The sequence below is a fragment of the Salmo salar genome, chromosome 10 (genome assembly GCF_965601325.2).
Source record: "Salmo salar chromosome 10, fSalSal1, whole genome shotgun sequence".
NCBI lineage: Eukaryota > Metazoa > Chordata > Actinopteri > Salmoniformes > Salmonidae > Salmo > Salmo salar.
This window is the reverse complement of record NC_138300.1, coordinates 85,557,025-85,661,066: the sequence shown is the minus strand read 5'-3', so window position 1 is coordinate 85,661,066 and position 104,042 is coordinate 85,557,025. Positions and strand designations below refer to the sequence as shown.

Below are 104,042 nucleotides of genomic sequence, written 5' to 3'. Positions count from 1 at the left end.
GTTCCACAGACATGTGACTAACAGAAATTGAATAATGTGTCCCTGAACAAAGGGGTGGTCAAAATCAAAATCAAAAGTAACAGTCAGTATCTGGTGTGGCCACCAGCTGCATTAAGTACCGCAGTGCATTTCCTTCTCGTGGACTGCACCAGATTTTCCAGTTCTCGCTGTGAGATGTTACCCCACTCTTCCACCAAGGCACCTGCAAGTTCTCAGACATTTCTGGGGGGGAATGGCCCCAGCCCTCACCCTCCGATCCAGCAGGTCCCAGATGTGCTCAATGGGATTGAGATCCAGGCTCTTCGTTGGCCATGGCAGAACACTGACATTCCTATCTTGCAGGAAATCACGCAGAGAACAAGCAGTATGGCTGGTGGCATTGTCATGCTGGAGGGTCATGTCAGGATGAGCCTGCAGGAAGGGTACCACATGAGGGAGGAGGATGTCTTCCCTGTAACGCACAGCGTTGAGATTGTCTGCAATGACAACAAGCTCAGTCCAATGATGCTGACACACACCGCCCCAGACCATGACGGACCCTCCACCTCCAAATCGATCCCGCTCCAGAGTACAGGCCTCGGTGTAACGCTCATTCCTTCAACGATAAACGCGAATCCGACCATCACCCCTGGTGAGACAAAACTGCGACTTGTCAGTGAAGAGCACTTTTTGCCAGTCCTGTCTGGTCCAGCAATGGTAGGTTTGTGCCCATAGGCAACGTTATTGCCGGTGATGTCTGGTGAGGACCTGCCTTACAAGAGGTCTGCAAGTCCTCAGTCCAGCCTCTCTCAGCCTATTGCGGACAGTCTGAGCAATAATGAAGAGATTGTGGGTTCCGAATGTAACTCGGGCAGTTGTTGTTGCCATCCTGTATGTGTCCTGCAGGTGTGATGTTCGGATGTACCGATGCTGTGCAGGTGTTTTTACACGTGGTCTGCCACTGCGAGGACAATCAGCTGTCCGTTCTGTCTCCCTGTAGGGCTGTCTTAGGCATCTCACAGTACGGAGATTGCAATTTATTGCCCTGGCCACATCTGCAGTCCTCATGCCTCCTTGTAGCATGCCTAAGGCATGTTCACACAGATGAGCAGGGACTCTGGGCATCTTTCTTTTGGTGTTTTTCAGAGTCAGTAGAAAGGCCTCTTTAGTGTCCTAAGTTTTCAGAACTGTGACCTTAATTGCCTACCGTCTGTAAGCTGTTCGTGTCTTAACAACCGTTCCACAGGTGCATGTTCATTAATTGTTTATGGTTCATTGAACAAGCATGGGAAACAGTGTTTAAACCCTTTACAATGAAGACCTGTGAAGTTATTTGGATTTTTACGAATTATCTTTGAAAGACAGGGTCCTGAAAAAGGGCCGTTTCTGTTGAGTTTATATACAGGATCAATTCCAATACCATATTTATGTGTAGGGATACTGGAGTGATAAAGGTAGATATGTATAGGGGTAAGGTGACTAGCATCAGGATATATGATAAACAAAGTAGCAGCAGCGCAAATGAAGATTGTATGTGAGTGTGTGTTGTGGCAGACCAGGGGGTTTGGTCAAAACATTTACACAGATCAGACACGGACAGAGTAAGATTAGATTAGATTGGTTTCAAGGGTGTTTATTAAATAATAAATCAAAAAGAAAAGGTCTCCCCCATGAGACCCTCTCCGGGATATCGTCTTCTGGGCTTCCTGTATCCTGTCTGAATCAAAACTGCCCTCGCGTTACCTCTGTAACCGTCCCCAGCGATACGGGAGTCCTCTCTCTCTCTCTCTCTCTCTCTCTCTCTCTCTCTCTCTCTCTCTCTCCCTCTCTCTCCCCCCCACTCTCTCTCCCTCCCCCCCACTCTCTCTCCCCCCCCCACTCTCTCTCTCTCTCCCTCCCCCCCCACTCTCTCTCTCTCTCCCTCCCCCCCACTCTCTCTCTCCCTCCCCCCCACTCTCTCCCTCCCCCCCACTCTCTCTCCCTCCCCCCCACTCTCTCTCTCTCTCCCCCCCACTCTCCTCTCTCTCTCCCTCCCCCCCACTCTCTCTCTCCCTCCCCCCCACTCTCTCTCTCCCTCAAACCCCACTCTCTCTCTCCTCCCCCCCCACTCTCTCTCTCTCTCCCCCCCCACTCTCTCTCTCTCTCTCCCCCCCACTCTCTCTCTCCCCTCCCCCCCCCCCCCACTCTCTCTCTCTCTCTCCCCCCCACTCTCTCCCTGTGTGCTGCCCTTCTGGCAGCTTTATGGGCCTTTCACAGCTGGTGAGCAATCAGCCCTTGATTACTCACCAGCTCCCAATCAGCCCCAATTAGTCCTGGCCGGAGCACCCGTCGAGACCTGGCACGTTCAGCAGATGGAGCCATCGCCTTGAGATGTATACAGCGTCTGTTACCAGGCCTTGACGAGTCTCCCCCTGGTGGCTGACCTGCTGTATGCCACAGTGTGTGGAGTCAATATACACTGAGTGTATAAAACATTAGGAACACCTTCCTAATATTGAGTTGCACACCCTTTTGCCCTCAGAACAGCCTAAATTTGTCGGGCCATTGACTCTACAAGGTGTCAAAAGCGTTCCACAGGGATATTGGCCCATGTTGACTCCAACGGTTCATACAGTTGTGTCAAGTTGGCTGGTAGTGGATCTCTACTCTGAATAGCTCGTTCCATCTCGTTCCAAAAGTCTAATAAATCCATGTAATACAGCTTGCACCTTCACAATAAATCCATCATTTATTTTAGATAGGTCTAAAGAAGCATGATATGAAGAAAATGTAGTCTACTTCAGAAGAACAGAATAGCATACTCTGAGTTGTCCTTATGTTAGGTCCTGATCTGGCTATGCCAAATGTCTGTGGGCTACCCTAGTTCATTTAGTAGACAAGATTTTCTTAGAATTCTGTGGCATTATTTTATAATATTTTATAGTACATAGTATAAAGAATATAATTGATTGAAGCTGAATAAAACGTAAGTATTTTATCCAAAAGATTTGAGGGAGTGCGCACATACGGCTATTCTGTGTTGAGCAGTTAACAAAGAAATAGGTACTCCTATATGCTTAATTTAGAGTCATTCGTGTAACTTTAGTTGTTCTACAAACTTTGGGCTACATTACTGGTCAAAAGTTTCAGAACATATACTCAATCAAGGGTTTTTTCTTTTTTTCTATTTTCTACATTGTAGAATAATAGTGAAGACATCAAAACTATAAAGTAGCACATATGGAATCAAGTAGTTACCAAAAAAGTGTGAAACAAAATATATTTTAGATTTTAAATTCTTCAAATAGCCACCCTTTGCCTTCATGACAGCTTTGCACACTTGGCATTCTCTCAAACAGCTTCATGAAGTTGTCACCTGGAATGCATTTCAATTAACCGGTTGTCACGCCCTGACCTTAGAGTTCTTATTTATTCTCTATGTTTGGTTAGGTCAGGGTGTGACTCGGGTGGGAATATATATGTTTTCTATTTCTTTGTTTTTGAGCTGGGTGTGGTTCCCAATCAGAGGCAGCTGTCTATTGTTGTCTCTGATTGGGAATCATACTTAGGCAGCCTGTTTTCCACCTGAGTTTTGTGGGAGGTTATTTTCTGTTTAGCGTATGTGCCTGACGGAACTGTGTGTTTTCGTTTTTCCCTTTTATTATTTTGTTTGAGTGTTTCTTGAAAATAAATAATCATGAGCACTTACCACGCTGCGTTTTGGTCCACTTCTTCACCTTCAGACGACCGTTACACCGGTGTGCTTTCTTAAAAGTTCATTTGTGGAATTTCTTTCCTTCTTAATGCGTTTAAGCCAATCAGTTGTGTTGTGACAAGGTGGGGGGGTATACAGAAGATAGCCCTATTTGGTAAAAGACCAAGTCCATATTATGGAAAGAACAGCTCAAATAAACAAAGAGAAATGACAGTCCATCATTACTTTAAGACATGAAGGTCAGTCAATACAGAAAATTTCAAGAACTTTGAAAGTTTCTTCAAGTGCAGTCACAAAAACCATCAAGCGCTATGATGAAACTGGCTGACATGAGGACCGCCACAGGAAAGGAAGACCTAGAGTTACCTCTGCTGCAGAGGATAAGTTCATTAGGGTTACCAGCCTCAGAAATTGCAGCCCAAATAAATACTTCACAGAGTTCAAGTAACAGACACATCTCAACATCTGTTCAGAGGAGACTGTGTGAATCAGGCCTTCATGGTCGAATTGCTGCAAATAACCCACTACTAAACGACACCAATTAGAAGAAGAGACTTGCTTGGAACAAGAAACACGAGCAAAGGACATTAGACCAATGGAAATCTGTCCTTTGGTCTGATGAGTCCAAATTTGTGATTTTTGGTTCTAACCGCTGTGTGGGTGACCGGATGCTCTCCGCATGTGTATTTCCCAACGTAAAGCATGGAGGAGGAGGTGTGGGGGTACTTTGCTGGTGACACTGTCTGTGATTTATTTAGAATTCAAGGCACACTTAACCAGCATGGCTACCACAGCATTCTACAGCGATACGCCATCCCATCTGGTTTGGGCTTAATGGGACTATCATTTGTTTTTCAACAGGATATGACCCAACACACCTCCAGGATGTGTGAGGGCTATTTGACCAAGAAGGGGAGTGATGGAGTGCTGCATCAGATGACCTGGCCTCCACATTCACCCGACGTCAACCCAATTGAGATGGTTTGGGATGAGTCGGACCGCAGAGTGAAGGAAAAGCAGCCAACAAGTGCTCAGCATATGTGGGACCTCCTTCAAGACTGTTGGGAAAGCATTCTAGGGGAAGCTGGTTGAGAGAATGCCAAGAGTGTGAAAAGCTGTCATCAAGGCAAAGGGTAGCTATTGAAGAATCTCAAATATAAAATATATTTTGATTTGTTTAACACTTTTTTGTTTACTACATGATTCCATGTGTTATTTCATAGTTTTGATGCCTTCACTATTATTCTACAATGTAGAAAATAGTTTAAAAAAAGAAAAACTCTTGAATGAGTAGGTGTTCTAAAATTTTTGGCCGGTAGTGTATTTGTTTTGATATTAAATACATTGTAAGGCTACATGATACGACTCTAATGATGATTTGAAAAAGATCAGTGACATCCCCTTGTTGGCCATAATGCACCCTAAACAAATCCATGCATTTTGCGGCCAGTGGCAGGGAGTGCTGCATTGTGCCGTTCTCCCTGAGCGCTGGGCGCTCCTAAGCACCTCTCATTCACATGGCTCTCCATCACGTGATTGGGTCTTTCTCACAGGCTATAAGTGAAGACCTGCATTGCTTGCTGTTCTGTACAGCACTTTGTGACATCAGCTGATGTAAGAAGGGCTTTGTAAATACATTTGATTGATTCATTTACTGACAGACACATTGGTGACGCAACTGCGCGCATCCTTATCCAATTCCGAGGTGCATATTGAAGATATTGGAAGAACTGTCCACATTTAGTTTTTGCAAGCCAACAAAATGAGTAGGCCTAACGAACAGCAATCTGTCAATCTACTATTCCCCCATAGTACAAAAGTCGACCTATTCTATTCTGTGAGAGAAATAAATATTCCAAACATAGTCTGGAACAGTTGTGAGATGAGATGGATCACAAATGAATACAACCACTAGCATCAAAATACCTGTTTTATGTAATGTGGCTGACGCAACATATCAGAATATTTAGCTTAAAATGTTGATAAACTATTAGGCTATTTCTTCACATTATAAGTGTAGCAATGCGCACATGGCAGTAGGCTATAAGCAACAGATGTTCCATTAGTAGGAAAACACCATTATCAAAAGTGACCGCAAATGTGATTATTCATGTAATGCTTTTATTATAAAGATGCATTTTTATGGTGAAAATGATCTTCCCCAAACTTGAAACTCAAACGCTGTTTATGTATGCCAGTTAGGCTTTAAACCCCTTGGAAAGCTGATTGATATGCTTAATTTTAAGAAGTTGTTTAGCCACTTTAGTTGTGATACAAACCTTATCAAAACATATAGGCCTATGGGCTAGGCTACATGAGATGTGCGACTATGATTAGAAAAAGTCGCAAAATAAAATTATGTTTCTTATGCTGGGCATCATTTACAAGTGATAGTATATAATTCACAAGTGATAGGCTAATATTGTCACCCATCAGACTATTCTTGAATTAATCTTGTCTTTACACATACGAAATTTGTTTTGATATAGAATGGACCATTATCATGCACCTGTCTTGAATCTGGGGCAGCGGGAAAAAATACATTTCATCTATGCATGTAAATAGCGAATGAAGAATGCTTTTCCCGTGGTTCATTTTCATGGCAACCAAGTAGGCTATACTCCTGTTGTAAAGATAAACAATGTGCTTAATATTAGGAAAGTAGATAAATAAATATAGTAGGCCTAGCCTATAGAAAGCTGATGGGATCCTCCTCTTTTTAGTAGAGGCCATCACTCTGTTTTCTCGTGCAATTGCATAGCCTATAGAAATGTTGAGCAACATGAGCTCATGGGCTCTCATGAAGTGTTTGATTAGATTTTTGAACATATCTACATTGATGTCAGAGTGATTAGAGGGACAATAGAGTGCTGAGTACCAGGCAGTTAGTAAGTTTGGAAGGCTACTAATGACCACAGCAGCATCAGAGCTTGGAAAAGCCTAATTACCGTGACTAAACGGTCACGTGGAATTTGACTGCCTTCATGACTTGTGACCGCCGATGTGGCAGTAATACGGTCACCGCAACAGCCCTATCCAATTCTCCAGTGTCCAGTGTTTTCGTTCTTTAGTTCACTGCAACAGCAGTTTCTTGTTTTTTTACTGAAAGAAGTGGAACTCTGTAAGGTCGTTGGCTGCCATACCCCATTCGTGTCAAGGTACGACGAGTTGTGCATTCTTTTATGGGTCTTTGGGCACCAATGTTGCACTGGACTGTCAATTGACTAACTGTCTTTTGCTCTGCACAATTCATGTCAGCCTCCTTTGTCCTTTTTCATCAATGGCCAGTTTTCGACCACTGGCCTGACGTTGGCTGGATGTTATTTGTGTGGTGGATCATTCTTGATACACGGGAGAAACTGTTGAGAGTGAAAAACCCAGCAGCGTCGCAGTTCTTGACACAAACTGGTGCGCTTGGCACCTACAACCATACCCTGTTCAAATATTCTATATTTTGTCTTGCCCATTCACCCTCTGAATGGCACTCATACACAATCCATGTCTCAATTGTCTTAAGGCTTCAAAATCTTTCTTTAACCTGTCTCCTCCCCTTCATCTACACTGATTAAAGTGTATTTAACAAGTGACATCAATAAGGAATCATAGCTTTCTCCTGGATTTACCTGGGCAGTCTATGTCATGGAAAGAGCAGGTGTTTCTAATGTGTTGTACATTCAGTGTAAATATGTTATGTGTGTGTTGGAGTGTCAGTGTGTGTGAGTGTGTAGATGCCTGAGAGTGTGCATAAAGACAATGCAAAATCTAAATAAAATACAAGGGTCAACTCAGATAGGCTGTGCAGCCATATTGTTAGCTATTTAGCAGTCTTATGGCAGGGAAAGACGCTTTTCAGGAGCCTGCTGGTGTCAGACTTGATGCACCGGTGCCTCATGCCTTGCGGAAGCAGAGAGAACAGTCTATGGCTTGGGTGGCTGGAGTCTTTAACGATTTTCAGGCCTTCCTTTCACACCACCTGATATAGATTCCCTGGGCACCGGCCGCACCTCTCTGATTCAGAGGTTGGGTTAAATGTGGAAGACACATTTCAGTTGAAGGCATTCAGTTGTACAACTGACTAGGTATCCCCCTTTCCCCAATACATGTTAGAATCACCTTTGGCAGCAATTACAGCTGTTAGTCTTTCTGGTTAAGTCTCTAAGAGACTGGATTGTAAAAATTCTTCAAGCTCTGTCAAATTGGTTGTTGATCATTGCTAGACAGCAAGGTCTTGCCATAGATTTTCAAGACGATTTATGTCAAAACTGTAACTAGGCTACTCCGGAACATTCAATGTTGTCTTGGTAAGCAAATCCACTGTATTTGACCTTGTGTTTTAGCTTATTGTCCTGCTGAAAGTAGAATTTGTCTGCCAGTGTTGGAAAGCAGACTGAACCAGGTTTTCCTCTAGGATTTAGCCTGTGCTATTCCATTTCTTTTTATATATAAAAAAACCTCCCTAGTCCTTGCCAATGACAAGCATACCCATAATATGATGCACCCACCACCATGCAGAGTGGTACTCAGTGATGTGTTTTGTTGGATTTGCCCCAAACATAACACTTTGTATTCAGGACATGAAGTACATTTCTTTGCCAATGTATTTGCTGTTTTTCTTTAGTGCCTTATTGCAAACAGGATGCATGTTTTGAAATATTTTTATTCGGTAAAGGCTTCCTTCTTTTCATTCTGTCATTTAGGTTAGTATTGTGGAGTAACTACAATGCTGTTGATCCATCATCAGTTTTTAACCTATCACAGCCATTAAACTCTGTAACTGTTTTAAAGTCACCACTGGCCTCATGATGAAATCCCTGAGCAGTTTCCTTCATCTCCAGTAACTGAGTTGGGAAGGATGCCTCTATCTTTGTAGTATTTGGGTGTTATGATACACCATCCAAGTGTAATTAATAATTTCACTATGCTCAAAGGGATATTCAATGTCTTTTTTTTATTTACCCATCTACTGTTAGGTCCCGTTCTTTGCAAGGCATTGGAAACCCTCCCTAGTCTGTGTGGTTGAATCTGTGTTTGAATCTGCCCACCCACTGGAGAGCCAGGCCCAGACAATCAGAATTCGTTTTTTCCCTCATAAGGGCTTTAATACAGACAAAAATACTCCTCAGTTTCATCAGCTGTCTGGGTGGCTGGTCTTAGACAACATGTAGGTCCTGGGCTGGCGTGGTTACACGTGGTCTGCGGTTGTCAGGCCGGTTGGAGATACTGCAAAATTCACTAAAACAATGTTGGAGGCGACATATGGTAGGAGATAGACATTCCTGCAGTCAGCATGTAAATTCCTCAAAACTTGAGCCATCTGTGGCATTGTGTTGCCACAAACTGCTCATTTTAGGTGCACAAGATGCACCTGTGTAATGATAATGCTGTTTAATTAGCTTCTTGATATGCCACACCTGTCAGGTGGATGGATTATCTTGGCAAAGGAGAAATGCTCACTAACAGGGATTTGAACCCCAAAAAATATGAATCTAGGTGGGTGAGGGCAGAGTGGAGTGCAATTGAGATTGTGTTCTACCAGAACTCACATCCCAGACACCCTAGACCCACTCCAATTTGCATACCACCCAATAGATCCATAGATGACACAATCTCAATTGCGCTCCAACCTGCCCTCACCCACCTAGATCAATATAGATTTTTTTACATCCCTTTTACTCGCATCCCAACCAGAAGCCATGGATAACAGGCAACATCCGCACCGAGCTAAAGGCTAGAGCTGCCGCTTTCAAGGAGTGGGACACTAATCCAGACTCATAAGAAACACTGCTACGCCCTCAGATGAACCATCAAATAGGCAAAGCGTCAATACAGGACTAAGATTGAATCCTACAACACCGGCTCTGAGGCTTGACGGATGTGGCAGGTCTCGAAAACTATTATGGACTACAAAGGGAAACCCAGCCGTGAGCTGCCCAGTGATGCGAGCCGACAGTACCAGATGAGCTAAATGCCTTTTATGCTTGCATCGAGGAAAGCAACACTGAAACATGTATGAGAGCACCAGCTGTTTCTGGACAACTGTGTGATCACACTCTCCATAACCGATGTGAGCAAGACCTTTAAACAGGTCAACATTCACAAAGCCACGGGGCCTGATGGATTACCAGGACATGTACTCAAAGCATGCGCGGACCAACTGGCAAGTGTCTTCACTGACATTTTCAACCTCTGGTCTTCCTGATGGGCCGCCCCCAGGTGGTGAGGGTATGTAACAACACATCTGCCACGCTGATCCTCAACACTGGAGCTCCCCAGGGGTGCGTGCTCAGTCCCCTCCTGTACTCCCTGTTCACCCACGATCGCATGGCCAGGCATGTCTCCAACACCATCATTAAGTTTGCAGATGACACAACAGTGGTAGGCCTGATCACCGACAACGACGAGGCAGCCTATATGGAGGAAGTCAGAGACCTGGCCGGGTGGTGCCAGAATAACAACCTATCCCTCAACGTAACCAAGACTAAGGACATTATTGTGGACTACAGTAAAAGGAGGACCGAGCACGCCCCCATTATCATTGACGGGGCTGTACAGTCATGGCCAAAAGTTTTGAGAATGCAAATGAACTGAATCCCCCAAAAAACATTTCCACTGCATGTGGAAATCCCCTGCCACAAGAGGACCAGCTGACATCATGTCAGTGATTCTCTCGTTAACACAGGTGTGAGTGTTGACGAGGACCAGGCTGGAGATCACTCTGATGCTCTCATGCTGATTGGATTCGAATAACAGACTGGAAGCTTCAAAAGGAGGGTGGTGCTTGGAATCATTGCTCTTCCTCTGTCAATCATGGTTACCTGCAAGGAAACACGTGCCGTCATCATTGCTTTGCACAAAAAGGGCTTCACAGGCAAGGATTTATCAACCATTTATCGGATCATCAAGAACTTCACGGAGAGCGGTTCAGTTGTTGTGTAGAAGGCTTCAGGGCGCCCAAGAAAGTCCAGCAAGCACCAGGACTGTCTCCTAAAGTTGATTCAGCTGCGGGATCGGGGCACCACCAGTACAGAGCTTGCTCAGGAATGGCAGCAGGCAGGTGGGAGTGCATCTGGCACACCCAGTGAGGCGAAGATTTTGTAAGATGGCCTGGTGTCAAGAAGGGCAGCAAAGAAGCCACTTCTCTCCAGGAAAAACATCAGGGACAGACTGATATTCTGTAATAGGTACAGGGATTGGACTGCTGAGGACTGGGATAAAGTCATTTTCTCTGATGAATCCCCTTTCCGATTGTTTGGGGCATCCTGAAAAAAGCTTGTCCGGAGAAGACAAGGTGAGCGCTACCATCAGTCCTGTGTCATGCCAACAGTAAACCCTCAAGAGGTTCTACAGCTGCAACATCGAGAGCATCCTGACTGGTTGCATCACTGCCTGGTACGGCAATTGCTCGGCCTCTGACCACAAGGCACTACAGAGGGTAGTGCGTACGGCCCAGTACATCACTGGGGCTAAGCTGCCTGCCATCCAGGACCTCTACACCAGGCAGTGTCAGAGGAAGGCCCTAAAAATTGTCAAAGACCCCAGCCACCCCAGTCATAGACTGTTCTCTCTACTACCGCATGGCAAGCGGTATCGGAGTGCCAAGTCTAGGACAAAAAGGCTTCTCAGCAGTTTTTACCCCAAAGCCATAAGACTCCTGAACGTAATAAAATGGCTACCCGGACTATTTGCATTGTGTGCCCCCCCAACCCCTCTTTTTACGCTGCTGCCACTCTCTGTTTATCATATATGCATCACTTTAACCATATCTACATGTACATACTACCTCAATCAGCCTGACTAACCGGTGTCTGTATGTAGCCTCACTACTTCTATAGCCTCGCTACTGTATATAGCCTGTCTTTTTACTGTTGTTTTATTTCTTTACCTACCTATTGTTCACCTAATACCTTTTTTGCACTATTGGTTAGAACCTGTAAGTAAACATTTTACTGTTAGGTCTACACCTGTTGTATTCAGCGCACGTGACAAATAAACTTTGATTTGATTTTATTATGTTTTTACTTTTCTTAACTCTATTTTTTTAACTGCATTGTTGGTTAAGGGCTTGTAAGTAAGCATTTGATTTACAGGGTGGTCCAGTTCTTGGGAACAAGAATGATCAGCAGTGTAAAAAGTACCAGAAAGTCATACACGAGTAAAAGTAAAGATACTGTGGAAGGACCACCAGGAGGCAGGCTGTGTCCACTGACAGTATCCCAGCCCAGCACGTGAGTACAGGGGATCAGAGGCAGTTAAGCACACCTGGCAGCACTAACAACCTATTCTCTTCCTCCTACATAAGATACAGGAGAACCAGAGGAAACTAGTGGGAAAAGGAGGTGTTGATTCTCCAAACAGATGACTTACCTGACAGACGACAGAAGAAAGGAACGGACTACCTCACGGGAATGGCAAACACTGATTCTCACCACCACCAGAAATGAGCTATCCAACGTATAGTTAAGACGGTGACACACCCGTGATTTATGCTATAAAAAAGTTACTCACCTTGTTTTCCTAATTCCTGTAAAGAAGAAGATTTGTGTTATTCTTGTGAGATCTTCCTTGGTTGTGTGGGCATGTGGGAGAAGAAAAGATACCTCAATAGAGAACTTTGTTCTATGACAAAACCTGCTCCCGACTTGTTTATTCCACCTTTCCGCTTTAGAGCAACAGACAAAATATTTGGTCCTCTCACAATACATTCAAGATACCTAAAAGTAAAAGTGAAAGTCACCCTGTAAAATACTACTTAAAAGTATTTAGTTTTAAATATACTTAAGTATCAAAAGTTAATGTAATTGCAAAGATAATTTCAAATTGCTTATATTAAGCAAACCAGATGGCACAATTGTATTACTTTTGGGTGTAAGGGGAAATGTATGGAGTAAAAAGTAAGTTATTCTCTTTAGGAATGTAGTAAAGTAAAAGTAATCAAAAATATAAATAGTAAAGTAAAGTACAGATACCCCCAAAAACTACTTTAGTAGTACTTAAAAATATTTTTACTTAAGTACTTTACACCACTGGGAATGATGGTAGTCATCTTAAAATGTGGGAATTACAGACTGGAACAAGGAGAGGTTGAAAATTACCATGTACAGTATATACCTGCCAGCTGATCTGTGCATGCTTTGAGAGCGCCCTGGAATACCATCTGGCCCCGCGACCTTGTGAGTGTTGACCAGATTAAAGACCTTACTCATGACGGCCTCGGAGAGCGAGATCACCCAGTCCTCTGTTTCGGTGGGGTACCTCACGCACGGTACGGTGTTGTTACTGTTAAAGCATGCATAAAATATGTAGAGTTCGTCTGGTAGAGAGGCAACGTTGGGCAGATCATGGATGGGTCTTTGTAATCCGTAATGGACTGTAGCCCCTGCCACATGCGACGGGCGTCGTACCCTGTGTAATATGAATCCACTTTATTCGTATATTGTCCTTTTGCTCCTTTGATGACTCTGCGGAGGTCGTAGGGAGAATTATTGTACTTGTTCCTGTCCTGAGCCTCAAGGTTGCTTGTGAGGGCCCTGTGTGTGGTAGCCCTTTCCTTTAGCTTAGCTTCAACCTCTGTGTTAATTGGGGTTAATTGGGGAGGCAGCGAACCTTCACTATGGGGATAACCCCCTCTCCCTCTCAATTTCCCTAACTCTACTGTCCTGTCCTCTGTGAATGGAGAATGCATCGAGTTGGATAGCCATAGGGGGTATTTTGTCTGAAAGCCATGTTTCACCGAAAGCAGTTCCCTTCGCTTTAATCTTGCTAGGATTCCCCCACTCTTTCCTCTATAACAGTGGGGATTTCTCTTGGGCACTCCAAAAATTGGGTCGGAATTGCAGAAAGAGCCCAGGATGATGAGTTGAAGATTAAGCCAGAATTGGGGTAAATAACTGTTGATCTAATGTTAAGAAGTTGTTGTTAGTTATAACAAATGATAGCGGATACATTTCGTGAAATTAAAGTAAAAATAAAAGCCAAAATCATCACAAAATAGCAAAGCTGGGTCAGAACTCACAAAACAGCTTTGGGTCAGACCTTGCAGTACAGCGCCATCTTAGTCCGAGGAAAATGAAAGATGGATAAAGAAGGAGGAAGGGAGTCGGGGAGAGTGAACAAGGGACTGTATGGTGCCTGATAATATGCTGAGGGTTAGGTCAACAGGCGTATGTGGATGGCTGGCCCACACCCCCTCCGATGTTACGTTTTAACACACACACTAACATACACACACTGTGGTCCTGAGATCAAGGTGGGGCCTGGTCAGGGGTCCTGAACACAGACCTAAACACACACACACACAACAAATATGTCCTTGCAAAAGGGTGAGAATGATTTGCAGGACAGGAATGCAGTGAAACTTCTACCTCCCTTCAGGGTGTGGAGCGCTGTCTGTTTTATTTTTCCTCCCTGACAAGCACCTACCAGCTCTGCCTGCTGTTCAGTACCTTACTACTTTGCCCATCATTGACTCTGCTAGTAGCAGAAGCGCCGCAGGCGAATAGGCAGTGCGAACATTGCTTGGATTATATTGCCAGCTATTTGCTATGGGGGGGGGAACTGCCACAGCATACATTTTAAGAGCACAAAGTAAATGGGGCGTACTCGGGTGCTTAAATGTGCGCTCAGTCAGAACTTACGCCAGATGGTCTACTTCCGCACGTGAGACTAGATCTACTCTATCAAGTAAAGATGGTGCTAAAGCAAAAATCACATTGTAATTAACTTGTAAATACATTATCATAACAGTCATGGAAGCTTGGTACCTGATAAACCAGACATCTACATCCAACAAGAGTTGAAGGACAGAGGGATACACTAGCTAGAGGGATACACTAGCTAGAGGGATATACTAGCTTGAGGGATATACTAGCTTGAGGGATACACTAGCTAGAAGGATACACTAGCTAGAGGGATAGACTAGCTAGAGGGATAGACTAGCTAGAGGGATATACTAGCTAGAGGGATATACTAGCTAGAACCTTCTTATCGTGGATCTGGTAGGACAAAAAAGCATGACTGTGGCTGGCCAATTGTATTGTTTCCTGCGGTGTTCATAATGTTCTATTGTAGGTGACAGGGCAACATGCTATGGGGACTAATACAGTATAACACCTGGTGTATCACAAAGCATGGTCAAATTAATTTGCCAACTACAGTAATTTTGAGAAACATTGAGAAATTGTTTGGTAATTTTGTTTGTCAAATTAACTAGTTGAACAATAACTGGAATAATTTTTTAACTGGCTAGTGCATCATGCTTTGTGACATTATGTGTTAGCTATCCCTACTTAGATCATGTATTTTTACTTATTGCATCTGCATGCTTGTTGCGTTCTCCTTGGTGCGCTCATCTGTGAGCTGTCTGCTCCTTCTAAATAGTATCATCTAATCTGTTCAAAACAGTGGCAGAATGTGCAGCAGTGATCATTCTGGGTTTAAATGCAAAAGTGAAATAGGTGTATTTATGCTCTTGTTCAAATGCACAGATCACTTTATATATCTTCTCAAAGTAACTACCAGCAGTTCGAAAACTTGGCATCACATTTCTGTCATGCTGCTTTGTTGACAACTCCAACCACCACCACCCTACACCCTTACAGCCGCTATTCAATGCATTCTACATGTAAGCACTTGCGGAAGCATAGACATAGGCCGTTAAACTCAGACTAGTAGTCTAACATAATAAAGTTAAAGTATGATATTCTGTTCTTTTGAAATAAAATGTACATATGTTTTAAACGTTTCTAAAGACCTGCCTTTTCAAAATAATAATGTATTTATTTGTGAAGGTGTATAACACTTGAATTGTGGTGTTTTGTGTTTTTTTGTTTTTACATATAGCCTTCAGTAACATAAATGAATGAACATTTTATTTCGTATTCTAATGGTAGGCCTACCCAAAACCTTCATAAACACATCCAAACAGTGGTGATTTTTGCATGTAAATCTTGGTGGGGCAAACTCATATCACAGCTGTCGTGGAAGAGAGAATGGGACCAAGGCGCAGCGGGTTGCGTGCTCAACATATTTATTAAATAAAATGAGAACACCACGGAAAAACAATAAACAAACTAACGACAGGAACAGAGAAGCAGGCTCAACAAAAGCAGTGCTCTCAAACATAGACCAGTGACCAAAAAAAACCCGTAATACATAAATAAACTAACCTCTGCCACGTCCTGACCAAACTACAATAACAAAATATCCTCTATACTGGTCAGGACGTGACAGTACCCCCCACCCCAAAGGTGCAGACCCCGGATGCACCTACACAAAACACAGAAAACCCCCAAAACAAACAGAAAAATCCCCCTTAAACTAAAGGGAGGGAAGGGAGGGTGGCTGCCGTCAACGACGGCACTGTGCTACACCCCCCCTCCCCAACCCACCTATATAGGAGGCGGCTCAGGTGCGGGACGTGGACTCCGCTCAACCCTCGACGTTGCCCACTTAGGTGGTGCCCCTGGCCGCGCCGGAGGACTGGTGGGCGACCCTGACTTCGCCCAGGTGGCGGGCGATTCTTGCTGCGCCCGGCTGGCGGGCGTCTCTGGCTGCGCCCGGCTGGCGGGCGACCCTTGTTGCACCCGGCTGGCGGACGACCCTGGCTGCGCCCGGCTGGCGGGCGGCGATGGCTGCGCCCGGCTAGCGGGTGTCCCTTGCTGCGCCCGGCTGGCGGGCGGGCGGTGATGGCTGCGCCCGGCTGGCGGACGACTCTGGCAGCTCCGGGCAGGCGGGCCGCTCTGGCGGCTCCGGGCAGGCGGGCCGCTCTGGCGGCTCCGGGCAGGCGGGCCGCTCTGGCGGCTCCGGGCAGGCGGGCCGCTCTGGCGGCTCCTGACTGGCGGGCGGCTCTGGTGGCTCCTGACTGGCGGGCGGCTCTGGCGGCTCCTGACTGGCGGGCGGCTCTGGCGGCTCCTGACTGGCGGGCGGCTCTGGCGGCTCCTGACTGGCGAGGCTGGGCTGACGCACTAGAAGCCTGATGCGTGGGGCTGGTACAGGATGTGCCAGTCTGGGCACACGCACCTCAGGGCTAGTGCGGGGAGCTGGAACAGGCCGAGTCGGACTGGGTTGACGCACTGGACCGTAGAGGCGCACTGGCGATCTCGAGCGCAGGACTGGCATCACCCCTACTGGCTGGATGCTCACTTTCCCCTGGCACATGCGGGGTGCTGGTACTGCGCGCACTGGCCTGAAAATGCTCGGCCTCGCCACCGTACCCATCACCCCAAAGCACGGGACCTGTCCAGTTTGTCTCTGCCCAAAAAGGGTACGGGGAGCTGGCCTGGGGCTCCATCCTCGCCCCGCCAAACTGCCCATGTGCCTGCCTCTCGGGCTCCCTTACCGTGTTCCCCGGTCCTCGCCAGATTTCCTCCACTGCTTGGTCCTGTTGTGGTGGGTAGTTCTGTCACAGCTGTCGTGGAAGAGAGAATGGGACCAAGGTGCAGCGGGTTGCGTGCTCAACATATTTATTAAATAAAATGAGAACACCACGGAAAAACAATAAACAAACTAACGACAGGAACCGAGAAGCAGGCTCAACAAAAGCAGTGCTCTCAAACATAGACCAGTGACCAAAAAAAACCGTAATACATAAATAAACTACCCTCTGCCACGTCCTGACCAAACTACAATAACAAAATATCCTCTATACTGGTCAGGATGTGGCAACTCATCATATATTTTTTAGATGCATGCCAGCAAAGCCACTACTACACAACACAACACTAAACAATACATTAATTGCACTATAAAGGTGACAAACTGTGCCCACAAACTGTTAGGCCCTACATAAAGCTGTCCCAACAGAAAAGCTTTCTTTTCAGTACCATGGACTGAATCCTTACCACCACTACACCTATCTATCAGTGGAGCCTTGTCTGGCAGCGAAACAGTTCATTCAGCCTCATTGCTGAATTAACTGCCTTTAAAAAAAACATAGCTGATATGGCTGACTTGCTTAAACAAATGTGGTTTCTATTGACAATTGAGATGTACAAACTATAGCATAAGGGAACGATGAGTGGATTAGAAGCAATCCGTAATTTCGATTAAGACATTAACCTCTCTAGGGTCGGCGGGACGAAATCGTCCCACCTACGTAACAGCCAGTGGAATCCTGTGGCGCGTTATTCAAATACCTTAGAAATGATATTACTTCAATTTCTCAAACATATGACTATTTTCCACAATTTTAAAGACAAGACTCTCGTTAATCTAACCACACTGTCCGATTTCAAAAAGGCTTTACAACGAAAGCAAAACATTAGATTATGTCAGCAGAGTACCAAGCCAGAAATAATCAGACACCAATTTTTCAAGCTAGCATATAATGTCACATAAATCCAAACCACAGCTAAATGCAGCACTAACCTTTGATGATCTTCATCAGATGACACACCTAGGACATTATGTTATACAATACATGCATGTTTTGTTCAATCAAGTTCATATTTATATCAAAAACCAGCTTTTTACATTAGCATGTGACGTTCAGAACTAGCAAACTTCCGGTGAATTTAATACAAATTTACTAAATTACACACGATAAACGTTCACAAAAAGCATAACAATTATTTTAAGAATTATAGATACAGAACTCCTCTATGCACTCGATATGTCCGATTTTAAAATAGCTTTTCGGTGAAAGCACATTTTGCAATATTCTCAGTAGATAGCCCGGCATCACAGGGCTAGCTATTTAGACACCGAGCAAGTTTAGCACTCACCAAAGTCAGATTTACTATAAGAAAAATGTTATTACCTTTGGTGTTCTTCGTCAGAATGCACTCCCAGGACTTCTACTTCAATAACAAATGTTGGTTTGGTTCTGAATAATCCATAGTTATATCCAAACAGCGGCGTTTTGTTCGTGCGTTCAAGACACTATCCGAATGGTAAAGAAGGGTGACGAGCACGACGCATTTCGTGACAAAACATTTCTAAATATTCCATTACCGTACTTCGAAGCATGTCAACCGCTGTTTAAAATCAATTTTTATGCAATTTTTCTCGTAAAAAAGCGATAATATTCCGACCGGGAATCTGCGTTTAGGTAAAAAGACGAAAGAAAATAAAGCATGGGGTCGACTCGTGCATGCGCCTAAGCCCATTGCCAAAAGCGCAAATGTGTTTCAGCCTGGGGCTGCCTCGATATCATTCAGCTTTTTCCCGGGTTCTGAGAGCCTATGGGAGCCGTAGGAAGTGTCACGTTACAGCAAAGATCCTCAGTCTTCAATAAAAAGAGCCAAGATGAACAAGAACTTGTCAGACAGGCCACTTCCTGTTAAGAATCTTCTCAGGTTTTTGCCTGCCATATGAGTTCTTTTATACTCACAGACACCATTCAAACAGTTTTAGAAACTTTAGGGTGTTTTCTATCCAAAGCCAATAATTATATGCGTATTCTAGTTTCTGGGCAGTAGTAATAACCAGATTAAATCGGGTACGTTTTATATCCGGCCGTGTAAATACTGCACCCTACCCCCAACAGGTTAATGAGCGAGCTAAGACGGACGTAGTCAATGTAACAATTTGTTTAGCACTTTCAAAATGTACAGCGACAGAATTCAGAACATGGGTCGTTCTTACAGTATTCTCACTGTACACCAAGTCAGAACCGTATGATAAATAAAGGTTGCATATAAGCAGACAATGAAAGCTCTTACAATATTCGATGATGACATTTCTCTAAAACAGGCTATAGGCTACATGTGCACCACTAAGTCAGAACAGTAGGCTAAGTTATGAGGGGGAAGGGACCAACTTATTAGGGTGAGGCACAGCTTACTACACAACATACACTTAGTATTACTTTCTTAACTACAATATACATATCTCCCTGGCATAATACATCATTTATGGACTCACCTTGTTGTGCTGTGCTCTCTTGAACAGGAAGGTCGTGAGGCAGTCCTTCTTGTGGGCAAATTTTGGCATCAAACTTTGTCATCAAAGGCTGGCATTCTCATGATTTATGCTGCTTTCAAGGCAACTGGGAACTAGGGAAAAGAAACAGTGTTCAATCATGACGTCAGTGATCTTCAGCTCAGAGCTCTAGAAAGAGGCCAGAGTTCCCGACATGGAATTCCGAGTTGGATGACCATTCAAAATGTATTTTCCCAGTCGGAGCTCATTTTTTCAGAGTTTCCAGCGGTCTTGAACTCACTGAAGTCTGAGATTTCTCAGTTCCAAGTTTCGAATTGTTCTGAATGCGGCAGAAGTCATGCTGGATTGTCAGCATGGCCAATTTATTCAACCATTTCTAGCCCATGGAATGTTTATCCTTTTAAACTTGGAAAAGAGACCCTTAAACCCAGACTTGGACCACACACCATCTCCACTGAAGAGCAGGCTAGTGATTGCTTTGCAACTCTTGCAGTTAGTCACTGATTCATTAGAAAAACAACTCATTGTTGAATTTACAATTTCCAACTTGTGTAATGTTTACAGTGCATTCGGAAAGTATTCAGACCCCTTGACTTTTTCCACATTTTGTTACGTTACAGCCTTATTCTAAAATGGATTAAATAAAAAAAATGTCCTCATCAATCTACACACAATGCCCCGTATTGGCAAAGTGAAAACAGGTTTTTAGAAATGTTTGCAAATGTGTAAAAAAAAATGAAATACCTTATTTACATAAGTATTCAGACACTTTGCTATGACACTCGAAATTGAGCTCACGTGTGTCCTGTTTCCATTGATCATCCTTGAGATGTTTCTACAACTTGATTGGAGTCCATCCGAGGTAAATTCAATTGATTGGACATGATTTGGAAAGGCACACCCCTGTCTATATAAAGCCCCACAGTTGACAGTGCATGTCAGAGCAAAAACCAAGCCATAAGGTCGAAGGAATTGTCCGTAAAGCTCAGAGACAGGATTGTGTCGAGGCACAGGGAAGGGTAACAAAAGAAAAGACTCTTCCTAGAGCTGGCAACCCCGCCAAACTGAGCAATCGGGGGAGAAGGGCCTTGGCCAGGGAGGTGACCAAGAACCCGATTAAGACACATGTCAGCCTGCTTGGAGATTACCAAATGGCACCTAAAGGACTCTCAGACCATGAGAAACAAGATTCTCTTGTCTGATGAAACCAAGATTGAACCAAGTGTCACATCTGGAGGAAACCTGGCACCATCCCTACGGTGAAGTATGGTGGTGGCAACATCATGCTGTGGGAGTCCCTAAAACATAATGGAGATCTCTTGTCAATGGTGAAAAATGGGAGGTGCAATGTAAGCCCGCTTCAGACATGAAACTGCCCTCGTGGCCCCAATGGGTTTTGGCCATTGAGAAAACACGTGCAATATTGGGCACCTCATTATCAACATCCCATGCATAATACCAGTCACAAAACTCAGACATTAACATCAATTGCTCCCCCTCTTCCTCCTCTTCCTCATGAATAACAGTTACACCGGTTCGGCGACATGTTATGTTGATGTCCAGTTTACACAGGATGTCCCTGCCCATCAGTTTGACAGGACAGTGGTCAGAGTAGAGAAATTGATGTTGACACTTCTCCTCACAAAAGGAGACAGGCAGAGGCAAAGTTACCTGCTCTCTGAATGGGAGGCCTGAAGCCCCTACAGTTTTGACTGTTTCACTACACATGGGAGGCTTTGTCATAGCCTTGCAATTAATGACAGACCTAGCAGCCCCAGGATCAACAAGAAATATTAGTGACTCACCATTGACGCAAGCCTTGGTTGGCTCTACTCTCGGAAGGGTGTGACACTTTAAAAACAAGGATTTTAGCACAACTGTCCCTGTCTCCTCATCATGTCAATACGCCTCCTCCTGTCCTTGTCCTGGATTGTACAAGGTCGTCTATGACGCCGGCCCCGTCTGCCAAGCCCCAGGCTGTCCTATGCCTGGAGGGACTCCTTGTGAGCCCCACTGTTGCTGTTGCTGGACCCCGTGAGGTGGCCCGACCTGCCATTGGTTGGGAGGTGGCTGCCACGGCTGTTGTTGGAATGGGGGTGTCCATGCAGGTGTTCCATTTCCTCCTCTTGTTGGGCCCCCCTTTGGGCCCCTCTTCTCGGTCCACCCCTGCCTTTGTTCCTCTGTGGATTCGTTGGCTCCGAGCAGTCAGCAGCAAAATGACCCGGCTTCCCACAGTTGTAGCACTTGCGCACGCCACCCCCTTGTCCTGTCCCTGCTGGGGCTGCTCCCTGGTAAAACGTAATCTGGGCAGCCTGTAGTTTCTGTGACTTCACTTTTTCTTCCATAATCTTTTCTTCCTTCTGAGGAGTTTGTTGTCTCTCAGCATGCTTGCAGTGCTGTACCACCGTTGCTAATGGCTCAGTGTCCCAGCTGATGCAGGTAGTCCTCACAGCTTTCTCCAGGTCAGGTGTCAGACCCCTCACCAGGGCATCTTTCAGCAGATCCCCATATGCATGTTCTTTTAGTCTGATACCACTGTGTAGCCTGAACCAGGTCTCAAGTCTCTTTCTGAAAGCCCCCAGGCCCTCATCTTTCTTCATAGTGCATTCTCTGATGGCAGTCCAGTCGGTCTTAGTTGGATACATCTCCACAATCCTGGCCAGCAGCAACGTTATCTGGTCCTGATACGCACCATTCTCAGCCCACAGGTAGTTGCAATCAAACTGTCCCTGTACATCCGTCCACCTGAGTCCCAGTTTCTTTTTACAGATATGGGCTGATGCTGACATATATGCTTGCTTTGAAAATGGCTGTGTGATTATTTTTGGCAGGGTACTCTCCTGACATAATCTAATGTTTTGCTTTCGCTGTAAAGCCTTTTTGAAATCGGACAATGTGGTTAGATTAACGAGAGTCTTGTCTTTAAAATGGTGTAAAATAGTCATATGTTTGAGAAATTGAAGTTATAGCATTTTTGAGGTATTTGGCTGTAACCAGAATTGAAAGAGGAGTGGTTGGCAAGCAAGAGGACAAGTACATTAGAGTGTCTAGTTTGAGAAACAGACACCTCACAAGTCCTCAATTGGCAGCTTCATTAAATATTACCCGCAAAACACCAGTCTCAACGTCAACAGTGAAAAGGCGACTCCGGGATGCTGGCCTTCTAGGCAGAGTTCCTCTTTCCAGTGTCTGTGTTCTTTTGCCCATCTTAATCTTTTATTTTTATTGTCAGTCTCAGATGTGGCTTTTTCTTTGCAACTCTGCAAGCTGTTCATACTAAATCAGTTGTCCCTGCCTGGTGCCAGGCCCAACAGATGCAGCTTCAGGCTCAGCAGCCCTGTCTCCCAATCCCCATAACCCTGAACCAGCCCTCCCAACTGAAGAAGGAGGTGAGCAGCACTGTGTTGAATGACATGTCAGTTGGCATAATTGCAGGGGGTCCGTGGGAATTTCTTTTTTTATTGTTATGAAAAAAACACAAATTAATAAATCCTTTTCAATGATAAGAATTCAAACACTGTCATTATTTTTCCACATAATGATCATTATATGAAACAAAAAAAGCCTGTAGTCTTATTTGGATGCTGGACGGTTTGAAGCATTGAGTGACTGTCTGGTCGTTTACTGACAGTCAATGTTAAAATAATACCTTCAAGTCATATGGCCAAGGTGTGTCTCCATGGCTTTGCTGCAGACTGAAATATGGTCGTTTACTGACGTCTAGTGGTGGTGATACGCAACTGCAGGTAATTTGTGTCAATATTCTGCAAGATTCAGTGCTGTTAAATTTTTTCCATGGTGCGTGCAGATAATTTAAGTCAACAAAATGGTAGTAACTGAAATGTTGGTTATGATGTTATTACAAATGGTATTATATTATAGGATATATTTATTATAATATGCGTCATGTACACTACAGAGCCAGGACCCTCTTCAAGTGATACAGTTTTGTCAGGAAGGAGTGTGGAAGTGGAGGAAGAGGTGAAAGACAGTGCCGGCAGTACCAACACAGATGATGAGGATGGAGCAAATGAGAGAAGGTGCACAGAAAGAGACAGACAAAGTGAGGATGTTGAAAAACAAGCTGATCAGTGACTTTGCTAGCAAGAAGGCTCAGCAATGGGCTCTTGGTGAGTAAGGCTGAGCAAGGGCCAGTGATAACTGTTAAATGGCATGGCTATGGATATTGGATCACTACACACATGATGCCCACAGGCTGAGAACAAGACTGAGAACAGACTGAGAACGAGATATATGTCAAAGTAATGGCTGGATTGCCATAAAATGCGTTGTGCACAATCAAGACCCCAAGTGGAAGAAACCTATTGATTTGGTGACCACTTGACCTTTCCTCTAGCGCCACCATCAGGCCTTTTCATTTCCATTTTGTTTTCCATTTCCATTTTTACAGCTGCTGATTTTCTAGTTGGTATGTATACTTAGTTCAAATCTGCTGCTGATTTTATTATTTTGCTTGTTATATCATTCTATAGATGATAATGTTAATTATCTTAATTGAAAAGGTTAATGTATATTTAAGTTATATATATTTTAAGTCATTCATTAATGTTAAGAGAATTTTCCATTCAAGAATTTTATCATTAAAATTACATTTAGACTGTAAAAGATGGCCTTTAGCACATTTCTTATAGAGGGTATCAGGCTTGCATCAAATAGTGAATTCCACTGTATGCAGAATGTTGCATGCATGTCTGCACAGTTATACTTTCACAGCTCACTGTCAGTAAATATCGTACAGTAAATACTTAACTACAAGAGAGTTGCAAGCCTGCAAGGTTGTCACAGCCTGACCAGTAAAAGGGGTTATTTGTTATTGTAGTTTGGTCAGGGCGTGGCAGGAGGTGTTTGGTTTGTGTGTTTCGGGGTTTTTGGGTTATGTTCTATGTTAGTCTATTTCTATGTTTATTCTAGGTTGTCTATGTCTAGGTTGGAAGTGTTTGGGATTGGTCTCTAATTGGAGGCAGCTGTATCTCGTTGTCTCTGATTAGCGATTATATTTAAGTAGGGGTTTTTTCTCATTGTGATTGTGGGTGGTTATTTTCTGTTCAGTGTTTCGTGTACCTGACAGTACTGTTTGGCTGTCGTGTTTTTCTTGTTTTGTTTAGTGTTCTAAATAAAGTTAATTATGAGCACTCAACCCGCTGCGCCTTGGTCTACTCCCTTCGACAGCCGTTACAGAACCACCCACCAAAGAAGGACCAAGCAGCGGAGGAAGGAGCAACAGAGGAGCTACTTGGAGTCGTGGACATGGGAGGAGATATTAGTTGGTAAAGGACCATGGCACCAGGCTGGGGAGTACCGGCGACCGAAAGAGGAATTGGAGGCAGCAAAGGCAGAACGACGGAGGTATGAGGCATTATATCCTCCATTTCAGGAGGAGAGGAGGCAGCCCCAAAACATTTTTTGGGGGGGGGCACACGGGTAGTTTGGCTGGGCCAGGGGTGAGCCCTAAGCCAACTCCCCGTGCTTATTATGGGGAGCGTTTGGTGTGGAGAACACCGTGCTATGCGGAAGTGCGCACAGTCTAGCCCATCTGCACGCACAGTCCGGTGCGGTCGATACCAGCCCCCCACAAGTGCCGTGCTAGAGTGGGCATCCAGCCAGGAAGGAGTATGCCTGCTCAGCACATCTGGCCACCAGTGCGTCTCCTAGGCCCAGGTAATCCTTCTAACCCCCTTCTAATCCTTCTAACCCCCTTCTAACCCCCCCCCCCCCCTAAAGATTTAGATGCACTATTGTAAAGTGGTTGTTCCACTGGATATCATAAGGTGAATGCACCAATTTGTAAGTCGCTCTGGATAAGAGCGTCTGCTAAATGACTTAATTGTAAATGTACCCTGCGCCTGATCTACGCACGGTAGCCATCATTCCTCAGCACAGCCCAGTTCGCCCTGTGCCAGCACTCCGCCCGTGCAGGGCTACAGTGACAATCCAGCCAGGATGGGTTGTGCAGGCTGTGCGCTCCAGACCTCCAGTGCGTCTTCAAGACCCAGTGTATCCTGTTCCTGCTCCTCGCACTAGCCCTGTGGTTCGTGTTACTGTTCTGGCGCCTCCAAAGCCAGCCCCACGCATCAGGCCTCTAGTGCGCCTGCCCAGTCCAGTACGTCCTGTTCCTGCTCCTCGCACTAGCCCTGAGGTGCGTGTCAATAGTCTGGCGCCTCCAAAGCCAGCCCCACGCATCAGGCCTTCAGTGCACAATCCCCATCCAGAGCTTCCGGCGACAGTGCCCCGTCCAGAGCTTCCGGCGACAGTGCCCCATCCAGAGCTTCCGGCGACAGTGCCCCGTCCAGAGCCTGCAGAGACGGCCCGCAGCCCGAGGTCTCCCGCAGAGACGGCCCGCAGCCCGAGGTCTCCCGCAGAGACGCACCGCAGCCCGAGGTCTCCCGCAGAGACGCACCGCAGCCCGAGGTCACCCGCAGAGACGCACCGCAGCCCGAGGTCACCCGCAGAGACGCACCGCAGCCCGAGGTCTCCCGCAGAGACGCACCGCAGCCCGAGGTCTCCAGCAGTGGTCTACAGCTATGAGCCTTCAACAGGGGTGGACAGGTTAGAATGTGGACTAAGCCCGGAGCCAGAGCCACCTCCGTAGTTGGAGTATTGGGAGGGGGGGGGGGGGGGGTGTAGCACGGGAGCCGTCGTTGACGGTGGCCACCCTCCCTTCAAGTTTGGGGTTATTTTTGTGGGGTTTTTGTGTTTAGGTGCATTTGGGGTCTGCACCTTTGGGGGGGGGGGGGGGTACTGTCACGTCCTGACCAGTAAAAGGGGTTATTTGTTATTGTAGTTTGGTCAGGGCATGGCAGAGGGTGTTTGGTTTGTGTTTTTGGGTTATGTTCTATGTTAGTCTATTTCTAGGTTTATTCTAGGTTGTCTATGTTTAGGTTGGAAGTGTTTGGGATTGGTCTCTAATTGGAGGCAGCTGTATCTCGTTGCCTCTGATTAGCGATTATATTTAAGTAGGGTTTTTTTTCTCATTGTGTTTGTGGGTGGTTATTTTCTGTTCAGTGTTTCGTGTACCTGACAGTACTGTTTGGCTGTCGTGTTTTAATTGTTTTGTTTAGTGTTCTAAATAAAGTTAATTATGAGCACTCAACGCGCTGTGCCTTGGTCTACTCCCTTCGACGGCCGTTACAAAGGTAGAGTTATTTAAAGCTTTGAATGGGTCGATTGGGTTCTGGAGGTGTGTGGTTACAGCAATTGGGCAGGGTTGGTGTGGCCTGTGTTGATGGGGCCCAATGTGATACAGTTGAAGTCGGAAGTTACCATACACTTAGGTTGGAGTCATTAAAACTCGTTTTTCAACCACGCCACAAATTTCTTGTTAACTAACTAGTTTTGGCAAGTCGGTTAGGACATCTACTTTGTGCATGACACAAATAATTTTTCCAACAATTATTTACTGACAGATTATTTCACTTATAATTCACTGTATCACAATTCAAGTGGGTCAGAAATGTACATATACTAAGTTGACTGTGCCTTTAAACAGCTTGGAAAATTCCAGAAAATGATGTCATGGCTTTAGAAGCTTCTGTTAGGCTAATTGACATCATTTGAGTCAATTGGAGGTGTACCTATGGATGTATTTCAAGGCCTACCTTCAAACTCAGTGCCTCTTTGCTTGACATTATGGGAAGATCAAAAGAAATCAGCCAAGACCTCAGAAAAAAATTGTAGACCTCCAAGTCTGGTTCATCCTTGGGAGCAATTTCCAAACGCCTGAAGGTACCATGTTCATCTGTACAAACAATAGTACGCAAGTATAAACACCATGGGACCACGCAGCCGTCATACCGCTCAGGACGGAGACGCGTTCTGTCTCCTAGAGATGAACGTACTTTAGTGCGAAAAGTGCAAATCAATCCCAGAACAACAGCAAAGGACCCTGTGAAGATGCTGGAGGAAACGGGTACAAAAGTATCTATATCCACAATAAAACAAGTCTTATATCGACATAACCTGAAAGGCAGCTCAGCAAGGAAGAGACCACTGCTCCAAAACTCGCATAAAAAAGCCAGACTACGGTTTGCAACTGCACATGGGGACAAAGATCGTACTTTTTGGAGAAATGTCCTCTGGTCTGATGAAACAAAAATAGAACTGTTTGGCCATAATGACCATCGTTGTGTTTGGAGGAAAAATGGGGATGCTTGCAAGCCGAAGAACACCATCCCAACCGTGACGCACAGGGGTGGCAGCATCATGTTATGGGGGTGCTTTGCTGCAGGAGGGACTGGTGCACTTCACAGAATAGATGGCATCATGAGCAAGGAAAATTATGTGGATATATTGAAGCAACATCTCAAGACATCAATCAGGAAGTTAAAGCTTGGTCGCAAATGGGTCTTCCAAATGGACAATGACCCCCACGCATACTTCCAAAGTTGTGGCAAAATGGCTTAAGGACAACTAAGTCAAGGTATTGGAGTGGCCATCACAAAGCCCTGACCTCAATCCTGGGCAGAACTGAAAAAGCTTGTGCGAGCAAAGAGGCCTACAAACCTGACTCAGTTACACCAGCTCTGTCAGGAGGAATGGGCATAAATTCACCCAACTTATTGTATGAAGCTTATGGAAGGCTAACCAAAACGTTTGACCCAAGTTCAACAATTTAAAGGCAATGCTTCCAAATACTAATTGAGTGTATGTAAACTTCTGACCCACTGGGAACGTGATGGAAAAAATAAAAGCTGAAATAAATAATTCTCTCTACTATTATTCTGACATTTGACATTTGACATTCAGGTGATCCTACCTGACTTAAGACAGGGAATTTTTACTTGGATTAAATGTCAGGAATTGTGAAAAACTGAGTTTAAATGTATTTGGCTAAGGTGTATGTAAACTTCCGACTTCAACTGTATGTTTTCATGGGGCCCAAAGTCTCTGGCGGTGCCTCTGAGTAGGATACTGAACTTGAAGCAGTGAATGATGATAGTATGTGAATAATGCAACAAAGATAGGCTAAGGCATACAAAACAGAAAGACGATTGTTTCAAAATATATTTCTGACCGCCTGCTCCCGCCCACAGCATGAAAAATGTGCACTGCGCCACAATCATTTCTGTCGGGGCAGCGGTTTACGTGAGTATCTTGCAGGAATGCAGTCCTCTACTCTGTGTGACAGTAGGAGGACCCGGGGCTGCAGACAGACCGAGGCAAGCAGCTAGGAGTTGCCTGTTAGAGAGTAAAAATAAACACACAAAGCTCCACACCCTGAAGGGAAGAAGTTTCACTGCATTCCTGTCCTGGAACTCTGACTCACCCATCTGCAAGGACGTGTGTGTGTGTGTGTGTTTACAGTTGTGTTCATGACCCCTGACCAAGCCCCACCTTCATTTCAGGACCACAGTGTGGGTCATTCTCATGAAACTGACATTTGACCAAAAATTCTCATGTCATTTTTCACAAAATGCCCTCTTGGATCACTGAGATTATAATCTGTATTTATCGATTTCATAATTGTTATAATGTTTTTTGATCAGATAGTCTGAAAAAGTAATAAAAAAATCAATCTAATTCTAATGATTATTTTTTACATTGATCCCTTAATGGAAACTGAGTTTAACATAAGACTGAAAATAAAAATATTTAAAATGAAATTATAAAATTATAGTCAAATTAAATCAGACTTTTTCCAAATTTTAGATATTTCGGTAATGAGAAGGGCAAGTGGGGTAAAGGGGGTGTTTGAGAAAAAGAGACTCATTCTGAAGGCATATCAGAACAAATTACTTAACTTCTACTTCTCTTCTAGATGATGCATCACGGGTGAATAAAACTTTGTTTAAAAACTGATTGGAGTTTTTGCACTAACTTGAAAAATTGTTAATGAGACACATGTCCACAGGTATGTGTTTGTATGAAATACATATGATAGTTTAATGTAAACTTCAACTAGTATAGCATTTTTATGATTTATGGACAAACTACAGCAACATATTTTGTGTTTTCTTGAAATACTGTACAGTCCCTCATTCCCTCTCCTTTTTTCCCCTTCCCCCACTCCTTTCCTCCTTACCTATCTAGCTTTAATTTTCCTCAGCCTTGATGTAACATGTTGTATCTCTGTATACAGAGGCAAAGCCTCACAATTGTGACCGGCCGCTTTGATTCGGTCTTATGTAGCAAAAGTTTGAAATTGTGTTTTTTACATTGGATAAAAGTAGACTCAGAGCTAGAAAATTGTATATCATCAGTTGACGAACAATGAGAAAGTGATTCTGCTTTGAAAGTTGAAAATGGCATTTGAATGTTTTGGAACACCTACTGGAGAGCACTTTGACTATACACATTCAGCATCGTTCACACCCTCTTAAGCCTTAGCCCCACCCATCTCTTTAAGGATTCACATGTGAGGCCATGTGGTAAACACGCTAAAATCTAGCAATGGAGGCAATGCCCATGATTTTGGAATGAGATGTTTGTGTAGTGTACCTCACTTCGTTGTTGAAGTGTAAAGACATGAGTTACAAAACACGCTTGCAGCGTTGGTTAACTCTTGAGGTTCCTCAGGTCTCCACTGAATTGGATAGATCCACTTTTAGTTTTGATGAGCCCCACTGCTGGAACAATCTTCAGATCTCGTTGAAATGGGATGTTCTGGTGCCGCTCAGGCAGTTTAGGGTATTGATTGAAGACCTGGTAGCTGAGAGATGTAGATGTTATCCATGACTGTATTTTTTATTTCTGTTTACTTCTGAGTGTTTCAACTGTTGCTTGTGTTCTATAAAATGTGTGAATTGTAAAATGCAGGGCCTCCTTGTAAAAGAGACCGTGGCCTCAATGGGACTCCCTTGTAAAAGAGGCCGTGGTCTCAATGGGACTCCCTTGTAAAAGAGACCGTGGTCTCAATGGGACTCCCTTGTAAAAGAGACCTTGGTCTCAATGGGACTCCCTTGTAAAAGAGACCTTGTTGAAATAAAGGTTGTTGTAAAAAAAAATTTTTATGACAGAATGAAAAGAAGAATACAAATATACAGAATAAAATATTCCAAAATATATTTATGCAATATTCTTGAATGAAACACGGCACTAAAGTAATATTCCAATAAAACACTAAATTAATACACGTTTTGGCCTAAATGCAGCCTTATGTTTGGGGCATATCCAACAAAACACATCACTAAGTAACTACCTCCTTGTGTTCAGGCATGGTGGTGGCTGAAGCATGGTATGGGTATGCTGGACATCTGCAAAGACTGGGGAGTTTTTAGTATGAAAAGAAATGGGATGGAGCCAATCACAGGCAAAACCTGCTTCAGTCTGCTGTACACCAGACACTGGGAGAGGAATTCACCTTTCAGTAGAACAATAACCTAAAACACAAGGCCAGATCTACACTGGTGTTGCTTATCAAGAAGACAGTGAATGTTCCTTAAATCTGCTTGAAAATCTATGTCAAGACTTGAAAATAGTTGTCTAGCCATGATCCCCAACATGATGACAGAGCTTGAAGAATTATGAAAAGAATAATGGGCTAATATTGCACAATCCCGGTGTGTAAAGCTCTATATGCTGACCACACCGCCTGTGTTTTGCGCGCAAGCTTTGCAAAATAAATTGACACACATGTTATTCAATAATTCCACCAAAACTGCTTACGTGCGTCACGAGCATCTGCATAGCCAGGCGCTAAAATAGAACTTGGTTCTATTTTTTACACATGATGCGCTGCAAGTCCCGCCTCTCCCATCTCCTCATTGTTTTTTAGGAGCATGTACCCACGTGGGTGATTGGTGGTGGTTGGTTGCCAACCACCATATAACGTCCACAGAAGAAGAAGAAGAAGAAGAAGAAGAAGAGATTACTAGAAACAAACTAAGTTTACCTTTTTATATGTGGATTAATAATCGGAGTAGATAACACATTTGTGTGAGACTCAGAATGGGTAAAAATTCTACATAGATCCAGGAAAAAAGGCCCTTGTGTAATTCAGGTAAAATAACAACCCAATGTTAATATCCCAGTAAATATTAACTAGCAACAGCAAGGTAGCTAGCTAAATGTCCATGAATGTTTTATGTGTTTTGACCTGTCCCCAAATTAATATAGTTAGCTCAGAGTTAGTTTTGATATTTCAACCTGATCGTGTCTGGTGTGGATGGACAAAATCAACATGCGCACAATGGCGCACGCGGATGCACATGCGTGCTCAGTGTAGTCAGCATGTTAGAGACTTACCCAAGAAGACTCACAGTTGTAATTGTCGCCAAAGGTATTTCTAACATGTATTGACTCAGGGACTTGAATACTTATGCAGTGACTATATTGTAGTTATTTAATTTATATGAATCTTTTTTATATATATATATATATATATATACAAAAATGTTCTTCCACTTTGACATTAGAGAATTCTGTGTAGATTGTTGACAAAACATACAATTAAATCCATGTTAATCCCACTTTGTAAAACAATTAAATGCAAAAAAAATTCCAGAGGTATGAATACTTTTGAAATGCACTCTAACTCAAGAGAAAGTCCAAGTGTCCACTCTCTCTCCAACTCTGGCTCTATTTCAAACAGAGGAGGTTGGTGGCACCTTAATTGGTGAGAAGAGGCTTGTGTTAATGACTGGAGTGGAATAGGTGGTATGGTATCAAATACACTGAACTAAAATATAAACGCAACACGTAAAGTGTTGGTCACATGTTTCATGAGCTGAAATAAAAGATCCCAGAAATGTTCCACATGAAAAAAAATGTATTTCTCAAAAATGTGCACAAATTTGCTTAAGTTTGTGTATATTTGTAAATAACAGCTGGTACATGAAATATAATATTAAGGAAGTCTCTAGGCTTTGCTCGGCTGAGGTAGAGTATCTCATGATAAGCTGTAGACCACACTATTTACCAAGAGAGTTGTCATCTATATTTTCCATAGCTGTCTATTTACCACCACAAACCAATGCTGGCACTAAGATGACACTCAATGCGCTGTATAAGGCCATAAGCAAATAAGAAAATGCTCATCCAGAGGCGGCACTCCTAGTGGCTGGGGACTTTAATACAGGGAAACTTAAATCCGTTTTACCTCATTTTTACCAGCATGTTACATGTGCAACCAGAGGGGAAAAAAACTCTAGACCACATTTACTCCACACACAGAGACGCGTACAAAGTTCTCCCTCGCCCTCTATCCTGTATTTATTTATTTAGCTCCTTTGCACCCCATTATTTCTATTTCTACTTTGCACTTTCTTCCACTGCAAATCTACCATTCCAGTGTTTTACTTGCTATATTGTATGTACTTCGCCACCATGGCCTTTTTTTGCCTTTACCTCCCTTATCTCACCTCATTTGCTCACATTGTATATAGACTTATTTTTCGACTGTATTATTGACTGTATGTTTGTTTACTCCATGTGTAACTCTGTGTTGTTGTATGTGTCAAACTGCTTTGCTTTATCTTGGCCAGGTCGCAATTGTAAATGAGAACTTGTTCTCAACTTGCCTACCTGGTGAAATAAAATAAAGAAAAAAATAAAAATAAATTTGGCAAATCTGACCATAACTCTATCCTCATGATTCCTGCTTACAAGCAAAAACTATAGCAGGAAGTACCAGTGACTCGCTCAATAAGGAAGTTGTCAGATGACGCAGATGCTAAGCTACAGGACAGTTTTGCTAGCACAGACTGGAATATGCTCCGGGATTCTTCCGATGGCATAGCGGAGTACACCACATCAGTCACCGGCTTCATTAATAAGTGCATCGATGACGTCGTCCCCACAGTGACCACAGTGACCTTACGTACATACCCCAACCAGAAGCCATGGATTACAGGCAACATCCACACTGAGCTAAAGGCTAGAGCTGCTGCTTTCAAGGAGCGGTACTCTAACCCGGACACTTACAAGAAATCCTGCTATGCCCTCTGATGAATCATCAAACAGGCAAAGCGTCAAAACAGGTCTAAGATTGAATCGAACTACACCGGCTCCAACACTCGTCGGATGTGGCAGGGCTTGCAAACTATTATGGACTACAAAGGGAAGCACAGCTGCGAGCTGCCCAGTGACTCCAGACGAGCTAAACAACTTCTATGCTCGCTTTGAGGCAAGCAACACTGAAGCATTCATGAGCGTATCAGCTGTTCCAGACAACTTTATGATCACGCTCTCCGTAGCCGATGTAAGACCTTTAAACAGGTCAACATTCACTAGGCCAGACGGATTACCAGGACGTGTACTCCGAGCATGCTCTGACCAACTGGCAGGTGTCTTCACTGACATTTTCAACCTGTCTCTGACTGAGTCTGTAATACCAACATGTTTCAAGCAGACCACCATAGTCCCTGTGCCCAAGAACACCAAGGTAACCTGCCTAAATGACTACCAACCCGTAGCACTCACGTCTGTAGCCATGAAGTGCTTTGAAAGGCTGGTCATGGCTCACATCAACACCAATATCCCTGAATCCTTAGACCCACTCCAATTTGCATACCGCCACAACAGTTTGCTACTGTTATTTTATTGTTGCTACTTAATTATTTTCTTTATTTTCTTTATTTTTTAATTCAGTTTATTTTAGTAAATACTTTCTTAACACTTATTTTTCTTTAAACTGCATTGTTGGGTAAGGGTAAGTAAGTATTTCACTCTGAGGTCTACACCTGTTGTACTTGCGTGACAAATACCATTTGATTTGATTTGATCCCTGTTAGAGAGCATTTCTCCTTTGCTAAAATAATCCATCCAGCTGACAGGTGTGGCATATCAAGAAGCTGATTAAATAGGATGATCATTACACAGGTGCACATTGTGCTGGGGACAATAAGGGCCACCCTAAAATGTGCAGTTCTCTCACACAACACAATGCCACCGATGTCTCAAGTTTTCAGGGAGCGTGCAATTGACATGCTGATCGCAGGAACGTCCACCAGAGCTGTTGCCAGAGAATGTAATGTTCATTTCTCTACCATAAGCCACCTCCAACCGGCCTCACAACCACAGACCATGTGTAACCACGCCAGCCCAGGACCTCCACATAAGGCTTCTTCACCTGTGGGATTGTCTGAGACCAGCCACCTGGACAGCTGATGAAACTGAGGAGTATTTCTGTCTGTAATAAAGCCCTTTTGTGGGGAAAAACTCTTTCTGATTGGCTGGGCCTGGCTCCCCAGCGGGTGGGCCTATGGCCTCCCAGGCATGTGAACTCCATAGATTAGGGCTTAATACATTTATTTATTTGACTGATTTCCTTATATAAAATGTAACTCAATGAAATTGTTGCATGTTACATTTATATTTTTGTTCAGCATACAGTGCATTCGGAAAGTATTCAGACCTCTTGATTTTTTTCCACATTGTTGGGTTACAGCCTTATTCTGAAATTGACATAAGAGTTTTTTTCCTCAATCTGCATACAAATACCCCATAATGACAAAGCAAAAACAGGCTTTTATATACATATGACATTTACATAAGTGTTCAGACTCTTTACTCAGCACTTTGTTGAAGCACCTTTGGCAGCGATTACAGCCTCGAGTCTTCTTGGGTATGACGCTACAAGCTTGGCACACCTGTATTTGGGGAGTTTCTCCCATTCTTCTCTGCAGATCCTCTCAAGCTCTGTCAGATTGGATGGGGAGTGTCGCTGCACAGCTATTTTCAGGTCTTGGCATTCAGGCCAAGGAGTTGAATCTTGATTTCATCAGACCTGAGAATCTTGTTTCTCATGGTCTGAAAGTCTTCAGGTGCCTTTTGGCTAACTGCAAGCGGGTTGTCGTGCCTTTTACTGAGGAGTGGCTTCCGTCTGGCTACTCTACCATAAAGGCCTGACTGGTGTAGTGCTGCAGAGATGGTTGTCCTTCTGGAAGGTTCTCCTATCTCTACAGAGGAGCTCTAGAACTCTGTCAGAGTGACCATTGGGCTCTTGGTGACTTCCCTGACCAAGGTCCTTCTCCCCAATTGCTCAGTTTGGCCGGGCGGCCAGCTCTAGGAAGAGTCTTGGTGGTTCCAACCGTCTTCCATTTAAGAATGATGGAGGCCACTGTGTTCTTGGGGACCCTCAATGCTGCAGAAATGTTTTGGTACCCTTCCCCAGATCTGTGCCTCGACACAATCCTGTCTCAGAGATCTATAGACAATTCCTTCGACCTCATGGCTTGGTTTTTGCTCTGACATGCACTGTCAACTGTGGGACGTTATATAGACAGGTCTGTGCCTTTCCAAATAATGTCCAATTAATTGAATTTACCACAGGTGGACTTCAGTCAAGTTGTAGAGACATCTCAAGGATGATCAATGGAAAAATGATGCACCTGAGCTCAATTTTGAGTCTCATAGCAAAGGGTCTGAATACTTATGTAAATAAGATAATTCTGTATTTTATTTGTAATACATTTGCAAACATTTCTAAAAAACTGTTTTCACTTTGTCATTATAGGATATTGTGTGTAGATTGCAGCTGATTTCTTTATTTTATTTAATCAATTTTAGAAGAAGGCTGTAACGTAACAAATGTGGAAAAGTCAAGGGGTTTGATGCAATTCCATTAGCTCTTTTCTGGCCTCCTGTGCTTTAAAACTATGTTTAGCCTATTAGCTGATAGGTATTACCCTGTAATATATATTTTACATTACATTGGTGGTAAATTTAGCTTTTATAAGAAGATAAGTCAACATAGGCTTAAAGATATAATATATATAATATATAAATGCCATAATGTTCTGGAGTTAGTGGAGTTTGTGACAAAGCTCCTTATGAATTATACTAAATAAATATACTCCTTGATGGGTTATACCAAATTATTTCAACTACTAGCTTCCTTATTTGATTATGGCGGGGCAATGTGCCAGATGATGGCATACCTTAGCTCTCTGTTGTTTATGACTGAAGGTCCTCTGTTCTGAGACCAGTGTCTCAGCAGATCCTAGAGGATATGTACAGTATGCTGTGTGACATCAAACCTTCATTAACAGCCATTTCTAAAGGCAAAGAATAACAGAATGATCTACAGTTCAGTACATCAGCATGACTATTATTATTTTATATTAGTAGGTTTAGAAGACAAAAATGGGCTGGCTCTCAAACAAGTGATCATCAGAAATATACAGGCATTTATTTACAGATATATCTGCATTTGCATAGACAAAGTTAAAATATGTATTACGGTAAATAGATTTGGAAAATTATTTAAATGCATAATTTAGCAGAGATATTTTCACTTGACAGTATTAAAGTTACAAGTTGTTTATAAATATATATATGTATTATTACTTTAACCCAACCAGAAGCTTGAGGGGAGGGCAGGGAAGAGGGGCATCAACATCAGCATTATTATCATTATCAACATCAGCATTATTATCATTATCAACATCACAACAATTGTTGGTTCTTTATCAAGTCATGTGAAAAGTTCATCATACAAAAGTCATCATCATAAGCATGAGTACTAATATTGGTTTGAACATGCATCCTCTCAGTACTGTAATGTGAGTCCTTGATGCTAATCTGGGTATCTTACTGATCCTCTGCTGACCGCTCTCTGTCTGAATACAGTGTGAACCCAACCCAACCCGACCCCTGACCTGAGTACCAAACAGACCACTCCCACCCCCACTGCAATTTGTTTACAGTTAACTACATGCTGGATTACACATAATATTTTTACAATGAAGAATTACTCTCGTCTTATAAATCACCCCCATCAAGGCCCTTGGAGGTGATAGGAGACTGTGGCCCCCGGAAGCCTTCCTTACTGTAGCAACATACTATTACTAACATGACCTAACTAATGGTTCAAATCACTGTCTGAGACCACATGGGCTTCGTGAGGCCCCAATCCCCTGTCTGTTTCCATGGTCTCCTGAGGAACAGTAGGAATATTTGGGCTCATCTGTAGTGGCTTCACCCAAGGGTTATTTAAAACTGTAAAGAAAATCAAGAAGGGAATGAACAAAAACACGTGGAATGCAGAAGATAGAAACATTAGGATATAAAACAAGTAGTCAGAACAGCCGAGGATCAACCTGTAACTGAACCAAGGGTCTCCTACACTTTAGTCTGACGCTAGATCGTCACCCTACATGCAGGGAGGAGAACGGGCACCTATAGGGAGGTCCTAATATAATCGGCCCCATCCTTTACCTTATCACATTAGCCACGTGCTGCTCCCTACAGCAGGAGACCTGATAGACCGGCCTCATGCCCTCAGCGTTCTGTCTCTGTATCCATAACACCACGTATCCGGCCATCCTTCAATACATCCATCCACACAAAAATCAGGATGTATACATCCGACTCCATCTCTCTCCACCTAGTAAAACATCAACTCATTCTGAAGCTTCATATGACATGTCAACAACAAACCAGAGTGTATATGAGAGAGATGGAATGGGAAAGATACAGTATTTCTTTGTTTACACACATATTTCTATATATTTAGTCATACCATTAATTAATACAAATAGACATTATGTTGAAATATACATTAATATGAACATAGTGAAAGAGTAAATCAGCTCCCTTCATACCTTCCCACAGATTTTTTTATGGAAATGTCCCAGTGAAGGCAAGACACTACAGATGAACCATCTTTGGATTCAGTGAACACATGCTGTCAAAAGCGTTTTTCTGTGGGAAGAGCATTAGTAACGCTTGACCTTTAGAATAGAGGAGGGCATTCTGCAGCATCAACACTCCAGGGATAGAGAAGGGACTTTCCTGAGATTTCTTAAAGGTATATGTAAATGTATAAACTTGGACAGCTTCTATAAGGACAAGTGTAATCTCTTTCACTTTTCGCCCACTCATTCTCCTCTCTTTCCACATGCACACTCCTTCTCTCACTTTCCAATCTCTCTCTACTGTCTCTGGTGAGATGTTGACCGTTAGAACCTGGGACTGCATGTAAGTTCATCCTTAATGCATCATAGTCATATACAATCTTAATTGTATCCTTTTGTCCATTATAAACAAAATGAATAACCAATAAAGAAATATAAACATGTTCCCCATCCCGGACCCTCCACCCCCCCAGTTCTGAAAAGATACTTCCTGCTTTGACTAGCAGGTGGAACATTATGGAGAAGTGTGCTTTGTTTTGTTCGGAGAGGAGAGTAGCACTGTAGCAGCGAAGCAGTGAGCCAGACAGACAGACTGGTTTGTGGTAGTTTAGAGAGACATGCTGGAGTCACAGGGTGGGGTCATTGAAGGAGTAAGTTGTCAGGTGTAAGAGGGATGGGGGAAGGTCGCCCACCCTTTGGAGAGTAGATTAAGTTGGGTCTTCTAAAAGGTTTGTTCGGGGATCACCGTGTTGAACGGATGGTCCCACAATGTGGTGCTGATTCCAAACCCTGCAGAGGGAAACCAATGCATGTCATCAGTGAGCGGACCGAGTCATAAGGTATAATAGATATAAGAACCATACACAGAGCTGAACAACAGAGAATTACAGAGATGTATGAAGAGTCTGAGGTCATATACTTCACATTCTATGTCCCTCATTCTCTTCATTAGAAGTTACTATGCCAACAGAAGTATGGTGATGCAAAGAGCTATTCTGGTCCTCCTCACCTGCTCTTTGGTGCTCAAAGTGGTGCTTGACGTGGTATGCCTTGAGGCTGTACAGGTAGGTGTTTCTCTGAGGGGAGCCGTAGTGAAGGTAGTAGTGGATCATGTCGTACACCACGTACCCAAACAGCCCCCCCACAAACAGGGACACCGCCAGGGTCTCGGGGAAGGCCTTGGTTAGCAGGAGGTAGAAGCTGCCTACCACCACTGAGGCCAGGCCAGGAGGAAAGACCAGGCGGGAGCCATCGTAGGGTGACTGGAAGGAGGAAACAGCAGGATTAACCATGGTGTTAGTTCAGAAGCAGATAGACATTGACTAGTTACTGAAAAGGTTGGTTTTATCAGTTAAGCATATGGCTTGGCCTAGATTTGGAACAAAAATTAGATCCTGCAGTTTCCCAAGTTTCTGAATTCAAAATGAATCATAAACCAAAGAGGCATTAAACACATGTAGGTACTTATCTGTTTAAAAAAAAGACATGAGTGATTTTTAACATTTAGTTCCAGAGTATCATTCTCTCTGTTCTGTGTATGTCCGTATCTCACCTTATGATGCTGTCCGTGCAGCAGGAAGTGAATGGTGATGAGGTAATAGTTGTGGGCGGGCGGGCGCATGTGGAAGACGAAGCGATGGATGCAATATTCGATGAAGGTCCACATGACCATGCCCATTATGAAGATGAGGGGAAAGCTGTACTTGTGCACCAAGACGGAGTAGTCTGGAGAGGGAGGCAGTACAGATACAGGATATAGATATCTACTAGACTGTACAGGGGAAAAGCATGAATTGGCTGGCTGGCGAGAGAGAGAGAGAGAGAGAGAGACAGAGAGAGAGACAGAGAGATATGATTGGGTCTGTTACCTGTGCTGGCGAACAGTCTGGTTGTCCCCAGTGCCAAGGTGGTGTAGCAGTACCAGCTGAGATAGAACACCAGTGGCATCCACACAGCAGGGACCATGTACCTACACGCAGACAATCAAATGACTTATCTAAACCCAAGCTTATCTTTCTGGGGTAAGTGCTTTTCTACGCTCTATGGGCAAATTTCTGGGACAGAGATTAAGCAAAGTCTGGGACTAAAAGTATGTTTAATAGAGTCTCCATTGAAATAGCCTTTTAGTCCAGGACTAGGCTTAATCTGTGTCTGGAAAACCGTCCCGAAGTGTACATTCTTCTCTCTTACCAGGACGTTTTAGTGCTGGCCTCTAGAAACTCGTTCCCGAACAGGCGAATGGGCCGGTCCACAGGCTGGTGCACCCAGGTGTCATATTTCTCTCCAAGGTGGCCCACCTGCCAGGCCAGGGGCTTCCGCCAGTCCACCAGGTCCTGCAGGAATAGCAGGGGAGCCATGGCTCAACTTACAACACAGTACAGTAGCTTAAGGCTTACAGCACACAACACAACAGTTTAATACATAAATACAGCATCATACAATGCAAGGTGATTCTAATGTTTCAGAACCCCATTAGCACTACTTCTGCCTAAAAGCATGAATTGTCAAACGACATCTTTTTCATGGAGAATCAAAATCCAATGGAAATTGGACTGATAACTTATTTCAGTCATAACTTTATGACAGTGAGATCACTTTGGCTTGGCCCTTCTGACTGATGGTGTTCTATCCAGCAGGTGGCGGTAGAGAGACAGACAGATGTCCACGGGAAAGAGTCTCCACCACACCACACTTCAGACCCAGGAAGTAGAGGTGTTGTGCAACTCCCTGATAAACTCGTGATCCAGCCTCTGTGAAGGATCTGCAGATCATATCTCTGTCCATACCCTTTACTAAACGTCTCCTTTAACATGACCTTGGATAGAGACCAGGCAGACTGAAATGGACTTGTTCTTAGAGTCGTGGTCTCTTCTGCACTGTAATCAGTTATAGGGTGGGTCAGGTTTATATAGACTGCATGAAATATCTATTTACTATTCTTCCCTACCAAGCAAAAAGGCAGTAACTGCTCATAGCATGGAACTGAGAAAAATTACTTTTATTTACTTTGGTTTCACAGTAACTTTATGCAGTTACTGCTAACATGAACCCCACTTCCTCCAAAACACAATATAATAGAGGCAGGATACTTGTCCACATGATTAAGCATGTATTTAATGTAGCAAAAATGACATCAACTCATTTTTAGACCGAATGAGCAGTTACTTCCTTTTTGCTTGGTACGGCAGTATAGTAGACAAGGTTGGATCAATTTAGAGAAACAAAAATGTAAACAAACCATTCATTGAGGACATCGATTGTCTTGGGGTAGGAGGTTAAAAGTGAGGAATGGGGTTTCAGTCAGGTATGTGTTGAAAAGCAAACAAACAGGTCAATAATATAACAATGAGTGACAAAAGTATCATGGTATTCAGGCCACAGATTCCTCCACTGTGTAAGTATGTAGGGCTGAATGAGCCAAGAGAAGAGACGCTGCACTAGGTACGTGACAAGCAAGCCAAGCATCATGCCGTCGCTCAAAGCATCACAATGACAAAAACACAGCTGGCCCTGTTGCAAAGTAAAGGTGACTCGCTGCTATCCACTAGCTAATCAAAAACATTCCTAAGGCCTGAGAAAGACCTGTTCTGTTAGTGAGAACAAAGGAATCTCTCCCTGCATACCGTACCCTGTCTATCTGTACTGAATACAGATAAACCTTCCACATATCTTCATATCTACTACAGACGGTAATAAGCTATGATTATGAATGCCCCGGAGCGGGTCCCCCATGGTCTTTAATAATTAGCTGTGAAAACGGGTGGGCACACATTTTTTAGCAAAGCCGGGTGAATGACTGTGCGTGGTCACGTCTCCATCTTTCCCAACTCTCTCCATCTCCTCCCTCTATGTGCGTGTTCGTAAATTCCCTCTGGAGTGCCAGAGAGTGCTCAGAGTGCGCTCTGGGCATTCGTACATTTTGAGTGTTTCGCTCTCGTGGGGTTCAGAGCCCACACTGGACTCTCTGGCCGAGGAGTAGGGTTGATCCGAGCGTTCTGACCTCACAACAGCAGTCAAGCACCCAAGCTAACTGGCTAAAGTTATCTATCTTGCTAGCTACTTCCAGACATAAATGAGAGAACACCTCACTCTGACCATTTTTCTCACCCTAGCAGAGCTGGTTAAGCTGCTTTCATGTTATCCAGAGAATTTTGTGACTATTACTGTGCTGCTGGCAACAATTTAATTAATCTTTTTACCCCGATGTTTAACTGACACCGGGCATATTCCACGGGTGTTGAGCATTCGTAAATTCATCAGTTATTCTGAACTCCGGCACACTCAGATGAGAGTGCTCTGAAATCGGAGTAGATAGCCAGAGTGAATTTACGAACACGCCCTATGTGTCAATGCAGCAGTGTACTGTAGCTCACAGGCCACAGTCAGAGCAGCAAGAGCGTTGAACTCAAGGGCCTTGGACCAGACACATTGATGTTGCACAACCCTGGCTGCCTGTTACACTGCCTGTGTAACCGATGTGAAATGGCTAGCTAGTTAGCGGGGTGCGCGCTAATAGCATTTCAATCGGTGACGTCACTCGCTCTGAGACCTTGAAGTAGTTGTTCCCCTTGCTCTGCAAGGACCGCGGCTTTTGTGGAGCGATCGGTAACGATGCTTCGAGGGTGGGGACATTGCGTCACAGTATTGGGCCAATGGCGACCCAGTACGGCTCTGGGATCTGAGCTCAACTCTGACTTGTAGTTGAACCCCATAACCAACCCCTGATATGATCACCTGTCACTTCCTGCCTGGCTGAAAGCCTGCAGTGGTTGGGTTTTGATGTTCAGCCTGATCAAAGAGGGAAGTCCAGAGGACCCTGTGGCCATCCTCTAGATCAGTGTTTCTTAGCCAGGGGTACTTGAGAAGACTCATGAGACCATAGGCCTACTGGTAAAATGCACGAGGGGGTACTTCAGGGGTACTCCGGCCAGAGCTAAATTCAGTTGGTGGTACAGTAACCCAAGAAGGAAACACTGCTTGAGATCTTTCTTACTCTTTTCTTTCTGATTCTCTCTCTCCCTCTCCCTTTTACTCTTATGTATTTTTCTCTCACCGTGTCCAGGTCGACTTGACTGCATTTGCTGAGGGGTGAAGGCTCCTCGTCCACGGTGTGCTCCTGGGTCTTCCTCCTCTCCCTCACTGTCTGTGGAACAACAGGAGACAACGGTTGTGAGCTGCAATTCAAAATGCGAACATCGGCAGGATATCCATTAAGGCACTCACGCACACTGACACTCCCAACACACACGCACAAACACTCACTTCATAATTTGCTCACACACACATAATATGCACATACATTTATACAGAGTCTATACACACCACGTACACTCACTCACATACAAGGCCAACAGACTGTTAAATAGCCATCAGTAGCACCTTAGAGGCTGCTTCCCTATATACATAGACTTGAAATCACTGGCCACTTCAATAATTGGAACAATAGTCACTTTAATAATGTTTACATATTTTGCATTACTCATCTCATATGTATATACTGTATTCTATTCTAGTCTATGCCGCTCTGACATTGCTCGTCCAAATATTTATATATTCTTAATTCCATTCCCTTACTTTAAATGTGTGTGTATTGTTGTGAAATTGTTAGATATTACTTGTTAGATATTACTGCACTGTTGGAGCTAGAAACACAAGCATTTCGCTACACCCGCAATAACATCTGCTAAACATGTGTATGTGACCAATACAATTTGATTGGATTTGACTTGATTGATCATATACTCTGCTTCTACTCTGTTTATCATATATCCTAATACCTTACCCCTATACATAGCTCTATCACTCGAGTATCCCTGCACATTGTAAATATGGTACTGGAACATACTGACCCTACATATACAGTAGTATGCTTACTTACTTTCTCGTGTTGTTTTTATTGCTTTAGTGTTTTTGTTCTACCTTATGTTATTTTTAGTATTACATTGATATTGATTACTGCATTGTTGGGTTTAGAGCTTGCAAGAAAGGCATTTTACTTTACTTGTGCATGTGAAATTAAACCTTGAAACTAAAGCAAGTTATTCACAATATAATGTTACCATGGGGACATACAATTTGGTTTAGATGTGTGTGTGTGTGTGTGTGTGTGTGTGTGTGTGTGTGTGTGTGTGTGTGTGTGTGTGTGTGTGTGTGTGTGTGTGTGTGTGTGTGTGTGTGGAGAATCATGACAGGTATTTGTTTCTGCACATCCCCATGGCTATACTCCAGATTATGTAATGACATTATAGTATCAGCGTTGCCAACTACTAGTATCAGTGTTGCCACCTGAATGGACTAAGTATGATGTCCAGCGTTCACCATTACACTCATGATGACCAGATGTTATCTGCATTCACTCAAACAGGAACGGTACATTCTCCCATTTATTGACTGTATGAGTCAGAGGCATAGAGCATATAGATCTGCCTTTGCCATTGGCCCTGAAGAATGGGAAGGACGTAACATGGACACAGCACTGATTATATCATAAAGCGCATTCCTTTCACTTCATATTGTTTGGTAAGGCACCCTTTTATGTCTCAGGGCACATTACATGACTGTCTGCGTTTATGCTCAGGACCAGGTAATCTCCTCAAAAGGTAGCTCTATCAGCGGATCATCATAATTCAGCCATATTGTTGGTCATCATAAAACTAAGTGGGTGAAAATTACAGGGAGGGGAGGGATAACTAGATCCTTGGATAGCCATGCTGTCAAGCTTGGTGATGTGACATGAGGAGTTTGTACAATTAAAACAAATAGGCAGAGAGGCATGCCTCAGCTTGAATTGGGTGTTGACTATGGGTGTTGACTATTTACACAAAGCGACATAGTAACTATTTAACAACGGAACACACCTCCATCCTTTACTATTCAACAATAACTTTTGATTCAATCTTTCATTCTTCTAAAAGGGCAGGCGAATGTTCCAATATGAACCCCATGCTCATTTCTGAAGGTGAATTTCATAGCTCACGTTATGAGTGGGGGTAAGAGATGGTTTTATTGACCCTAGTCTAAACCCTCCTATCACAGAGCTGATCTGTGGTTTCTTGAGCAACAAATTTGACCTAAACTACCTGGTGAAGGTTAGCCTCCCTGTGACCTAGGGGTAGAGCCTGTCTTTCAGTGTCATCCCTCCCACCATGTCTGTCCTGTGATGGTCTTCCCATTCCCCTCCTTTCCCAGGGACAAGGCGAGGCCATCTCATTTTCTCTCCCGTGCATCCCTTCTCAGCTCTCCCTGGTCGAGCCACTGCCTGGCAACTCCTCTCAGAGTCAGACAGGTGCAATATTAGTCAGGTGTAAAGCGGCAACTCTCTCTCTATCTCAACTCTCCAGCTGTACAAATGATTAACCGAAATCCTCCTGTACTTCCGCCCTCTTACTCACACATCTCCACGGCTACGCAACACCTCATCTGTTCTCTCTAAATCCTAACCACATCTCACTCTCTGCCTCCTCCAGCCTTTTCCACCATCTCTCCCTCTCTCTCTCAATTTGATTGAATGGCTTTATTGGCATGGGAAACATATATTTACATTGCCAAAGCAAGTGAAATAAATAATAAACAAAAGTGAAACTAACAATGAAAAAAAATTAACAGTAAACATTACACTCACAAAAAGTTCCAAAACGTTATTATTTCTCTCCCTCTCTCTCTCCTTCTCCCTCCCCCTGAATACAAAGTGTTATGTTTGGGGCAAATCCAACACAACACGTCACTGAGTACCGCCCTTCATATTTTCAAGCATGGTGGTGGCTGCATCATGTTATGGGTATGCTTGTCATTGGGAAAGACTTGGGAGTTATTTAGGATAAAAATAAACGGAATAGAGCTAAGCACAGACAACTCCCTAGAGGACAACCTGGTTCAGTCTGCTTTCAAACAGAAACTGGGAGGCAAATTCATCTTTCTGCAGGACAATAACCAAAAACACAAGGCCAAATATACACTGGAATTGCTTACCAAGATGACATTGAATGTTCCGGAGTGGCCTAGCTACAGTTTTGACTTAAATTGGCTTGAAAATCTATGGCAAGACTTAAATGGCTGTCTAGCAATGACCAACAACCAAATTCACAGAGCTTGAAGAATTGTACAAATATTGTACAATCCAGGCGTGCAAAGCTCTTAGAGAATTATCCAGAAAGACTCACACCTGTAATCACTGCCAAAGGTGATTCTTACATGTATTGACTCTGTGGTGTGAATACTTATGCAAATAAGATATTTCTGAATTTCCTTTTCAATACATTTCAATAAAATACTTTCTCAAGGCATTATAAATGTGTTCCATGAGCTTACTTAAACTATGTTGAATGCAAATACAACACACAAGCAAAAAAAGCATGTCAACTCACATGATGGAAACTCATAATTACAGTTATAAACAGATGCACAAAAAAATACAAAGTTAATGATCACCTAGGCAGGACTTTTATGGCACCAGAGGCAGACACACCGTTCATATGTGAGCTTCAGCATGTTTTAATATTTGGTTTATGACACACTGTTATTTCAATGTATTAGTGCAACTGAACTGATTAGCTGTTTTAACAACCAGTTAATTTTATAGCAAACAATTAAAGATATCCGTTTCACAATTGCCCTTTGAATGTACTACACTACATTGCACTGTTTTCACATAAGGCAATACACTTTAATAAAATAGAAAATCACATTTCCATAACTTCTATCCCATGTGTGATCATTGAAGACATCTTTCACATTCATTGATGCACAAATCCTGTCTTGAGCATTTGGTCATAGGTTCTCATTGACATCGCAGTAAAGCACTTAATGTCCTCATTGTTCATGCACCTTGGGAAAAACCTTTTGGCATGGCCTGACATTGGTCTGTATTGATGTAATTGCATGCTCCTGCATGGCAAGTGATTACTGAGTGCCAAGTCTAGGTCCAAAAGACTTAACAGCTTCCACCCACAAAACATAAGGCTTTGGGGTGGCAGGTAGCCTAGTGGTTAAAGCATTGGGCCAGTAACCGACAGGTTGCTAGATCGAATCCCCAAGCTGACAAGGTAAAAATCTGTCGTTCTGCCCCTGAACAAGGCAGTTAACCCATTGTTCCTAGGCCGTAACTGTAAATAAGAATTTGTTCTTAACTGACTTGCCTAGTTAAATAAAGGTTCAATATTATTTTTAAATAAGACTCCTGAAACAGCTAATCAAATGGCTACCCAGACTATTTGCATTGCCCCCCCACCCCTCCCCCTCTTTTACGCTGCTTCTACTCTCTGTTTAGTATCTATGCATAGTCACTTTAGTCTACCTACATGTTTACACTACTTAAATTACTCGACTAACCGGTGGCCCCGCACATTGACTCTGAACCGGTACCACCTGTATTGTTGTTTTACTGCTGCTCTTGAATTATTTGTTACTTTTATTTAACACTTATTTTTTCTTAAAACTGCATTGTTCCACCTGTATTGTAATCATGTATCATGATGTGTAGCGAACATCAAACACTGATTAAGTTTGGTGAAAAATGTACTATTAATTTGTCTGTTGTACTGAGTCAATTGGAAAAGTTTTGAAACATCTACCTTTTTGATGATCTGCTTTGAGTTTTGTACTAATGGTTGTCACGACTTCCGCCGAAGTCGGTCCCTCTCCTTGTTCAGGCGGTGTTCGGCGGTCGACGTCACCGGCCTTCTAGCCATCACTGATCCATTTTTCATTTTCCATTTGTTTTGGCTTGTCTTCCTTCACACCTGGTTCCAATCCCATCAATTACATGTTGTGTATTTAACCCTCTGTTTCCCCTCATGTCCTTGTCGGAGATTGTTTATTGTAAGTGTACGTTTGTACTGGTGTGCGTCGGGTTATGTTGCCCATACATTTTTATTATGTTTTCCGGTGTTTTTTTTTGTAATAAACTGCGCCGTTGGAAACACAGTCATTTCTCTCCTGCGTTTGACTTCACTGCCGCCAGTTAAACACCCCTTACAAGGGTTGTGAAAATGTACCACATACTTGTGGAAACTGCACCAAAGCAATTAAAAAAAAAAAGGATTACAACACTAAAAATACCATTGAATATTACAGCTGGTATGTTGCTATTTTCTGAAGAGGAACGGAACATATTATTTCCCAGAGAAGTCTTAAGAGAGTATTGTCATAAGAACCCTGAGAAAGTGAAGAAGTGTAGAAGCACCTGACCTGATTCTACGTAGTAACCTGAGTTGAGTTCACTGACTTATTGGAAGGCTTGGCTGGAATAAGCAGCAAATTGGAGTCTGGCAATGATTGTTCTGGGCCTAGTTTTTAATCACCCTGGGCAATGGCTTTGATTTGAAACCAGCATGTGTGGAAATATGGCCACTCTTAACAGGGACCTGAACTTTAGGGTAAGTTATTGTGAACCGAACACAGGAGTCAGAGCCAACAAGTGTGTAAATCAACTAGCTTACTTATACTTATAGCAAGCCATAAAATACTTTAATAAAAAAATACAAAATTATCCGTTGAAGTTCTAGACTGTAAGCTGCTCCAGCAGAGCAGTGTCTCGGTGTGTACTGTGTGTGTAGGGCTTTGACTATTCCATGTGAAATGGGAGAGGGCCTGAGGAGAGGAGAGAGCGGAAGGCTTTTATTTGCTCAGCCAGGATGGGTAAGTGAGGGATGGATACTGCTAAGAGAGAGGCAGGGTCATTAAGTAAGGTCATCCACACCAGACCAGTTTACCTCCCATCCACTGAACACACTCATTCAGGTAGGCCTCACCATGGTAACACATCAACGGCACATCAGAGTAGAGGAGAGGACAGAGGGCCTCCCATCAGCTCATAGCGTAGGGTACAGTGTCCCCTCACTCTCTCTCTGAGACATCTACTCAGTCTCAAGATGTGACAACAGACAGTCACATACACACACATTAGTTTCATCGCTTGGGGCGAGACACACCGGCATAAAGCTGACTAGGTCTACTACACAGAATAGGGTTGTGCCTGTGTATACTCTTACTATGTGAACTATGACACAATGTGTGGAACGCAAGGAATATTGACAGAGATTACAAGGTGTATTGAATTACTGTTAGAGTTTGCAAATACTGTACTATACACTTTTCACACCCCTGGTCACAGCATACAATTTAGGTTAACAAAATACGTACTCAAAAGGTCATGGACCACTCATCTCTGATGTTTGTGGGTGTACAATTAAGCAATAAGGCCTGAGGGGGTGTGGTATATGGCCAATAAACCACGGCTAAGGGCTGTTCTTATGCACGATGCAACACAGAATGACTTGCTATTTTGGCCATATACCACAAACCCCAGAGGTGTCTTATTGCTATTTTATACAACGGGTGGATCTAATCCTGAATGCTGGTTCGTTAAAACAGCATTCCAGCCGGTGTCTATTCCACAAGTTACCACCGGCTAAATCTATGATGTTAAAATGCCTATTTACTCTGGTCCATCTGACTGCGCAATCCACTGTCTCATCAGCTCAGCCAGGCAATTTATAAACTTGATCTCCACTATAAAAAGCATCTAGACATTATCTCACATTTCTTTTAGACTAACATTTTGTTTTCAACCGCAGAGATTTGTATAAACCTTGCTGTATGTCTCTCCGACATTTGCAACATTGTTTCAATATTCAAATTCGATCTCCAGCTGTCCCATAGTAATGAACATGTTGAGACGAGACAAACAGGCAGGCAGCGTTTCTCAGACAGTCAAAATCATGAATCAGCTGGCATCCTTTTTATGGATATATACAAATAAATGTAATTTCAATAAAGGTAAAATGTAACAAAGTGCATCTAGTTTGCAGTCTTCCCAGCTTCAGTTTGAAGTGATTGTGTTGTAGTGACTGTGTTGTTGGCTAGTTCCTCTGAACAACAGAGTCCTGACGAGTGAGCACATTCTTCTATGCCATCGAGGTGCGAAATAGCGCCTCATTAGCTTATTGTTATGGATGTATCCAAATAAATGTCACTAGAAAACAGCTTAAACAAATGCAAATGCAGCTACTTTTCTGTTAATCTGGCTGCAAGCATAGGATAAGAATGTTGCCAGCCATTATGGCAATGGAACATTTACAACCAACGACTGGGTCGCGTCCATAGATACAGAACAAAAAGACTGAACAACTGGGTCGCGTCTCTAGCTGTAATGACTGTCGTAGAGAGGGGACCAAAGCGCAGCGTGTTGAGTGCTCATGATGAAATTTATTTTAACTCAAAAACACAAAAGACAAAATAACAAAGAGAAAAACGAAAGTGCACAGTTCTGTCAGGTACATAGACTAAACAGAATACAACTACCCACCAACACAGCTGGGAAACAAAAACCTACTTAAGTATGATCTCCATTTAGAGACAACGAGGACCAGCTGCCTCTAATTCGAGGTCATCCCAAAAAACAACGACATAGAATTAGAAAACTAGAACTAAACATAGATATAGAAAACATAGAAAAACACAAAACACCCCCTGTCACGCCCTGACCTACTCTACCATAGAAAATAACATCTTACTATGGTCAGGACGTGACACTAGCAACCGAACCGCTAGAATGAATGACCAGCCGGCTTGGGTAGAAACCTTCTTGTGCAAGGATGAAATAGTATGAGTAAATTCATCAAAATAACGTTTTTAAAAATATGTCAATCATTATTTGAATATGTTGTTAAACCGTTGTATAAAAGTGATAATGCCCTCGAAGCCGGTGTTTGGAGGATGTATTGGCACTGTTTGCCGGCCCTCAACTTCATCTCTGGCCTAACAACACCCGTGCCAATATATCCTCCAAACACCCGCTTATCGGGCATTATCACTTAAATAAACTGGTTACAAACATAGTTACAACAGTAAAAATAAATGTTTTGTCATACCCATGGTATAGGGTCGGATATTCCACGGCTTTCAGCTAATCAGCATTCAGGGCTGGAACCACCTGATTGGCTGAAAGCTGTGGTATATGAGACCGTATACCACGTGTGAGGCAAAACATGTATTTTTACTGTTCTAATTACATTTGTAACCATAATAGCAAATCAGGCACCTCAGGGGTTTGTGGTATATGGCCAATATACCACGGCTAAGGGCTGTATCCAGGCATTCCTCGTTGCATCGGGAATAAGAACAGCCCTTAACTGTGGGATATTTGCCATATACCACACCCCCTCGTGCCTTATAGCTTTAATATACCACACCTTCCTGTATTCATAGTAGGGAATCAAGTGTGGGCCTTGACAGTAATGGAAAAATGATGCCTAGTTTCGCATTGCCAGACATCAAACTATATTCTCATTCAAAAATAAGATGTGTGACCTTGCCTGGTGACTAAACCTAGAAGATGAATTATAAGAGATATCCTGCACTGCATGTTTATATACTACTACAGTACTACTCCTATTGCTACTTCTACAGTACGGGTCTGAGTGTTTCAAGGGAATGGGGGTAATTGTCTCTGGTTGCAGCTGGTGTGGAGGCATGCAGGCTGGGAGAACTGAGCAGTTACATTTTAGTCATTTAGTCAGACAATAGAGCTTCTTCATTCCCGGTCCTCTCAGCCCTACACTGAGAGGAGAGGTGGGGGAGCGAACGGTAATAAGGCACTCTGTGTGTCCTCCATCTAATAGGCTGGGAAGGAGAATTAAGGAAAGAATGAGTGACAAAAAACAAAGGGGATGGACAGAGGAGACCCTAGTCCAGGCTGGTACCATCAGAACAGGGGCCATAGTGTGTTGGTGGGGCACTGGGCGTGGCAGAGGAAGGCGGGGGCCCGTGGTTTGGGAGGGGAATGCTTGGTTTAGGATGGGGAATTGTGAGGTCACAGACAGGCAATATGAACAACTGCCCACCCAGCTGGCCAGAGCCACAGCACAATCCTGCCTTGTATTTTATTCTTTGTCAAGACAAAACCGGCAACCACTGGCGCTCACATAAGGGCACAGTACTGGACTAGAAGTAGGCCTACACATAACAGGCTAGTGTTGCTCCTATCCAGAGAGCAGCTCTGATAATGAGTGTGGTGAGTCAATGGCTGGGAAGAGGGAACAGGACACAATCTCAATACATGTTACGTCAAGGCTTTTGTGAGAGATTATGGATGGATAGCTTGTTGTATAAAGGAGTAATAAGAGAAAGCAGGGAGTTTCTTTTTAACAGTATCAAGCAGATTATTCAAGTGTTTGCCAACAGTTGCTGGGTTGGGCTGTATGGTCATTTCCAATGTGGATACAGGTTCAAAGTTCACAGTCACACTCTTGGAGTCCTTGAGCCCACACTGGAGGTCTTAATGGTGTAGCCAGAGTAGTTGGGTAACAAGAGGAGACACGACAGACAGACCCAATCAGTATTACCGGTCATTATGTCACAGCAGGAAGGTGGTGGATTTTGTGCACGTCAGTTAAAAAGGTATATCCCAGATGTCATCAATGGTTCCATCCCTGGTCACAGTGAAGAGGTCATGTGACTCATCCTAGTTAATGGTTAACTATCACTATCATATCTGTGCCGGGTACACAGTCGGACGGGCTACAGAGTTTAGAGAGATAAGTGTACTTCCCCTTCGCCACACACATGTACATAAGAACCAATTAGTCATTGTCAGATCAGTCTCAATCTCATTCACATATCAGTTGAAATGGCTCTGCTACAATATGTAAGAGCAGTCTCTCTCTCTCTCAAGTGGGTAATGAAGAAATTAAAAGTTGACTTAAATTACTTAATTTAGGTCACTTACAGAACCCACATTCCTTTAAGTCACAACAGTCACCTTGCACAAAAGTCACTTCCGCTGTTTATTAAAGTGTAAAAACGGTCCCATAAAGGATGTTTTAAATTGTAGAAATATGTCTGCTATATAACGGAACTGCATGAATGATTCCGTTCAGGGGAGTAACATGTTTTCACAAAACGTTTGACTTTTCATTGTGGAGAGAAACAGTGACAGGGTGTGGAGGTGTGTGACTCCCTCTCCTCTTCCTCTCCTTACACACACACACACACAGGCTAGCAGGGTCACTCAGCCTCTCTTAGTAACAAAGCAAGTCAAACCTGACTGGCAAGAAATTAAGATTACTCTCATTCACACACACGCAATCGTGTTCTCTTTTCTTTCAGTTGGGCGGATGAGGATGGTACTAAAATCAGAGACCAACTGTAGCTGGAGACGTTTGGGACCGAGTGTCCTGTTACTACATACACAGAGTATGACAAGAGACTGCCATTATATTACCACAATAAACCAGGAGAACCATGATAGACTTCAAACACGATATGGGCATGATGACCAGAGAGTTTTTGACCTAGATTCCGTCTGAGCAGCAGACAACCACATAAAATCTCTTGACATGGAAACTGGGGAGATTCTTCAATACACAGATTCATAACTGGTGGCAGGTAGAAGTTCATAGCTCACAGATTGGGAAAGCCAGGTGCAAAGGTCTATCCACATGTTGATGTGTGCTAACATGTATATCATAAATGACCAGGACAATGCTGATATTAGCATAGGCATAGAAAGATAATTGTATATGTTCTACGTGCTCTTAGCTCAGCATGAGAGAGATTTATCTTCCTCTTAACCACTGATTTTATTGGTTTAAAGGGTGTGTGGATAAGTTTGGGAGAAGAAGAAGTCATGGAATGATAGGCTCCTGTTCGTGCTGACTCAGATGGATTTTCTACTTTGTTAAAGGGAGAGGTAATAACCTCCCACCCAAGATTACAGTTACTCAGCAATTGCTAAACTACTGATCACCATAGCTTGTCAAGATACGCCTAACATGAGCCAAATGCTGGGCCAGGGTGTGTCTTCAGTCACTCACTCCAAACTTGCTCACCCACCCTTTAACGGCTTGTTTTACAAAACACGTTTTTGTCATAGCACTCCTACCATTTAGCCATAGGCCGTTTATAAATACACATGACAGAGAATTGGTATTGGGTGGTGCTTGAACAATGAACTTCACTTGGCGTTGAGAGTTAGGTCCTTCCTATATAAATACCAACAGACAGGCTCTAGTATAGTGGTCCTCAAGGCCCTGGAGGCTGAGAGAGACCTGTGTTAGAAGTAAACAGAGCTATGGGAGAAATGATAATGAGAGCTACTTTTGTCCTCTTTGTGGTTAACAACTCACTAACATGAAACTAAACACAGCAATTTGTCCTTTGGTTTTATCGCCATTTAATTCATCTGGCCCTGCCCTATTTGTTGTGTTTATGCACCTGTCTACCATTGTGTCTGTCCTTGCTATACAATCTGACCTGTGCAGTGTCCTATTAACTAAACATGTTAGCAAAAACTTATTAGCTAAACAGCTACAGTATAATTTGTAGGGCTGAGAATTGACAGGGTCCACACGATACGATATTATCATGATATTTAGGTGCCGATATGATACGTATTGCGATTCTCACAATTCTATGTGTATTGAGATTTGATAGTGCGATTTTATTGTGATTCGATGTTCCAAACATATTGCTGATCATGTCTGCTGCAGAGGGACAAGAGAGAGCCGTGAAAAAGTGAGTTTTGATCAGTCATGAAAATACGTGCTAAAAACGTTGGCTCACTATTTAAAAAGTGGCACAGATACAGCCGACTAGTGCAAAAATAATATAACCATATTGTCAAAAATAATATAACCATATTGATGTTTTCCCCCATCACTAATGAGTTGGTCTGCAATCACACAAAATGATGTCTGCGAGCGAGAAACTGACTATCCCTGGCTCTCTGATGGGGAGGGGTAAGGAGAATCAGGAGGCTGCAGAGACAACAGTGTAGCATGGCATCCCCCACCCCTCAGCACTGCCACAGGCAGCTGTGTCTCTGCCAGCCTTCAGGGCTCCTCATGTGTGGGACTACCCTGGCACACTAGCCAATGAGAACCCCCTGGATCTCTCTATATCCTGGTGACGACAGTCTCACCTCTTCAACTCTGCCCCTGCTGCCTCTCCCAGGGGCCCATGCCACATCTTATTGCAATTACTGTGGCAGAGCAGGCCAGCCATCCTCAGACAGGACAGGTGAAACATGCCGGCTGTGTTTGTGCTGCGTCTTAATCAATCAGACCTCACAACCTGTTCTCTCTCCGGCCCTCTCCTCCCCACTTACATCATCCTATTCCCTCACCACCCTTTGACTTGAGCCAGCAGTTGTAGAGCATTACCTGAGGGACCTACATATGAAGATGTGTGCTAATTGAAGGCTTGTGACAACTGTCTCCATGGAAGCAGAAGCTAAACAACCCTAGCATTCACAATGATAAACTTAGGCCAACTGCAGCAGATAAAATATACTTTATGGATTAATTCTGCTGTCAAATTACAAAAGGAGATGAGATGGCAGCTTCAAACTGAACGTTTGAGGCGCTCTAGTTTCCACCCCCTCAGTAGCCTGCTGCATAATGCTTGGTCATGTCCCTGGGGATGAGTGATGAAAGACAATAAGGCCTTTGAAAGAAAAAATGTGATTCAGATCCATAAAGAGGAAACATTCCTTCGAGGCTGAGGCACCACCGACTGCCCTCACAAATTCCTCCCAAAAGGTTATCATCAACCCACTGATGGAGCTTTTTTCTCTCAGAGGGCACTCTGTCCTAAAGAGTTGTGGAGGGCCACATCAGGCCAGACGGCCAACATTCACCATTCACAAAAGCCTATGCATACACACACACATAAAAATACAATGCCTTCAGAAAGTATTCACACTCCCTTGACTTTTTACACATTTTGTTGTTACAAAGTGGGATTCAAATTGATTTAATTGACGTTTCTTGTCAACAATCCACACACAATACTCTATAACAGGGCTGCCCAACCCTCTTCTTGGAGATCTGCCATCCTGTGGGTTTTCAGTCCAACCCTAATTTAACACACCTGATTCTATTAATTAGCTGCTCAACAGGACCTTAACTAGCTGAATCAGATACACTAAATTAGGGTTGGACTGAAAACATACAGGACAGTAGATCTCCAGGAAGAGGGTTGGGCAGCCCTGCTCTATAATGTCTTAGTGGATGAAAAATGCTACAATTAAAAAAAATATATACAAAAAATAAAACAGTAATATATCTTGATTAGATAAGTATTCAACCCCCTGAGTCATTACATGTTCGTTTTTGGGTAAGTCTCTGTAGCCGTGTTCACATTGGCAGTTTGAAGTGACTCAAAAAGTGACTATTTATTTGCATATCCGATTCGCATCTGTTCTTTTTCCTGCAATCTGAACAGCCAAAAAGCACATGGAATCGGATATTTCAAGACACATTTCAAACCACCTTTATAGATGGTTTGAAAACCGATACAAATCTGATTCCTGGCCATGTGTCTGAATGGTCAAATCTGATTTATTTGCCCTCAAGTGTTTTAGACTGCTATTTGGAATATCTTGTTTATTGCTAGCTGCTCTGTTGACAGTTTGACAAGAACATGTGGTAGCTAACTAGCTTGTTAATTGTTTACAAACAAATTAGTGATTATGCTAGAAAGCTAAACAGCTACCTAGCTAGCTAGTTGACTGCTGTTGCTAGCCAAAAAGGACAAATTTTGAAAGTTGGATCATCTTATCCTTTGAGGCTTTAAAAATGTTCTTACCCTATGATTTTGAGAATGCAAAGCAACTGGGAAATGTCCATGGCAGGCATTGTTGTTACCTTAGCTTGCTACATAACTTCTGAGTGATAGGAAACACTAGCACCACCACCAATCAGCCTACACCACTGAACACAAACCCATCATTACTATGACAACTAGTGTAGCCTTGTCAGAAAATAACTGCTGTCTGAACTAAAAAAAACTAGGGTTGCCAAGGGTCGGAAACTTTCCGGTAAATTTCCAACATTTTTCTGGAATTTTTCCATGGGAAGTTAAGCCCTGGAATTTGGGTAATTTTGCTTAAATTCATCAAAAAAAGTTAGCTTATAACAGTGAAAGTTTTTTTGTGGGATACACAAGGCAATTTTAGGTCTTGTGGCATATTTTGGTTAAACTATCCCCAATTCAATGGAATTACAACCCTCTGCACACACAGTGCACTCTTCCATCACATGTACAGCTGATTCTCAAGCTCTTGCACACTAATGAGATGCTATTGAGTCCACACTACTACACTGTCTGGGCCAAGGACTATATGCTTTCTGGTAAGTTTTAATTATGAAACTGGGTGGGGTTAATATATTTTATATGACATACATTATTTTGTTAACTAGTAAATAGTAGCCTTCAGCAAAGTGTGTTTAAATCATTTCTAACTTGTTAACAATTTCTGCTAGTTCGTTTTTGCTACCATGTGGGTTTTAGCTTGCTTGAGCCTGCTAACTGAGGAGTGTTAATTCACCTGTATCCATACATGTTTCATTTTAAAACATTTATCCTACAAAAGGAGTTGTTTAATCTAACTGCTTAACTACACTGCTCAAAAAAATAAAAGGGAACACTTAAACAACACAATGTAACTCCAAGTCAATCACACTTCTATGAAATCAAACTGTCCACTTAGGAAGCAACACTGATTGACAATAAATTTCACATGCTGTTGTGCAAATGGAATAGACAACAGGTGGAAATTATAGGCAATAAGCAAGACACCCCCAATAAAGGAGTGGTTCTGCAGGTGGTGACCACAGACCACTTCTCAGTTCCTATGCTTCCTGGCTGATGTTTTGGTCACTTTTGAATGCTGGCGGTGCTTTCACTCTAGTGGTAGCATGAGATGGAGTCTACAACCCACACAAGTGGCTCAGGTAGTGCAGCTCATCCAGGATGGCACATCAATGCGAGCTGTGGCAAGAAGGTTTGCTGTGTCTGTCAGCGTAGTGTCCAGAGCATGGAGGCGCTACCAGGAGACAGGCCAGTACATCAGGAGACGTGGAGGAGGCCGTAGGAGGGCAACAACCCAGCAGCAGGACCGCTACCTCCGCCTTTGTGCAAGGAGGAACAGGAGGAGCACTGCCAGAGCCCTGCAAAATGACCTCCAGCAGACCACAAATGTGCATGTGTCTGCTCAAACGGTCAGAAACAGACTCCATGACGGTGGTATGAGGGCCCGACGTCCACAGGTGGGGATTGTGCTTACAGCCCAACACCGTGCAGGACGTTTGGCATTTGCCAGAGAACACCAAGATTGGCAAATTCGCCACTGGCGCCCTGTGCTCTTCACAGATGAAAGCAGGTTCACACTGAGCACATGTGACAGACGTGACAGAGTCTGGAGACGCCGTGGAGAACGTTCTGCTGCCTGCAACATCCTCCAGCATGACCGGTTTGGCGGTGGGTCAGTCATGGTGTGGGATGGCATTTCTTTGGGGGGCCGCACAGCCCTCCATGTGCTCGCCAGAGGTAGCCTGACTGCCATTAGGTACCGAGATGAGATCCTCAGACCCCTTGTGAGACCATATGCTGGTGCGGTTGGCCCTGGGTTCCTCCTAATGCAAGACAATGCTAGACCTCATGTGGCTGGAATGTGTCAGCAGTTCCTGCAAGAGGAAGGCATTGATGCTATGGACTGGCCCGCCCGTTCCCCAGACCTGAATCCAATTGAGCACATCTGGGAAATCATGTCTCGCGCCATCCACCAACGCCACATTGCACCACAGACTGTCCAGGAGTTGGCGGATGCTTTAGTCCAGGTCTGGGAGGAGATCCCTCAGGAGACCATCCGCCACCTCATCAGGAGCATGCCCAGGCGTTGTAGGGAGGTCGTACAGGCATGTGGAGGCCACACACACTACTGAGACTCATTTTGACTTGTTTTAAGGACATTACATCAAAGTTGGATCAGCCTGTAGTGTGGTTTTCCACTTTAATTTTGAGTGTGACTCCAAATCCAGACCTCCATGGGTTGATAAATAGGATTTCCATTGATTATTTTTGTGTGATTTTGTTGTTAGCACATTCAACTATGTAAAGAAAAAAGTATTTAATAAGATTATTTCATTCATTCAGATCTAGGATGTGTTATTTTAGTGTTCCCTTTATTTTTTTGAGCAGTGTATTTATCTGTACATGTGTAATGAACACGATGGGAGACAGAGAGCTGGTTTCAAGCGCAGGGCGCAGCAGGTGTTGATTTGTAAAGGACCACAGGAGGAGGCAGGTAGCTGGGTCCAGGGGCAGGCAGAAGGTCATACACAGGGGGTCCAAAAATGCAACAGTACAGGCAGGGAAAAGGCTAGTAACGTCATCCGGGAGATCAGGTAATAGGTTGATTACAGGAAATCTGATAAGCTAAATACAGGCAGGGAATAGGCAAAGGGCGTCATTAGGGAGGCAGGCAAAAACTCTCATACACGGGCGGATTAAATTACTGGGAAAAACAGAGCTCTGAATAGAAGTGTGTCACAAAACAAACAATACCTCACCTCATGAGGTGCAAAGAACTTAACTAAATAGTGTGTGTAAATGATATACAGGTGTGTGAACAGGTGATCAGAATTCAGGTGATTGGGATCTGGAGAGTGAGCTGGGGATGTATGTGTCTGAGAGTGTGAGTTGGAAGCAGATGTTACAACATGGAATTGTATTTGGGGTTTTTTCTCATCTTTACAGGAAAATGCCATGGGCACTATCTGATGTGTGAAGACATTTCACTGCAGCTAATGTAGAAGGAAAAGCTGTGTGCATTTGCAAATACTGTGCCAAATCATATGTGAAGAATGCAACAAAGATGCAGAATCATCTGGCCAAGTGCATAAAGTTCCCTCAGCGCTCACAACAAGCAACCTCTGACAAAAGTCCCTCTACTTATATTCGAGGTGAAGATGAAAAATCAGACACCTTATCAATAGCAACAGCTCATGGTCTTCCTGGAATCAGAAGTGTTTTTGACTCAATGGAGGAATGTAGTCAGATAAATTCTGACGAATGTCTTGCTCGAGCTGTGTATGCAACTGGTTCACCTCTGATGCTCACAGGCAATGTGTATTGGAAGAGATTTCTGAAGGTTCTTTGCCCAGCATACACCCCTCCAACCAGACCTACTTTATCTACTCATTTGCTAGATGCAGAGTTCAATCGAGTTCAAGTGAAGGTCAAGCAAATCATAGAGAAAGCAGAATGTATTGCAAACATCTCTGATAGGTGGTCGAATGTTTGTGGGCAAGGAATAATTCACTACATCCTCTCCATCCCTCAACCAGTATTCTACAAGAGCACAGACACAAGGGACAACAGACACACCGGTCTCTACATTGCAGATGAGCTGAAGGCAGTCATCAATGACCTTGAACCATAGAAGGTATTTGCACTGGGGACAGACAATGCTGCAAACATGAAGGCTGCTTGGCCTAAAGTGGAGGTGTCCTACCCTCACATCACACCCATTGGCTGTGCTGCTCATGTATTGAATCTGCTCCTCAAGGACATCATGGCACTGAAAACAATGGATACACTCAACAAGAGAACAAGAGAGCCAAGGAAATGGTTAGGTATATGAAGGGTCATCAAGTTATAGCAGCAATCTCTCACCAAGCAAAGTGAGAAGAATAAGAGCACCACATCGAAGCTGCCCAGCAATACCCATTGGGGTGGTGTTGTCATCATGTTTGACAGTCTACTGACGGGGAAGGAGTCTTTCCAAGAAATGACCATATCACAGTCTGCCGATATGGACAGCCCCATCAAGAGGATCCTCCTGGATGATGTATTTGGGAGAGAGTGGTAAGCAGCCTGAAACTCCTGAAACCTATAGCAGTAGCCATTGCACGGATTGAGGGAGACAATGCCATCCTGTCTGATGTTCAGACTCTGCTTGCAGATGTAAGAAAATAAATCCATACTGCACTGCCCACTTCACTGTTGCTCCAAGCAGAGGAAACCACAGTTCTGAAATACATCAAAAAGCGTGAAGACTTTTGCCTGAAGTCCATACACGCCGCAGCGTACATGTTGGACCCCAAGTCCCCGGCTACTAGGAGCGCCGCCTCTGGATGAGCATTTTCTTGTTTGCTTATGGCCTTATACAGATCGTAGAGTGCGGCCTTAGTGCCAGCATTGGTTTGTGGTGGTTAATAGACGGCTATGAATAATATAGATGAGAACTCTCTTAGTAGATATTGTGCTCTACAGCGTATTATGAGGTATTCTACCTCAGGCGAGAAATACCTTGAGACTTCTTTAATATTAGACATTGCGCACCAGCATTTATTGACAAATAGACACACACCCCCGCCCCTCATCTTACTAGACGTAGCTGCTCTGCCCTGCCAATGCACAGAAGCAAGATTAGTGTATTTTCATTTTCTCATACACACAAGATAGGCTACAAAATACTGGACAGCACAATGCCACTCTGAGTAGCCAAACCCAGAGCAACAAAACAGGGTTGGGGTCAATTCCATCTAAATTTCAGTCAAGTCAGAGAGTAAAACAAATTCCAATTTCTATTCCAAATTTCCCCCCATTCAAAATAACTGGAATTGGAATTTTAGTGTACTTCCTGAATTGACTGAGATGTAAATGAAATTGATCACAATCCTGCAAAAGACCCACAGTAATAGCTTGCGGATCCCATTTACGCCATCCAATTAACAATTTACATGGATCACCCAATCATCCATTAACATGGATCATCCAATCATCCATTAACATCTCTCCCATGACCCACGGCAGCATTACGTTACTCTACCAGTACCTCCAACCTCTGCTACCTCGGCGAGAGACAGAAGATGAGCTAATGGGCGGGTGGGAGGATGTGAAGAGAATTGTCCTCTGGGTTGGCCCCTAATGTTTATATAAAGGGACCACTGAATAAGCAAGAGGCACAACGCCAAAACTCTTGTTTATACTACCAGCACTATAATCAATGCAAAACCCTGACAGCACTGTAAACACAAGTCTGTCAATTGAAACTGAACCCAATGTTTTGAATTGATATGTGATAAAATAAGACTTTGACAGAGAGGAGAATGCCATACTTAGGCATAAAGACTTGCATGAGGGAGCAGTTCAGTGTTTAACTGTGGTTAACAGGATCAATACAGTGACATTGTTTAACTGTAGTAAACAGGATCAAGGCAGTGACAACCACATGCATCCCTTGCCCCCTCTCCGCAACACTCACACTTTATGTTGGGGTTGTAGAGGTAGCAACAGTTTCCAAAAGTCAGAGTCGACCAATGAAACTTAGTGTTATAAGTGGTGATGCACCGATATGACATTTTTGGCCGATAGTGATATCCGATAGTTTCTTAACTGACTTGCCTAGTTAAATAAAGTTTACACACACACCACACTGACCAAAACGTTATTTTGTTGGCATTTACATATGTAACCATTACCAGTAAAACATCATCAAAACCTATTTCTTTCACTTACTGTGCTGTTTCATTGTTCATTTGTTCAGTCGTTTCAGTCTCAACCAGGATTTCATCATACATGTCAAACAGTGAAGTTTCAGCTGTCTGTTTGTCCGTGGCCTCTCTTCCTCGGTGAGCACTGTCACTTTGTCCGTTTCCATCTTGTCCAGCTGTGTCTGTAACAGTTCACGTAAACCCTGTTTTTTGTCTGCATCAAAGTAGTGGACAGTGATGAGAGAATGCCACCGAATCACTTGTTCACAGCCTGTCTGCAGGTTTGTTGAGCAGGTGTTTCAATGCCATGACAGAGGGTATCACATCTGCTGCAGGCGCAGTTGATGAGCTTATTTCTGCAGTCAGTTGTTCGAATGGAGCTAGCGTGTTCATGTTTCCAAGTTTCAAACATGTTCTCAAATGCATTTACATTACATTTACATTTTAGTCATTTAGCAGACGCTCTTATCCAGAGCAACTTACAGTAGTGAATGCATACATTTCATACAATTTCATACATACACATATATATATATATATATTTTTTTTTTTTTTTTCTGTGCTGGCCCCCCGTGGGAATCGAACCCACAACCCTGGTGTTGCAAACACCATGCTCTACCAACTGAGCTACCATGGCAGCGGTATGACAACCAGCACATTCATGAGCATGAAATACGACTTTCCTCAGTACGAAATCCTCGACGACCCACTGTGCTGTCAGACTCAGCATGCTCATGGGGCTGATATCGCTGGTCCAATTGTCAGTCGTGAAGACAATAGCAGTAACACTATTACTGTATAACTCCTGTAGGGCAACATCTGCGCACTTGAACGGCAATTCAACGGCTCAGACACGAGATGCATGTGGCAGGGTCTGCAGGCAATCACGGACTACAAAAGGAAAACCAGCCACATCTTGCTCCCAGGCAAACTAAACACCTTCTTTTCCCGCTTTGAGGAGAATACAGTGCCACCTGCGCAGCCCACTACCAAGGTCTGTGGGCTCTCCTTCTCTGTGGCCTACGTGAGTAAGACATTTAAATGTGTTAACTCTCGCAAGGCTGCCGGCCCAGACGGCATCCCTAGCAGCATCCTCTGAGCATGCGCAGACCAGCTGGCTGGTGTGTTTACAGACATATGCAATCTCTCCCTATCCCAGTCTGTTGTCCCCACATGCTTCAAGATGGCCACCATTGCATTCTTGGGTACAGGAACAAAGGTAAGCAGTCATAAACTAAATGACTATCACCCCGTAGCACTCAATTCTGTCATCATGAAGTGCTTTGAGAGACTAGTCAAGGATCATATCACCTCCACCTTACCTGTCACCCTAGACCCACTTCAATTTGCTTACCGCCCCAATAGGTGCACAGACGATGCAATCGCCATCACACTGCCCTAACCCATCTGGACAAGAGGAATACCTATGTAAGAATGCTGTTCATTGACTACAGCTCAGAATTCAACAACATAGTACCCTCCAAGCTCATTATAAGCTTGATGCCCTGGGTCTCAACCCCGCCCTGTGCAATTGGGTCCTGGACATCCTGACGGGGCGTCCCCAAGTGGTGAAGGTAGGAAACAACATCTCCACTTCGCTGATCCTCAACACTGGGGCCCCACAAGGGTGCGTGCTCAGCCCCCTCCTGTACTTCCTGTTCACCCATGACTGCGTGGCCATGCACGCCTCCAATTCAATCATGAAGTTTGCAGACGACACAACAGTAATAGGCTTGATTACCAACAATGACGAAACAGCCTACAGGGAGGAGGTGAGGGATCTGAGTATGGTGTCAGGAAAATAACCTCTCACTCAACGTCAACAAAACAAAGGAGATGATCGTGGACTTCAGGAAACAGCAGAGGGAGCACCCCCCATCCAAATCTATGGGACAGCATTGGAGAAGGTGGACAGTTTTAAATTCCTCGGCGTACACATCACGGACAAACTGAAATGGTCCACCCACACAGACAGTGTGGTGAAGAAGCCGCAACAGTGCATCTTCAACCTCAAGAGGCTGAAGAAATTTGTCTTGTCACCTAAAACCCTCAAACTTTTACAAAGGCACAATTGAGAGCATCCTGTCGGGCTGTATCACCAGCTGGTATGGCAACTGCACTGCCTACAACCGCAGGGATCTCCAGAGGGTGATCATCAAGGACAACAACCACCCGAGCGACTGCCTGTTCACTCCGCTACCATCCAAAAGGCAAGGTCAGTACAGGTGCATCAAAGCTAGGACCGAGAGACTGAAAAACAGCTTCTATCTCAAGGCCACCAGACTGTTAAACAGCCATCACTAGCACAGAGAGGCTGCTGCCTACACACAGACTTGAAATCATTGGCCACTTTAATAAATGGACCACTAGTCACTTTAATAATGCCACTTTAATAATGCCACTTTAATAATGTTTACATATCTTGCATTACTCATCTCATATGTATATGCTGTATTCTATATTATCTATTGCATGTTAGCCTATGCAGCTCCGTCACTAATCAGCCACATACTTATATATTCTTATTCCATTCCTTTACTTAGATTTGTGTGTATTAGGTATCTGTTGTGGAATTGTTAGATATTACTTGTTAGATATTACTGCACTGTCGGGACTAGAAGTACAAGCATTTCGCTACACTCACAATAACATCTGCTAACCATGTGTATGTGACCAATAAAATTTGATTTGATTTCAATACAAAACCTAGGGGGCTCATGGTTCTCGCCCCCTTCTATTCAGTTACACAGTAATTATGACAACATCCAGAGGATGTACTCCAACCTATCAGAGCTCTTGCAGCATGAACTGACATGTCCATCCCAGCAAAGCATCAGAGAATGAATCTAGTACTGAAATCATAAGCTATAGCTAGCTAGCCCTGCTGTGCATAAAATGTGGTGATAGATGACTTAAAGACAATAGCTGAACAGTTTAACAAATTCATTTCTTCAAAAATGATAAAGAAGCAAGAACTATATTTCGTCTTGTTTTTCACTTTCTTTGCCAGCAAATGCAGCTAGCTAGCTAGTTTAACCTACTCAAACACCCAGCTCAATCAGAGGGTTGCTATATTAGCTAGCTGGCTATGACTATCCAACACAACACTGGAACTCTTCCAAGTCAAGGTAAGCTTTTGGTTTTACAAATGTATTGCTATTGGGCCCACCGGTGTAAGTGCTAAACTGCTTACTGAACTGCTTACTGACTGTACACTAACGTTACTGCATAATTGTAGCGGGTTTACTGGCGCTTTAGTTCTATTAGCTATGTTGACTATGACGTTACTTTAGCTAATATGGTGACAATGAGGTAGGCTGTGTGTAGCGGTTATGACATGGTTTGGCTTGGAAAGGTTTTTTAGCCTGGTCGCATACAGCTGATGTGTTGTGCATTGAAGTCCACAAGCGAAGGGAAAAGGTTTGAGGAGGAGAGCGCGTAGATGCGAGAAGGAATACAACGTGGCTGCTATAAAAGTGAACTGGGTTTATGTCCGATCAGGGGTGTATTCATTTAGCCGATTCTGTAGAAAAACGTTTCTTAAACAGAAGCAAACGGAATGAAACGAGAATAAACATACCTGAATTTGTCCAATAGAAACTCTTGTTTGCAACTGTTGGACTAATGATTACACCCTAGTGTAATCAAGTATGCAAGGCGGTATTGAATGTGTCACTGTCTGTCACCTCAAATCTTTCTCTCGACCTGTCTACACCTACGTTGTAAACTTGAATTCATAGGCTAGGTTGTAGCAACCTCATGATGGGTATAGGGAAAATTAGAGTATCATGTAGTAGCCTAAACCTATCAATGTTATATCGAACTGGATGAATGGAATATGAATGACAGTCATCCAATATGCTGTAATAGAAAAGGCCATGCTCATGAAAAAAGAAAATTGTCAGCCTTCAACTTAAACAGCACTGGCCGCCACTGACTAGCATGTAGCCTACAACCATTATAGTAATGGAAAGTTTCTCCCAAATCCACTGACTGTGTTAATAGGCATATTGTTGTGCCATCATCATCTCCTATTTGTAAACCACATGCATGTGGTTACAAATAGGGGCAATGTGAGATTGTTGTTAGATGTAAATAGGCAATATGTCTCAAATCAGATGTGAAAATCAAACCACCATGAACATCGTCTTAATTTACTGTAGTCTACTTTCAAGCCATAAGACTGCTGAACAACTAATCAAATGGGCACCCGGACTATTTCCATTGACGCCCTTTGTTTTTACACTGCTGCTATTCGCTGTTTATCATCTATGCAGTCATTTTACAAATGACCTCGACTAACCTATAGGCTCGTTATTGTTATGTACATTTATTGTGTTTATTTTTTATTGTTTCGATTTTCTTTCACTTTAGTTTATTTAGTAAATATTATATTAACTCTATTGTTTGAACTGCATGGCTGGTTAAGGGCTTGTAAATAAGCATTTGTTGTATGCGGCGCATGTGACAAATACAATTTGATTTGATTCGATAAGAAACTATGTTTTGGTTACATTTTAGAGTAGGCTATCAGAGCAGAGTATTATACCCTGTACCTGTGTTTCATCGGCATTACTGTCTGTGTCCAGCTCTCCGATATAGTACTGTTCCATCCACCGCCGTGCGTTCTCGGAATGGCGGTGCGGGGGTCCCTCCATCTCCAGGCTGATATCACTCCCTGACCTGTGTAATATCAGAGCCTCTCCACCCGGATGCATTCGAAGGAATCCCGTCACATCATAAACCTTCGTCCCCAATAATACCCAACATGAGTATTTTGTGCAATGACGGGCTACCTCCATCTCAGAGAAAACCCGAGGGGACACCAATGGAGACATTGCGATGTTGAAGTGTCCACAAAAAAAAACATAAACTAAAGGAGCGCGTAAAGACCCCCTGGCCGACTGACCGCGTACTAACTTCTACTTCATTTCTCAGCCCTGACTGAGCTTACTCGACCAACTCATTAGCATATCATTAATTATTCATCGCTCAAGACTGCTCAAAGCTCAGTCTTTCATCTGCCTTTTGCTCGCTCTGCAACTTCACAGCGCTCTAGCTTCTTTTTTACCCCCAATGTTTACAGCCATTATTACATTGTTAATTCATGTTTAGATGGGGCTGAGATCAAATAAAAACTATATTTTTAAACTAGTCTAATAGAGAACCTGTTAAACATGCGTGATATTTCCTCATGGGCGTAGTTCTGTTTGATGTGTGGGTGCCTCTCAATATCAATAACATATATTAGGGGTCACCAACAGGTCGATCGCGATCGATCATCTAGTTATTCCCAATCGATCACCAAACAATTCTGTAGAAAAGTCGACGATAAAGGCTTGAGCTCCTTAATTACTAGAATTTTTTTAATTCGACTTTGCGCTTTTTCCTTTACGTGCACTTGATTCAGAAACCCTGTGCGCCGAAAAGGCAGTGTTCCCATTTTGAACCATTTCATTTGTCTGAACTGAAAGGACAAACTCCGCCTACCCGGCCGACCAGGAGAGCTGTGCGTAAATCAAGCCTACTGTTCTGGACAATCTGATAGCTCAAATCACCGTGCCTAGTACTCCACAGCAAAGTTTGATACCTGCCTACTTGAGATTTAATAACTTTTAAAACCATGACCATAGAGAAACGATCAAAGATTACAGCAAAGAGATGTATGTTTAAGTCTTTATTCAGCACTGTCAACACTGTTTTTATAAAACATACTCCTGACTCGCGCTGCAGCTGCACTGAATTAGTAGCCAAGTGTATCGGAATACCTGCATTTTTATTATTAGTAGTTCGTCATGTCTATTTTAATTTCGATAAATATTTCATTTTCTCTGGTCAAATGAGCAACATGAATTTCTGCATGAGGCGGAAATAATGCAGTGCGACTCGAGGCCTGCCTACCTGAGGGAAGATTTTGACCATTCTCTTTCGTGTATAGTTTTTGACATCCCTTTCCCGATACACACACACACACACACACACACACACACACACACACCGGCACTCATGCTTACTGTCATTTATTAGGTCTCTCCTAAAAGGGCCTTGGGGTTGGTTGGGCATCGTTGAGAGGCAAGGGACAGTGTGACGTTTACTAGTATTGTGCGTGCGTCTTGCTACTACCGAGGAGAGAAAGTTGGAGGGACCAGCTCTCAAACTCTGAAGGAAGATGTCGTTATCCTCTTCCGTAGTATAGCACAAATGCACTCGATAAGTTGCACAGGTTGTAAACGTTTCTCATTTTCAGGGGCCACGTTCTTTCATTTGAGAAGCTAAGAAATTCGTCAAACTGGCCCACGTGGATGTAACAGTGTAGGTTCCGTCCCTCTCTTCGCCCCAACCTGGGCTCGAACCAGGGACCCTTGCACACATCAACAACTGACACCCAAGAAACATCGTTACCCATAGCGCCAAGGGGAACAACCACTTCAGGTCTCAGAGCGAGTGACGTCACCGATTGAAACGCTATTAGCGCGCACCACCGCTAACTAACTAGCCATTTCACATCGGTTACATGGAGCTAACAATGTACGTTTATTGATATGCACACAGTACAGTACATTGCACAGCATTAGTAGCACTTATGTATGTTCTGTTCCAAATCTGTGAGTACTCCTGTTTTCATATATATACTGCCATTTATTCAACTTTAAAGTACATTTACATGTAAATAGTTAATCGGTGCATGTTGATTATTTTGTTCATTTTCCAGGAGCTTATCTTGTTTAAAGAGATCAGGGGAAATGTTTCTAGTTTAATCTATATTGGTTTAAATGGGTTTCTGGTTTTTCACTTCCCTCTGGAAAATCAGCTGTTAATATTAAATAAATACTCATAAATGCAGTATTTATTTTGCCATTTGTTATTGTGTACTTTTACTTTACTTTTATTGCTATGTTTTGCTGTATTATGTTGTATAATCACCTACCGGTGTAAAAACCATGGAAATTAAAAACAAAAAACTGTTTTAAGTGAGAAGTAGGCATTGGTCTGAAGCTGAAAAATAAAGGAAATTCACCAGCGCCACAAGGTGTACCCATGCTCTACCAAGGTTTTCCAGCACACAGCTTTGACTTACTACAGTGGTTATGTTGGTCTATTGTACTTCCAACAATAAGTAGGCAGGTTGTTTAGGATTCAAACAGCCTAATTCTGTCACACCCTGATTTGCTTCACCTGTCTTTGTGCATGTCTCCACCCCCCTCCAGGTGTCGCCCATCTTCCCCATTATCCCCACAGTGTATTTATACCTGTGTTCTCTGTTGTCAGTTTGTTTTGTTTCATCAAGCCTACTAGTGTTTTTCCTGTGCTCCTGTCTTTCTCTAGTCCCTGTTTTCTAGTTTTCCGGGTTTTTACCATTCTGCCTGCACTGAGCCTGCCTGCCGTTCTGTACCTTTTGGACTCTGCTCTGGATTACTGACCTCTGCCTGCCTTTGACCTGTCGTTTGCCTGCCCCCCTGTTTTTGTAGTAAACTTTTGTTACTTCGAAACTGTCTGCATCTGGGTCTTCTCCTGAGGATTGACAAATTCCTAGGGATAATGGACTTTACAATGACCTGCTATTAAAATAATGTATGAATTTAAAATTAATTACATTAAGATTTTGTGTCACTGATCTACACATACAGTGGGGGAAAAAAGTATTTGATCCCCTGCTGATTTTGTATGTTTGCCCACTTACAAAGAAATGATCAGTCTATAATTTTAATGGTAGGTTTATTTGAACAGTGAGAGACAGAATAACAACAAAAAAATCCAGAAAAACGCATGTCAAAAATGTTATAAAATGATTTCCATTTTAATGAGGGAAATAAGTATTTGACCCCTCTGCAAAACATGACTTAGTACTTGGTGGCAAAACCCTTGTTGGCAATCACAGAGGTCAGACGTTTCTTGTAGTTGGCCACCAGGTTTGCACACATCTCAGGAGGGATTTTGTCCCACTCCTCTTTGCAGATCTTCTCCAAGTCATTAAGGTTTCGAGGCTGACATATGGCAACTCAAACCTTCAGCTCTCTCCACAGATTTTCTATGGGATTAAGGTCTGGAGACTGGCTAGGCCACTCCAGGACCTTAATGTGCTTCTTCTTGAGCCACTCCTTTGTTGCCTTGGCTGTGTGTTTTGGGTTATTGTCATGCTGGAATACCCATCCACGACCCATTTTCAATGCCCTGGCTGAGGGAAGGAGGTTCTCACCCAAGATTTGACAGTACATGGCCCCGTCAAATGATGCAGTGAAGTTGTCCTGTCCCCTTAGCAGAAAAACACCCCCAAAGCATAATGTTTCCACCTCCATGTTTGACGGTGGAGATGGTGTTCTTGGGGTCATAGGCAGCATTCCTCCTCCTCCAAACACGGCGAGTTGAGTTGATGCCAAAGAACTCCATTTTGGTCTCATCTAACCACAACACTTTCACCAGTTGTCCTCTGAATCATTCAGATGTTCATTGGCAAACTTCAGACGGGCATGTATATGTATTCTTGAGCAGGGGGACCTTGCGGGCGCTGCAGGATTTCAGTCCTTCACAGCGTAGTGTGTTACCAATTGTTTTCTTGGTGACAATGGTCCCAGCTGCCTTGAGATCATTGACAAGATCCTCCCGTGTAGTTCTGGGATGATTCCTCACCGTTCTCATGATCATTGCAACTCCACGAGGTGAGATCTTGCATGGAGCCCCAGGCCCAGGATATTGACAGTTCTTTTCTGTTTCTTCCATTTACGAATAATCACACCAAATGTTGTCACCTTCTCACCAAGCTGCTTGGCGATGGTCTTGTAGCCCATTCCAGGCTTGTGTAGGTCTACAATCTTGTCCCTGACATCCTTGGAGAGCTCTTTGGTCTTGGCCATGGTGGAGAGTTTGGAATCTGATTGATTGCTTCTGTGGACATGTGTCTTTTTTACAGGTAACAAGCTGTGGTTAGGAGCACTCCCTTTAAGAGTGTGCTCCTAATCTCAGCTCGTTACCTGTATAAAAGACACCTGGGAGCCAGAAATCTTTCTGATTGAGAGGGGGTCAAATACTTATTTCCCTCATTAAAATGCAAATCAATTTATAACATTTTTGACATGCGTTTTTCTGGATATTTTTGTTGTTATTCTGTCTCTCACTGTTGAAATAAACCTACCATTAAAATTATAGACTGATCCTTTCTTTATCAGTGGGCAAACGTACAAAATCAGCAGGGGATCATATACTTTTTTCCCCCCACAGTAATAGGCCATAATGTCAAAGTATAATTTTGTTTGTACATTTGTTTTTTTATTAATACATTTTTTTGTAACGGGTGTCGTAAAGATCAGACCAAAACGCAGCGGGAATGTGTATACTCATCTTCTTTTTAATGTAAAGAAGAAAAAACTAAACAAACACGTATACAAAAACAAACGACCGACACTAACAGTCCTATCAGGTGCTCAGACACTAAACAGGAGACAACTACCCACAAATACCATAGAACAAACACCCCTCTTAAATAAGACCTTCAATTAGAAGCAACGAGGAGCAGCTGCTTCCAATTGAAGGTCAACCCCATTAACTAAACATAGACATAGAACGACTAGAACTAGCATAGAAATATACTAACATAGAACATAGCCCAACAAACCCCGAAACACTAAACAAACACCCCTCTTACATAATAACATAACCCAACAAACCCCAAACCACATAAAACAAACACCCCCTGCCACGTCCTGACCAAACTACAATAACGAATAACCCTTTTACTGGTCAGAACGTGACATTTTTAAGGCTGAAACATCTTGAGTCAATAATTATTCAACCCCTTTGTTATGGTAATCATAAATAAGTGAAAGAATACAAATGTGCTTAACAAATCGCATTAAGTTGCATGGATTCATTCTGTGTTTAATATTGGTGGATAACATGATTTTTTAAATAACTACCCCATCTCTGTTCCCCACACATACAATTATCTGTAAAGTCCCTCAAACAACCAGTGAATTTCAAGCACAGATTCAACCACAAAGACCAGGGAGGTTTTTCAATGCCTCACAAAGACATGCATCTATTGGTAGATAAAAATGAAAAGCAGACACTGAATATCGTTTTGACCATTGTGAAGTTATTAATTAGGCTTCGGGTTGTGTGTCGATACACCCAGTCACTACAAAGATACAAACGTCCTTCCTAACTCAGTTGCCGGAGAGGAAGGAACTTGCTCAGGGATTTCACCATGAGGACAATGGTGATTTTAAAACAGTTACAGAGTTTAATGGTTGTGATATGAGAAAACTGAGGCTGGATCAACAACATAAGTAAACCTCTACCATATAAAAATATTCCAAAACATGCATCCTGTTAGCAACAAGGCACAAGTAATACTGCAAAAAATGTGGCTAAAAATTAACTTTTTGTCCTGAATACAAAGCGTTATGTTTGGGGCAAATCCAACACACCATATCACAGTACCACTTTTCATATTTTCAAGCATAGTGGTGGCTGCATCATATTATGGGTATGCTTGTCATCGGCAAGGACTACGGAGTTTTTTAGATACAAAGAAACGGTATACAGCTTTAAGCACAAGCAAAATCCTAGAGAAAAACCTGGTTTAGTCTGCTTTCCAACGGACACTGGGAGACGAATTCACCTTTCAGCAAGACAATAACCTATAACACAAGGCCAAATCTACACTGGAGTTGCTTACCAAGATGACATTGAATGTTCCTGAGTGGCTTGGCTACGGTTTTGACTTAAATCGGCTTGAAAATATATGGCAAGACTTGAACATGGTTGTCTAGCAATGATAAACAATCAATCAATAATTTTTAAAAGAATAATGAGCAAATGTTGTACAATCCACGTGTGTAAAGCTGTTAGAGACATTCAAAAAGACTCACAGCTGTAATCGCCCCCAAAAGTGTTTCTACAAAGTATTGACTCAGGGGTGTGAATACTTATGTAAATAACTCCGGGACCCGACACATTCTGTCTTGGAGCTCTACGGACAATTCCTTCAACCTCATGGCTTGGTTTTTGTTCTGACATGCACTGTCAACTGTGGGACGTTATATAGACACGTGTGTGTGCCTTTCCAAATCATGTCCAATCAATTGAATTTACCACAGGTGGACTCCAATCAAGTTGTAGAAACATCTCAAGGATGATCAATGGAAACAGGATGCACCTGAGCTCAATTTCAAGTCTCATAGCGAAGGATCTGAATACTTATGTAAATAATGCCTTTTTTTCATTTATACATTTGCAAAAATGTATAAAACCTGTTTTCCCTTTGTCATTATGGGGTATTCTAAAATGATTTAATCAATTTTAGAATAAGGCTGTAACAAAATGTGGAAAAATGGGAAGGGGTCGGAATACTTTCCGAATGCACTGTATATAGAGTGTGACTTTCTTTTTATGCAAATGCAGACTACCTGCTCGTAATATACGTTAATGAGGCCAAGTTTACCATGGCCAAGTTTTCAGGTCCATTTCTGGAGAGGTGTTATTGGCAATCCACCTGGAGCACTCTTTGTTGGAGAAAGATGGCATCAGTGCAGTTCCAGGTAGCCTAGATATTAAAGATATTCTCCAGAACTATATTCTCCAGTACTCTATACTTTTCAGCCAGTAGTTCTGAAAGTAGCGCTCACGAGACAAAAGTGGTCCCCGTAAATTGCATACCATGTCACATATGTTTCGATATGTGCACCACATCATTACTTTCTCTCTCTCACTGCTGTGTGCGCTGAACCCTTTGGCCCGCCCTGCAATCTCATTGGATAACGTGGGACAGGCCTCTTGCTAGCTTTCACTCAAATGGCAAGGGGCTGAGCCTCATTGGCTAAACCTGGAATTGCTAGGGGGCTCACATGGTCCAAGCCTGCAGTACTCAAAATGGCATGCACAGCTTCCATAAAACAGTCACTTTCACACATCATTATGCTTGGTGGAACAGTAAGACACATAGTCCAGCTCGACAACACAACACAAAAGGCATGTCACGACTATTCAATTTTCACAATGATTTTCTTTTTGATTCTAAGAGGAGCTGTGATAACTAACTACAAACATGAACGGTCTATAGCGTTCTAAAAACACTCATCCATGCAGTCAGGTTTATAACAATTCAAGAGTCTCCCCATAGGTGGCAGAAGAACAGAGGAGAGTATTTTCCTCACCCATAAAGTAGCATGCATTAGGATGGAAAATAACCTGCCATTTTCTTGGAGGACTTTTCCATTAGTTAATTGAGCTTCATATCATAAGACTGGAATCAAACTGGATTCAACTCAGTAATTCAACACCACCTCTGATGGCAAAATGTTACTTAAACCCTCGGCTCCTACAATAGGAGCATAGGCCATTGACGAATGTCCTCCATGTTACTCAGTTATGGGCAAGTTTTTTCAGGACACACCAGTTGAGACTGCTCTCAGTCATTTCTGCTTGGACATCTCTCCTTCAAGTGTTTCTGGGTCGCCCCTGTTTCTTTTCCCCCGGCAAAATTGGGGCAAAATAAAGTTATTATAACCTGGCCTATATATAATCATGATGAATTGTAAAGAGCAGGGCTTTTTTAACCTAAAATGAGGTGTCCCATTTGTCAATGTGAGTGTGAGTGTGTGTGTGTGTGTGGTGTGTGTGTGTGTGTGTGTGTGTGCGCTCCGGTATATGAATAGTGCTGTGAATAGGATGTAACATACATACTGTAGCTTCAACTGGCAATGACGTGAAGCATAGCATAGATAAGGCATACTTTCATACAGCAGCTCACCTTTATGCTCAATGGAAGCGCTCCTCTGGGTACAGAGTAGTCCTCTCAAGTGGTCTAAGTCAAGCATGAGCACCAAGGGCCCAATTCAAACAATGAAATGATGACACAATGCATCCCTCTAACCTAACTCATCTTATTATTTTCCCTCTTCATTCCCAGAATTACACTTATGTTCCCACTAGGGGTTGGAACTGGTTCAGCGAACAGAACTGAAACCCAGAAAAGAAATGTGAGAATGCTGTTCATTGACTATAGCTCAGCGTCCAACACTATAGTGCACACGAAGCTCATCACTATGCTAAGGACCCTGGGACTAAACACCTTCCTCTGCAACTGGATCCTGGAATTCCTGACGGGTCGCCCCCAGGTGGTAAGGGTAGGCAACAACACGTCTGCCAAGCTGATCCTCAACACTGGGGCCCCTTAGCGGTGTGTACTTAGTCCCCTTCTGTACTCCCTGTTCACCCATGACTGCGTGGCCAAACACAACTCCAACACCATCATTAAGTTTGCTGATGACACACACCGACAACGATGAGACAGCCTATAGGGAGGAGGTCAGAGTGTGGTGCCAAGACAACAACCTCTCCCTCAATGTGAGCAAGACAAAGGAGCTGATCGTGGACTACAGGAAAAGGCGGGCCGAACAGGCCCCCATTAACATCAATGGGGCTGTAGTGGAGCGGGTTGAGAGTTTAAAATTCCTTGGTGTCCACATCACCAACGAACTATCATGGTCTAAACACACCAAGACAGTCGTGAAGAGGGACTGAAAAGATTTGTCATGGGTCCCCAGATCCTCAAAAAGTTATACAGCTGCACCATCGACATCATCCTGGCTGGTTGTATCACCGCCTGGTATGGCAACTGCTTGGCATCTGGCCGTAAGGCGCTACAGAGGGTAGTGCGTACGGCCCAGTACATCACTGGGGCCAAGCTTTCTGCCATCCAGGACCTGTATAATAGGATGCTAAATTGTCAGAGACTCCAGTCACCCAAGTAATAGAATGTTTTCTCTGCTACCGCACGGCAAGCGGTACTGGAGCGCCAAGTGGTACCGGAGCGCCAAGTCTAGGACCAAAAGGCTCCTTTACAGCTTCTACCCCCAAGCCATAAGACTGCTGAACAATTAATCAAATGGCCACCAGACTGTTACATGACCCCCCCCCCCCCATTTGTTTTGTACACTGCTGCTACTCGCTATTTATTATCTATCCATAGTCACTTCACCCCTACCTACATGTACAAACTACTCTAACCTGTACCCCCTGTATATAGCCTCATTATTGTTATGTTATTGTGTTACTTTTTATAATTTTTTACTTCAGTTTATTTGGTAAATATTTTCTTAACTCTTTTTGAACTGCACTGTTGGTTAAGGGCTTGTAAGTAAGCTTTCACGGTAAGGTCTACACTTGTTGTATTCGGCGCATGTGATAAATAAAGTTTGATTTGATTTTAAACTGGAATGAAAGTGATCTATACTGTTGGGAACTGGTTAATAACATTATTTTACGTACCGGGCAAATTTTCTCCAGTCCCACAAAAAAACACAACAAAGCGCCTATGCAAAACCCTCCCTCTGTCAATCAGGATCTTCTTCCAGTGTCTACTAACATTACAAGCATGATTCAGAAGATAGAGAGAGAGATGTTTTATTAGAGAAGAACGGATTAACTTTTTCTATGTTAGTTAGGGATGCTATATTTATCACTTTTAATTCATTAACTACAAAAAGGTCAGACGTTTTTAATTCTGGTGCCGCTCTGCACACACAAGCGTGTTGGCTGGCTTCTCTAGTCCAACGTTAAGCCGACTCTGGAGTTCAACGACATCTGAAGGATCAACTTGCTTATATTGAGAATTCTGTGAACTGTCTCGGGCAAGTTAAAAATGTGCACGAAACCTGTTGTCCAGCCATTTAAATGCATGGGAAATGCATGGATTTTATAAACCAACAGTCTAGCTTGCTAGTTAACTAGCTAGCTAACTTAGATGGTGAAGCTAGGTGTTCTTGATAATGTTTGTTTGTTTGTTTGTTTGTTTGTTTGTATCTGTGTGTGAGAGGTGGGTAGTCTATTTCAAGTAACTACTTGACTTGTAGCTACCCTAGCTAGCTGTATTATTTTGGTCTGGATTTGTGAGAGGTTTCATAGATGGACTGATTAGCATCCTTTCTTGAGTCAACAGTGTGATTACTTTACTGCGAGAAGACATTCATCTGTTTGTTGTTACCCTCTGAACAGCATATCATTAGTATAGCTAGTAAGCAAGGTTACGTAACCTTCTTTGGTCCTACCTGCTATGGTGGGTTTTACACATTCATTGGTATTCACACATTTGTTTTTAAGGTAGAATGAGTGTCATGTTATTGATGCTAAATTGCTAAATGTATTTACTTACACCTTGTCTATTCCATAACCAGTGGGTGTGCCTGAGTCTTAGAAATTAATTTTGATGGTATTGATGTACAGTACCAGTCAAAAGTTTGGACACACCTACTCATTCAAGAGTTGTAGTAACCAAAAAAGTGTTAAACAAATAAAAATATATTTTATATTTGAGATACTTCAAAGTAGTAGTGATGGGTCTTTCGCGAACGAGTCGGCTCTAAGAGCCGGCTCTTGTAGGTGAACGTTGGGAACCGGCTCACATATCAGGAGAGCCGAATCTATTTATAAAAATATTTTAAAAACTAAGATAATGAAAAGATTTAAATGAATAGAATTAACTAATTCGAAGAACGAAAAAATCAAAAAAATAATATAGGCCTAAATGCTCAAGTACACACATTCATTCGGACTGTTTGCTCAGACTAACAGCCTCACCTGTTGTCCTGTCAATCAGACACGCAGTGTCAACCAATGAACCAAAGATGTGTGAGGGAGGGCCGAGCCAACTCACTCACAGTCACACACTTAGTGTAACAGTCGTCGTATGGAGTGGACCAAAACACAGCGGGTATATTTATCATCTTCTTTTATTGAAGAAAAAGCAAAACAAACAACGAAAAACAGTCCTGTAAGGTGCTCAGACTATACACGGAAACAACCACCCACAAACACAAGAGAAAATAAACCCACTTAAATATGGCATCCAATTAGAGGCAACGACAACCAGCTGCCTCTAATTGGAGGTCGTTCCAAACCCCAACATAGAAATAGAAAAACCAGAACAACACATAGAAATAGAAAATATAGAACATACACCAAAAACCCCGAAACACACAAAACAAACACCCCCTGCCACGCCCTGACCAAACTACAATAACAAACAACCCCTTTTACTGGTCAGGACGTGACACTTAGCAGCCGAGAAAAGAGAGGAAGGACAGCTGTGAAAACAACAGCTGGAAAATGAGTCGGAAGCACAGTAGCATTTGGATGCATTTTAATAATGTAGACAATGTTAGAGCACAGTGTAGAATTTGCCAAAACAAAATCTCATATAAAGCCGGTTCTACGCACAACCTACACCGGCATATGCGAACTGTGCACCCAACTGTGAAGCTAGCTGTAGCAGAGCTTCGAGAAACTAGCGGGCCTGCTAGTGAAGGTGGTGGAGCCAGCACCTATCAACTCAGTCAAGTAGGCCTACTTTGCGACCCACAGCAACGCAGTCTTCTATGGACCAGTTTATGCCAAAGTCTATACCTGTAGCAAAACAAGGCCAAATTGATATTGCATTGGCTAAAATGATTGCCACCGATTTCCAGCCATTTTCAATCGTGGAGGACAGAGGTTTTAGAAATGATAGCAATAGTCTAAATCCAATGTACACAATTCCAAGCAGGAAAACCCTTTCAAAATCACTTATTCCACAACTGTACGAGAGCACACAGGCTTCAGTGTGGGAAAGAGTCCAAAAAGCTACTGCAGTTTGCCTTACCGCTGACTGCTGGACGTCAAGGGTAACCACTTCTTACATGTTGGTTACATGTCACTTCATTGAAGATGTTTTGATGTCTAGCTGTCTTCTGGACTGCTTTGAGTTCAGCAACAGACACACCTAAGAGAACTTGGCAGAGGAACTGTTGAGAGTGGCCAGAGAATGGCAAGTAGATGGGAAAGTGGTCTGTTGTGTTAGCGACAATGCAGCTAGCATAACCAAAGCCATGAAAATGTTTAAATGGACCCATCATCCATGTCTTGCCCACACAATCAACCTGATTGTAAGAGATGCTCTGAAGGTGATGAAGTCCACTGTGGACAAAGTGAAAGCAGCTGTGGAATACTTCCACAGGAGCACAGTAGGTGCTGAAAAACGAAAGTCTACACAATGCCAGATGGGGATGCCTGAGCTGAGGCCTAAACAAGACTGCACTACAAGGTGGAATTCAACATTTTATATGTTGAAGCGGTTTCTTGAGTTCTTGAGTTTCTTGAAGGATCTCATCATCTCTACCCTGGCCATTGTCCATGCACCTGTTGATGCTCTGACCCAAGAAGAATGGGAGGTGTTGGAGGAGGTGTGCAGAGTCCTGGAACCCTTTGAGCAGGTCACTGTGGAGATCAGTGGAGAGAGGTACAGTAAGCAGTTATTACTACATCATTATTTAATCCAGTATTATATATGTATATAAGCAGTAGATGAAAATGTAGTATCAGTAGACAAAACATGAACCTGAACTAATAAGTTACTGTTCTCTCTTTTCAGCTATGTGACAGCCTCAAAAATGATACTCCTGTGTAAGGGTCTGCAGCGAATCACAGCCAGCCGCCAGAGAGAAGCAAATGTAACCACAGGACATGTGACACAGTTGATGGACACCCTATGTTCATCAATGGACAGAAAGTTCCACAGAATGGAATATAATCACGTGCTATCAGAAACAGCTGCACTTGACCCCAAGTTTAAGAAGTTAGCCTTCAGTGATGCCAGAGCGATTGATGAGGCTCTTCAAAGAATAACCTTTGCAGCAGGGAGGGACAGCCCCAGCAGTCAGCGTGCTCAGGCACCAGGGCAACAGGAAGAAGAGGGATCAGATGGAGCAGAAGCACCAGCAGTAGTGCCACAAACGTCTGCTGGGGATGCTGTTTGACGAGAGAGCAACTGGGGATGCAGCACAAAGGAATCCCTCAGCAGATGCCATAATGGAGGTCCGATCCTATTTGGAGGAGCCACTCCTCCAAAGATCTGCAGATCCTCTGAGCTGGTGGAAGAACAAGGCCTCTGTCTACCCACGGTTTACTAAAGTCATGACAGGGAGACTCTGCATAGTGGCCACATCCGTTCCCTCTGAGAGGGTCTTCTCGAAACGGGACAAATAATTACTGAGAGAAGAAACCGCATCAGCCCCTCGAAAGTGAGGCAGCTTGTATTTCTGAATGCAAATCTCTCATAAAAGCAAAATATGGTCAGCATTGCTGTGTGCTGCTGGTTATAACATGGCAGTATAGAAGAGAGAGAAAAGAGGGACCAGTTTAATGTTTTAAGTGGGATGCTGAAGTTTTGCACATTGTTATTTATTTTTCTTTGATATGGAGCAATATTCTATTATTATGTTGTTCAGATTGTATTCGTTTTGAATTGTTACATTTATATGCACTTTGTTGTTAAGAAAAAGAAAGGAGCAGCTGCGGACCAGAAGACTGCAGCCAAGGCAGCACTGGTCCACACCTGCATGTCTGTCTGGTGAGTAGTATTGGTTGGTACTGTATGCACCTTTAGGTTCCTCTCTATGTGTAGGCTATTGTACTGGCCAGTGTGGTACAGTCTTTCATATGTTTAGCCATTTGTTGCATCGCATTGCTTAGTTTATAATTTGTCAACTTTGAATTCAATCTAGTTGACCTAGTATTTTATAATCAACCCTACCTTACACATCCAGTTGTCTCTCCATTTGTAACTCACCCACCAAACATCACACTATGCTGCTTTACATGTTGTGTTGTGTGTGCAGGTCTAATTCCTGAAATGGAAAAACAGAAGTCTGTGCGCTCTTGGAAAGTGATAAAAGTTCATATGGTGCTCTTTGATGTCCCAGGTTTGTGGCATTGGTGAATACATCATTTAATCTTTACTTCAAAGTCAGATGTTTATATGTTATGTATAAAAGGCATATGTATGCATTTCTTTACTATTTTGATTTCTTTAAAACAATGTAATTATTGGAGTTCAGATGTTTGACCTGATTTAAAAGTATATATATATATATATATATATATATATATATATATATATATATATATATATATATATATATATATATATATATAAACCTTTAACTAGGCAAGTCAGTTAAGAACAAATTCTTATTTACAATGATGGCCTACCAAAAGGCCTCCTGCGGGGACGGGGGCTGGGATTAAAAAGAAAGAAAGAAAATATAAATAGATTAATGGGTGACTAGGTGCATTCTTATCAAATACAGTGCCTTCAGAAAGTATTCATACCCCTTGACTTATTCCACATTTTGTTGTGTTACAGCCTGAATTCCAAATTAATTAAATATTTTTTTTCCTCACTCATCTACACAAAATACCACATAATTACAAAGTTAAAACATGTCTTTAGAAATGTTTGCAAATTTATTGAAAATGAAATACATAAATATTTTATTTACATAAGTTCACACTCTTTTGCGATGACACTCCAAATTGAGCTCAGGTGAATCCAATTTCCTTTGATCATCCTTGAGATGTCACTACAACTTGATTGCAATCCACATATGGCCAATTCAATTATTTGGACATGATTTAGAAAGAAACACAACTGGCTGTGTTGCAGCCGGCCGCGACCGGGAGACACATGAGGCGGCGCACAATTGGCCCAGCATCGCCCGGGTAAGGGGAGGGTTTGGCCAGCTGAGATGTCCTTGTCCCATCGCACTCTAGCGACTCCTTGTGGCGGGCCGGGCACACGCACGCTGACTTTGGTCGCTAGCTGTTCGATGTTTCCTCCGACACATTAGTGCTGCTGACTTCTTGGTTGAGCAAGCAGTGTATCAAGAAGTAGTGTGGCTTTGCGGCGTCATGTTTCGGAGGATGCATGGCTCTCGACCTTCGCCTCTCCCGAGTCCGTACGGGAGTTGCAGCGATGGGACAAGACTGTAACTACCAATTGGATATCACAAAATTGGGGAGAAAAAAGGGTTAAAAAAAAATAAACAAAAAAGAAAGAAAGAAACACACCTGTCTATATAAGGTTAACAGTTGACAGTGCATGTCAGAGCAGAAACTATACCATGAGGTCCAAGGAACTATCTGTAGATCTCTGAGAGAATTGTGATGAGGCATATGTAACAGGGTTGGTTATGTTTCCACTTGCTTCTAAAGAAATGTGTATTTAATGTTCAAGCACTCTTATTGGTTGGTTAAATTCCGATGACAATAAGGCGTGTTGTTATTGGCACCGCTTGCAGATCGGGGGAGATTGTGAACGTCAGGTCTCCCCAGTATGAAAATGTTCTGAATACTGAATTCTATTTTTATATTTTACAATGTGTACAAGTTTGCTGTACATTCCTGATTTATACATGTGTGGGTATATGGTACCTGTTAGGGATTGAGGGGCTTTTTGGAATATGCTTTGGTCAGGGAGGTGACCAAAAACCCAACGACCACACTGACAGAACTACAGAGTTCCTTGGCTGAGATGGGAGAACCTAAGAAGAGAAGGACAACAGTCTCTACAGCACTTCACCAATCTGGGCTTTATGGGAGAGTGGCCAGACAGAAGCCACTCCTGAAGTTTGTAAAAAGGCCTGTGAAAGACTAAGAGTATAGGGGAACATATTCTGTGGTCTGATGAGACAAAAATGGAACTCTTTGGCCTAAATGCAAAGTGCTATATCTGGAGAAAACCAGGAACAGCTCATCACCCATTTAACACCCTCCCTATCGTGAAGCATGGTGGTGGCAGCATCATGCTATGGGGATGCTTAATTTAATGTAATGTTGAGCTAAATTTAAAAATAAAAAAAACATGATTACAGAGGTTTAAAAAGGAACAGAAAGGAACGATATAAAACAGTACTTTTTGGGGTTTTGACCTGGTTCAGAACTTTATTTTGCTGGTCGTAACTGTGGAACGGATTTTAAAAAATGGTTCTATTCAGAACTAAATTATTGGAAAATAATTTTGGTTCCAACCACTGGTTCCCACCCCTCTGCTTCTAAATTTACACACAGGGACAAAAGCCTTGTTAATAATTAAGAGCTTGTTTGTGGGTTTTTGAAACATGAGGCCTCCTCTTTGCTGTGTTCCGTGTGTGTAGTGGAGGTTCATAGGGAGCAGTGAGCTCAGTCGGTGATGTCAGAAGTGGGCAGGTCTGTTTTGTATTGGCTGTAATGTAACTGTCCGTACCCTATTCAGCTTCACTGTCTCAGAAGCTATACGAAGGTGGCATGTCTGCACAGTGGCTCAAAGTTACCCTCCCACCTGAACCACAGCACTTTGAACAGATAGAGCAGTCTCTTCATCTCTCCATCTCAGTCCATGGCAACTGTAGTGCCTGTGAGTATTTCTGTGTTTGGGTAATAATAATGGTTTTGGGATGTGGGGAATTGATGGATGATCCTCAACAGAACTGGATCAGCAGAAGAGTTTTGATGAAATGATGGTTGTTATGTAAAGTTAATGGAGAAATGTGGGAGATTACAAGGTGGAGGTAGATGGATAGATCCGGTGATAGATGGAGCCTGTGAGTGTGTGCTGGGCTTGGGTTTCTGATGGAGAGGGTGATTAAGAGGCCAGCGACGGCTCGTATGCAAATGAATTGGGTGTGATCTGACAGTGTTAGTGTTCTGTATTTATATCTCTTGTTCACGTGGCCTGTTTTTTCCTGAACTGTTTACTGAAATTCTGGGTAGAGACAAAACATTTAGCACTGTGTGAGTACGATGAAATTGTTAAAATTGTTAAAGTTTCTAACAATGTTCATTGTTAGAAACTAAAATGAACAAAACTTAACAAATAATGCCATTTTTTTTATTTTTGTGTTTTTGAAAACATAGTAGTTTTCATTGATTTCATTCATTTTTTCGCACTAAAATCAGACAAATAGACTTGACATTCTGTGTTGTTTCAGAATACTAGACTACTAAAAAATGTATTTATTTTTCTCTCGACATTTATCCTCCAGTTTGCGTCCTGTTATGGAAACAGCACTCTCCATCAGCCTCTCCAACTCTTTGGGAAGGGCCCTAAGTGTGGCTACATGTCCCTCATCGCCTACCGTAGCCCTCGTAATGTCCCTCGCCCGCATCTGGCATGCAATGCCCCTAAATTGACTCTATGTCAGATCTGCAGAATGCTGCGTGTGATGCGTTTTGAGGCTGCTGCTGCAGGCAACAACAGGTGAGGCCAAATCCCCATGCTGCACTGCCCTGCAAGATCACTCTAAATGCATTGTGTCATGACTCTAGATGGATTGTTGTCAGTCTTATTTATCTTCAAGCCCTGTGTGTGTAGGTAGAATATATATAATCTAGCACTGTCAAAATGTGTTATATTGGGGAAAAGGGATATGGTCTGAAATGATCAATTAAATAAATGTAAAAAAAATCACGTTCTGAATATTTGATAATAGTAAATTAATACTTCAATATAGTGTATATATCACTAAATGATAGTTCATCTCTTTGGGTTTCAGGAAGCAAGCATCTTCTCCTCCTCCACCACCTAGCTCTCCGGCCAAGTCAAACAGGAGATGTCTGCCTTCCTGCTTTCGCCACAGACGTAATACTACTAACATAAAGAGATTTGGATGATAATGGATCCCAAAAAGCCCACCCCCTGCCCTTCCAACAATCCTTACCCAGCCGATGGGAGTGAGTTCCCTTCACGTTTCCACACAAACCAGTACAGAGAAATACAGACTCCATGTCCCCATGCTTTGTTTGTTGGGGGTAGGGAGGGCACTCCTGAGACAAAGAAAACATGTATTTTGTGTACCAGTGACTGACAGACTCAGCTTCGACCACACTGATTTATTTTGTCTTGTGTGTAATTTCAACAGGTGAAACTCTGCTCACTGCAAAGGTCAGTCAGTAATTGAACCTGTGGAATGTTTCCAGGGGTCATGGATGGGGACCAAACTGTTTTGGGGGTTTGGGTTGTTTTATTTTTTTAGGTGTTTAATTCTGGGTGTACATTGCTAAACGGAAAGTGTAATTGACTGACATTGGCACTGTGAAAACCTGTAATGGATTTCAACCGTGGTTTCTTTATTAAAGTTTTGACTATTTCAATCAACTTAACTCCTCGTCTGACGTATTGTGCTGATGTAATATTACATGTTTGTTTGTTGTCTAAATGTAATCAAATAGATTACTGTCCATTGATGTGTAGACTCTGGGTTACATGGTGGTTACAAAGACAGACAGTAGTTACAATGGAAGACACATAGTACTTGCATACCTGTTTGTGGCAGACATCATTTCAAGCATTTGCCAGTTAATTCCAAATGGAAACATTACAGTTATTACTGGCTTGGAGGAAGTTCTACTTACTAAGTTCTTGTCTATCACGTTCCACCCCATGCCACATCTTTTGGTATCTGCTGCTAGCTCCCGTATCCGGGTATTTCATGGGTGCCCTGTTTTCCATTTTCCTTAAGGGTTCCAGGATAGAGCTGGAGGGAAGTTCAGGAACAAACATAATAGTGGGGAATGCATGTTGAATTGTTATGCAGTTGTGGTTCCATTGTTTAATTGAGTAAATTAATCCAAAAGACACATATGAATGATCCTCTTTCATATAGAGGCAGAGAAATGAAAGGCAGAGAGACACAAAGAAAGGGGAAGAATAGGTAACAAGTAGACACACTTAAAATAATATAAGACACTGGACACTAAAAACAACACTGGACACAAGAGACCTAAAATAAGTCCTCCCATCAATTCCAAAAGATTCATATGGTTGTTAAATGACATGGAACATCTGATTCACACCGCTGTAAACACCGACTCCTGTTCTCCTGCTTGACTAAAGCCATGCAGAGCTGACCATAGCTGACCGGATACGGACGCCTGCTGATCTGACAAGGCCCCTGCTCAAACTTTGATTGGGAGAGATGTTTTCTGAACGTGAGGAGCAGAGGAGTCCGGTTGTAGGACAAAAAGCTCGCTCTCAGGTTTCCTCTTAAGGAGGAAGTTGATATTTCAGCCAAGCTACCCTAGAATTACACACATTTACAAAAACAAGATACACACTCAAAGCTGCACACTCAAAATCAAAAATAAGGCCTGATGGCATTGCTAAACTTATAGTGTCAAAAACTCCTATGATGTATTTATACACTGGATACACAATCAATAACAATGCCCCTCAACAGTGGCTGTTTGGCTCCTGGGCTTCAGCACCATTTACAGTAGTTATTTACAATTGTCCTCCGGTTCCTTGGGTGGAGACATACTAATGGCCAATGGATCCCCTATACAGTACATGTCAATGTAGTTCATTACATAAGCAAGTCTAGTTACCCAAGGTGGGGGTGAGAGAGACAACTGACTGAAAAAGGTTCCAGGTTGATTTATGTACCCTGAGCGTGATATCAGATCGCACTGTACTGGACACAACACACCTTTTCCACCTCACCAAATGTTTACTCCTGTATTCTGATATCAAGGTCAAACAATTAAGGAGCCAATTCGTATGTACAGGTACAATTTCAACACAATGTGTACTGCATGGTGACTATAACTCTTACCAAGATTACACGACAATACCATTAGCCTACATGCATCAAGTTTGCCTCATCACTACAGACGTGCAAAAGAATCAGGGACTCTGATTCGGATAACTTCCTCCAGTGATGTCAGGTCAATTAGGTTAATTCTATATACCGGTCAAGTTTTATTTTAGAAACAGTGCTTTGTTAGATGGGCACCACTTTACAGTCAGTTACTATTTAAAAAGGGTATAAAATTGGTTTGTTAAGGAGGTAATAGAAGTTTATAGACTTTTAAAAATGAGTTGATAAATCAGTAATCAACAGTTAACCCATAGGTTAAAATTGTGTGGTTGTTGTTTTGGTGCTTGGGATACATCTGCCTCGTGCAAATATGTGATAAACCAATGTGTGCCATTGCTGAGCGCTGATAGGTGGACATTTTAGCAGAAGGGAAGTGTTGTGGAGGAACTGTGTCAGTTCCTGAGGTGATCAGAGAGCAACACCGTACCAGAGATACTGTATATAACGATGAGAGGGTCTTGTCTCTGCACAATCAACGGGAGTCGTTGTCCCAAAGGTAGGCGGTCTTCTTATAGCTGTATTCCCGCGTGGAGATTTTGACAGGAGTGGACCCTCTCACTTCGTCTTTTCCTCTGACGGTACGACACCATGTCACCTGACATCCCAGTAATTCCATTCACAAGGGCTCCTGTGTAACGGGCTGTGCTCAGCTACTCACGTGAACCAGAACGCACAAGGGTCAGGCGACACAACGCTTTCCTATACCACAGTAAGGGTCACAGCATGAATGCCTGTGTATGTGGGTAAAAACACACAATGAGATGGATGAATATACCCAACAAGCATAGATTGAAGTCTGCCTGAATGTAACCAAGGGTCAAAACACAGACAAATAATAGGTCTTCATGCTGCGATGTGACACCCTCAGAGTGCCCTTCCTAGTAGTCACACTACTGTCCTGAGAGTGGTAGCAAGGTGTGAACCAGACACTCATTTGTCGGAGGTTTTCAGGTATCACGTTGCATAAAAGTTGCACAGCGTCGCAGGGTATCGTCTCATCTGGTTTCCTGAGGGCCGTCGTTCAACAGATAAGTGCACAAACCCGAACAGATTACACTGGTTCAGTGGACGAGCACTGATGGTTCACAATGGATGGTCTATCAAAACATTATGGCCATATCTAGGTTGTGCACATCTTGAAGCCAAGCCCATTAACGGTTGTGGTGGCAACTTCCTCAGCTATTGTCACATTTTTCACCTTCCTCAGCTATTAATGGCATTGATGACAACGGTTCTTTGACCACCAGATACAGGTAGTATTTGTAGTTCTGTCTGATGAATTACCCCTTTCAAATATACTGTAAGACAGGATGAATAACAATATGCTATGGCGAAATATGACCAATTCATGACACAAACACATTAATATAAAAAAATTATTGTTTTTAATCATATTATCATTCTACCTAGAGCAGAGAAAAGGTCCACCATAACACTTTGGTACTACAGTGTGTGGAGGCTGAGCGTAGGCCTGCCAAGTGGCTGAATACTGAACAGATAGATGAACAGACAGACTGACCAAGGAGGGGGGGGGGGGGGGGCAGGCTCACGTTCCTTTTCATTCTCCATGCTTAGTTAAACGAGGGAGGGGGGCCAAAGGGGGGGGATAATGACAGGGAAGGATCCTTTTTTTCTTGTCTTTGAACATTTTCTGTTTACCTCATGATAAGAGTAGGGGCAGAGCAGGACAGGGGCAGCAGTGAGACACCAAGCTCATTGGTCTGGCTGCTTGACATGAAACTGGGGCAAGCCAACCTTACACTGACAAAGAGAAGGAGGGTGTGTGTCTGGTGTTGCTCTGATCCATTTTCACTGTACACTTGAAGTTTCTGCCACAAAGGGCTAAAAAGTCGAGGTAACAAATGTTCTTCTGAAAGACAAAAAGGGAAGAGAAATTATACTGTTTATGCGCATTCATTTTATAGAATATTACAAAGTGATTTTATTTTAAAAGTTTTAAATAGAAACTAACACAGAGCATTAGGCCCTACAAATTTGATTTACAGTATAACTGATTTGTTTTTGATTCTCATGATTCAATTCACCGTGATTGAACCGAATCCCAACCACTACAATGGCGAAGTGACTCATACGATTTGTCAAAAGGAATCATTGAAAGAAATATATTAATGAGAATCAAATTAAATCGCTGTAATTATTATTATTTATTTTTGGAGAAATGGGGCATCTGTTTAACAGTAAATCAAATTCGTACGGTCTTAGAATAATTTAAAACAACGGAACAATTTAGAACAAGTTTTTTGATTCTCTCACTCACCTGCTTTCATCGAGCCGTAGCGGATCCACTGGACACCATATTGACATCCGCATTAGAGAGAGACTGTTCCTTCAGCACAGGATCTGTGTAGAGGAGTCAACATGTTAAAGATCACATCACCTTTCATCAATGCACAATCACTGACACTCCACTACGCAGCAGAGTTAGTCAGCAGGCGTGGTTCAGGTTGAGCTACTCACAGAAGTAGGGATGCTCCATGGCCTCTGTGGCCGTCAGTCTCTGCTGATGGTCGTAGCGCAGCAGCTTATCCAGCAGGTCCAGAGCCTCAGGGCTCACCAGGTGCTGATTCTCGGTCTGGACAAATTGCTCCCAGCGTTTCCGCGTCTGTCTGGGGGGGGGGGGGGGGGGCAACGACGACGACGACAGAGAGCCAACTTTAATACCTCCAGTCACATACAGTGCCATCAGAAAGTATTCACACCCCTTTACTTTTTCCACATTTTGTTGTGTTACAGCCCGAATTGAAAATGTATTGAATTGAGATTTTGTGTTACTGATCTACATACAATACCCCATATTGTCAATGTGGAATTTGGTTTGTAGAACATTTTAGAAATTAATACAAAATGAAAAGCTGAAATGTCTTGAGTCAATAAGTATTCAACCCCTTGGTTATGGCAAGCCTAAATAAGTGTAGGAGTAAAGAAAGTGCTTAACACATAGCATTATAAGTTGCATGGACTCATTCCGTGTTCAATAATAGTGGTTAACATGATTTCTGAATGATTACCCCATCTCTGTACCCCACACATTAAATTATCTGTAAGGTCCCTCAATCGAGTAATGAATTTCAAGCACAAATTTAACCACAAAGACCAGGGAGGTTTTTCAATGCCTCACAAAGGGCACCGATTGGTAGAAGTGTAAAAAAAACACCAGGGATTTCAACATGAAGCCAATGGTGATTTTAAAACAGTTACAGATTTGAATGGTTGTGATATAAGAAAACTGAGGCTGGATCAACAACATTGTAGTTACTCCACAATACTAACCTAAAGAGTGAAAACGAGGAAGCATGTGCATAATACAAATAAAATAACAATAATGAGGCTATATACAGGGGGAACCGGTACCGAGTCAATGTGCAGGTGTACAGGTTAGTCTAGGTAATTTGTACATGTAGGTAGGCTACACATAGATAATAAAAAATAACAAATATTAACATTTGATTTTCTATTTAACTAGGCAAGACAGTTAAGAACAAATTCTTATTTACAATGGCCAAATCCGGACGACGCTGGACCAATTGTTCGCCGGCCTATGGGACTCCCAATCACGGCCGGTTGTGATACAGCCTGGAATGAAACCAGGGTGTCTGTAGTGACGCCTCTAGCACTGAGATGCAGTGCCTTATACCGCTGCGCCACTCGGGAGCCCCTAAACAAACAGTGAGTAGCAGTATTGCGTCAATGCAAATAGTCCTGTTTGCAACAAGGCACTTAATTAATACTGCAAAAAATGTGCCAAAGACATTAACTTTTTGTCCTGAATACAAAGTGATATGTTTGGGGCAAATCCAACAACACAGAGTACCACTCTTCATATTTTCTACCATGGTGGTGGCTGCATCGTGTTATGGGTATGCTTGTTATCGGCAAGGACTAGGGAGTTTTTTTTAGGATAAAAATAAATGGAATACAGCTTTAAGCACAGGCAAAATCCTAGAGGAAAACCTGGTTCAGACACTGGGATACCAATTCACCTTTCAGCAGGACAATAACCTAACACACAAGGCCAAATCTACACTGAAATTGCTTACCAAGACTACATTGAATGTTCCTGAGTGGTCTAGTTACAGTTTTGCCTTAAATCGGCTTTAAGATCTATGGCAAGACTTGGAAATGGCTGTCTAGCAATGATCAACAATCAACTTGACAGAGCTTAAATATTTTTTTTTTAAGAAAAGGGCAAATATTGTACAATTTAGGTGTGCAAAGCTCTTAAGAGACTTACCCAGAAAGACTCACAGGTGTAATCACCGCCAAAGTTGCTTCTACAAAGTATTGACTCAGGGGTGTAAATACTTATGTAAGAGAGTTATCTGTATTTCATTTTCAATAAATTTGCAAACATTTCAAGAAACATGTTTTCACTTTGTCATTATGGGGTATTGTGTGTAGATGGGTGAGATTTTTATTTCATTGTATTCATTTTGAATTCAGGCTGTAACACAACAAAATGTGGAATAAGTCAAGGGGTATGAATACTTTCTGAAGGCACTGTACAACATTATCGTCGCCTGGGAAATTATGTTTCCTTTTCTGGAACTAGTGGGCCACTGTCTGGCAGCTATTAAAGATTGTGCCGTGCATAAGAACAGCCCTTAGCTGTGGTATATTGGCCATATACCACATCTCCTTGTGCGTTATTGCTTAAATATATCACTAATATAATCAAACTTGTAGTGGGGCATGTTGAAATAATTGATATCCTACAACTAATTAAAATATGCTTCCTCATTACCAGGTAAATACCAGGAGTAACCATTATTTCCATGTCTCAACAGCACTCCCTTTTGGTACTCACTGGCCAAGAAGGTCCTTGAAGCGTGGGTCCAGTTCAATGTGGTATTTGCGCAGGTAACCAAAAAGTTCATCTGTCCCCAGGACTTTGGCAATTCGGACCAGCTGAAAATAGAACAGTGACAATTTCACACAAGTGTTTGGGTTTGTCTTAGGGAATATTTTTCCATGTACAAGCTAATTTGGTTAGTACATGTTATCATCAGGTACTGAATGTGTTATCTACTCTAATAGACTGTAGCAGTCAGTTTTTCCCCTAGGATTCTTTTACGGAGCGGTGTCAAAGTTAGTTTCCTGCAACATGTTGTCATGGGGCTGAGAGAAAATGTATCAATGGGACCAATGCCTGTCTAGTTGTTATACCTGGTTTTAAGTTTACACTGAAACAGTTTACCATCCCGAAAAGTATTTTCGAAAAATGAGAAATAAAATAAAAAATTGGAGTGCTGGCAACGATTTAACAGTAGTGGCCCGCCGTTGCTAAATAAATATAGGGGAAACACCGAGTCAGTGTTATCATACTATGAGAGAGGTTGAGATTACACAAGTTAGTAGTAACATTGGGTTGAATAAGTTGGGTTGTAGTGAGACTAAAGTTGGGTGGTGACAATAGAAAGGGAACGTCTGTTGAGTGGTTATAGTTAGTGGGATACCTGGTCATAATTGTCCTGGCCATGGAAGAAGGGCTCTTTCTGAAAGATCATACTGGCCAGCATGCAGCCAAGACTCCACATGTCCAAACTGTAGTCGTACATCTGACAGGAAATCACAGAATGCATCAGTTACTGCCATACATCAATACACATACAGTTAGCAATAACAATGAAATCGGTACACAATAACATGGCAAATGTATAGAATCACCAATTGTGTCTATGTGTTTGCTTGCATGTGCTGGGGATTTACCTGGTAATCCACCAGTAACTCAGGTCCCTTAAAGTAGCGAGACGCTACTCTGACGTTGTATTCCTGTGCAGGATGGTAGAACTCTGCAAGGCCCCAGTCTATTAGACGTAGCTGCAGCACAAATACAAACCGCGCCGCGTTACAATACAAACCGTGACGCATTACAATACACACCACGCCGCGTTACAATAGAAAACGGGCCGCGTTACAATACAAACCGCGCGAGGGAAATTGCTACTGGAAAAAGCCTCATCATTTTTGCAGTCCTGTATGTGTCCTTATGCAATCTGATGCCATTAGAATACTGTATTTGATGAAGACTAAAAGAGTTCAACACCCATTATAATGGTGGAGAAATAGTCACTTTAGACAAATCTCTGACACATTTCTGTAAGCGTTGTAGACTTTTCAAACAGCTTAATTAAGAGAATAACTTTTGGACAAGACATCATTCACAACATCCAACTCCTAGAGCTTTCTAAGGACCCAACATCTCATAAGAAAGGTGAAGAGCTCCCCCTACCTTCCTCATCTGGTGGTCAATCATCACATTGTGGGGCTTGACATCACGGTGCATTATCCCCATACTGTGGCAGTAGTCCAGAGCCTGAGAGCACAAAGACCCAAATCATGTCAGAGACAGACATATTGGCTAGACACCACAAACTAACCCCACAGTTAGGAAGGTGTGAAGGTAGGACTAGGATGTGAAAACACACATGGTCAAACTGTAAGGCTCACCTTAAGTAGTTCATACATGTAAAAACGGATATCAAAATCTGTTAACTTCTGGTAGAGCTCCTGGGCAGAGAAGAAAATAAAGTTTTAGATTTAATTTGCAGAAAGTAAGTATGTTATGCATGCATCCATGATGAAACAAACACAATTTGCCTAAACACTTTCAACCAACCAAAAAAAAGAGACAGACAGACAGGACAGACATATTGAGCGAAAAATTCTCTGAACAATTCAATGATAAGTCATTGCTACCAACATGGTATCTGAAACTGTATAGCCTAATAGGCTATTTAAAAAAGCATTATGGGTGAAATGATCAAGATTCCCACTCATTACACCATCCCATACCAGTGAAACCCCATGCCTAGAGATGATTCTACCTTAAAATCTGTGTTATTGATGCATTCAAAGACAAGCGCAGGCGTTCGGGACTGTAGAGAGGTTTGAGAGAGAGGACAAATAGAGGAAAAAAATCTGAGAAAAGGTGGAAATATTCAAATCACATTAATTGATAAAGCAAACATTAAAAATGACATTACGCTATGAGCCATATACAGTTGAAGTCTGAAGTTTACATACACCTTAGCCAAATACATTTAAACTCAGTTTTTCACAATTCCTGACATTTAATCCAAGTAAAGATTCCCTGTTTTAGGTCAGTTAGGATCACCACTTTATTTTAAAGAATGTGAAATGTCAAAATAATAGTAGAGAGAATTATTTATTTCAGCTTTTATTTCTTTCATCACATTCCCAGTGGGTTAGAAGTATACATACACTCAATTAGTATAGCATTGCCTTTAAATTGTTCGAACTTGGGTCAGATGTTTTGGGTAGCCTTCCACAAGCTTCCCCACAATAAGTTGGGTGAATTTTGGCCCATTCCTCCTGACAGAGCTGGTGTTACTGAGTCAGGTTTGTAGGCCTCCTTGCTCGCACACGCTTTTTCAGTTCTGCCCACTAATTTTCTATAGGATTGAGGTCAGGGCTTTGTGATGGCCACTCCAATACCTTGACTTTGTTGTCCTTAAGCCATTTTGCCACAACTTTGGAAGTATGTTTGGGGTCATTTTCGATTTGGAAAACACATTTGTGACTAAGCTTAAACTTCCTGACTGATGTCTTGAGATGTTGCTTCAATATATCCACATAATTTTCCTTGCTCATGATGCCATCTATTTTGTGAAGTGCACCAGTACCTCCTGCAGCAAAGCACCCCCACAACATGATGCTGCCACCCCTGTGCTTCACGGTTGGGATGGTGTTCTTCGGCTTGCAAGCATCCCCCCTTTTCCTCCAAACACAACGATGGTCATTATGGCCAAACAGTTCTATTTTTGTTTCATCAGACCAGAGGACATTTCTCCAAAAGGTACGCTATTTGTCCCCATGTGCAGTCGCAAACCATAGTCTGGCGTTTTTAATGGCAGCTTTGGAGCAGTGGCCTCTTCCTTGCTGAGCGGCCTTTCAGGTCATGTCGATATAGGACTCGTTTTACTGTGGATATAGATACTTCTGTACCGGTTTCCTCCAGCATCTTCACAAGGTCCTTTGCTGTTGTTCTGGGATTGATTTGCACTTTTCGCACTAAAGTACATTCATCTCTAGGAGACAGAACGCGTCTCCTTCCTGAGCGGTGTGACGGCTGCATGGTCCCATTGTTTTTATACTTGCGTACTATTGTTTGTACAGATGAACGTGGTACCTTCAGGCGTTTGGAAATTGCTCCCAAGGATGAACCAAACTTGTGGAGGTCTACAATTTTTTTTCTGAGGTCTTGGCTGATTTCTTTTGATCTTCCCACTGTTGTCAAGCAAAGAGTCACTAAGTTTGAACGTAGGCCTTGAAATACATCCACAGCTACACCTCCAATTGACTCAAATGATGTCAATTAGCCTATCAGAAGCTTCTAAAGCCATGACATTTTCTGGAATTTTCCAAGCTGTTTAAAGGCACAGTCAACTTAGTGTATGTAAACTTCTGACCCACTAGAATTGTTATACAGTGAATTATAAGTGAAATAATCTGTCTGTAAACAATTGTTGGAAAAATTACTTGTGTCATGCACAAAGTAGATGTCCTAACCGACTTGCCAAAACTATAGTTTGTTAACAAGAAATTTGTGGAGTGGTTGAAAAACAAGTTTTAATGACTCCAACCTAAGTGTGTGTAAACTTCCGACTTCAAATGTACACTGCGAAGGAAAGGTAGAGCAACAAGTGGCTTAACACCCACCACACAGCACAAGCACATCAACATAGATAAAACATAAAATAATATAATAGCAATCACATCCCAATTTGGTCCCGGTTGCAATTGCAATAATTTTGTAATTAAAGATAAGCCATGTTAATATTAGCCTCAGTAATTCCCATTACTGTTATTGTAGGCAGCAGCATAGCGAATAGGTGATGAAGAATTGCAGTAAGCAATTATTTGAGGAGGTAATGTTATCGGTTGGGTATCTTCCTTGCATCCATAAACATTATTCTCAAAATAACCCTGACAAAATGTAAAAAAAGACAGAGTCCCGTTTCCCCACATACAGTTAATATCAAGGCTGCCATGCAAGAACCACATGATGTACCTGCTTTCAGATCATCTGTCAGTTAATTAGCTTAAGACTTCATCTGTGAGTAAGATGACTAGATCGCAGAACTTTCAAACAGTTTAAAGTGAACATCACTAAAAGAATATCAAACACATTCACAATAAGTAAAGTATAATGTGCTGATATTAGAAAGGATGGAACTGTAAGAATGTTGATAAGGTGTGGTCTTTCCCCTTCGTTCGTCAAATCTTAATTTTGTGAGGATAACTAACATTTGTTCTCTTTGCAAGCATAAAAGGTATACTGACAACAATGGACCTTCAATTCAACAGCTATAATATGTATAGGAACACTGACAAAATTGATTTACAATGTAAACAAATCTGACCTCAAGTGACTAAGAACTAGCCCATAGCTAGAAGAAAGTAGAGCTGTAAGACATACCACAGGGTCTTTCACTGTGTCCACCAATCGGATGATGTTGGCTCCACCTCGCAAATTCTCCAGGATCTTGATTTCACGCTTGATTTTCTTCTTCTTGACAGGCTAATTAGGATTATAATAACAGAGACATCCAATTAAACCAGGATGTAGCCTAAACGTTTGATTATGCAGGATGTGATCTCATTAACAACAGTGGTAATGTAATAGCAAGATGTCTGCAAGATGTCCACTTTTCCTCCCTCTACTTTTCCTCCCATGTCACCATATTTCCCTCTGTTATCCTGTCTGAATATTACTTGGACAATGTGATGTGGTACAGTGGGGTCCATAATTATTGGCAACCTTGATAAAGATGAGAAGAAAAAAAAGACTGTATAAAATAAATAAGACAAATACTGAGCTATATTGTATGGTCAAAAAACATCTAAAATTACTTTATACTAATGCAATTTCTCAGAGAAATAGATGTTGTTAAACAACTAATAAAAAAACATCTAAAGATAGGAGTCAAAATTATTGGCAATCTGATAAAACATTTCAGAAAAAGGCTCAGGGTCGTTATCCTCTCAAGAGGAGAGTGCTACATGTATTGAAAACAGGGGTGCTAATAATTTTGAGCCCCATCTTTTTTTATAATTTTTTTGTATTACAGTGAGGGAAAAAAGTATTTGATCCCCTGCTGAATTTGTACGTTTGCCCACTGACAAAGAAATGATCAGTCTATAATTTTAATGGTAGGTTTATCTGAACAGTGAGAGACAGAATAACAACAAAAAAATCCTGAAAAACGCATGTCAAAAATGTTATAAACTGATTTGCATTTTAATGAGGGAAATAAGTATTTGACCCCTCTACAAAACATGACTTAGTACTTGGTGGCAAAACCCTTGTTGGCAATCACGTTAGATGTTTCTTGTAGTTGGCCACCAGGTCTGTACACATCTCAGGAGGGATTTTGTCCCACTCCTCTTTGCAGATCTTCTCCAAGTCATTAAGGTTTCGAGGCTGACGTTTGGCAACTCGAACCTTCAGCTCCCTCCACATATTTTCTATGGGATTAAGGTCTGGAGACTGGCTAGGCCACTCCAGGACCTTAATGTGCTTCTTCTTGAGCCACTCCTTTGTTGCCTTGGCCGTGTGTTTTGGGTCATTGTCATGCTGGAATACCCATCCACGACCCATTTTCAATGCCCTGGCTGAGGGAAGGAGGTTCTTACCCAAGATTTGACGGTACATGGCCCCGTTCATCGTCCCTTTGATGCGGTGAAGTTGTCCTGTCCCCTTAGCAGAAAGACACCCCCAAAGCATAATGTTTCCACCTCCATGTTTGACAGTGGGGATGGTGTTCTTGGGGTCATAGGCAGCATTCCTCCTCCTCCAAACACGGCGAGTTGAGTTGATGCCAAAGAGCTCAATTTTGGTCTCATCTGACCACAACACTTTCACCCAGTTGTCCTCTGTTCATTGGCAAACTTCAGACGGGCATGTATATGTGCTTTCTTGAACAGGGGGGCCTTGCGGGCGCTGCAGGATTTCAGTCCTTCACGGCGTAATGTGTTACAAATTGTTTTCTTGGTGACTATGGTCCCAGCTGCCTTGAGATCATTGACAAGATCCTCCCGTGTAGTTCTGGGCTGATTCCTCACCGTTCTCATGATCATTGCAACTCCACGAGGTGAGATCTTGCATGGAGCCCCAGGCCGAGGGAGATTGACAGTTCTTTTGTGTTTCTTCCATTTGCGAATAATCACACCAACTGTTGTCACCTTCTCACCAAGCTGCTTGGCGATGGTCTTGTAGCCCATTCCAGCCTTGTGTAGGTCTACAATCTTATCCCTGACATCCTTGGAGAGCTCTTTGGTCTTGGCCATGGTGGAGAGTTTGGAATCTGACTGACTGATTGCTTCTGTGGACAGGTGTCTTTTACACAGGTAACAAACTGAGATTAGGAGCACTCCCTTTAAGAGTGTGCTCCTAATCTCAGCTCGTTACCTGTATAAAAGACACCTGGGAGCCAGAAATCTTTCTGATTAAGAGGGGGGTCAAATACTTATTTCCCTCATTAAAATGCAAATCAATTTATAACATTTTTGACATACATTTTTCTGGATTTTGTTGTTGTTCATAAATGACCAGCATGGTCAAATAATAATAATCATAGTAGTTGTCGAGGGTGAAACAAGTCAGTAACACAAGAGTAAGTGTCAGTTGGCTTTTTCATAGCCGATCTTTGAGAGTTTCTCTACCGCTCCTGCTGTCTCTAAACAAGTTGTCTTTCTCTGAGCAACTGTGTAGTTTTGTTTTTAGCACCGCACTTTACTTCCCTCTGCCAAGCTTCCGCACAAAGTGGTAGTCTTTCTTCCTGGTTACTAGAGGGAAGCTATATTGTATGCTAAAGTAAAAAGGGAAATTATATAATTGTATACTAATACAGAGAAAGACATTTTAACAAGTAAGATTTTTTTTTTTTTTTTAAGATAGGACTCAAAATAATTGGCACCCCTGTTGTCAATACTGTAGCACTCTCTTTTTGCGATGATAACGGCACAGCCTTTTTCTAAAATGTTTTATCAGATTGCCAATAATTTTGACCTCTATCTTATTTAGATGTTTTTTATTACTTGTTAAACTAAATTATATACGTCTGAGCAATTGTATTAGTATAAAATAATTTCCCAATTTTTTGGAGCATACAATAATGCTCAGTATTTGTATTATTTATTTTATACAGTATTTTTTGATCATCTTTATCAAGGGTGCAAATAATTTTGGACTCCACTGTATATGTTTAAATAAAACAGACCACTCTTTCATCGCTGCTGGAGCATACAGAAGAGCAAAGCAGGTTACCTTGAGGATCTTGACCACCACCTTCTCATTGTTGTTGATGGCCTCAAAGACCTCACTGTACTTCCCTCTGCCAAGCTTCCGCACCAACTGGTAGTCTTCCTGGTTACTAGAGGGAAGATGGAAAAGAGATTAGTCAGCACATATCAAAGCTGCAGGCTAAGATTAAATCTAGACTTGGTTTCCTCTATTCTAATCGCTCCTCTTTCACCCCAGCTGCCAAACTAACCCTGATTCAGATGACCATCCTACCCATGCTAGATTATGGAGACATCATTTATAGATCGGCAGGTAAGGGTGCTCTCGAGTGGCTAGCTGTTCTTTACCATTCGGCCATCAGATTTGCCACCAATGCTCCTTATAGAACACATCACTGCACTCTATACTCCTCTGTAAACTGTTCATCTCTGCATACCCGTCGCAAGACCCACTGGTTGATGCTTATTTATAAAACCCTCATAAGCCTCGCTCCCCCCATCTGAGATACTTACTGCAGCTCTCATCCTCCACATACAACACCCATTCTGCCAGTCACATTCTGTTAAAGGTCCCCAAAGCACACACATCCCTGGGTCGCTCCTCTTTTCAGTTCACTGCAGCTAGCGACTGGAACGAACTGCAAAAACAGTCCAGTTTGAGTGTTTATCTCCATCTCTTCATTCAAAAGACTCAATCATGGACACTCTAGGTCCAAAAGACTTCTCAACAGCTTCTACCCCCAAGCCATAAGACTCCTGAACAGCTAATCAAATGGCTACCCAGACTGTCTTTTACACTGCTGCTACTCTCTGTTATTATCTATGCATAGTCACTTTAAGTCTACCTACATGTACATATTAGCTCAATTACCTCAACTAACCGTTGCCCCCGCACATTGATTGACTCTGTACCGGTACCCCCTGTATATAGCCTCACTACTGTTACTTTACTGCTGCTCTAATTATTTGTTACTTTTATTCTTATTTTTTACTTAACACTTATTTTTCTTAAAACTGCATTGTTGGTTAAGGGCTTGTAACTAAGCGTTTCACTGTAAGGTTTACACCTGTTGTATTCGGCGCATGTGACAAATAACATTTGATTTGATTTCTTACTGACAGTTGTGGCTGCTTCGCGTGATGTATTGTTGTCTCTACCTTCTTGCCCTTTGTGCTGTTGTTTGTGCCCAATAATGTTTGTACACTGTGTTGTGCTGCTACTATGTTGTGCTGCTGCCATGTTGTTGTCATGTTGTGCTGCTACCATGCTGGGTTATCATGTGTTGCTGCCATGCTGTTGTTGTTGTCTTAGGTCTCTCTTTATGTAGTGTTGTGGTGTCTATCTTGCCGTGATGTGTGTTTTGTCCTATATTTTTATTTATTTTTAATTCCAGCCCCCGTCCCCGCAGGAGGCCTTTTGCCTTCTGGTTGGCCATCATTGTACATAAGAATTTGTTCTTAACTGAATTTCCTAGTTAAATAATGAATAAATAAAATTACATTTAAAAAATGTAAATGAGAAAACAGATTAGTCAGCATTTTATTCCACATCCTTCCTTCCCATCACGACACTCAAGGTATAGAATAGGCCTAGATGGAAAGAGGTTGAATCTTTTATAAACAAGACTCATTTTCCCAGTCAATGAAAGCGAGCGTGCCATTTCAACCACAGAGAGGGGACATTCCGAGTATCCATCTTTTTGAGGGCCCTTGATTATACTAATGAATAAGACCAGTGGTGCTGGGACAACCTTATTTTGTGCATCGAACTGAATATATTAAACTAGTGGTCTAATGGAAACAGATTAAATTCAAGGCCTAGTGAATCTTCAATAAAAGGCTGCAACTGTACAGACATTTAATTCAGTCATTTAAAGGTTGTGTCTCATTAACAGCTTGTGTAAATGTAACCAAATCAGCTATATCTGAAAGAAAAATCTATATATGCCACTTAAAGGAATGATAATGTGATCTGGCTATGTAAGTTTTATGAAATGTGGGAAACTAGGTATCTACTGTTGTACGATTCACAAGCATCATTTGGTGCTGCCTCGGCGTCAGCTGCCAGCAAGGCCTGCTCGATCTCACAGATTGATGATTTTCCCATCCCACGCCAATCTGAATTTGCAACGCGCAGACTCACTTACTCAAGCCATGAACGTTCCCAACAAAACCTTGTTTACCAAGCTAAATCTCCAAAATACATTATTTTCCAAATATAGTATTCAAAATACGTTCGTATTATGTATTAATTATGATAGCTAGCTATCTAGTCTGATATTGCACCGGTCCACACAGAACCAATGTAATGGGACAATATACGGCCACTCATTCGACCATAATGATAATCCATGGTAGTAGTCGAAGATTCTGTTGTGGTAGCTGCCTGTACATCGTGTTGAGTGGAGAGCAAATATGAATAGCCTGCAGCAATAAACTATGAAGGACGTAAAACAAAAACTAAAATAGAAAACATATATGGAGATCATATATTTGATAAAGCATTTGGCAATAAAATACTAAATAATGCATTATGATGTTTAGAAATTCCAGCCCGGCAAAAAAATAAAACACTTTACCTCCAGTTAGGCACGTGGGTTTCGTAGTCCCAATATTCCCTGCTCTTCAAAGTGTTGACATCGGCGTACACCCGAGATTTACTGCCGGCCGCCGGGCCGGGCATGGCGAGCACCGGAGCCCGGTCTGTTTTGAGGATTCGATTGCTACTTGGAAAGGGAACACAGATCACCGTCCTCTTGTCGGAGCCTGTGGGTCTCGCTTTGTCCGAGTAAGGGGGTTCCTGTTATCTGATATTTCCCCCCGCGAGAGATGACCACAGTGCGCTGCGCACCGAGGTTGATGATGGATAAGGGGAGACGAGGGGCCGTCAGATACTGCTAGTGTTAAGACGTCTGGGAGGAGAATGAAAAGGAGTGGAGGTGTGCTCGGACGGCCTACGGCACTGAGCCCCGACCGAGTGCCAGGCATGGGTGGTTTAGGGATCAAATGATTGTGGTTTAACACCCCAACCCCCTTGTGGGCCTTAAATCCCGAATCCGAAACTGGGATCCTACCAGAATACACTCTTCTTGTTATGGCCCTCCCAATGCAACAATCTTCCAGCGGGGTGGATGGAGATGATGGGGAGGATTTTCAACGGAAAAGTCCAATAGAGAAGTTGGTTTTTACAGCTCACCCCTAACTATGGGGTATTGACAGCCGGTTGGAGAGGGGTGGAGTATAAATACATTTTGCTAGCTAGCATGCTAACTCAGTCAGAATCGCGCCACCGTTGAGCGCGGTGCAGTGCACCCACGCGGGGGCCCGTGGCATATGCAATCGGAGTGAAGACCACTTAAAAAATCGCTTGAAAAACCTGTTGGAGGTCGGGTTTTGGGGCTTTCTTGTAGAACCCCCCCGCCCCCCGGTCCTTATTCCGAACCGGATTGCGATAGAAAGTGCACCCGGAAACGAACATCTGGATAAACCAAATATACTTTTGAAGAGATGGGAAACTCCATTGGAATCGTATTAACGCCCATTGTGTACGTTGCCAATCACCCGGTGCATTATGGGTTATTCTGGAACAAGGAGCGCTCTCCTTCAACGAATGAATGGGAGTCAATTCGGCGCTAGATCAAAAACAACACAACATTAGTATGCATTTCGTGAACAATAAGTATATGTTGTTGTCTTAGGTCTCTCTTTATGTAATGTTGTCTCTCTTGTAGTGATGTGTGTTTTGTCTTCTATTTATATAGGAGGCCGTCACTGTAAATAATATTTTATTCTTCACTGACTTGCCTAGTTAAACAAAGGTTAAAATAAAAATAAAACATTACAAATATTTTCTGAGATGTGAGATAATTAACTTGCTCTCTGTAATATCGTGTGGTTGTGGAATCGTGACATGACATGTTTTCGAGGAAAATAGGCAGGTTTCTCGATTTATGCCGCGTCAACATGCCAGTCGGAACTAGAAAACTATATTACTCGGACATGCGAACTCATTGTAATTATACACGTGCCGCGTTAAACGAAAAAGCAAGTCGAAAATGTTCGATTTTCCTAATTCCGAGTAGGGGTCGTTCGTAAATTCCCTCTGGTTATCTACTCCGATTTCAATGCGCTCTCGTCTGGGTGTGCCAGAGCGCAGAATAACTGATTCATTTACGAATGCACAACACCAGTTGAATATGACCAGTGTCATTAAATGTTTGCAAAACGTAATTAAATTGTTGCCAGCAGCACTGTTGCAGTCACCAACTCTATAGATAACATGAAAACATCCTAACCAGCTTTGCTTGGGCGAATAAAATGGTCAGTGAGGTGTTCTCTCATGTGTGTATGGAAGTTGCTAGCCAACTTTAGCCAGTTAGTTTGGGTGCTTGACTGCCGTTGAGGTCAGAATGCTAAGATCAACCCTACTCCTTGGCCAGAGCGTCCAGTGTGCGCTCTGAGAGCGAAACGCACGGACAATCTGACAATGCTCTGAATTTACGAACACCATCCCCGAATTTGAGAATGAAGAATTATTTTAGCAATGGCGTGACGCAGCATGACAACGTGAATCCGATTAGTCAACAGTCTGCTGGGTGGGGCGTTATACGTGCCTCCATTCTTTTCGTAATGGGATTTCTGTCTCCTCTTTTCTCTAATATCTCTGGATACATTTGTGGAACGGCCATATGGCTCCAGGTTTAGCCAAGGCTGCAGCGCCCTCTAGTGTGACAATGCATTGCAGATAATTACTCCCATCATTGATCATTGACCATTTCATGATATCAAAGCACTAACATTTGTCTAGAGACTAGGAAGATATACTTATTCATAAATAATGGGAAATGTAATTTAGTTGCTAGAAATATTGCCTTGTTTTTAAAGAAAAATAATATAAAAAAAGGTGACTGATTATCAAGATTTTATTTTGTATTTGTCAAAGGTCCAC

The 104,042-nt window shown here is 42.7% G+C and overlaps 2 protein-coding genes and 1 long non-coding RNA gene across 5 annotated transcripts; 1 reads left to right on the top strand and 2 right to left on the bottom strand.

Annotated features, from left to right (window-relative positions):
- Window positions 1-36,613: 36,613 nt before the first annotated feature.
- On the bottom strand, window positions 36,614-67,336 carry fa2h (fatty acid 2-hydroxylase). The gene is made up of 7 exons (XM_014124381.3): window positions 66,920-67,336; window positions 43,139-43,228; window positions 40,276-40,418; window positions 39,954-40,054; window positions 39,638-39,810; window positions 39,095-39,347; window positions 36,614-38,874 (listed from the first exon to the last, which is right to left on the bottom strand). The coding sequence occupies exons 1-7, from the start codon at window positions 67,199-67,201 to the stop codon at window positions 38,807-38,809; spliced, it is 1,110 nt and encodes a 369-aa protein (XP_013979856.1). The 5' UTR covers window positions 67,202-67,336; the 3' UTR covers window positions 36,614-38,806.
- Window positions 67,337-84,082: 16,746 nt separating this feature from the next.
- LOC123724609 (uncharacterized) lies at window positions 84,083-85,308 on the top strand. Its single transcript, XR_006757152.2, has 2 exons — window positions 84,083-84,411; window positions 84,707-85,308. It is a non-coding gene; the product is annotated as an uncharacterized LOC123724609 (long non-coding RNA).
- Window positions 85,309-88,177: 2,869 nt separating this feature from the next.
- Window positions 88,178-102,018, bottom strand: csnk2a2b (casein kinase 2, alpha prime polypeptide b). 3 transcript variants are annotated; one of them, XR_014379073.1, is made up of 13 exons: window positions 101,674-102,018; window positions 99,120-99,225; window positions 96,270-96,371; window positions 93,655-93,705; window positions 93,278-93,337; window positions 93,060-93,143; window positions 92,537-92,647; window positions 92,284-92,385; window positions 91,635-91,735; window positions 90,325-90,485; window positions 89,288-89,436; window positions 89,088-89,170; window positions 88,178-88,679 (listed from the first exon to the last, which is right to left on the bottom strand). XR_014379073.1 is itself a non-coding variant. In XM_082957203.1 (12 exons), exons 1-11 carry the CDS (start codon window positions 101,775-101,777, stop codon window positions 89,094-89,096), a joined length of 1,047 nt encoding a protein of 348 aa, XP_082813329.1. In that variant the 5' UTR covers window positions 101,778-102,018; the 3' UTR covers window positions 88,178-88,679; window positions 89,088-89,093. The 3 variants fall into 3 exon arrangements, 2 of the variants coding, with proteins under 2 accessions (XP_082813329.1, XP_013979859.1); XM_082957203.1 differs by lacking the exon at window positions 90,325-90,485; XM_014124384.3 differs by lacking the exons at window positions 90,325-90,485; window positions 93,655-93,705.
- Window positions 102,019-104,042: the final 2,024 nt, after the last annotated feature.

Excerpts from the sequence above, each read along its gene's own strand:
- csnk2a2b (XM_082957203.1), bottom strand. The coding sequence starts at position 101,777 with ATGCCCGGCCCGGCGGCCGGCAGTAAATCTCGGGTGTACGCCGATGTC. Across the intron at positions 93,338-93,654 it reads TCAATAACACAGATTTTAAG|GAGCTCTACCAGAAGTTAAC; the intron begins GTAGAATCATCT and ends TTCTCTGCCCAG. Across the intron at positions 89,437-91,634 it reads TTCAAGGACCTTCTTGGCCA|ACAGACGCGGAAACGCTGGG; the intron begins GTGAGTACCAAA and ends CCCCCCCCCCAG.
- fa2h (XM_014124381.3), bottom strand. The coding sequence starts at position 67,201 with ATGTCTCCATTGGTGTCCCCTCGGGTTTTCTCTGAGATGGAGGTAGCC. Across the intron at positions 40,055-40,275 it reads GCCAGCACTAAAACGTCCTG|GTACATGGTCCCTGCTGTGT; the intron begins GTAAGAGAGAAG and ends GTCTGCGTGTAG. Across the intron at positions 39,811-39,953 it reads CAGACTGTTCGCCAGCACAG|ACTACTCCGTCTTGGTGCAC; the intron begins GTAACAGACCCA and ends CTCCCTCTCCAG.